At 38.2% G+C, this 144,179-nt stretch overlaps 1 protein-coding gene across 2 annotated transcripts; it reads right to left on the bottom strand.

Annotated features, from left to right (window-relative positions):
* Positions 1-20,938: 20,938 nt before the first annotated feature.
* epha7 (eph receptor A7) lies at positions 20,939-89,677 on the bottom strand. 2 transcript variants are annotated; one of them, XM_084431378.1, is made up of 17 exons: positions 89,475-89,677; positions 88,034-88,098; positions 86,139-86,808; positions 69,053-69,208; positions 60,990-61,325; positions 35,950-36,074; positions 33,731-33,905; positions 32,720-32,828; positions 31,972-32,027; positions 28,368-28,481; positions 27,730-27,915; positions 26,836-26,897; positions 26,422-26,631; positions 26,045-26,194; positions 22,695-22,888; positions 21,471-21,626; positions 20,939-21,195 (listed from the first exon to the last, which is right to left on the bottom strand). In XM_084431378.1, exons 1-17 carry the CDS (start codon positions 89,566-89,568, stop codon positions 21,081-21,083), a joined length of 2,973 nt encoding a protein of 990 aa, XP_084287504.1. In that variant the 5' UTR covers positions 89,569-89,677; the 3' UTR covers positions 20,939-21,080. The 2 variants fall into 2 exon arrangements, with proteins under 2 accessions (XP_084287504.1, XP_084287503.1); XM_084431377.1 differs by having other exon boundaries at positions 28,368-28,493; positions 89,475-89,657.
* Between the last annotated feature and the right edge of the window lie 54,502 nt (positions 89,678-144,179).

Below are 144,179 nucleotides of genomic sequence, written 5' to 3' on the forward strand. Positions count from 1 at the left end.
CTCAGAGATGTATTTTAGGGTTTTTCATTTTGCCTGGGACACATGCCATGAAGCCTGTCAGGACAATGCGACGAGGAAATATCCGACTCTGCGGTATTTGTGTCCATGGAGACTGCAAAAAAATATCAAATTACGCTTCTCTCTTACACGGACGGTAAGCCTAGGCCATATTCTTTATTTATTGAGAATAGGACACTATTCCAACAGCCACTGCACTTCAGCATCATTATATATAGTCTTGTGGAACAAAAAAAGTGCTTGGTTTATTTCAGAGGATAATGAATGTGACAGTAAGCGCGATGTTCGCGACTATTCAATGATCTCACTGGTTTCTTTGATAGATGTGTGAGTTCTTGATAAATCTCTGCTATAAGTGCTGTGGATATGTCAAACTGACATTCCTCCCTTAAGAGCCGTCACTAAACCATTTGCATCATTTTCCAGAACATTCTTCCTTGCCATAACTCCGATGCACTTACCCAGCCTCGACAGATGTACAACACAGCTGACAGCTGCATTACTCACCAGAACAGAATTAACAGTCATAACCCAAATCAGGATTTCTCCTGAACAATTACTTCTGAATAGAGGCCAAGAGGTTAATTTACTAATCATGAAATCTGCATAAATGGGAGCTGTAATGAATTATGTTAACTGTTGCAGTTGCTCGCCACTCTAAGGGGAAAAACCCCTGAATGTGTTTCAAGAGGGAATATTTATAGTTGTTTGCCCATTGGCATGTGAATATGTCACCAAAAAACATTACACAATGTTTTTCGTGTTTTTCGTGTTTTTGATAATTTTCATAATAATGTATTGGCCCCCAGAATATTATCCGAACATGGAATATCTCAAAATAAAGAACAGAGCCTCTGCTTTTAAACAAAACAAACAAAAAACATTTTATTCTAGCACCATGCATTATTTTTTAATCAACACTTGAATGTGGGTGTTTCATGAAAAAAGCAATATTTTGAACAAAAAACTGGAAAAACATGTTTTTTCAAAAACTGCAATGTGCATAAACAATGCTTTTATCACTTGTTTCTGCTCCTTTTTTGTCTTTGCTTTGATCTTGATTCTGTACTCTTTCAGAAGTTGCATAATGGCCCTCTACCATATAACAGCGAAAAAGTGTGGGAAACAGCGGGGAAGTGTTGTCTCATAAATCACAGAGAATTCTGTCAATGGTAGGGAAAGAGTTAAATGCTTGAACTCTTTAAAGTCAAGTGGATTCTGATTAGCTGACAATGTTTGTTTTGTGTGTGTGTCTTCAACAGCTGGATTAAAACATTCTGAAAGTGATTCCAACGACTTTATTGTTATCACTATACTGCAGTTATTGTCCTTGGTGTGAACGGCCTTGCGAGTTTGAGAGTGTGAACTGCATTGCTTGAGAATTTATTATCTCGCATAGGTACGAGTAGTTGGTGTATTCTCTGATCTGTTGTAACTGTGTTGCTTAGGTTTTAATGCCAGACCCAGAACATCACCAGAGCTCTGGTCAAGGGGGACGTGGTTTCCCATGATCCTTATCACGATGCACAATGCTCCACAGGTAAAGGTGGCAGTAAGCTAACCCAGTTTACAATAAACACACTACATGAGGTGAGGAGGAGACATGTACCCCATTTATCATCAAGGCAGTTTTTCAAACGAGGACAATACACCTGAGGTCGACTGAGCACAATAGAGGAATACAAGCTTTTTATGTTGTTTTGGAAGTGTATAAACATTTCAAGGCAGAAGGATGATGTTTTAATTCAATTCACATTTATTTGTATAGTGCTGTTCACAATACATATTGTTTCAAAGCTGCTTTACAGAAAATGCATGTCTACATTACAATTTAGAGTAATCTGTTAGTGATCTGTTTGAGATCTGCTATTTTAGTTTCCTCAGGCTATGACATTTCTTGGGTTTGATTTCAAAAGGATGCTGCAAATTATCAGACTAACTACAATGCTTGCAGTAACAGAAATAATGCACACTCACATTGTCATTAGTTTGGATTTCAATCATTGAGCATAAAAGGATTTATATTGCACCTACTGCTGCTGCTTATCAATTAGCCGAAGCGCTTACATAGTGTATCTATTAATCATGAAAACATTCATCATTGATAACAATGAGAGCTGAATTTGTAGAATGACACGCCAGCAGTGAGAGTCATAATAGTCCTCCTTGATCTTGAAGATAGCTCAATTTAGAAGAATTTTCTGGCAAATTCCCTCGTGCTGTGGTGGGATTACACTGCCTCATACCCCTGGGAGTAATCAATACTGAATGTCTGTTGTTGCCTCTCAGAGCTCCGCTTCCCTTCTTAAAGTTCAGCTGTGTTCCCATTTAAACACATCAGTAACACACTGGGACCCAATCAATGGCGTCAGTATCACCACCCCCTACAGAGGCATCAGGGCATCGACCAACTCCGCTCACCATGGCGCACAGCTCCAGTCGCATGTTCTTTTTTCTTTTCTTTTTACTTTACTTTCCTTTCCTTTTGTTGGATGGATGGATGGATGGATGGATGGATGGATGGATGGATGGATGGATGGATGGATGGAACGCCCCTTACCATAATCATGAGCTTCAGCGTCCAAGGCTTCTAAAGGAATTGTAAACACACAGTTAATAATGTCATCTTTTATTATCACATCAATTCCAGCCAAAGTCAGATTCTGAAAATACAGATGATCAAGCCAATCAATCGGAACCAATTCCGTTAACTCTACAATTCACTGAAGCCTTGTCTTCTTTCTTTGCGTATACCTTTAGGTGGCCATTTTGCTAATGTCACACTGTGACGTACTGTAGGTGTTTGATGAAGTAATATCTGGACTTCGATCAAGGTGTTTTAGGCAGGTCTAGATCAGTGTGTCTGTTAGACAGAATAAATCGCTTTGTGGGAGACCATGAGCTTTGCAACTTTGCAGATATTATACATGTACAAACAGATACATTACACACACAAAAAAAGGAAAACATCAAAAAGCATCATATGACTCCTTTAAATGTGTTTTTGAATAAATGAATAGATTTATTAATCTATTTATTATTACAAACATTAATCTTCCTTTCTTCCTTCCTTTCTGTCTAAGCACTTTCCAATCATACCGTTTTAATGCGTAGCTCTTCTTCATATGAGTGGGTGACTGCAATGTTCAGCTGTGATTATTTGCTGCAGTTGAGTTGTTATCAGCTGGGTTTTATCCGAACCTGCCATCCTTTCAGAGCATCAGCCAAACATCTGTTACCACCTCTGCTATGCTACCGCCGTGCAGATAAATCATTACACATTCACGACTTCCAACTTATGTCTGTCTTATTTCCTCCATGTTACTCACACAGGCTGATTGTGGTGTGGTTTTTCAAGCAATGTGTAATTACTGAGATGAATTAAACAAGGCAAATTGCATAGGGATAGGAATAGCAATATGAAATTGTCAAACAGTTCAGCGGCGGTGTACCAGATGTCTTTCTCATCGCTATTCAGAGAATTGAAGCTCATCAATTTGGGCTTTTGTCCATAGCTGAACTTGGTGAAATTCAAGAAAGTTTGCCAAGCCAACTATTAGATCAAAGAATTTATTCCAAGAAAATGTGCTTTGTGCATAATTGGCATCGTGACTCGTAATTTGGTCAAGTTGTTGGGGTCAAGTACTGAATATGTTAACCATTACAGCCTAAATGCATCAGAATGCAGAATTACTTGACAGTTATTAATTTTTTTATTTGTTTTTATTTATTGTTTGTTTTTCTGTCTTAATTTCTCGGTCTGTCTGTCTACCTTCATCAAGGTATCAACTGCATCCTGCAGTCATTTATTTCAATGGTGTTCTTCTGTGATCAGATTGGCGGATATTCTTTATTCATCTAGTATCCCAGACCATCAAAGCCTCTGGGATTCTCTGTTCTACCCATTATTATGAGTAATATCCCACATCTTTTGCGAGATGAACTGATAATGGTGTCACAATGCTGTCACACATCTCTCCCCGAGCTTCATCCACAATGGGCTATTCTCCCATCTGTTGAGTATTTCGTGCTTTGCATGACTGTCTGGTGTCGTCTACAGCTCTTGTGGCCTCCATCTCTGACCCTAATTATACATTTATTACAGAGTAATAAAAAAAAAATTCACAGTGTAATAATATGTTTGTTACAGTTTAATTCTACATTATTAGTGTAATGTGCATTTGTCACAGAGTAATACAATTTTTTTTGTGATTATAAAATTGTATTGTAATACATTTGTTACAGTGTAATACATTTGTTGCAGTGTAATTATACATTTATGGTGTAATTATACATTTTAATATAATTATACATGTGTTACCGTGTAAAAAAAAAAATCTTACAGTGTAATACAGTTTTTCTCAGTCGCTTTGGTGCATTTCTCACATCACTATTTACATTTACACAACAGTTAATGCAGTTCTCAAAACAATTAGTACAAACTGCAAAACCTAGTTGATAACCTGCAAAAGCGTGTCACTTGCTCAAAATTGATAGTTCATTCCTCAAAAGCAAGTATTCATGTCAATGAAAGTGTCAGTGTCATCAAGATGAAAAGTCCTGACACCATTGTTTATGAACAAGATAGTCAAATGGCTTTGTCACGTTTTCATTATGACAGTTTACTCTGTAAATGTTTTCCAATGCAAAAAAAGTCAGATCTTGGTGACACTGCCTGAACATGCTCAAGACAGCACTATATACTATTTGCACAGCCATTTGAAAAATACAGTAAAGTTACACATTACTGTATTTAGTGAGGTAACTGAGTACAAGACACTGAATATGTATGTTTCACATTTTTACTGCATATGCTCTTTGCAATTCTAATTTGTTCACAGCATTGTGCAAAAAAAAAAATACACCCTTATTTACAACAAACATAAACTCCCTTTGGGTAGAGCTGTGCACAACTGTACACAATATTGCAGTACATATTGGAACTGAACATACAACATGCATAGTACTGTAATCATTCATGCACATCCAGACGTTCCTCATCAGTGAAAGCTGAGATTCACCTGAGAGAAATTGTTCAATTTTGGAGACATTTTCAGGAAAAAAAAAGGTTTAAAAAGATGTGTTAAATTAGCTTGACAACTATTTTGACAACTAGTTCAACATTTTTGTATGTAGTGACTCAAGCAATGAAATGAGGACTATTAGTTTTATATGGAATGACTATTCAGCATTCACAAGTATAGTTAATTTTGACTGACATGACATAAGCAAATGATAATGTTATAAAACAGCAGAGAGTTGTATGAAAGCAATTGTTGCATGTCCAAAAGCATTTGCAATTTGTTGGAAGGAATGAGAAACTGCTACTATGATGTGCACAAATGACTAAATGTTGTGGAGGTTAAACTAACCGTTGTGCAAATGTAAATAGTGATGTGAGAAATGCACCAAAGCGACTGAGAAAAACTGTAATACATTTGTTACATTGTAATATTATGTTTGTTGCAGTGTAATTATACATGTATTACAGTGTAATAATACATTTGTTACAGTGTTATTATATACTTAATTGTAATTATACATTTGTTAGTGTCATGTGTTTATTAAAATATAAAAATACAGTTGTTACAGTGTAATTATATGCTTATTACACTATAATAAAACATTTGTCACAGTGTAATTATACATTTTATTGTCATTTTTATTGTAATACATTTGTTATAGTGTAATAATACATTTATAACAGTGTAATAGTACATTTGTCACAGTGTTTAGTCATACGTTCATTACAGTGTAATAATACATTTGTTACAGTGTAATAATACGTTTGTTTACGTGTAATATTTTATTAAAGTGTATTGTAACATTTATTATAGTGTAATTATACATTTATTACAGTGTAATATACAATTGTCACAATGTAAATATACATTTGTTACAGTGTAATTATACGTTTATTACATATATATATATATATATATATATATATATATATAAAAAAAATATATATATATACGGAGCCCCTAAAGGGACGTGGTGGTGGAAAAAAATTTAGGATGGGATAATTATTATTTTTTTCAAATGTTTTGCAAAACTTGCGTTCCTACGCAAAACTTTTGCGTTCCCTCGCAAAGATATTTCGATATTCCGGCTATTCGAACTTCCCTATTCTTGAGCTAAACGTTGTTAAAACACAAACGACACCTTTACAATCACAGTAACCTAGACAACGAGCTACAACCCAATTCTCCTCTAAACGAGCTTTATAATATAAATAGATCTGTAAGAAATTAGTCCTACATACAAGAGCATTTTAATGACAAAAACATGACAAAGTCTTGAAATACATCATACGAACAATATTTTGAGATGTGGTAACTGTAGTATAAGTGGAATAATTGACTCCGGGCCATTGAATGCATTATTTTTCTAATAATTCAACGGCCTGTCGTCAATTATTCCTTACATATATCTGCGTTCTAAATTATTATGCAAATTGGAATTAAGTGTCATAACCATTAAATATTTAGTTTTTCAATCAAACTCATGGATGGTATTGTGTCTCTGGGCTCTTTGGATCACTGAAATCAATCACAGACACCTGTGATAATTAGTTTAGCAGGTGAGCCCAATTAAAGGAAAACTACTTAAGAAGGATGTTTCATTTTATTAAGCAGGCCACAGGTTTCAAGCAATATGGGAAAGAAAAAAGAGCTCTCTGCTGCGGAAAAGCGTCAAATAGTGCAATGCCTTGGAAAAGGTATGAAAACATTAAATATTTCACGAAAACTTAAGCTTGATCATCGTACTGTGAAGAGATTTGTGGCTGATTCAGAGCACAGACGGGTTCGTGCAGATAAAGGCATAATGAGGAAGGTTACTGTCAGACAAATTCATCGGATTAAGAGAGCCACTGCTAAAATGCCATTGCAAAGCAGCAAACAGGTATTTGAAGTTGCTGGTTCCTCTGGAGTCCCGCAAACCTCAAGGTGTAGGATCCTCCAGAGGCTTGCAGTTGTGCATACTATTCGGCCACCCCTAACCAATGCTCACAAGCAGAAATGGTTGCAGTGGGCCCAGAAATACATGAAGACTAATTTTCAAACAGTCTTGTTTACTGATGAGTGCCGTGCAACCCTGGATGGTCCAGATGGATGGAGTAGTGGATGGTTGGTGGATGGCCACTATGTCCCAATAAAGCTGCGACATCAGCAAGGAGATGGTGGAGTCATGTTTTTGGGCCGGATTCATAGGCAGGGAGCTGGTAGGCCCCTTTAGGGTCCCTGAAGGTGTGAAAATTACCTCGGCAAAGTATATAGAGTTTCTGACTGACCAATATCTTCCATGGTACAGAAAGAAGAACCATGCCTTCCAAAGCAAAATCATCTTCATGCATGACAATGCACCATCTCATGCTGCAAAGAATATCTCTGTGTCATTGGCTGCTATGGGCATAAAAATAGATAAACTCATGGTGTGGCCCCCATCCTCCCCTGACCTAAACCCTATTGAGAACCTTTGGAGCATCCTCAAGCAAAAGATCTATGAGGGTGGGAGGCGGTTCGCATCAAAACAGCAGCTCTGGGAGGCTATTTTGACATCCTGCAAAGAAATTCAAGCAGAAACTCTCCATAAACTCACAAGGATGCAAGAATTTTGAAGGTGATATCAAAGAAGGGGTCCTATGTTAACATGTAACTTGCCCTGTTAAGATGTGTTTGATTGAAATAGCTTTTGATTTCAGTGCGCATGACCTCCTAATTCTGCAAATTCAACAAATGACCCTTTTCAGTTCTTTACAACCTATAAAATGTTTTCAAACTCTGTTGTGCATTATAATTTGGAACAGTGCATTTTGAGGTTTTCATAAAAAAAAAAAAAAAAAAAAAACTGTTTTCGTTGGGTGGTTTGTTCAATGAAATTCGACGTATACCCTAATGGTTGGTGACTTGAAAATGATACTGACTGTCAACTTGTTAGCATCGACTATTTAGGAAAATCACTGTAAAATATTATTTTCATAATAATTTGGAACGCGGTGTGTATATATACAAATATATTACAAAATGTGGATTTCTTACAATCATTTCTTATTCAAACAAAATCTTGTCCTCCAGCAATCTCCTCCCTTCCTCTTTCATCCTCATCCTTTTCACCAAAAATGAGTGTTAGATGGACAGATTAATATACAGTAAAAATAGCATAAAAAAATGAGGATGTTGGAAAACACTGTTTTTTCAGTTAACCAAATACTTTGCTATTGCTTCAATGCAAATCAACAAGCGCGCACCGTTATTTGTTGTGCAGTGACGGGCATGCATGTTAAAGTAAGTCAGAAATGCGCAAATTCTGCGCAATATGCTGTATTTATTATATCATGATGCCCCATGAGTTGATTATTTGCACTAAATCTGCGCAGATTGGGCTTACACGAAAACAAAGTACAACAAAGTAAAACAAAGTAAGTAAACATAATAACACGCCAAATTGGATAGTGATTGACAACGTTACCTGTAACAGTTAATTTTTAGCCACAGTTGGCGGGTGTTAATTTCAAACCCTGAATGTAATTATACATTTTTATTCAAATTATACATTTTTATTGAAATACATTTGTTACAGCGTAATTATGTTTATTACCATGTAATAATACATTTGTCATAGTGTAATAGTGTTTGTTACAGTGTAATTATACATTTATTACAGTGTAATAATATGTTTGTTACAGTGTAATTGTAAGTTTATTACAGTGTAAAAAAATTATATTGCAATTATGTTTATTATAGTGTAATAACATATTTGTTACAGTGTAACTATACATTTGATCGTAATTATACATTTGTTATAGTGCAATAATGCATTTGTTACAGTGTAATTTTACATTTGTTACAGTGTAATTATAAATTTGTATGTAATTACACATTCTTTGTAATAATACATTACAGTGTAATAATACATCTGTTACAGTGTAATTATACATTTGTTACAGTGTGATTATGTTTATTACAGTGTAATAATACGGTTATAATAGTGTAATTATATGTTTATTACAGTGCAATTTAACATTTATGGCAGTGTTATTATACATTAATTACTGTGTTATTATACATTTTATCGTAATTTTTATTTGTTACAGTGTAAATACATTGTGTACAGTGTGAAATGACATTTGAATTGTATTTAATCGTTTTTTTGTAGTAATATGCTTGTTACAATGTATTTATACATTTTATCAATACATTTGTTGCAGTGTAATCATGTTTATTACTGTGTAATTATAAACTGTAATTTTTAATCTACATTTGTTAGTGTAATAATTTCATTATAATTATTTTTTATTTTAATACATACATACAGTGTAATAATACATTTGTTACAGTGTAATATAACATTTATTACAGTGTAATATAACATTTGTTTGTGTAATTATGTTTATTACAGTGTAGTAATACGTTTGTTATAGTGTAATATTATGTTTTTTTATGGTGTATTATAACATATTTCAGTGTAATAATATATTTGTTACAGTGTAATAAATCTGTTACAGTGTAATATAACATTTATTACAGTGTAATTATACGTTTATTACAGTGTAGTAATACATTTATTACAGTGTAATTATACGTTTGTCAGTGTAATAATACATATTTTACAGTATAATAATACCTTTGGAACAGTTTAATAATACATTTGTTACATTTGTTTTTCACTGCGTCCAGAAAAGCCCACGCAGATCCAGCCACTTGACCTGTGTCATATTGTCGAGGTCAGATCCACTAGATTCCTTTTTCTCTTGAACCAATGCCATGTTGTTTAAAAATAAATGAATAAAACAAACTAACAAACTTAATTTGTGATATTTAATATATATATTATATATATATATATATATATATATATATATATATATAAAAATTTAGGATTTATCCAAATTTCATTTTTTAAATGTCTTCAAGTGTTGTTATGCTATATGTCTCATAATTGATATAAAATTCACATACACTGTAAAAAATTTGTAACACTCCCAAATCAAAAATTTCACTTGACCGATAACATCTAAATTTTTCAATTGGTCCAAGTGAAAATCTGTACATTTAATTTTAGAATTTACAGAATTTCACTTGGGCCAATTTAAAAATTTAGATGTTATCGGTCAATTGAAATTTTTGATTTGGGAGTGTTACAAATTTTTTACAGTGTATTTAGGGGCCGTTTACACAACACTGTTTTCAACCTAAAACGGTGTGTGGTGCCTACTGTATATGATTTCCACCTCTGCAGCTAGTTTTCAGTTTGCTTAAACTGATGGAGTGACTGCCTCCCTTACTCTAGTTTTCTATCACAATGTGGTACAATTTGAAGGAGAGGGTGAAAATAATGCAATATTTTCAAATTAAAAGCAGTCTAAAATTCATAAGGGTCTGTTTTGTTCCTCGGTTCTGGAAATACAATGCTAATCCATTTATCTTGCTGACCTTTGAAATCTCTTCAGGCCTCAGATGCTGTACGCGCCGTGGCAGCTCCATCCACACCTGCAGTCATTTCACCATCATAAATGAAATCTCTGTCCTTCCAAAAATGAGCTGTCCGTGCCACAGGCCGGCTAATGGCGGCACCCCTATTACTCATCCCAGTCCTGTGTGCCTTTGAGGAAACCATCATATCTGCCAGATCCATCAGAGGAGGCATCAGCCAGCCTGTGAAATTGATCATCTGCTCAGGAGATGGGAGAGGATGGAAGAGAGGGGACACATATTTTACTGGCTCCTTTAAATACTTAATGCCATAAGGTGCCATGAGCCCGGCCGTAAAAAAAAAAAAAAAAGGAAATGTGCAGATCCATGGCTGTGAAAGCGCTCGAACTGAAATTGCCTTTAGGTGTAGCAGTGATATGATAAGAGCATCTAAAAGGCTTTTAATAAACAATACAATATCCCTGAGTCCAGTCACGCTATCGCTCTCCATTCACCACTAAACGTGATATATAAAAGAGCAAAAGCCATAATATTGACTTTGAATCCACAACACATTTGCATCAGAAATGGAGATGCCAGTGATCTTGAGCCATGTGGCAACGGTCAGCAAGTGACCGAGGGGAAAAGATGTATCCTTTTCACCATGTTGATATGAATGGCTGATTATTAATGTTATTATAACAGGCACGCTGGATCCCCTGGCAAAGAAAGCACTCGGCTATCATTATTGCATCACAGTGCATAGGGATCGTAATTACTACCCAGAAACTTTTCTGCACCTCTCCAATTATACGGTACATCACGTTCTCATGGGTATTGTATAACCAGCAAGGAATGAGTATATTAAAAAGGAAAAAAAATAATAAAGGAAGAACAGACAAAACACACACACGTGCACAATACATACACACATATATCAGATCCTATGAGTGTAGCTGGATGTGGTTACACCAGCATTGTTTTAAAATAATATTCTAAGCTCAACTGAAAGCATTATAATATTGATTTTGTGGCTCAAATCAATTCATTTGACATAAAAGTTTGTGTGTGTATATATACAAACTTTCGTAAAATGAATGGATTTGACAGCACTATTTAAAATACTGTCCATGTCAGTGACTGGATCATTGCTGTGATTATTATGTTTCTAGCATGTTACAGTCGAACCACAATTTATTCAAGCGCCGTCAACATTTCTCACATTATCACAGTTTATTCACTATAGTTTAGAAAATGGTAATAAAATATGATAAGAACTCTGAATTAGCAAATCAGTTGATATTTCCCTGGTTTTGGCTATCCTTCTGTTAGACTGTCTCACAAATGAATTAGGTTGAATAGCTGTCAGCTGCCAGTTGTTAAATTTAAGTACACAATTAGATAATACCAATTTAGATCAAGCAATGCTTAATTTTGTTCAGTCTTTGGTGTAAAAAGTTCGCATTAGCAATTAAAGAAAAAACACTTAAGCAAAACATGGTCAAAGTGTCTGAATAATTTTTGGTCCCATATTTTTTTTTATCAATTTTACTGGTAGTCCACTGTATGAAGAATTTGTGGGTATAAAATGTCACAGTTTACTTTATTTTGCTATCCTCGCTTATATAAATGAACTACAGTATTCTGCACCCACTAGCATAAAATCTAAAAAATATATATCTGGTGTCTGAATAATTTTTGGTTTGACTCTATATGTTTAGCAACTGTTCTTCTAACCCTATTTGATGGAGTGTGTAGCTTTTCATTTCTTAAACAACCATGTAGGAAGACGTATCATGGCCATATTCCAGGATGACAATGTCAAGATTCATCCAGCTCAAATTGTGAAAGAATGGTTGGGAGGGAGTCCAGACCTTAAATTCATTGAAAATCTTTGGGATGTGCTGGAGGACACATCTTGACCAAAAAGTTATGCAACTCTTGATTGAAATAACATCACAACATTTCTATCAAGAGGTGCATTACTGTTAATCAGCTGCCTTTAGTACAGTATATTCTAACTTTCAATGTCTTAGTGTTGTGTTGCTGGATTGAATCTCTTGGGAACCTTTGAGCAGGTTTCACGCTGAGGTGTTTTCATTAGTGAAAGCTGACACCTGAATGCGTTCAAGTCATGTTGCGCTTGTACACCTGACAGAATGAACGCTTTACGACAGCTCCTTCGTTCATTAATGTCAAGCACACAAATGTCTGCGCTCCAACACAGTAAGCAGTGTCTAATGTTTCTCCTCTCTTTCTCACCTTTAGATGCCTGGCCACTAAAATACTGCATATAGACAGAAACCCACAGAGCAATCTGTGGAAGACACAGACTGTGGTGTTTGATGTTTGTGAGGGAATATAGCATGGATGAATCTTCAGTCTCTGGTAAATTGCATCTGTTAGGCACCTGGCAAATCCTAATGGGAAAATAATAGTAGGAGCAAAAGAATACAGGAATTAACAGCTTGGTCCTCTTTTGGTGTTAAAAAACTACTGTCAGGGTTTTACTAAAGACGCAGTGAAAAATTTGTGCTGAAAAGGAGTGGACAGGGGTATTTTTGCGGGCTGGCCTTATTGCATATGCATTTGTTGGAGTTTCCCTTTCAGACGCACAATTTATGGGAAGGGAGTATTTAAATGAATCATGCAAGGTGTTTTATAGGGCTTGCACTAGGTAATTTACTAGCACCAGAGCCATTATTTACTGCACCCAAAAAAGCATGTCTTAAACCACTCTAATTTGCACTCCTCTTGGTAGATTGCAAGGTATTTTCAATGCATTTAGAAGTCAAATCTAATTCAACATTTTTATATTTTTATCATTATATATAATTTATTGTATTATTATTATATATCAAAAATAATTGTAAATTGTCCAATTGTGAATACACAATAAAAACTATACTACCGGGTCGAAGTTTTGAGTTGGTAAGATTTTTTTGGAAGAAGTCTATTATGCTCGCCAGAGCTGCATTTATTTGATCACAAAGACAGAAAAAAACTACCCTGGTAATCCAGAGTTCTCGCGAGAGCACAAGTTGAATTTGCTCAGCGAGTTATTCTGGTGTCGAGTAAAGATGCTCATTAAATATGCCCCTCTATCTGAGCTGCACCAATCACATCGGGTTATCTGATATACAGTGTGTACGGAAAGTATTCAGACCCCCTTAAATTTTTCTCTCTTTGTTATATTGCAGCCATTTGCTGAAATCATTTAAGTTCTTCTTTTTTTTTTTTTTTCTTATTGTACACACAGCACCCCATATTGACAGAAAAACACAGAATTGTTGACATTTTTGCACATTTATTAAAAAAGAAAAACTGAAATATCACATGGTCCTAAGTATTCAGACCCTTTGCTCAGTATTTAGTAGAAGCACCCTTTTGATCTAATACAGCCATGAGTCTTTTTGGGAAAGATGCAACAAGTTTTTCACACCTGGATTTGGGTATCCTCTGCCATTTCTCCTTGCAGATCCTCTCCAGTTCTGTCAGGTTGGATGGTAAACGTTGGTGGACAGCCATTTTCAGGTCTCTCCAGAGATGCTCAATTGGGTTTAAGTCAGGGCTCTGGCTGGGCCATTCAAGAACAGTCACAGAGTTGTTGTGAAGCCACTCCTTCGTTATTTTAGCTGTGTGCTTAGGGTCATTGTCTTGTTAGAAGGTGAACCTTCGGCCCAGTCTGAGGTCCAGAGCACTCTGGAGAAGGTTTTCGTCAAGGATATCCCTGTACTTGGCCGCATTCATCTTTCCCTCGATTGCAACCAGTCGTCCTGTCCCTGCAGCTGAAAAACACCCCCACAGCATGATGCTGCCACCACCATGCTTCACTGTTGAGACTGTATTGGACAGGTGATGAGCAGTGCCTGGTTTTCTCCACACATACCGCTTAGAATTAAGGCCAAAAAGTTCTATCTTGGTCTCATCAGACCAGAGAATCTTATTTATCACCATCTTGGAGTCCTTCAGGTGTGCTTTCATGTATCTTGCACTGAGGAGAGGCTTCCGTCGGGCCACTCTGCCATAAAGCCCCGACTGGTGGATGGCTGCAGTGATGGTTGACTTACTACAACTTTCTCCCATCTCCCGACTGCATCTCTGGAGCTCAGCCACAGTGATCTTTGGGTTCTTCTTTACCTCTCTCACCAAGGCTCTTCTCCCCTGATAGCTCAGTTTGGCCGGACGGCCAGCTCTAGGAAGGGTTCTGGTCGTCCCAAACGTCTTCCATTTAAGGATCATGGAGGCCACTGTGCTCTTAGGAACCTTAAGTGCAGCAGAAACTTTTTTGTAACCTTGGCCAGATCTGTGCCTTGCCACAATTCTGTCTCTGAGCTCTTCAGGCAGTTCCTTTGACCTCATGATTCTCATTTGCTCTGACATGCACTGTGAGCTGTAAGGTCTTATATAGACAGGTGTGTGACTTTCCTAATCAAGTCCAATTAGTATAATCAAACACAGCTGGACTCAAATGAAGGTGTAGAACCATCTCAAGGATGATCAGAAGAAATGGACAGCACCTGAGTTAAATATAAGCACCTGAGTTAATAATATAATATATGAGTGTCACAGCAAAGGGTCTGAATACTTATGACCATGTGATATTTCAGTTTTTCTTTTTTAACCCCTTCCCCATCACCCCCAATTTTGGCAAGTGCTGCATACATGAAATGCCCAAAATAAAAAGGTTACTGCTCATAAGTAATTCTGAATAGAAACATAACACACATACATTTAGAAAGCCAACACTTGAGAGTTTATAGTTCAAGACTCAAAATTAACCAGACTGTTATTAATATTGAGATATATAAACTCAAACATATTTTGAACTAAAATAATCTGGGATCACCAGTGATCCCTGACTGGTAAGGGGTAAATGTGCAAAAATGTCAACAATTCTGTGTTTTTCTGTCAATGTGGGGTGCTGTGTGTACAATAATGAGAAAAAAAAAAAAGAACTTAAATGATTTTAGCAAATGGCTGCAATATAACAAAGAGTGAAAAATGTAAGGGGGTCTGAATACTTTCCGTACCCACTGTAGGCGGGCCAGAGGCGAGATGACGACAGAGCTGCAACATCGAAGTCATTAGTAAACATTGAAAGATGGCTATGGATGAACACCATTTGTTTGAAACGGCTTTGGCCGCTACAATGAAAGATTTAGACTTTTTCTCTAAAAGAGGAACAGAAGACGCCGCTCGAATCGTTCCTTTGCAAGAAGGGCGTTTTTGCTGTTTTGCCGACCGGATACGGTAAGAGTCTAATCTACCAGTTAGCTCCGCTGGAAGCTAAGCGATAACTTGTTGTGATTGGTCGTAGTGTTATCCAATTGCGTGCAGTGATATTTTCAAACGCATGCTTGGTGCCGCCCCTCGAGCTGGCCGAATTTCATTAGTCGACGCCAGACCATTAATCTTTTAGATTTAGGTCTGGATTTCCAGGCTAGAAAAAAAACTGTAATATTGTGGATTTTTTTATTACAATTTAAAATAAATGTTTTCTATTTGAATATATTTTAAAATGTAATTTATTTTTGCGCTGGAACAGCTGAATTTTCAGCAGCCATTACATCAGTCTCAAACATATTATCAATATTGAAAACAGTGGTGCTACTTAATGTTTTTTGTTTTGTTTTGTTTTTAAGATTCTGAGATGAATAGAAAGTTGAAATAGAAATATTTTGTAACATAATAAATGTCTTTACGGTCAATTTTCATAAATGTAATGTGTCTTTGCTGAATAAAAGTATTAAATTCTTTCCAAAAAAAAACAACAAAAACTTTTCTTTTCATTGTTATTTAAACCTCTGGCTGACTTTAAAGAGCGTAATTTATTAAAAAAATAAAACCTGTTCAAGCATAGTCTATTAGTGTACAGGACAAAGAAACTTGAGACAAACTAGTGCACTTTGGAGAATGTGAAATTAGACAGAACACACAAACAACATCCGGCTTAAAACAACAGCTGGGCAACATCTTGATTTGGCTCTCACTCAACTTGCTATCAAAAATATTCTATCAAGTCTCTTTCTTGCGCCAAATGTGGTTTTTCATTATGTGCAGATTTAGTTTCGGGAATAACCTAATAAACAGAGTGATGTCTACATTAGTAATCTAAACGAGCCGGTCAGAAAGAGAAAAGAATGGATACATTATTTACCAGGCTATTTTATCTTGTGGAATTATATGATTATCAAGGGTTTTAATGTAAATTGCAGGATAAGGAATTGATTATTGAAGCTTGAGCTTATCGTGCAACTGTTTTCCCAATTTTCCAATGATGTTCTACTGCGTTACTTGCGGAAAAGCTTGTCGTTTGCTGAATCTTGATCCCTTTCATTTTGTTCTTTGCAAGTAGAATCTCGAATGAACTCTAAACTGGAAATGTCATGGAATCAGCTGCACTGTTGTGTTTACATCAAAAGAGCAAAACAGCCTGGTAATTCTTGATGGAAGCAAGATTAGCAGGGATTAGGAATGTGTTGTCATCAGAGAAACAGCTCCGCTCGTCCTCCCTCTGCTGAGAGCCTATGAACTTCTGCCAGAGTCTTTTAGTAACCATATATACAGCTTTGGAGACACGATGAGGTTAAGATCCCCCCTGAGTTTATAAAATAAATATCAGAGTATATGCAGAGATATAATCTTTATAAATCCATTAGGGCCTCTTTGTTTAACTCCCAAAGGGGCTGTGGCTTAATTTTCCCATGTCGGAGGCTTTGGGTAATGTCTTTTTAATGACACTATCCAGGATCCTGTCATGAGCAGGGTCATCAAACAAATCTCCCACCCTCTCTTCCTCTCGCTCTCTGTCTTGTCAATACATAATGTTAATATTCAAGTCAAAGAGCTTTAGCAGGGAAACATATAACTCCCAAGGGTCATATTAGCTCATGCACTTCCAGTCTGTACGCTGAATCACACAAGTAACCGGTTGGAGAACAAAAGTTACAGAATCACCAGGGCTGTGCAAAAATCTCCCTTTCAAGTGTGAATTTGAATTGGCCACGTCCCACAGGAAGCTCAATTGGTATAACAGGAAGATAATTTGATCTTTATCAGAGTTAAAATTTGAGTAAGTCTACAACTTCACATTCAAATTAAAATTGCAATTAGGTATCTGGTTTGCTACCTTAATCAAAGATTGTATGTACAGTATACCAAGATGGTTTAATCATACTATGAATGGGAGAAAGTGCAACGTGCACGAGGAATAAGTCCCGCCTTCCAAATATAAGAGCCAATCGGCAATTGGTAAAGTCTTCACATCATTGCAGCTGCCTGTTAAAAGCTCCGGTTCACATATTCAACATTACGTTTCCTGAGATGCTTGGAACTACACATGTAAGAAATGTATGTGTCATTTCATGCTGATTTGAAATATGTTTATATGTTATTCAAATGTGTTAATAATAATAGTTTGGCATTTCCCCATTCAAGTAGATAGGAGCAGGTCTTGCATGCCTGAAATAGCTGCCAAATATGGTCGCTGAGTGAACGGATTTTCCTCGAAAGGTACTTTGCTTCAATTAAAGTTGAATTCCTGTATCTGAAAGGCAAAGGCATTCTCAATTCAATTCAGAATGGCACATAAACCCATAAACTGTAGAGTCAAGCCTCATAATTGTGAAAAACAGAAAAACGAAGGCACAGACACCACTATAGAGATTGCATTATATTTCCAAAAATATATGTACAGTCTATTACAAAGGTTACAAAGCAAAAACTAAAAAAAAAAAAAGGACAAAAATGGTCTATGTAACAAGAAATTGTCTAGGTAAATGACAATAGTTTTTCAGCTAGGGAAAATACTTCTTTTTTTGACCAATGAATACTCCATACTCTTGTCACAAAAAATAAATAATAAATCAACAATTCGTTTGTACTGTACATTTTTTCCAACCTAGAAGAGAAAAAAAAAAAAAAATCATCTTTTAAAATGGAAACCTATTAGCTCTCTTTGGTCCTAAATGAGAAATTATGTACAACTAAAAGAGTGAGGGTGAAGATAATCAGCTGCATGTGAGATAGAAAAATATAGTGCATTTTCAATGAGCTAACTACAGAGTACTTAAGTGAAAAAAAAAAAAACAGAAAAAACAATCATAAATAAAATATACAAGTTTTACAGCTGGAACATATACAAATTGCCATCTGGCTTGTGATTACTCTGACACAATCAACAGTGCTGAACTCTTTGGAATATTCCACTTCACTTTTGTCTAGGTGGGCTCTTGACCGTCTTTCAAGAAGTCTTTAATACCCTGCGGCACCGTGAACTCAATCAATCCACAGCACAAACTGTCTTGACCGAAAAACTCCGCTACTATCAAACCAGAAAAGTTAGAAATGGCACAAAGCAGAAAAATTGACAGATTTGTCATTGACCCGTACGGTGGCCTCAATGTGGGATTGATTGAATCCAGGCGTTAATCTCAAATTGGCTCAAATTGCTGTCTCTACAGGGGCCCCGGATCCGAACGGAGAGGGTAAGGGACTGCGAGGGGCCCCCGGGAGGCCGGAGTGTGAGATCAGAGTGCTCGGGGAGGCTGATCTGAGTGACTGCAGCTACTGCTGAAGCTCAGGAGGTTTGTGCTGACCGAGAGCCTTTCCGCTTGCATTCAATTCAAAGGCCTGGCGTGGGCTCAATGCTGAGGTTAGCGAGATGGAAGGATAGCGGATTGGAGTTGGGCCTCAAACCAGGGCACAATATGATCCATGAGAGACGCACACACAAACCATCTGGGTTCACAATGGAGACGGCACAGTCGATGGCTTTTTTGAAGCGCCAAACGTTAGGCTAAATCCTCCAGTGATGCTTCGCTCCAACAGCTCCGTCTTCGCTTTCTTTCTAATCAAGAAAAATGCCACATGTTGGCACGGCTTTTGTGGTTAAAATGGCATTGGCTCCTGAAAATGATGAAAAAAATGTTTTGTATGTTTGAAATGTGTTTTCACATTAAGGTTTTACAGTAAAAAAAAAAAAAACATACTTCAGCCCAAAAATGGTAGAATTTTATGGCAGCCCAACAAATCAAGCCTAAAAATGTACACAGTACTCCTTAAAGTATTTAACACTATTACGCATAACATTTAATTGTCAACGAAACATTCAGTTGAGAGTGGAAGGCTGTTATGGCACTAAAACTTTAGCGTAAGCATCAACTTTGAGCTCAGCATAACAAAAGAGCGGAAGAAACAAACCGAAACGTTGCAGTCTAGGTGATGAGATCCTAGTATATAAATTCAACAACTCTCTTTGATCAAATTTTACAGAACTGCTGCTGATTTCCAAGCAGTATGTGAGTAAAAGTCTATACAGCACCTCAAATTATTGCTCATATTTGTCAGTCTCTCCCCAAAACAGCTGCGATCTCACCAATAATCTGAAAACCTAAAATTAAGAGCAATAGTTGACTTTGTTTTAAGGCAGTATTACTCCTTTACACCACAACATTGTATGATTTTAAAGTCAGTCACCTGCTAGGAAACTGATACTAAACACAAATGAAACGGTTGCTGAAACAGAATTTGTTTCTAAATTAAAAAAGCCTAACTTTTTTTTTTTTTTTTTTTTTTTTGTGTTTCTTTATGGAAACATGTATTTATGGTAAATAATATCAATATTAAAAAGGACACATTCAACAACAGCACTGATAAATCCATTCATGTGGTAAATATAAACTTATAAAGAATATTGCCACCGAAGTAGTTGTTCTTACATTAAAAAAACTCCATCACCAATTCTCTTTGTACTAATTCACATCTGAATTGTCACGTAGGATCATAAAATATACCTAACTGTCTGTTCGGGCTGGTATAAAACACAACCAGCCATCCTCAGGAGCTTCATGTATCCAAGCGGTGGGATATTTCTGCTTGATATAAAAGGGCAGGTCGGCCCGACTCTCTGCCAATGCTTCAGTCTGCTGAGAGCTTCATGTAATAGTGCTGGCTGGAGAAGACAAACCTCCTCTTGTCTACTTTCAGCCTCTGAATCTGTCTCTTTCCCTCCAGATGAGACGTTTTACCCTGTTGTCAGTTCCGTAACACAATCCGAGAAAACAAACAAGCTAACACAAATCAATCGAGTAGAAGAGTAACGTACCACATTGTCTTAGTGTGGATATTACAAACCAAAGAAAAAGAAATCTCTCCAAATTCACTCCTTATGAGCTGGATTTGCTTATTTTTATATTCACCCATGATTTAAAAAAAAAAGAAACCAGTGAAATCTATAGCAACTATGAGCAAATCAACCTTTTGTGACGATAAAGTCCGTACAAAGCATAAAAAGCCTCTCAAACGCTCCAACTCAATGACGTGAGGAGTTCTTTAGAGCATCCAGAGGAGCGTCCATGTAGGATTCTCTCTCTCTCTCTCTCTCTCTCTCTCGCATGTTCGCTTTTTCATTGTCTCTCCGTCTCTTGGTTTCCAGCACCTGCACCAAAATCCTTCGCCAATAACAAAGGAATGATTCTGTTCTGCCAGTTCTGGAAGGTTAATCTCACCGGAAGGGTGTGGAACGTTTTTTTTTTTTTCTTTGTTGTTGATTTATTTTTTCATATTTTTTTGCCGTGTCACACACTTTACGGTGTTTCCTGGAGAGTTCTGGTTCATCCGACCGGGAAGGGCTTTGGACCTCCATCACACTTGAATACCCGTCCCGTGAAGATGCAGCATCTGGGCTCTCATAGTCTGTATACTGCTCATGATCTTCTTCTGATGGCCGACCAAGGAGATTCCCAAACTCATTACATCCCTAAAGCAGAAACACAACGTTCATAAATCACAGCAATGGAGCATGAAGTGCCTGAGAGGTATTTCATTACCAAAGCAAAAGGAAACTGAGAAAAGGCCATATTAACTACAACACGATGAGTCAGAGTATGAGTCAAAGAGGTCTGATTAAAATTCAGTGCAATGTCAGGATCGTATTGTGAATGAGAGCTGAGGGCTGAAATTACTCCTAGAAAGATCATGCATTTCTATAGAGCGTGACAGTGTGTAGGAAAGATCACAGCAAAGCGCTCTTACTCGATAGTCATTCTAGCGACAGATTCGAGCGAGCTGTAGCCGGCAGCTGTGAAGTTGTCCACGTATCTCTCCATCTTGATAGCTTCCAACCACTCACTGACCAATCGGAAAGAGGTGAAATCTGGAGTGTTCTGGTCAAGCAGTGGGCTTATGGGTCTGAGGAAAAGGAAGAGATATATATTAGTGTTATAATGGCACAGTAACATTATTTCTTAGTACTGGTATATTCTACTGAAGAGAGATGGGGGGGTAAAATGGATTTGTAAAATGGATAACTATATTGTATGGCGGAATGCCATAGCAAGTGCTTGGAAGCACTTCGACTTCGGCGCAGTAATATCTTCACTCGTGAAAAATCCTCTCACCGGCCCCTGCTCCCTCTAGTGAAGATATTACTGCGCCGAAGTCGAAGTGCTTCCACGCACTTGCTATGGTATTCCACCATACAATATAGTTATCCATTTTACACGCTTAGAAAAGCGCAACGTTTTGTTTTGTGTCACCGTCCTAGGTCGAGTTACACTACGCGAGTAACTGTATTTAAATGGGGAAAACGTGGAGGTGTTTGGTAGCTTCTCTGCTTGGCCCATATTGAATGAACTGGGCTAAGCTAAGTGCTAACAAAGTTTCGCTGCGCGCCAGAGCGATTTAGTGCACGCACTGAGACGAGAGAGGTATGTATCAACTCGTCTTATTTAAGGGAATAACATAGTTTAATATGAAAAAAACGGTGGAGTATCCCTTTAAAGGACGGTTACGTGGGTATCTTCCCAAAGTTTTAAAGGTCATATCTTCAATGTGAGATGCAGATCCTGTTGTGATTGTAAACACACTTCCTCTGACTAATACCACACTGGAGGCTGGAGTTCCCACACGGCTTTAAAGTTTCAAACACTCATTATGACAATTGATTTAAAGTCCTTGTTATCGAACATAAAAGCATGGAGGCTGTTTTGCTTTATTGATTCCCCAGGATTTATCTTTCATCAGTAAGCACTAGCGGATAAATCAAATGCTGGACAGATGGAATTGTTCGCAAATTTACTTGCGAACCTATAAAAGGGCTGAAAGACATTGCAGTGAGGTGCAGGAGTATAAAACATAACAACCAACTTCCACGCATCGTAAAAACAAAGCTGGTCTGTGAATGGCAACACTTTCTTTGAGCAGAAATAGATAAAGCTGGGCAGTAAAAAAAAAAAAAAATTAAATGGGTGTCCTCACCGCGTACACGTTCCCATCGGCGTTTTTAAGGTGTTAGGGTTGCGGATCATTTTGTCCAAGATGCCGACGATCTGGTCAAATTTGGGTCGGTCTGCTCGGTCTTTCTGCCAGCAGTCCAACATGAGCTGATGGAGGCCAGGAGGGCAGTCCATGGGGGCGGGAAGACGATAACCCTCCTCTATAGCCTTTATGACCTGCAAGATCAAAATGAGAGATGGAAAATTAGAAAAGGTGCAAAAGAAAACCAAGTGGTTGAGAGACAGAGGTCAAAACGAGTAGCTTAGCCATTAGCATCCAGAACAGAAAGTACACAAAGCCCTGCCTGCACCTCCAGCTCTCTATTTGTATCCCTCTTTCCACTTGCTCATCCTTTAATCAGGACTCTGTAAACAGCCGCTTTGCTGGATAAATCTGTTGTGGTTTACCTCCAGCATTACAAACTACAACAGAAGAAAAGCAGGCTAACCAGATGTGATTATTCTCTCACTGGTTTTTGGAGGGTGCCTGAGCGCAAGGAAAGAGTACCACATGAACTGGATGTGAATGAAGCAAGCGCACTGAAAGCTGTTTGTTCAACAGCTGCTTGTGACAGTCATACTATCATACTATCACAAGGTTACAGTTTAAACCAAGGATGAACACGCTGTTGCCTGGGTGTCTGTGCACGTCATGGTTTATGAATTGAACGGGTCCATAGAGCAATAAAATCACCTGTTGTCCTACTTACTCGGCATGCTAAGAAATTATAACAATAAGAAATGTTTCTTGAGCACCAAATCAGCATCTTAGAATGATTTCAGACAGATCAAGTGATGCTGAAGACTGGATTAATGGCTGCTGAAAGTTTAACTTTGCCATCACAGGAATAAATGGCATTTTAAAACATATTATTACAATTTAAAATAACTCTTCTTATATTTGAATATATTACAATATTACTGTTTTTACTTTTTGCTGTAAATGAGGCTTCTTTCAAAAACATTTAAATAATTGTGCCAACCCTACACTTTTGAACATTAGTGTGTCTGTGTCTGTATGTATTTGTCAGTAAAAAAAATGTGGAAATACGATTATCGTACAAAACATGGGCTCACAACTAGCACCTAAATTGATAGAATTATTTAAATCTGAGTCGACTAAACTAAACATAGATTTGGCTTGTCCAGAACCATGTTTTCCCCCCTCGTCTACTCCCAAGGAATAGTAAAAGCAGACTGTATATTTTCCCCAAATCCTCATCTGCTATTCTCGTCGTGTCTCTCTAAACCAGGTTTGAGCTACGGAAAGAAAAGTGTCAAAACAGAAAGAGTTGAAGAAATGTAAATATTCCCTTCTTTTTTTAGCAGCCCTCAAGGAGTTGTTCGCCTCCTTCTCAAAAGGGTATAAAAACATCTGACGTTGAGACCTGACAAGTATCAAGACTCCACTGAGGCGAATGTTCGAACGCAAAAAATAATAACATTAAAGACTGATACTAGCTATTCACTTCCATGGAGAGCTAACGTTTGCTAGGGAGCAGAGAATTATAAGTCATCATTAGTTTCACTGATAAGGGTTGTTTACCTTCTCTCAAGCTTGTGTAATTTTGACAAAGAGTCTGCCTAACAGAGCATTGTACACAAGACAAGTGCCTACATACAGTGGCGGATTAACAACACTTTCCCTCATACATATCATTAGCCGTGACCATATCTGAATTTCCATCCGGTTCAACTTGAAAACCCTGCACGCATGTGATCAGAATGATGAACGGCACTTTGCTGTCCCAATTTCTTTGAGACAAAAGCTCAGCGCGCAGATCGTTCCGAAGGTTTTGCATGGCTAAGCAGATATCTTTGAATTGATTGAACTCTGCTAATGATGAATTTGGCACGCATTATCATTTCTCATTATAAAGGTTGAAAGTGTAGCAGAATACAAAAAGGAATTCTACAAGCAAAACACTCCATTCCTTTCCGCAGATCCATTAAACCTTTTTATCCTCAAAATGTATCATTAAAACAAGGTCACTCCTGACACCTGTGTTGATATCCAGCTAGAAAATTCAAAGTGTCAGGTGTGCTTAACTGTCCTGATGCTTGAATACCTACAGATTATGCTCACGTTGTAACTAAGGACTTTTAATGCAAGCCGTGGTTTTACAAGACTATAAAATAAGCTGAACTAACAAGAGACTTCTATTTTCTGCTAAAAGTGCCTTGATAAAGTACAAAGGACATTGAAAAACTTTTAGTTTTCCAACAGCATGAAAGATGCTTGAAGGTTATCAAATATGTATAATGTTGGCATTTATCATCATTTTCTCACCAGTGTGACAACACCTTTAATACCGGTATCAACGGTATCACTGAGGTGTGGGGCAGTTTTCCCTCTTTTCCACCTCACTTTTAAATCGCTTATGAATGCCCGTGCGGCAGTGTGCCATTTTACTTTCGCCTTCGAATTAGCGCCAATTCGGAGGCAGCATTTGCTTGAATGGTGGGTTCATTATTTGTCTTAATGAAAAACACAACAACTACAAAATGACAACTAACCCTATGCAGGGTCCCTATTAGCATTGGGTTTAAATCCAAAATATAGCCAAATAGGACCTTTTACCTTTTGCTTTGAAACCAAATCTTCCACCATCGCCTTGTCAGTCAGCTCGCCTCACTCTCTTCACGTGATAAATTAATTCTGACTCCTGCTGCTGATCTGTGCTGTGACTCTCATTTGGCTCATTTTAACTGTAGTGTCTATTCTCTAACTGAACTAAAAGACTTTTATTAATATAAAAAATCAAAACGACGGTGGGGTACGGTGCCGCGGTGGGCAAGTGAGGTAACCGGAGTGTGGTTGAACACTGTGTAACACTGGTAAAACTGACTCTTGCAGCAAGCCTAGCGGCATTAATGAATACAAATTATTGTAGAAGGAATTTAAATCATGATGATCACAGAACCTACATATGCCTTCAGTGCAGTGGTGACTGGTGAATTGATATTGTGATGATGACTGGCTGATTGACTGATGATATGTTCAACTTGATTTGAATGAATAAAACAAAAAAAGTTTACTGATTGCTAAACTGCATGAATAAGTAAACTTTTGTACACTATATAATACAGTTTATTACTGTAGTATATTGTTATATAAAATATAATACAAGTTGTAAGTAATTGTAGAAATTTCATATAATACTATAATATAATTTGTACTTTTATCATTTTTTTTTTTTAATACTTTTATGTGTAATAATTGTATAAGTATTTTTTATTATATTATATTATAGTATACTGTATTACGTTACATTATATTCCCATTTCCAGAACCATTTGGTTAAATGTGTCTGTACAAAAACAGTAACTTACATCTTGATTGGACATGTCCCAGTAAGGTCGTTCACCGTAGGACATGACCTCCCACATGACAATCCCGTAGCTCCACACATCACTAGCTGATGTGAATTTACGGTACTGGATGGCTTCCATTGCTGTCCACCGAACTGGGATCTTGCCACCCTGTTTAGTAATGTGTAGATTTAAAAACATTGAAAATCACATTCAGTACACTCTGCATCAACCAGAGAAGAGTTAGAAAATATTGTATTGATGTTCTGTAAGATTCTACCATCACAATGCACCACAAACAGTATCTATATTTGTACAGCACGGATTGATTTGTTTATTCTGAGAGCGCCATGGGCTTCCAAGGCAGGTACAATGAGACAGCAGCTTAATTGACTCACCGTTGTTGTGTAGACAGCTTCGGGATCGTCGTCAATCACTCTGGACAGGCCAAAGTCGGACACTTTACATACTAGATTGCTGTTGACAAGAATGTTTCGCGCCGCCAGATCGCGATGGACGTAGCCCATGTCTGAGAGGTATCTCATCCCGGCTGCGATGCCACGCAGCATTCCCACCAACTGAATCACAGTGAACTGCCCATCATGTTTCTGTGCAAACACAAACAGAGAAACGTTGTCTATCCATCACCACCGCACAACAGACACATGCTCCATCCACCACGTGGGGGGGATGCTGACAGTAACACGGCCCAAGAATGAGCAATGGAATGGTAAATCGCAGTGGGTGTAATGAACAGAACAGAAAAGATATTGTATTCACTGACCAGATTGTCTAGGGTGGTTTATACGTACCCTGAGGAATGCATCTAATGAGCCATTTTCCATGTATTCAATTACTATCATGACTGGTTTTCCTGAAAGAGCAAAGAACAGACTCCATTAAAGTGAAGTGCGGCCAACGCACACTGTACGAAAGCAGTAATGAGAAACAATTTGCAGACAATTCTACAACACTGGATTCACTTTAGACTGACGACAGGGCTTTTCATAAACACTTTTGGAATGTACACCCGCCAAAAATAATAATAAACGACCCTGAGCCACAAATAATTTTATCGAAAATTACAAGATCAAATCATAACAATATGACTTCACAACTGAGCTTACGGTAAGTCATAACTCTTCAGAATTTAGAAGATTAATAGTGCACCATTAAAGTTCAATTTCTGCCAGACTAAGCAATACTTTGTCTTGTTTAAATGTCATGTAACTGCTTTAGTCTAACTGATTTTGCAAAGTCAGACTAACAGACCTACATAATAGGATTGTAGCTTTGCTTCATCGGACTACAATTGGCCTTGTCATTTTGTTTGATGTGTATTTAAGATTTAAAAATATATAAAATGTCAAACATATTGAATAACATGCACTACAGATCAAATTATGATCAAATACTTTGCATGCACTTTAGTATGTTAGTCAGCACATCAAAATAAGAGCTTCTTTAAAAAAAACATTTCAAATCATTACGATTTAATAATCCTGTCATGCTTTAAAGTAAAACTTTTAATTTGACATTACTACAAAGTGCACTTTTTAAAAGTGTATTTAAGGATATTTAGAAACAGTCATGAAAGAGTACTCTCTTTAAGTACACTTCTTTTTTACAAGGTAAGGACGTCTTGCTACAGTAGTTAAGAAGCCACATCCAGTATTCAAAGCATATGCACGTGATGAACTTCCCACCTCTTGTGACGACACCCTCCAGATGGACCACATTCGGGTGATCAAACTGGCCCATTATGCTGGCCTCGCACAGGAAGTCCCGCCTTTGTTTTTCAGTGTAGCCTACTTTCAGCGTTTTTATGGCCACCGACACGTCCCTCTTTCCCGGCAGCTTCAGTCGTCCACTGCACACCTCTCCAAACTCTCCTGTGAAACACGCAACCACCCGCAAGCTGAGTTCGAGAGATCCGGGTCAAGTTTAACACCGTTACCTGTTCCGATGGTGCTTAATACATATCAGTCGTGCAGGCAGCAGGATTCAGCATTATATGATGCTATGCATCGGTACACAGGGGAGTGCAACCAAGAGAGCAGATAATTGGATATGCTATATAGAGGACACGCTTACACACTTATTTGGTTTGTAACTAAAAGGGATGTGGCAGCAATTCATCAATGGCGATGCATTTATGTGCATCCTGGCCTTAAGAGAAGACATATTAATTATAAACCAATCCTACAGCAGCGCTATCAATAACAGGAGGCCAGAGAGATGCTCTGGCCGCGATCGAGAGTGTAAATATTTGGTTGTCATTGTGATAAATGAGAGAGGTGTGTGACTAAAGCGAGGCAGCGGAGAAGACAAGAGAAGAGCTCACCTGCGCCGATAACCCTCTCAATCTTAATGCAAGAGGCATCCAGCTCCTTCGCGAACTGATGGACAGCCCTGTTCGGGTCCTCGTAGGTTTCAGGGTCAATGTATGTTTTGGTGCCTGGAAATTTAACTGTAGAAGGGTAAGAGGATTACTGTTACGATTAAATATGCATGCCGCACACACACAGAGCCCTTGATGGACGGATGCGATTACTGTGGGCTAAACAGCACACTGTGATGGAAGATAGCATGTCAAAAGGTCTCTTTCATCAAATAATAAAACCTATGCTTTTATTTTCCCACACATATTTCAGAAAAAACGCTATTACATTTTCTTGTTAACCTTCTCACAATGGAACCGAAAGGGTATTAGCCATACAGCATGGCAGCAGTATACATAGCTGTCACTCATTGGATAATGGGTTTCATAAAACTGAGCTATTGTTTGAATGCCGAGAAAGAATGTTCCACTGCACTGTGAAACAAACATGAGAGATTTATTATTATTATTATTATTATTAATAAATATTTAAATATATAAAAGACAATATCTAAAAAACATGCAGTATATTAATTATTTGTAATAATATTTATAATAAAACAATATTAGTATTAATTATTTTATTAATACCATGGATGGAATTGATTATTCATTGTAACAATTATTAAAACATTATGATGCTCATAATAATTTGCATTAATCATATTAATAAAGCACTAATTATATTAATAAATTAGAATGCCCAATTGGCAATATTTGACTTTATTTGATCTATACGCAACACTTTTTATTTAAAGGCCAATTAATGTGTTCGCCCAGTCTTACTATCTAATCAAATCCTATAATTACATTGCTACCTGTCAACTTCAACATTAAGCTCCACTTAATGAGATGCAAAAAGTAATAGGCTACATCATGCTGAGATGAAAACGACTAAAATGGACTGTTGCTAACGAGTAATTAAATTACTAATTTGCAACAAAAGCAATGCCGAGGAACAGGGAGAGAGCTTTTTCCTGATATCCCCCAGTTCCTTCAAGGCAGTGTCGGCCTACACGATGACATAAGCAAACGGGCATTGTGCTCCAGTCATATGCAACGGCAGCAGATATTTCCCTTCTTCTTGCCTGCTATAATTGCTTCGTCCATCTAAGTTGTCAGTAAATCTGATAGAACGTGTTTATCACTGCTGCCCGCACAACACGAGCAACAAATTGGGCGTACGAGTACGATGCGCGCCTTATCTGCCTTTTGTCAAACCAGCTAGCATCTTGTGGTTTTGCGTAGCTGAGCAGGTTCTCTTTAAAAGCAGATGTTGTCTGTAGTGTCTGCTGCTGGTTTTGGCAGGGTTGCATGACGGCGAGAATATGGCAAGCTGTAAGCCTCAGCGTGTGGGCAAGAACGCTAGTGAGATTGAGCTGCCCCTGAACAAGCAAGCTGTGCCACCTTGAACCTTTGTTTCCAAATCAGCAGTTTGCCTACAGCACTGATCATTAGCAGAGCAAGTCTAGGGAGGCCGTTGCCAGTGCTATCTCCAGGGGCTTCATTAGGGACTGCTGAGAGAAAACATCTTACTGGCCGAGAGGCCTGGGCGCAGGGGTTCAGAATGCAGAAGTCAAACACCTAGAGGAACATCTTAACGCTAAGAGGTCTGTAAGCTCTCTTTAGATGAAGATCTGGTGATGAGGGCATGTTTCTGTAGGGTTATGGCCTAGTTTTGCACCACAGGCAATGCTAGACATGTAATCTGTGATCATAGAGCATTGACAGTAACTCTATACAGTTATTGGCAGAATTTGCACACACTTGAATTCTGTGGAATAGATTTAAATATGGCAATGTGCACAATATATCTGATCATATCTGGATGTTAAACTGTTTAAACATCTCCAAAGCCCATGATATTTTCTCCCCTTCTGATTAATGGAACTTCTGGACTTGACTACTGCAATAGTGTTTTTCGCTGGGCTACCAAAGAGCTCTTTTAAACATTTACAAAGAGTTCAGAATGCAGCTTCAACACTCAGATCCCTTCCTTGCCTGTATCATTCCGAATTGAATTCAAGATCCTCTCATTAGTTTGTTAAATGTCTTCCTGGTACTGCCTCAATATACCTTTCTAATTGGTTGAATAAAAATACTTCTGTAAGATTGCTCCGAACATCCAATGGTAAGTTGCTGGTTGTACTAAAACACAGCTAAACATTGGTGAGTCAGGCTTTAGCCATTTTGGTCCCAAGCTATGAAACTAACTTCCTGACAGCCTACGAGCAATTGACTCACTATGCCCTTTTTAAAAGTATCTCAAAACACATTTGTCCACTAGGGCCTTTCCTTGATTTTTCTGCAATACTTTTTTGTTGCAGTTTTATTATCTTATTTCTATTATGTGAGTACATGTGTTTTTCTCTTCCGTGAATGCACACATGCATTTATCTTCTGTAAAGCACTTTGTAAACACTGTTTTTAAAAAGTGCTATAAATAAAGCTTTACTTACATTTAGTTGTTTAGATCATCATCTAGCATTAATTTAAAGAGATGGCCACAGATTAGTATTACAAAGTAGTACTACAAAGTAGCATAGATCAGGGTTATTATCACTAAAGGAGTAATTCATCACTGGATAATTGGGCTTACAATAAAACCTCTTCAATAAAAAGTCATTAATCAGTAAATGACTAGAGAAAACAGAGAAAAGGGGCTGCGACGCTCCCGATTGCCAAAAACTTAGCACAAAATGCACTTTTGATTTTGGCACTGATCTCGCTGTCCGTGGGGGCAGATACAAAAATGTGAAAGTTTGATCTGTAGTTGAAACGAAAGCCCTAGAGCTGTCAAAATTTAGCCGTATGACACAAAACGTGTTTTTTTTTGCCATCCAGCAAACTTTATGTTTTTTTCTGACTGGGTGCAGGTAACATGGAGAAAGAGAACAGATTGTTCATTTACACATAATCATTGAAAACTGGTGAACTTATCCTTTAACCAAAACTAATAAAAATAAAATATAAATATTAGATTAAAAAACTTGATAAAAAAAATGCTGCCTTGGCAACTAATTGAAATAAGTTGAAGTTGAAGCACTAAAATTACTAACTGGAAATTAAATAAAAAAACGGAAATTACTCTAAAAAAAAACAAAAATTACAAAAGCACATAATAACATTACAAAAAAAAAATAAAAACTAAAATAAAAACTAAATGTATAAAATACATGAAACTACCATGATTTTTATTTCTCTTTTTGCTAGCTAAAACCATTAAACTAAAATGATCTCTGTATTTGAATATTTAAAGGAAAGGTTCTAGATATTTCATAAAAATATGGAAACATATGAGAGGGTACAGCTGTTATGGTTGACCAGAACATGATCAATGATGTAAAGCATGGTTCAGTCTTGCTCCTCTCCTCCTGCAAAGTTTAGTTCCCATCCTGCTTTAACACACCTGCCTGTAATTTTCAAGCATGAGCCCAAAGACCTTGATTAGCTGGTTCAGGTGTTTGATGAGAGTTGGAACGAAACTCGGCAGGATGGTTCTCCAGGAGCGCGGCTGAGCACCACTGATGAGCATGTGTATAATGAGCTGGTGAAAGCTGCCACTCACATTGAAAGTAGAGCTCCTCGTCCCCTTCCTGATCGGCCTTACTGTAGCCACAGTGTCTATACAGGGGAAAAAAGAAACTAATTAATGGCCTGCAGTCACCAGACATATCATTTCAAACATAACAGGGCTATGGAATGTTAATCGAAATGTTTTCCTGGACACGGAATAGAAATGCCATGTATTCCTGTTCCGTGCTATGAGCTTCGACATAAATTAATTGATTTCGATTTTTTTTGTCTTTCAGAATGATTGGAATTTAAAAAATCTATATACAAATAAATTATCTGCAGTTTTTCTGGAAATTAAATTTCCAATTGATGATTGAGAATAACTCCATAAAGAATTGAATACCAAAGCATTCAGAGCATTCAGTGTCGATGGACATGCAGGAGAGCAATACGTGTTTGTGAAGGGTTGGGAGGACATGGGAATCAGTGACAAACATCATGAGTGAAGTTTTCAGATGGAAAAACACTGGCATTCTTGGTTCAACAATGACAAACAGGTACAAGTTGTGAATCCCATCCTGGGTGTATGCTAACAGCAAGAGCTAGTGAAGGGAAAATGCATCAGAGGTCACATTCCCACAGTGTACAACATGATGGTGGGTGGGTGAGTGTGATCACACGCAAGTGGGCGAGGGTGTGAACTCCACAGCTATGGTGGCCTTTGAGGGACAGAAAGGCAAACTGAGAGAGCGTATGAGACTCACAGTAGCGGAGAGTCAATGGGGGCCGCGAGAGCGTACCTTCTCCCTATGATGAAACCAAACACCATGAAGACCAGGATGATGGTACCGGCTACCGCCACCACCGCAATGATGATGACTGGATTCTGCTCACTCGATATGACTGTAGCTGCAATTAAAACAGAAATGAATAATAAAAGTAATGCTATAAGCTTCGTTTATCAAATATAGGGATTAAAAATAAATCTGTACCATATTGGATTAAATTATTTTTATTGAATTAATTGTTTATGCTCATTTCTCCTATTTTTACACTCAGGTTACATTTTCTGTCATCTAACTCTCACTTAACAACACTGTTAAATGTAATCTTTATCAAATCTCAAAATGAGTATCCATTTTCATACTGTACATTATTATGTTATAATGCCTACATTTACTTGCAGCATTTAAAATGACTGGTTTTAGTGTTTTATTTTAAATTTATTTAAAGAATTTTAATATCAGTGATTTACAGCTTATTGGAATTGGCTAGAATTTTACTATTGGCGCATCGCTAATAAACTATTTGGCAAAAGGAGAAAGCAGGATAGCTTAAAGCAAAGCTCCATTGAAAAATCATGGGACGGTTGTAACCCCCTTTTCATCCTCTCTCTGCTGCAGGGAGGGGCTGGCTCTATTTTAGGGTCTCGCTGAGTGCACGGTTCTACTGTTTCTGAAAGTGGGCTTAATAGTCCCAGATGGTAATACAGTGGCCTGCATTTGAAACAATGACACATTCAGGTTGGATTGTTCACGTTAGGTTTGTTTCTCCGAATCAAAAACACTGCGCTCATTGACAAACTGCAGAGGGAACCGAAACATCTTATCTAAAATACACAATGTCTTAGGAACAGTCTGGGTCAGAGATTTTATCTGGAAGAAGCTGGACCTTGCCTTCGGGTATAATCGGATAGATCATAATTTGCATAAATCTTTAGCCTTGCTAAACTAGAGCTAAACTAGCAGGCCAATTAGCAAAAGTAGATAACAATAGCTTAAGATAACTGTTTCACATCCTGCTTTTCTCACCAGATCCAGTGGATTCTTCCTTGGTGGTGACCTCTAGTCTTGGTCCGAAGGTGCCGTATCCCGCAGCGGTGAATGCTCGAATCTGAAAGACGTATGCTGTGCTTGGCTTCAGATTATTGACTGTGGCTGAAGTGGACTTTGACTTCACGGTGGAGTAAATGCGATCCTTCTGGTCCTTCAGGTTCAAAAGAAGAAAACAAAATAACAATCTTGTCACAGGGTATCAAAAGCACAAAATTGTACAAATTCTTTATAGAGAGGGGGGTTACACTGAAGTGTTTGGCAGCGAATACTGGAGCATTTGGCCCTTTTCACACGTAAAGAGTTCAAGCAGAGGCAATATCACAGTTTTTCATCCGTAACCTAGGTAACCAGAAGCAAGCTGTTTGCGAGGAGCTGGTGCTTCATTTACAATTGGAATGTCAAAGAGAGATTTAGGAAACACAAACACATGCACACCCACACAGAGTGTACTATATCCCAATTTGCATGCTATCTGTCCTATGTAGTAGGCGAGATTAAGATTAGTGTGTCACAGTGTGTTGACAATGGTATGCAAAAGATGTCTGAAGATGTTCTATTTTTAAGTCAAATAAATTTCCACGTTTTTTATTTTGGGGGTTAATATTGCCCACTTGTACAACAAAAAGGAAGCAGTTTGTACTTGTTCTACTACCATAGTAATATTCAAATGTTTGAAATTAATTTCAGCGATATTCTAACATAATATCCATCTACTATTATATGTCCATTTCAACTTCATAATAAATCAGAAAAGGTAATTGCCAGATAACATTAAAAAATAGTAATAAATTTGGAGGTAAATAAAGTTGCAATTGTGGCAATTATGGAAAAAGTCATTGTAAAATTAATTGTGAGATAAATACACAATTACAAGATAAAGTCACATTAATATAAAGTAGCAATAGTGATATGTACATTATGAGAAGTAATTACAATACAAAAGTTGCAATTTTGAGTCGATATAAAGATTTAAAGATATAAACTCAAAATTACGAGGAAAAAAGTTCCTAGTCTTCAAAAGTTTGAGGTCAGCAAGGTTTTTTTTTTTTTAAGAAAGAAAGAAAGAAACAGGTATTTTAAATTGTAATATAATATTACACAATATTATGTTTTTACTGTATTTTTGATCAAATAAATGTAGAATTTGGTGAGTAATATACATGTAGACATGTATAGAGACATACTGTATGTAGACATATATATGTTTTTATAATATATATATATATAAACTATATTTTTATGTTGGAAATGCTCTTCAATGCATGAAACTAATTCAAACTTGCATCACCTGTGTGAATGCCATAGCTGCAACATATGAAAAGCATACTAGTGCTATACATAGTATTTTTCCGCTGATCTTTAAACTCTCTCCTGGACTTCAGCAGACTTAAATGGAATGCCACAGACTGTTAGGAGTGAAGTCAAGCTTGCTTCTAATTTTCAAACAGGACGGACAACAGCCAGGGAGCGCTGCTCAGGAGGCTAGCTCTGCTTTCACATTGCCTAAGAGACCGGAACCCTACAGGCTGAGCACCGAGCGAACGCGCTGGAACTTTCTGCTCATGCTTGACTAGCTTACATATGAGTTTGATGGTAGACACTATGAAGCTGTGCTTTATAATGGATGGGAGGAGGGATTGAGCAGGAGAGTGAGCTGAGGTGAAAGAAATTAAGTGTGGTATGTGTTTGTGTTCATGTTTTTTGGGACTACAGTACTGATTAATGTTTTAGTGGCAGCGTGAGCAAACCTGCAAGGAGCTGTGGGTTGTTTTTCATCGAACAGATGCTCAGGTACAATTCCAGACATCACGAGGTATGTGTGCTGCTCTTGTGTGTGAATTTCTGAAGTGGTCTTAGACGTGCACAAGTGTGGCTGTGGTAAACTGAGACGGTCTTGTGTATGTTTGTGTGGGATTGGTGAAGGACCTCAGTCTAATTAAAATCTTATGAGTGTCTCATTCATTATAGCAATTAGATGGGAAGGATCCACTCAGACCGGAGCATTTGACTACGAGCTATGTGCACAGAGAATGCAAATCATGAAAAAGATGAAAACGTGCAGGATAGGACAGGTTGCATGGGAATTGGGATGCTGACGGACAGGTAGACACTGTCTCTGTCTGTCTGTTATTTTCTGAAACAAATACATATATTCATTAATAGCTTGTGCTCTGGAGCAGGTGGTGTGGACTCACTTTCTCATAGTACTTGATCTCATATTCGGTGATGACGCCATTGGGCTGCTCTGGTTCCTGCCAGGAGAGCTGAACGCTGTGCTGCTGAACTCGCTCCTTTATCACCTCACTCACCTGAGATGGGGCTGAAAGAAAGAAAAAAAGAAGGAAAGATTTATGTTAAAATGGTACAATAAAAAAAATATACATGCCTTATTACAAAATGAACAAAACACAGTAGTTTAATCGTATCTGTAAAACTGAAAGTTGCTTGATTGCCATATCACACAATTGATGTTTGTGTATCTCTGTAAAGCTTTACAATTAATTGCACAATTTTTTATTTTAATGTAACGTACAGAAACAATTCCAAGATATAAAGTACAGACAGATAGACAGACAAAACAAACACATAACTAATAGGGAAAAATATGACTTATCATTTGAGATCTGTTTGCATGAAAGAACATACTGAGCCAACAGCACCTTAATATATTCACATACGCATGAAAAAACTATTCCCTTGCTTTAATGCAAATTCAGTACTTGGTTGGCACATATACACACAGACAGAATCTTGTGTCACTACTGCTGCTCTGATGAATATTCACTTGGTGGCTGCTAAATGTTTACACCTCATAATGGAAATTTCAATTACTGAGCAAACAGCAGAAGACAGCCTTATCCCTGTCAGAGTAAAACTGCAACGTTTGGCTTATGAATGTCAATTAAGTCAAATTAATTCTGCCGACACATGCGGAAGTGCTTTTAAGAGAAATGCACCCAACCCCGTTGGCCGTCTCATTTATTCCCTCCCTTTAGCGCCACTTCCAGATCCGTGTGTGCCTCCAATACTCTTTCTTCGCCAGTGTGCTATAATTGTCTTTAAATTACAAAGTTATTGCACGCTTTGTACGTTGACTTGGTATACTATTTCCAAATGCTGTGTGAATTTAAAACGAGAAGCTTGTGGGTAACCCAGATGAAATTCCTTGTTTTTAATAACCTCAGAAATAAGATCCGTTCGAATCTCAAAAGGTAACCTTCGGATGAGGACATTCTGGAAGAAGTGCATGGAAAAGTAGCGCTCATGCACACAGCATTAATGAGTGTCCACTCTCAACGGACGTCTGTTAAAGTAAGAAAAGACAGAATTACCTCAAGTAGAGGGGAAGGAAAAAGAGAATTAGGCTTCGAGAGGAATTTAACTGATCTGTGTGTGCAGTGAGACAGAGTGAGAGAAGTAGTGACATCTCCGTATCGGTGCTCGGTGATCCGTTGAGGGCAAGAATCCAGGGTCACGACCTCATTTGACCCGGGATTTTTTTTCTTCTCGCTGATCTCGTGGTAATGAGCGATTCAGGATTAAAACCTCATTACGGGCTATCTGGTACCACGGATGGGAGGGCAGATCTAAAACCGCAGCAGTCAGATTGTGTTTTGACATATGTAGTATAATCCAACTAAAACAATCTAATTTCCCATCCAGATCTGAAGGTTGGCCAGACCAACTCACACAGACAGACACTCACACTACACTGTGCCAGCCTGCATGGTAGTTCGTAAACCAGCCAAATTCCTTGTTCTCCTTAAGAGGCTATTTCGTCTAAACCACACTAGCTTTAATTTAACACCACAACAATCGTACTGATGCATTTAGGGATGTTGTTACATACTCAAGGTGTTTTTAACTCCCTCAGCTGGAAACTGTGCTGATGAAGAGGACTTAAACAAGAATGATTTCCTACTTTTTTTTGGCTTAGTCAAAGCAGTCCGAGCGTCTCAGAATCTGTGTTTGTTTTTCGCCTATGTCCACATTCATTGTATGCAGAGAGTGTCAATTACCCATGAGGAGTGGGGCGATGGCAGGCAGGACACGCCAATTTAAAGAGCACACTTGTACAGCACAGAACCAGTTGTACTGGAGTAATTGGATCTTTTGACTGCTCCTTCTGTAGTGTTTCGTATGAGGTGCTCGACTGTCTTTCGGAGTAATAGCCTCGGTCCTTTTAACCTGATCTGGGAAATAAAAGTTGTTAGCCTACTGTTTCTCTGGAGCTACTTCTCCCACATTAAGTGTTTTCTTTTTATTCTTGTATATGAATTTCCATATCCAGCACACCCTTTGACTTCTGAATCTAGTTACACTATACAAACATGTGTACGCTGCTCTTGGGATTTCTGAGGACAATTTTCCATTGACAGATCAATCTGTTAGAGACTTGTATTTACTTGTAAAAGCACTAAACTTTGGCCCTAAGGCAACAGATGTTTGCTAGTTTTGACAAGCCACTTATCAAGATAGTAATAAAACCAAATAATATGAAGTAAATGTAACCTAAAATGTGTTAAAGTATAAACAGATGTCTTTAGAGAGAGACTTGAACAGAAAAAAGGGGTGAATAAAATTGAAAAAGAGTTTTGAGGCTTTTAGATCAAGTCTGTTAGATTTGAGACCATATACTGTATGTGCTGTATAGAGATGCACTGTGACTGATATAAAAATTCTGGCCAATAATGATAATTATCTGATAATCGCCCTCGTCAAGCCATTTCACTGGGTCTGAGACATCTAGCACTTCCATAAGAACAACCTTACCACTACCTTGACTTAAATGTGGAAAAACCTATTTGATATACCCACAGATATATTTATTTGCTCCACAACTTTCACTACATCATGAAAGCTAAAACACAACTATCTAACTCCTGTTCAAACTTTTAGATATATATATATATTTGACATAATTTAAGGCAGGGCCCAAACTTTCATCATAAACAGCAGCCTTCTGTTCCAGCAATGCAGGACAGGCCGCCATCCCCTCTCCGCTGAGAACCAGCCGAGTAATTGAGAATCGAGCGTGATGACAGCCCTCATATCGACTCGAATCTGCGAGCTGGAAGAGAGACCCTGAGTTCAGTGTTAATATGGAGGAAATGTGTCCCTCACTCCCTCTCCATGGCACTTTCCCCATGGTATGTTTAACCACTGCCCTATAACAACCATTAATGACATGCTTACCTCAGAGCGAGTCAACCCACTCCCACTTTTATCGCACGTAAGGGGCCTAGCGCAGCAGAAAATCGGATAATTGTTCCGTCTGTCCTAAAGAGGCAGTGCGAGGGGGGGACGTTTTGTGTGCAGTGGCTGGGTGACATAAAAGCAGATATTAGTGACCTTCTCAAGCCTCCTAATGCATAAGTTAATTCAAGCAGAAGCAAGCGTCTATCATGCTCTGCATTAGAATACATTAGGGATACATTATGCATGGATGTTTTTATATACTCTCAGATTCTTTCTCTCTCTCCCTCTGTTGGCTGGCTGTGGCGTTCAGTATCTGAAAGTGCAGAAGCACTAGAATGCCATTATTTTACAGAAATCATTTTCTCTTTCTGCTTTGCTTGTGCAGTATTAACTTTGAAGTATTTTAATTATCCAGCCACTTAAGTCAAGACTGACACTCTCACGTCCATGAATTCTTTTCATCCACCTAAAAACTATTGAATAACTCTGAGCGCTTACCAAGAGATGCCAAATGAAATGGCTCCACGAACACATTCTTAAGTGCTGCATTGCAGCTCCTATTTTTTGACAAAGGCCAGGAGACGGAAGAATAGAGGTTTTGCTTTAACCAAGGGCGTAGGAATGATCTGAGAAGCATGTTAAAAAACCTTATCAGCCTGGCTCATGAATATTAATGAGGCGATGTTAATGTCCGCCCAGTAGTTCTAACTGGTTTGCTGAAAAGCAGGTGGGTTTGTTTGATTGACCGCTGATACTATCATCCGGCAGAGGCTTCTTCTTGGTTGTAAGCTGTCGTTTTATGTGGCCAATTAAATGTTTTTCTGTAAAAACACTAAATAAAATTAGGGTTGCAATAGTCAATACAGCTTTAAGTGTGGGGCAGTTTGACACATCACTAAAGAAATCCTGCATACACGGCAGGTGGGGGGTTAGGCGGGTATGTGGGACGTCCTCTCTACAGATTTCTGTCATTTGCTGGATATTTTTTATATTTATGGTCGTCCCTCGGCTGGAGCACAGGACTTTAATAGAGCTGGGCCTCCCACAGACTGCTTTTCCAGAGCCCTATGAAAACATCGAGATCGGCGACAGAGCTCTCGTCGGACAGACACTAACGAGGGCTGGCGCAATCAACATTACTTAGCTTGACATTTTGACTCTAAGCAGGAAAAGAAAAAAGGCCTGCGAAAGAGACGGAGCAGCATAAAAAAAAACCTCAAGGAGAGGCTGCACCGGTGTGTGAGAGTGTGTAAATGAATATGAGAACGGAGAAAGCGTGGGTGTTAGATCTGCCTCATTATTGCCCCTGGCTACCGCAAAATGTGTGTGAGTGTGTGAAGGAGCATGTCCTCTTGTTTCTCCAGTCTGCCACTGTTTCACAAGCCCAGGGAGATGGCGTGTGAGTGTGTGAATACTTATTTAGATTAACCTGCATAATGAGTTGAGACATGAGATTTTGTATGTGTGAATAATGGTGCTTCATGACCCAAAAATGATGGACCGCAAAGGAAAAAAAACTATGCTCAATGTAAATAATAAAATGCTACAAATAAATGTATAAATTAAATAGGATCAACAACTTTTTAAAATGTTTCCCATTCAGAATATTGTTGGGCCTATGCATTTTATAGTCATAATCAAATCAAGTTTATTTATTTAGCACATTTTAAAGTCACAGAAGTTGACCCAAAGTGCAGCACAATTTAAAATAAATAAATGGAGCAAAAATATTACATGTTTACTCATGTCATAAAAATATGAAATTATATTATATTATAATAAATCATAACAAATAATTAATTATAATACTTATTTGATTTTTGTTTACTTTTGTAAAGTCCAATGTAAATGTACATCATCATTCGCTCGTGGCTGTGTATGCTTGGACCGGCCTCACGCCGAAGGTTATTCACTCAGGCAGTGGATAGTGCACATAGTTGAGTGCAAACATTAGAAAGACTGAGTGGGAAAAAAGAAAGAGAGGACAAAACCCAGAGAAATAAAGAGACAGAAGCCAGAAAGGGAGAGAAAGCAAGGAGAGGAGAATTCACTCCGTCAGTAGAGGCTCAGTGATTCAGAAAATAAAGTAGGTAGAAGATGATGGCCCCCCGTTTTGATGAATGTTGAGGGAACCGGCAGAATTGCAGTGACAAGGTTTTCTCTTTTGCTGTCTTGTGCTGTCTCTCCCTTTCTCGCTTGCTGTCTGTCCCTTGACCCCCAGCCCCGGCGTCCTCCCGCTGCACACTACCAAACAGAAATGTGCTTTCCCAACCACCGTTACCAAGAGCTTTGTCACTTTCAGTTAGAGCGGGGCCAGGGGGACGCTCCGATTTGGTGCTGCACACAGGAACCGCTCAAGCTGCTAAGTAACGCTTTCATTTCTCTCAGGGATCAAAGCCCGAGCTTTTCGGCAAACCGTGAGATGCTTTAGAAGTGAAAAGGCCATTGAAACTCACACTTGCAGCTGAATCTGAAAGTAAAACGTACAGTTCTGGGTCTTGTCACGTCTAGTTTGCTTGGTTTCTTTAAATGATGTAAATGTAAGTAAGCGAAACGAAACATATCACAACCTGTAATATTTTGCCTTAATATTTGAGAAGCTAAAAGCTTTTTTCCACGTCTCCATCCTCACTATCAGTCTTTCTTGAATAGTAATGGTAAGAATTCCATATGAGAGTTCTTGATGACACACCCTGTGCTTTAGAGGGGTGCTATTACGATAGCTGTCTCTCACAATTCGGAACCATCCTATTAGGCTGTAGAGAGAAGTGGAATCCAATTCAAAAGCAGATCCAGGCAGCAAAGGCTGTTCATTCCGGAGTCTGTCATTGGCAGAGCTGATTGATAAAGATTACTATTTGAAAACACAGATTTGGAAAAGCTCTAAAACATACAAATCACAGCTTCACACTGTGAAAAATAATGTTTATCCAGAACAAAAAAACTAAATTATTGGAAGTTGTTTCTGCCTCAGAGCAGGCAGGAAGGCAGGAAGGAAGGCAGGAAGGAAGGAAGGCAGTAAGGAAGGCAGTAAGGAAGGCAGGAAGGAAGGCAGGAAGGCAGGAAGGAAGGAAGGAAGGAAGGAAGGAAGGAAGGAAGGAAGGAAGGAAGGAAGGAAGGAAGGAAGGAAGGAAGGAAGGAAGGACGGAATATGAAAGTCAAAACAAAACAGCAACAAAACAAAACGGCAACAAATCAGAACCACTAATATCTCTGAAGGATGTTTGATCTGAAAATCTAGCTTCTTTCAATACTGTGAGCCCCTTGATCACACGTCACCAGTCATGGATTCTTACTCTAACAGCCCAGCTGTCCTATGCGATGAGCATGCCATGAGTTTGGAATGGCATTTAATCGTGTAGCAGACGCCGGAATGCCTGATACCTAAAGCGGAGCTGGTGAAGTTCGTCCCCACACTTCCTCTCACAAATTAGAGTCCAGCGGTGGCAGCCTATTATCAGCCATCACTGTTCCCACTGCACCATCTGACCCCCAGACACCCGACCTGCATTAGAAACATTCATTTACAGACGTATAATCATAAAGTAATCATGTAGTCTCACTGACCCAAGGTTGCCACTGTCCACATACTGTGAGGTTCAAATGTCAAAGGACACTAATGAAAATGCTTCTATCATGCATTATATTATGAGCATAGCAATTTGACTGAAGAGTTTAATTGAAAAATTAAAATACATTTCATTAAGTTAGTCCTTCTTTTGTTTTAATTACACCAGCACACAATTTGTGTCGAATCTGATCACCATATTCTCCAGCATGATTTGAGATGATCCAAAGAGCATCTTGTGCCTCAGTGGAAACAAGAACATCTGACAGTCCTTAAAAATTGTCACATGATAAATGTCCCAAATTATTTATTTGATTAGGCTAGTCACCTAGAAATAGAGCAGAATCTGAAATATTTCTAATTCATTTTAGTGTCATTCAGACATTTCAGTGTCATTTCATTCAGAGTATTCTAAGATGTTTGGGCCTAAATGTATCATTCAATTGGATTCGTACAGCACAGCAAAAAAAATAAAAAAATTCTCATCTAGATTAACATTTTTGGTCTTTGTGATGCATTGCTGTTATTTCTTATTTCCATAACATCCAAATATCGGGCCATAAGACATAATAAGAAAGCAAAAAAGATTTGAAAGGTAACATACATAAACACAGTGAGAAATCTTTATCAACACAGCACAGAGACGTTACAAAACAAGCAATAGCGGAATTATGTTGTCATTTCCAAAGATGAGTAATAGTTAAGGGAGAGAGAATGAGAGACATCCGCGTATATCTCTGAGTCTCTGCTGTGGGTGAAGAGAGAAGAAATAGAAATCATGTGATTATGACTTTACTCCCATGTGCTAGAAAAGACAGCACTCTGGATTTTATCAGGCTACCCAGCATCCCCTCCACTCAAGCGTGATGGCCTCAGCCATAAGCACCTCATCATCTCCACAATACACACATCAGCGCTCCACGTTCAATTCCCAACTCCACCACAGCTTCCGTAGGAGAAACCCTCAGACCGCTCCTGACATTACACACCCCATCTGCTGCCATGAGCCGCCCATGTGAATTAGCACCAAATCAAAATCAAACGGCTGAGACTGCATAAATTGCTCTAGATCTGATCTTGAATTCTCTGGAAATGACAACTTTGAAAATATGCAATTGAGTTTGGGAGAATTTTTTTTCTTTTTCATATGTACTTCTTTTTGCCTTGCTGAGACTGGCCTCTGGTTTAAGCACACACACACACACACACACACACACACAACCAAACAAACAAACAATCATGCTTCACTCTAATTACAGACTTTTCAGGAACACAGACTGCAGTGTTGGGGTGAAAGGTTGCTATGTAATCATAAAAATATGCCACAGACCCTTCTCTCACTGGGCGTTTCAAACAGTGATCCTGACCGCACAGACCATCGGAGCAAATACCCGACCCTGAAAGCGACGCAATTCAAATGAGGGATGAACGTCCTGGGACAGAGGCCAATTTTGGCCCACTCTTCCAGTTTATCTGCTGCCAGCCTGACCTTTGGCTATACAAGCAGCTACATGACTACAAGACACGCGTCATGCCTTTTATAGTTTGTCTTAATAAAACAGAGGTTGCATGACGATTCGCATTTGAAGGGCTCACTAAACAGGCAGAAGGACCTCAACCCTCTCATCTCAGCGAAATGTCAAAGTAATGCCTCAGGCTTGCGCAACACATTCACACACGCACACCGCGCTGATTGCATATCTGAGCTCCGGCGGAACCGAAAAGCCAAGATTATTCACCCAAACAAGCTGTGCTTTAAACTGATGGGCTTTTCAGGATCAGAGGCACATAGCAAAAACTATTATTTTAGATTTTACATGCATTCAAGGCCACTTATCTTAGTTTTACCATCAGTTCAGTTCCTCTGACAATCTTTTAAAGGAACAGTTCACCCATAAATGAAAATCCTTTCATTTACTCGCTCTTGTGTAATTTCAAACCTGTATGAATTTCTTTCTTCACATATGGAGGCTTTGGATGAGGATTTTATTGTGGCCAGCCTAAGGCACACCTGTGCAATAATCATGCTGTCTAATCAGCATCTTGATATGCCACGCCTGTGAGGTGGATGGATTATCTGTGTACATAGAAAAAGTCTTAGATCTTTGAGTTCAGCTCATGAAATTTTTTTATAATTTTGTTCAGTGTATTTATTGGTAAACTATTGGTTATTGTTCACTGGTAAATTAATTGGTAAACTCTTCCTTTTTTTCTTTACTGAATAAATCTTTCATTTAGCACCTGATTGATGAATTTTAAAATCTCAAATTAAATTTAAAAATTGCACGAGCGCTTTGAAAAATGATGCCATCATAAATAGCCATTTATTATCCCAAAGCCTCTGTCATCAGCAATATGATTGTATTAATCAGACCTCATATGCTCTTTAATCACAGGTTTGGATGCTGTCCACATGGGTGGAACCAAATCCAGTACCGCTCCGTTTTTTCCTATTTTCACTGGTTAAATGCATGGCTCTGATTAAAGCTTGTGTGAGCGCCAAAAGGGTTAGTCATTCACCAAGAGCTGGCTAAACTGAAAATCAGAGTCATTGATCTTTCTTAAAAAGAACATAAAGAAAGACTTGAGTCAAGCTCAAAATCACACTCACCCATATGATCAGGTTAGACCCACATACAGAGATGCTCAAACCCTATATATATATATATATATATATATATATATATATATATATATGTATATATGTATATATACACACACACACACACATATTCAATGTTGCATTTAAAGGTTTTGCACTTTTTCTGATCTTCCGATTCTGATGGATGCGCATTCTTTTTTGCATGCCTGCTTTCTAAGATGGTGAGTGATGAGGAGAAAGAGAAGAAAGGCAGAGAGAGAGAGAGAGAGAGAGAGAGAGAGAGAGAGAGAGAGAGAGAGAGAGAGAGAGAGAGAGAGAGAGAGAGAGAGGCATGTATGTGATGTTTTATTTGGCCTGAACGCTGCAATCAGAGGCAGGGAGAGGGACACATCTGCAAAAGCCTGGACATGCTCCGCTCCAGCCAAATTGGCATCAAAGCGAGAGAGAGAGGTAGAGAAAATGAGAGAGAGACAGATGAGAGATTGAAGGGTAAGAGAGAACTGCTCTTGTTCAACAAACACTCCAATTCCGCTTGTAGCCAGAGAAAATATGAAATGAAAAACAGAGGAGGCTGCCTGGGCCTAAAAACCAAACAAAGAAAATATTTTTTTCCTTTTACAAAGAAGCCAAATTTATTTTCCAGCCTACAGTGTCGACCCACACTTGCCCCTCTCTCTCTTTTTAATGACCTCTTGTTATCCTGCTAGTGATGGAGAGAACATTTGCTCAGGTTGTTGTCACCGTTACTCCACACAGATATGCGGTGACATATCTGCACACTGACATGTCATTTAGGCACTCGTTCAGCCAAACACACCTGGCAACAAACAGATACATACCATACAATGTGTACGCACATATGCGTGTTTCCGCTTAGTGTGTGTGTGTGTAGGTGTGTGCTCAGCTGGATTCGAACAAATCTGCAATAGCCATAAATAAACCTTGTTAATATTATATCCTTTTAACCCTTTAAAGAGAGGGTTATATCTTCAACAAAGTCCACCTGGTGTTTTTTTTTGTCACAGAAACATATTAACATTCAAATTACAGAAACATATTAAAAGAATCTGATAGTAAAATAGGATCTTTACATACTATTTTAAGCGGATGGCATGAAGAAAGAGACATTAGATAACAAATCCATCAAATTCCACAGGGAAAGCCATAAAAAGCATCCCGTCTGGTGTGTGTTCTTCAGTTGTGTGAGACAGATCAAACAGAGAGAAGAGAACTGTTCTGATCGGCTATGTTTTGTGATTGACGGTGTAGTGGCACGCCCCACTTTCATGTTCGGTGTGAACAGACAAATTGCTTGCGACTGCAATCCTTGTTATTACAGTCGGACAAAACGAATGACTCAACGTTACAATTGGCTTGTTTTGAGATGCGTCTGGTTTTGTTCATCTGCACTGCAGTGAACAGACTTTAATGGAGGTCATCTTAACTAACACTAAACTAATTCCAGACACGCTCGCACACCAGCACCAGCTGTTCGTCTGCCACTGCGGCGAACGTTGCGCAAGACTTCTGAGTCATGCCATTGCGGATCGTGTTTGTTTGCATGTATCTGTCATCGCAGGTGAGCAGCCCTATCATTTGTATGTCTCATCTGGACTTGACGTCTTCTTTACAGACGCACAGAACCCAGCGTGAAGGAATCCCTTCTACGGCAAGCAGCTGCGTATGAATAGCCGCCACATATTTCTTTTTTAGCGTGTTTAGACAAAGTCCTTGTCGGTACTTACAGATGTATTGCCTCACGAAATTTATTCCAAGTGGTCTTGCTTCTGTTGGCCTGCGATATTACTGTGCGGTGACGTCCATCGGATTACAAATAATGAGGCCCAGAAAAAAACACTGCTCTGTTCTGTTAGCGAACAGAAACTTGTGTTGATTGTGATTAATGTCGAGTTGAAATGGAACCAGAAACAAACAGATTTGTTAATGAGAATTTTGTATTCGAAAAAAAAAAAAGACTGAATTTTCAGTGGTTGGGCAGTAGATCTGTTTTGATCACACCTGTAATGATGATTTGTTATCAATTACCAGGATGTTTACATTAGTCTCAATGAGATGATTCATGCCCCAATTAACTCTGGCTCTGGGAAACAGACGTTTGAGGGAACCGGACTATGCAACGGGGGCTGAAAGTTCAAGCTGATTTCAGTGCTTTTATTCTTCTCTTTGGTTTTGTTCTCTCGGGCCTGAGAATAGGGTGATCAGAGTGAGAAAGAGCTGATTATTCTCCCTGTCTGAAGAGAAGAGGATTCTAGTATCCATCTGGCTCGCTTTAGTGTGAGAACCTGAGCGCTGCTGACGGATCCTCTACAAGCTACAACAAAGCTCTCTCTTACTCAGCCGTGGTTTACCAAAGCTCTCCTCTTACACCCTTTCCCACTAAATGAGTCAAATCTAAAACACGAGAGGCAAGCGTTTTTGTTTTTAACTCACAGGCAACCTTGAAAATACAACAGAGTAAAAAAAGTCTAAGATCACTAGTGCAAATCATTTTTTTTAAATAAATAGTTATATGTTTAACATTGTAATAATTTATATTTATATGTTAAATACAATATTATAATAATAGACATTGTTAGTACAGTAAAGCTTAATTATATATAAAAAAAATACAAAAATATATTTATTTTTTTATAAATATATACTATAAATATATTCATTTTGAACAACTATTCATTTAAAAAACAGGCAACCTTGAATGTAAAAAAACAAGATTGATGAATGCAGTCCAAAAGTCTAAGACTATTAGTGAAAATGATTTTACTTTTTTATTTGATTCTACTCTTATTTAATAAAGAGTCTTAAATATTACAAAATATTTTACTTAATCAGTAAAAATTAAGATAAATAAATAGCACACATATATAATTAAAATATATAATTATATAATGAATACTTGATCAATATAATATTCTAATTATAATGTTGATCGAATTTAATGACAAAAAAAATTGCGTACAAAAGCTTATATATTTCTTATTTAATCTCCAAATGTTGTTTTAAAATAGCCTACATTTTGAATGCCATCTTTTCAATGTATTCTCAGACTTTTTTCGACCCCGATATATAAACCTAAGTCTTTTATCCCTCTGTCTTTTTATGTCTCTTTATTCTTGGCTTTCTAGGCCAAAACGTTATGCTAGGAAACTCAAACATGGCTTTTAGATGACAGACGGCAAAGCATATTCCCCTGTCTCTTCCCTGCGTCCCTTCATATCTCCATATCTCGCTCTGTACATTGCAGATTCAGCCGCCTTAATCGCTCCAATTGAAAGTGCCTGTGAGCAGTCCAAGCTCCCAACGCACAGTGCAGAGATAAAAGAGAGGGCCAGTTGACTCTCATCCCCCAGGATAGCTGGCCCCTAATCCTATTTTCTGTACTTTTATGAAATGAGAATAACAATATTCTGATGGAAAAAGCAGTGGCGACATTCATCTTGTTGCTGGAAGGGTTCTCTTTTAAGCCGGGCTCGTCCGGGTGGCTTGAACTCTGACCTGTGTGTGGAAGAAAGCTATTCCTGAGGAAAACATGTCTGCTATCACTGCTATAAATTAGTATACATTGTGTGCATGTTATCGCTATCGTTTCACCCATCTTCAACTCGCAAAACTGTATTTTCCCCATGCTGCTGTTTTTAGCACAGTCGTCGTACCAGTTTTTCGTAAAACAGTGGCGTTTTTAATAGGTCTAGGACGTGAAAGCCTTTAGTGTCAAATTTCACTAGCGTCATTATTCCATAATACCTCAGCGTCATATTAACATAGTAGTCAGTGTCAGTGAAGACAATAAAAGTGAGCTTTTAAAGCCTGTCACCCCTAATGGACTAGATACTGACTCCACGTTTTAAGTACATTAATGTAATTCATTATTTTTAGTAGTAGTATTTTTTTTTAATGAGAAATACAGCAATAAGCTTCTATTAAACAGATTTCACAAGACACATACAATAACGTATGATCAATTGCAATATAAACAACAACAAAAAATGTAGGCCTACATTTTAAGATTTTTGTATTTGAACTACATATACAATTTTCTTCCATTTAGATGACACAGTTTTAACACAAACTAATAAACTTATTGTGATGCATATTTGTTAATCATACATACATGAAATAGTTAAGAAACAGGTTGATATTCTGTAATAGTGCTAATAAACTGAAATCCCATTTCTTTCAGTCTCATACATTTGAACTAACTGAATATTAGCCTACTTGTTCCACAGCTAGCCATATATGTATGGCTTGTAAATGTATCTGTTTTATAAATAAACAGATTTATGCAGATTCTAAGCAATTTAAATACAATCAAATACATGGAAATATTATCATTATTTATAAAAATAAAAAAAAAATTGTGTACTGTGAAACTTTAGAAAACCGTTAAAAAGTTAGCAGTATCACATCAGGAAACGACTGTCGATCTGAAGCACAAAGTGCAGCTCAGGTCGGCTTAGAGCTACTTCACTTGAAGAACTCCACAAATAGTCCTATAAATATGGTGGTCTCTAGATAACATACCTTTTGTCATTGAGTAATTATTGAGGGTATACTTGCTGAAATTGCTCCATTAAACGGATAATGTTTTCTAATTTAGGATCAAAGCCAGACTCTTTTGCCAGCCGACGGAGGACGTTATTGTGGGTTCCTTAAAATGACAAAACCATAGAAGATTCAAATAAAATGCTGCTCTGCGTGCAAGATAAAACATTACCCCTCTCGCTCTCTTTCTCTGTAGATCCATAAGTTGGAAAGAACAAGCAAGTGGAAAGTATTGAGAATGTGAGGGGGGAATAGAGAGGTCTTGCGGATCCTTTGAAGTCTGATTAAAGTTTGGAGAAGAGCCAACTTCAAAAACTCCATCTTAGATTAAAAATTCACCCTTTTCCCCTGGAAAAGATGGACAATACATAAAAACGCAGAAGCGCAGAACAACACACACATAACAAAGATGTCTCCACATTTCCGGTCAACTGAACTTTCCATCCATATGGAACTAATCAGTATCCAATGCAGTGAATCACTCTTAATGGCACTGTCTCTAAAAGTGGTCCGCCTAACACAAGCATCATTAATCAAAGTACACATCTTTAAAAAAAGAAGCTGCTCTTGTCTAGTCTTTGTTTATTGGCTTGAATTACTGTAATCCCTCACTATTAAACTAGACCAATAGCCTTTCAAATCTATAATCCCTCCCCCTGTGTCAGACTGGGCCAATCAGGACACGAAGACCACCATCACTGTAGCTCCTGTGGCTTTTGAACGTACAGGATCCTCGTAACAATGAACAGAGCCTAGATAAAGGACCAAGAGAAAAATAGACCTGACAAGCCATAGATCAGGCCACTCTACTGGGTAACAACTTAACAGGTGCTACTATTTTCTCTGTGACTATGTGGGGGACTGAATAGCTTTACTGTAATTGGTGATTTTGCATGAGCCTGGTTATAAGTGGGAGACCAGGACCAGAGTTTGCTGAATAAATTGTGACCAAGCCTGTCCCCAACTTTTCAGAGCACAATGATGGTTAGAACGAGGCTTTGGCCTTTCTTTGTGCTCTCGACTTGTTTTCTTAAGGGAATTAAATGCACTTTGTCAGCAGTTAATTGGAGGATGCTGCTTTTCTATTATGCAAATGGCAAAGTTTTCACTTCATTTAAACAAGAGCCACCTCTTCTGTTATTTAGGGGTAAAAGAGTAAGAAAAGCCCTTCAATACCCCTTCTCTGTTCCCACACCTGCCCAAAGAGGCAATGTGGTAGACATTACTAACAATGTTATTCAGACTGGGTGGTCATAATGTACTGTCAGGTTCATGAAAACATGGAATCAGAGTAATGAGAGGTTGATAAGAAAACTGCATCTCCCCATACTATTGATTTTCAATGGAACGGAGGATGTTTATGACATTTTGGGAGCCTGAGAGACACTTCCCAGATTGTAGTCCATGCTTTTGGAGTGCCATTTAAATAAATATTTTGAAATAATTATAGTTAAATTATTGTATGCAAAACTTTAATTAAATGTATAATTGATAATATACCATATATTTAAATAAACATTAATGAAAATATTCGTTCATTAACTAGTTAATATATCTTATATTCATGTCTGTCACCGATGATTGGGGTAAGGGGCTTAACCTGTTTACAGAGGAAACACACCTGTCTAGACCACACTGAATCCCCCGTTCTTTCTTTATGGAGAGGAAAGGTCAGCAAAAACAGACAAAGCAACACAAAGGCGGTGGTTTGTGTTTTGTTTTGTTTTAACAGCACGTGAAAGTGGGCACCCATTCTTCTCTAAAGCAGGGAGGGGGGTGCTCTACATTTTCGCAATTTCTGGTTTTTCCTCTGTTCTGTCAGAGAAGAAAAATCACATTCCTCTCCGCAAAGGAAAGTATAAAAGGAAAGAGTTCTATAAATAAATCAGAAGAAAACGTAAGAAAGCAACAAAAGAGCAAACAACTGAGCATTCCCTTGAGTCTGAAATCTGCACAGGTACATTCCACATGGTTGTTAGCACAATATGGTTATGTCAAATGCCCTTGTTTGGTACCATTTACAAATTCAAGTATGAGGCTAAATATTTAACTACATGAAAGTTCAACAATAAGGGAGTTCAACAGTAAGGGATTTTATATCTGTCGTAGTTCAGATTGTACTTGCCCTGGCAATATTTTCACAGGTCTCACTGCATTACTAAATAAATAAATATTTTTTATTTATTTTTTAATTTACATTTTGCTTGTTTTTGGTATTTTTAAAATAAAGGTTTAAATTCTTTCTATATCAAAACGTAATGAATGAATGAATGAATGAATAAATAACAATAACATAAAGAGTTAAAATTCTATATCAAAACATTAAATAAAGAATTAAATTCATATTAATTTGCTTGTTTATGTAGAACATTTTAATATATAAGCAATAAATAAATAAACAAAATGCATACATTTTTGGAGGGGTGCGTGACAATTTCATCAACTGGCCCGAAACACTCTGACACTGGCTCCGGGCTATCAGGCCTTCCTTTCTGCTGACCCATGATAACTAATCCAAAAGGACGCAAATGGACACAAAAAGATAAAGAAAAGCCTTCTGGCCCATATCATATGTGACAGAGATGGTTTTAATTGTGGCAACACAAAGCCCGTCCTAAACAAAAAGCAGCAAGCCGTTCCTGTCCTCTGCAATGACAGTACACCTGCTGTTGGATAAGACAGAAATACATTTTTTCAAAGCTGATGGTCACTATCTACCATCCCAGCATCCTCTCTGCCTCCTGTTACCCTTTTTTATGGTGTCCAGTCCAGCTGTGTTCCCCATCTGTCTGCTGAATAGATTCCTCTCACTCAGTCTGTGGATGCTGTAATCTTTTTATTGTTGTTTTATACTATAAACATTAAATGCCCGGAGAGCAGATGGCCCTCATATCGTCCTGCAGCTTTGATGAAAAGGCACCAGAGCAATATGACCGAGAAGCAGAGTGTGTGTGTCTGTGTGTGTTAGCGTCACATACTGTATAGCTTACAGAAACCAGCAGGTGTGAGAGATGAATAAAATCAAGTTACACTTAGGAAACAGCTAAAAGTTGTCAAAGAGTTGACAATTCTGTGCAGGTGCCATTGTGGAACAAATGTTTTTTTTTCGTTCTATTGAACGTTAACTCTCACGCACTTATTCCGATGCCAAAAGTAGCAAGACTAAAACTCATTAGAATTTCTTTGGCTAATGGAGAGAATAGGAGGAGGTGTGAACAGGAAGGGATGAAGACATAATTAGTTTCCTTCTCCACAGGAGACGGTGCGTTGATGAGACAATGAACAACAGAATAATGAGGAAAAGGAGAACTTTTCCATCATCTTCTGGCCTTTAATCATGTAAAAAAAGACCAGTCCCTAAAAAGAGAGATGTTACGATGTTTCATAACATTATGATGAGTCTGCTTTAAATCAATTTGCAAAAAACAACTCAACTACATAGAAATGGAACATTTTCATAATGTATCATCAAAAAGATTATTGACTTTTCATTTATTTAGACAGAATTGTACCAAATCGCCGTAACATGAAAATAATTATCAGCTTTTCGGTACAAGACAGATTTTTAATATTGGTGCATCCCTACAATAAGTAAAGAAATTTTTATAAAATAGTGATTTAAGCTGAATTTAATTTGTTTGAACAAAGAAACGCAGTGATTCAAGAGACGTGAAACTAGCACACTCAATGTTGCCAGTGGTCAAAAATGGTAAAAAAAAAAACACTTTCTTCCGAATGCTGTAGAATCACGACTTACAGACAACATAATATTCTAAGGATCTTTTTCTTACTTTACCACCAATATGTGTGTATATGTCTGATTCCTTTACTTTGAGTGTTTGACAAGCTTGACAAGGCTGCTATGAAGAAGTAAAATCAGATGTGCCAGATCCCTATTCATTTTGGCACATAGATTTGTTCTTGTCACACAGGTAACAGACAGGGTAAAAGGATTTGGCGCTTACAGCTGTATTTCACATCCAAACACACACACACAAACTTTAACTGCACATGCACGCGATTTCTCTCTCACACATTTTAAGTGTGAGTTGTTAAGGCGATGAGTTCGCTCTGGAGTGTGGTAGGTTGTGGCAGCTGGTCTTGGGCACTGCTGACACGCATCTCAATTCAGTCGCACACTACCACAGTACCTCCCCTCTGTTTCAGCCCTTCTGCAGCAGGAAATGAAACACTCTAACCCCAGAACAGCATGTAGGAACACATGTTGCATGTAAACAGTAGGACAGAGGGCCACAGGTGCATTTGTTTGTATGCATGACTGTGTGTGTGTGTGTGTGTGTGTGAACATTTTAAGAAATGTTTGGCTAGATAATGTCTCAGGTTGAAGCTGTGTCTGCATTTAAAAAAAAAAAAAAAAAAAGAATAAATAATATATATATACACATGCTCTGAAATGTTGGTTTGTGTCCAAAATCATAATAAATAACTAAATGAAAAAAAGTAGAAATGGAGTCACAAGTAAGAAAAAGCATATGTGCTGCTGTGGACCCTATACAAGTGCCTGGTGCAATTAACTGGGTTTAAAATATCCTCATAACCTCTATTTCAGACTCATTGTGAGCTGAAACAGTTTCCTCAAAGCCTCTATGAATTACCCAGTCAGAGTGTTCAATTAACGCCTGTCAGTTAGAACTGCCAGTTAAGAAGCGCCCGCAGTGATGGCCAACAGCATTATGTGACGCTTCCATTTTTGTTCCAATTTATATTTCTCTGCTGACTGCACATCTGAGGACATTCAGGTGAAAAGCCTCAGAGAGTTCAGAAGGTGGTGACAATTACAAGGAGACTAAAGCATCCGACTTTAATGCATGGTGGGCACCTGGAGCTCGAAAAAGATTGATGGTAATTTGGAAAGCATCTAATACTCGTTTGCTAAGAGAGAGACGATGCATTTGATGGCAAAAGCAGGGGAGAGAAGAGGTGAAGGGGGGGAGAACTTTGTCTGAAAACTTTGTTGCTGCCTCACAGGAATCTAAATAATTGAGCGAGTTGGTATCCGCTTTTCTGACAGAGAGAAGGTTGAATAAGAGACAGAATGGAATAAACCACATACAAGTGAGACTTTTCATATCTGTTGAGTTTGACATCATTATTGCAACAGTTACTCCTTTCTGCAATAGATCTGACAGCAATATACCATATTACAGTATTTTCCTAATGTACTTTACAGTCTAAAAATGGCTGGGAAAAACTAATCCTTAAATATGTACATTTTCTGTGTAATTATTTAATACTTAACTATAAAAGTGGTACAGCAAAAATATATTTACCTCATTTTTAAAATATCGAATTATTTCTTCTGACCCCAGAATGTAATTTGAGTCAATAATAATAAAATACGTGATTAAAAAACAATATAATTGATCAAATTCATCAAAATAATGAATTTAATTAAAAAAAGAAATTTAACTGAAATGGATTTAAAGCCCTAACTAAAGATGATGCTATAGTAGAAGTACTTCAGAAGGTTCATCTGGCAAATCTCTGAACAGCCAACTGTGCTCGATTCCACTTGCTGGACACTGAAAGTCCGGCTCACTCTCAATCCAACAGGTCCCTTTAAGGTGGTTGGCAAACGTCCTCTCCATCCCCTCGCTCATGCTGAGAGACGAGTGTAGATCTCTCTTTCTTTTTCTCTGTGTCTGTCTCTCTCGCTTCCGTGACACAGCGGCCAGTTCAGAAGGACACACTGGAGCGGTGGCTGCTGGGAGTCTGCAGTCAGTCAAGCAGAGAAGATTCTGGGGGATTTGGGGGGCTTCGTTTGCCAGCAATAAAAGGCTTGCAACAGGATCCTCACTAAGATTAATGACCTAGATAGGCCACCGCAATGCCATTTAAATGGGAAAGTAATTAAAGTGCACCTTCCATGAAAATTATGCATTGCTGACGGATTGGGTGACGGACGAATCGCGAGGCATTCCGCACAATGCCACAGGTTAAGTGCCCAGAGTAAGGCCGTCGAGGCCAGTGTGAGCCAGACCACCAGCGATTTAACCACAGCTGTTGAATTGTAGCGACTGGTCCAGCTCTTATCAAATTACCACAGATGGAATTACCAAAAGAGGGAAGACAGAAAGAGAGAGAGTGGCAAGGGAGAGCGAGAGAGAGAGAGACATAGAAAGGCCTCTCAGGTAACATAAAACGGCATACAAATGCTACAAAAGAGGCTTGAGGGATCCGCTTAACTAGAAAATTACACCACCTAGCACTGGCCGACTGGGAATCCCGGGAATCAATCAATCCATTCTGTTTAACGTCCCTGCCACAGATTAGGATTTTGCAGAGATCAATCAATGGCCTTATTGTTCCCCAAAGTGTGATTCTTCTCAGGGGTATTGAACGGGATCCATTTTGAGGTGATAACATGTCGAAAAAGTGGCCGTATTAATTACAGGAGAAATGCCGCGAGGATTGTCTTTCGGTCTGGGGCATGAGAATGCTTTCTCGCACTTTATAATGCTTGGTGCAACACATTTAGACATTGCTTGAAACATTTTGCAGAACAAAAGAGGAGCATTAGGATCCTCTGAGCTCAGCTTCATTTGAAGTCACCATGAAATTTGATGGAATATTGCAGTGTTATTATTTATCTGTGCGCATCGTTATTTGCAATTTCCATTTCATGCCACCTTAAAAAAACACAAAGGATGACAAAACAGCTCCAGCTAATGCGACCAGACTGCCCTGAACATGAGAGCACATTTCTTGTCTCGCAGCTCAAAACAAAGCCTCTTTAGATCAAAGTACGCCGTTCATTCTACTCGAGAGATGAGAAGAAATAGCACAAGTAGAATCTCGTTGCATTGGAAAAACTATACAAATTCTATGTATGGAATCCATGCGCCTCAAAGAAAACAATTTCTTATTTAAGCCATTTCCTCTCGAAAGCAGAAGATAAGAGCAGTGTGGCGGAGTACAGGGTTAATGTGCTTCCCTATCAAACACTTAAACAACTTTGCAACATCCTAGACAGAGTGGGCCGCAGTCAGAGGCAGCTATCAGCGGGCAACATGCACATCATGCTCCTCTGACATGTAACCTAAGCATTAAAAATCCATTTCCACAGCTTCTCGCCCTCCCTCGCTTTGATTCTGTTTACCGCACATGCTGTTTGCATCTAAAATGTGCGTCTCACATCTGGTTGCTGAATTCTACGGCGTGGAAAGGGCTGTTTGGTGCCTGATTCCACACTGTTCTCCTCAGAAGGACTCTCCTGAATAAATATTAATGGTTATTCTTTGAGCTATTAACGCTCAAGAGCATTGGGAAGAACAATGGGTGTTGTTTAGACAGACACAGAGAGAGATGGAGCGAGAGAGGGAAAGAGCGAGAGAGAGAGTAAGACGCATCCGAGGGCATCTCTACTGAGATGTTAAGTGACAATAGAATGCTGATTGAAATGCTCTTCACCAAATTTCCCATGCAGTCCTCTAGGAAGATGGAAAAAAAGAATTGCCATTAAAGAGAGAGAGAATTCACAATTGTCTGCAGGGGGGATGGCAAGAGGCATCAATGGAGGAAAAAAGAAAGAAAAAAGGAGAAATGATGATGATGATGAACCTGCCGATACAGAAGCGATCGCTATTTAAACCCATTTCATGGAGAGCAGGGAAGTAATTAGGCTTTGGAGGAACAATGAGTACTTTGAGTAGCCCCTCTCTCATCCGGACACATCCCTTCTTTTGCTCTCTTTTTGTCGCTTATTGTGTCACTCAGTAGTGGAAAGATAATTAAAGAGAGGATTCCTGAATTCCTCATCAGATGTTTAGCCATCTGGATTTGGGCTCTGCACCTTTGCTTTCTGCTCTCCTTACAGTTTCTACTCCTACGCTTGGTGCCTGAAGCGCCAACTTATTCTCGTGCAGATGGAGACCAGCAGTGAGAGTGTCTAATTCCCCCCTCACCCAAAAATGAAAGTGCTGTCATCATTTACTCACCCTGATGTTGTTACAAACTCGTATGACTTTCTTGAAAACAGTTAGATGGTGACTAGGGTCTGTAAAGCTAAAACATTAGTTGACATTAATGTAAATATGACTGATATATATGACATGACATGACATGACATCATATGATATGATATGATATATGTACTATTAAAAAGTTCAGGGTCTGTAACATTTTTATTATTATTTTGAAAGATGTCCAAGGCTGCATTTATTTGATAAAAAAAAAAAAAAAAAAGATTCGTTGATGAATAGAAAGTTAAAAAAGAAAAGCATTTATAAGAAATAGAAATATTTAGTAAAATTACAAATGCTACAAATACTGTAACTTTAGATCAATTGAATGTGTCCTTGCTGAATAGAAAAGTATTCATTTCTTTAGAAAAAATGTACAGACCCCAAACTTTTGACCAGAGTGTAATATATTTTTATGTATTTTTATTATATTCATCAAAAATTTCAGAGGTGGGGAGGCTGATTATATTTTGACGGTTTTGATATGCACTGATGAATCTTGAACAAAGACATTTATTTAAATTTAGGTTACATTAGATCAATTTGAATTCTTGCTCTCTTCTTATAATCTTGCAGGTATCCCCAGCAGGTTAACAAGTCTTGAACAGAGCTTTAAAAAAATGCAATTTTTTCTACTCTAAAGGCCTAGATAAAGTCATCAGTGTTAATGGGTGTACTGCTCTGTCTGACTGGCCGGCAGCTTATTGTTTCAGGAAGCTCCATTCTCGCCCATTATGAGGTAGTCATCCATTGCCGTGGTAACCCAGGGGTAAAATTGCGCCAGTAAGGCTCTGGCGAGCAGAGAATTGAGCATGCTCAGATAGGGTTAAATTTTTCCGATCTTGGCTCTAAACAAGAGGCTGATTGTCCGGGGGTCCTATCAGTTTGCCATCACAGAGAGCCTGTTGTATTCAAATTGAGCTTGAGCTTAATTATCAAAGGTGAATCATTAAATCTAGTAATTGAGTGGGCAACCATTTCATTTGAATTCAAATGTAGATATCTCCAAAGTTATAATCAAGGATGTGCAGTCCTGTATAATTACGCAGGTTTAAGATCCACCTGACAACAAGATGCATTTCTTAGAGATAATTTATAGAAGATGGGCACTTGTGTTCAAAAACAGCTGGACAGAGCACAACAAAATATTTAAAAAATGCTGATTTAAATTTGGTTGCTAAAAAAATATCAAAACTAAAAACTAGTCAACCGCACTAAATGACTAACTTTTCATTGAAAGACAAGTAGAATTGACGACAGAGACCCCATTCCTAGCTAGAATCTATTCATACTCAGATTTATTCTGTTCTCCTTTTTTTTCAGTCTCCATGGCCTACTCTGTAGTTTGAAAGACATGAAAAATGAAACCGGTAATACTGGCACTACAGAAAACAGGGCTTTACTAATATATTTTCTCAATCTGACAATAACTAATGACTAAATATTGCCCAGGGTGGCTGGTGTAATTGTCTGTTGTCAGTATGCCAGACATAATTACGCACGGCTCTCACTTTGAGACAAGGGTCTTTTCCCTCTCTCTCTCTGTCCCTTATCTCTCGTTCTCTCTCTCTCTCGCTCCTAACCTACCAAGGTGTCCGTGTGTCCTTGTGGCTCCTAACTCCAGCGAGTGTCTCTGTCACGATCCCTGTCATGAAACATACATCATCCCCTCTCCCCTTCCTCCTCGCCTCTGTTCCCCCCTCATTTTACTGCCTGCCGGTCATTATCGCCTCTCCCTCTGTGTCGCTTTCCTCATCTCTCTGTGAACACGTGCATGCGTGAGCTGCTCGTATTATCCTGTCACTGACCTTGTTTTGTTTGCAAACCATAAAAACAACACAAATGCAAATGAGAACTTGAGTTTTGAATGCAGGTGAGGAAACACTAGGGATGTACAAAACTGCACACTGTCTGAATCAACGAGTCTGTGAGTTGCCTGAATGACTACTTGACTAATTGGTCTAGATTAAAAGGAACTTTTTTGCATTTCTTAGACAGTGTTTACATAAAACACATTCTTGCATTCGAAAACAGCTAAACTAAGTGAAACAGAATGGAAGAAGAAGCAGGAGTCTTGACATGCAATGCAACAGCCAAACATGTCTGTTAGCTGTGGTGCTTTACTAAGTAATGTGTCTAGATAAAGAAAAGAAAATTAAGAGAAAAATAGACAACATGTTTAGATAAAAATATTAGATAACAAAGTGATAAACCAGTCAACATATTTGTCTAGATAAAATGATTATACATTTTCTAGATAAAACATCTAGATAAACTAGTCAACATGTCTAGATCGACTATAAATAATATTTAAAAAAATATATAAATCTAAATATAGATAAAAATATAAATTATTAATGATAATGATAAATTATTTTACAATGTCAGCTTCAATAACAGACTAGTCAGTTACTGGATTACTAGTCGATTAGTCAACCATTGTGACCATCCCTAGGTGACACATCCGATATAGAGGAATCTCTTTTCCAAACAACAAACACTCAAATACTGAATGTGTGTTTTTGTGTGCGCGCACGTACAACAACCCTGCAGTATATGTGCTAGTTGCTGAAGCATGGTGCTAAGCTATCACTGTCTACTAACCTCTTATTAATGACCAGAACCACTATGCATTTGAAGGCAAATTGTTTTTCATGGATGCTTGGGCATGAAAGAGAAATCTTGTTTTGCAGACCCATAAAAAATAGTTCATTAAAACATGCATTTCTCTAGCATGTGTAGTCTCAGAAACAGCTCTTAAATTATGGCCAACTCCCGAGAGAGAGAGCGTGAGAGAGAGACAGAGGGAGAGCCAAAGACAGGCAACCACTCGTCGAGCTAATAATGTTTGCGGCCATGACTTCAGCACCAATGCAAGCATTTGCCACCCATTTAATTTCAGGGGATAAAGTGAAAGCTCATATCATTTATCAGGAATTCAACAAAGACTCTTGTGGAAATGTCAACCATGGCGACTGTAAGTGATATTTAAAGGTGGCGGTTCTCTTGGCAGACAATAAAAAGCAAAGGGGAAATGAGAGAGGTATTCTTGTGCGTGACTTCTATTATTTATCATCTGTTGCTGTTCACCGCTATTTCGCCACCACAAAACCACAAAATGGTTGGCAGATAATTTGTTCAATTATCCCAACGGCGGTAAGTACAATAACGTGTATGCACGCATTAGAAACTATACAGGCTTGAGAAGAGAGTCCACCCAAGCAACACAAAAAAAACACCGGAACTCCCTTGTATCTTAAAATACACATTAGAACGGTGCCAAAAATACATATTTAAAATGCCATTGAAGTCCAAACCTCTTACCTGCTTGGCTGGTTGCGATGCTGACGGCAGCAAACAGTCGCTGGGTACGACTGAGGTCGGAAACGCCATTCACGGCCTCAACCTCAAAGGTGTAGTTCGCGTGAGCCAACAGGTCGGTGATGGTGACATAGGTGTCAGTTAATCCACTCTGCTGTGGCGAGAAGCCAACGTTGCTCCCGCAAGGAAAGCACTCTTCTGGCTCCCAGGTGCAGCGGCGGCATATAATCCGGTACGTCACGTCGTTGCGCCCACCCGTGTCGGCCGGCGGGGTCCACTCCAGGCTGACGGTGGTGTGGTTGATGTTGTAAAGCAGGTTCTGAGGAGCTGATGGTGGCCCTGTAGTAAGAGAAGATTCTTAGATAAACATAAGACTCCATCTTTTAATTTACTCAAGAAAAATAAAAAAACACCATGGAAAAACGAGGAATCCGTGCCCTTGGCAAATCCTGGGATGCAATTATACTGTAACCTAGATACATAGAGTTGTTGGGGAATTGAACTTGAGCGCTGCCAAGGTCGATGGTACCAGGGATGTGACGGAAAAACAATAAAATGGAGAACAACGGGATACCGTTTTGAGGTAAAAAAAAAACTTAAAAGATAAGACCGTCTTCCTCCTACTTGGTATCTTTGCAGTAGAATGTCATTACCGAGCCAGGGAGTTATGAGATTCCTGTGAAAAGAAAAAAGGTGATACAATTGGCAAAACCCTTTGTTTCTTGACTTCCAGGGGGACAAGGAGTCTAAGCCATGGAAGACAGGAAGTCTGAGTCACTTCCAGAATTTAAGAGTCAGATCATGAGCGAGTTATCGCCCCGACAATAGCAGCAGTGCAGGATTCCACTCAGCCTACAATAACCAGCTCACAGACGGATGACCACAGTGGAAAACAACCCATCATCCCCTAATCCCCGCCAGTGCCAAGGAATCTGGCGTGTCTCATAAAGCAATGATTTATACTTTGCTACTTTTATCCAACCACCAAGCCCTTGCTTTTATCACCCTAATGTTTTCATAACAGCACCACTGTCTGTTCAATATCTCTTTTATTAGAACTTGTCTTGCATCATGGGTTTGTCGTTTTGGAGAGGTTCGATTTTTGTACCTCAAAATGAAACAGTGACCCGTATGTGTCCACTGGTGTGGAGCTAAATGGGCGTTTTCAATCCGTTCTCTAGGGGAGCTGTGCGATAGGCTTATAAAAGGGATTGTGGGATTGACAGCGGAGAAGGTTGGTAAACGTAATGGAATGTAAAAAAATGTGGAAATGAGCATAAACAATTAAATAACAGGATTTTTTTTAATTTATCGGTATTGGACAATATTGTATATGTATTATTATGCAACCCTTGTCTACTTTAGGCATACTAAAATAAAGTTTGCATTTTTACATGAGTAATATTCTGGTCGCTTTGTAGCTACAAAACACTGTCAGTGTGAAAGCCCCCTTGGGTCGTGTGTCACCAGTGCCGTACGTCTGCAAAACTGGGGACATTTAATAACAAAACACTTGTTTCATATGCATGAGGGGAAAGAGCAGGCATTAGAATTGTGCGAATGGTTAATATGACACTTAAATTTTGCTCCTCATTAAAGCTAATGGCACACACATCCATCCATATTCATCAAAGTAGGAGGGGAACGAGTGAACGGAGGAGATGAAAGGGCCACCTGTGGCAGGTGAAGAGATGTGGTCTGTCTCTCCATCTCTATCTTCTCTGTATCTCTCTCTCAAGTTCGATGCACAACTTCACCTACAGATGCTAATGATGTCCCTCCTACTCTATTCCCCTTGGGGAGAGACGCTCACACACTCACTCACTCTCATCCTCCTGGGGCTTTAGCATTTTATTTCTATGGTTACCTGTAAGAATAATAATAATACCACTAATGGCTCCATTCGGCAGGGCCTTCTCATTCTGCTCTTGAGTGGCAGAGATCAAGGGATTGTTTATCTTTAAATGGCCAGCTGAGACAGGAAGGGACTCAAGTCAAGCTGTCATTGAGCATATCTATTCGAACGAAAAGGTAGCAATGAATCACCTACTGATTTAATCATTTAAAACATCAAATAAAAGCATGTATATAATAGCAATCCATGATTTTGTTCTAATTTCATAATTTGAGGCTTTGTACAAAACCGTGAATCACTTAACGGACAGCATTTTTGTATGAAGGTATGGCACAAAGTGAGTTTTCGACATATCCAAGAAAATATTTAAAGAATGCAATAGACACTTCTATATTGCAAATGAAAATGATCATCCATAAATGTAAATGTCATAAAAAAGTTTTTTGTTTTTTTTATAACATTGAAATTGGCTTAAACAAGACTTTCCTGTCAAGTGTGCATCTGGCGTCTGGAGAGTCCCGCAGTCGTCTTTCATTTTAATGCATTGTTGTGAGCGTCATAGTCTGCTGGTTAACAACAAAATGCCCTCTGAGTTTACCGTACTCATTTGCTCTTTCACACACGAGTGCATATGTGTTTCTATATATGTAATCTGTCACCTCCTCTGCAGTCTGCTTTGAGACGGATTCTGCAGGGACGCTGAGAGAAGTCTGGGGGAAACTGGGACAAATATCTGCCACAGACAGCTTCATTCTCTACACCACAAACCAAACTATTCTTTTAATGGATATGGAGTTTGCTTAAAGCCCGGGCACACTCTTTCACACTCGACCTTTTTTGCTTTCCTTTTCAACCTTCTTATAAACAGTTTTCTTTTCTTTTTTTACCCACACTTTATAGATTGTATAGCCTCAATCCGCCCACAGTCTGTTCAAAGTCTCTGATGAAGATTGCACTCAAAACGGCAAACATTCCTGCTATTTTTCTATGTTTTCCGTACAGACGTTCACAGCAAGGGCTGAGTGATTGTGAATCTGAGTGATTTTTCCCACAACGGTCTATTGTGGTATAATCTATTTCAGATAACCCTACCCTTAAATATAAAAGCAAAAACTGTGATTGATTGTTTTATATGCCAGCATTTCCTTGTCTAAGTGGGCAGTTCTTGACCAGAATGACCTGTATTGTGGACCAAATTTAAGCCTTAAGTCAAAAGTCTGGCTACGTGAGCTACGCATGATATGTTTTCTAACAGTGATTTTCAAGTGACTGAGCTGAATATCCTTCCAAACCAAAGAGTGAGTTAATGCATGTGAAAAAAAAGATATTAAAATCATCTTTGAAATCAGTAAAGATGTGGTCACGATTCTTACCATTGCAGTTTTCCTGTGAGAAAACATTAATTAGGTCAACCTGCTGATCGTGTGTGTGTGTGCGTGCAAGCGCGCGTGTGAGTGTGAGAGAGAAGCCTGAAGTCTCGGGCCAAGCAGTACAGGAGCTTAACTCAGGAATCCAGTTGTTATCTGCACTTTGAGCAGCTCTTGACTGTCTTAGTGCTACTCCTCCTAGTAAAGGATAATTCACGCTAAAAATCCTGCCATTTACTCACCCTCAAGTCATTCCAATCCTGTATAATTGTTTACATTTTTTTTATATGAAATTAAAGTTAATGGGACTTTGTAGTTAATTTCGTAGTGAATAATGACTTTAATTTTGGCACGCTTGTCACACAATAGCTAAAAAAAAAGCTAACATCACAATATATGTAATGCTTTGAAAGACATCTATTATGCTCACCAAGGCTGCATTTATTTGATCAAAAATACAGAAAACTGTAATATTGTAAAATATGATTTCAATTTAAAATATCTGTTTTCTATTTGAATATATTATAAAATGTAATTTAGTGATGTAAAGCTGAATTTTCAGCATCATTACTCCAGTCTTCAGTGTCACACGATCCTTCAGAAATCATTATTAAATGCTGATTTGATGCTCAAGAAACATTTCTTATTATTATCACCAATGCTGAAAATAGTTGTGCTGCTTAATTTTTTAGTGGATTCTATGATGAATATAAAGGTCAAAAGAACAGCATTTATTAGATTGTTTTTTTTTTGTTTTTTTTTGTAACAATGTAAAACTTTGCACTGTCACTTTTGATCAATTTAATTCATCCTTACAGAATAAAAGTATTAATTTATTTGCCACAGAAGAAAGAAAGTCATAGAGTTTTGGCTTGGCATGAGGGTGAGTAAAGGAGAATTTTCATTTTTGGGTGATTATCCCTTTAAGACTCACCCCAATAATGAGGCCGCTACTTGTGAACCGTGTTTAAACAGTCCATCCACTAATCCTTAATCTACAAACATGGTACCTGAACTTTGACCTCACTTGTACCATGCGCCAATTATAGATAGAGGGCCGGAGCCAGAGAGGTGCGCAAGAGAGGCTGGTTTACTACTGTACATCTGTGCCTTGGCAACTGTGGGAAAAAAGTTAAGTCTCACCCTCAGGGACACGTCAATGAACAGAGGTGATGATTCCAGGGGGTTGAAGGGAGCTGAAAAGATACTATGTAGGTTATGCGCTCTCACTTTCTCTCTTTCTATTTCTCTTACTTTCTTTCTCGCTTTTTCAATGTCTCCCGCTTTCCCTTTTCCTCTTTTTCTCTCTGTCACAAAGTCCCATCCTCCTCCCGCCCCTTCCAGACCTTCGCTAGTGCTGACACCATGCGCAGCTGTCGAATGATCGATGTCATCTCTGAAAGCTGTCAAGAACTCCCTACTTTCATTCTATCTAAAAAGAAAAAAAAAAATACACAGCAGGCTTTTGCCTAAGTATTGCCTATTTATCTTTACAGGTAAACTGGGAGAATTTATGCCACGCAATTGGGATTAATAAATAAGTTAATATTTATGTACAACTTTGTGCTACATTTCTTTTTTCTCTCTGAAAGTGAATATTAATTCCTTTCACTCAGGAAATCTGAATTTCATTAAGGCCGCTCTTAATCCGTGTTCTGAAGAGCTGAGAGCGTATTGACAGAGCTTAAGATTCGGTAGGTTTACACCTTGCTCATTTAAAAAGCTGTCCATCAGGGTGTTTATTCAGCGAATGTAAATTCACCCCCAATTACCATTCAGTTCCACGCTGCTTTAAATCCCCCCCCATAAAAAGAAATCTTCATCCCAGACAATTCAGATGGTCACAATAACTTAATCCCGAGATAATTAAGACAAGTCTGGCGAGAAGAGTATTTTGAATGCACAGCACTTCAAAAGAGGCGCGATTTATGTTTGTTAAAAGTTTTTTGTTTCACCCCTTGATTTGCATTTTTTTCCCCTCTTGTCACATCCTTATTATCCCAAACTCTTGCCACATCCTCTGTGACTCACAGTGATTTAGAACAACTCCCCTCCCCCCGCCAATTATTTGTGTCTCTGAGTTGTATAACTTATTTAGCGATGCATGGTGTCGGTACTGTTGTTCAACACTAACGTAGTTACTGCTTTACATTCAACTTTATGTTTTTTATATGTATTAAAAGAAGTCTCTTATGCTCAACAATGCTGCATTTGATTTGAAAAAAATAAAATACAGTAAACACCCTGATTTTGAGAAATAATATTATAAAAATGTAAAATGTTTAAAGTGTAATTTACTCCTGTGATGGTAAAGCTGAATATTCAGCAGTCATTACTTCAGTCTTCAGTGTCACATGATCCTTCAGAAATCATATTTATGAATTACCTTTGTTTCCACATTTTCCAACTCGCATGCTTCACCATTTATTTGCACTCTGGATGCCATAGATAACTCTTAATTCCTATATTCTGTGTGAAAATTTTGCTGAAAAGTAAACGTTTTTATGCCCAGACAGAGTAACAACAGCCAAACTGTGGTCAGGGTAGAAAAAGATCTGATGTGTACTTGGAGGGAAAGAGAAAGAAGGAAGAGGAGACGTGAGTAATTGTGTGGTGAATTTCAGGCCTGTTTCTCCTTTGTTCTCTTTTTAGGGGGCAATGGGCAACAATTAGACTAAATCGCTTCTTGTGTGATCATCTCTTTTGTAAGGCAGTGGTGAGACAAATTTGGGGGAGTTACTGTAATGGAATAAAGAAGAAAGCTGGAATGAGGGTGGGAGAGGTAAATCGTAGTGAATGATTAATGCATGACATGTGTCATCATTGGATAGGCTGCACATTTGGCCTGTTCCACAACAGCACAGCTAGGGTCTAATATGTTTCTCTTATCTACTCAAATTCATTTGTCATTCTCTGTTGTCTATTGCAGCATCATAGCTGCACAAATAACCAAATTAAAATCATCGCCATATGGCCTTGTGCGCATCTTAAAAACAAAAAAGGCTGTGATTTAATTCAGCACTCTGTTTTGTCATCTACTATACTGAGCATGCATGTGACTCAGGATCAGGGCCGGCGAGGGGGCAAAAGGGGGCATTGCCCCTTCAGATCTGATTTGTTCCCCCTCCGTTTTAATTTGTTTAAGTTTTAACCCCCAAAACGCGATCAGAATATATCATATAAAAAAAATTGTGTATATATATTATTACAGAATTTAATTGTAACATAGTTACTATTACTACTACAACTAATAATAATTACAACATTCAATTAAAACGTTTATTCAATTTAGTAGTAGTAATAATAATAATAATAACAATAATTAGACAATATTAAAATACAAAAATATAAAATGCAAATACATTGGAAAAAAATACATTCTTAGCCTGGATGCCAGCCGAACTTAGCCCCGCCCACAACATTTGAGGTCGGGAAGTTTGGTCTGGACTTGATCCGTTGTGGAGCAACTATGCTCGAACCAGAGCTGTTCGGACCAATCAAATTGTCAGGACGGGCTTTATACGATGATGGACAGATGATCAACAGTAACGTAATCATTCACGTCACTAAAGAGCGCTTGGGTTGAATTAGTTTACGACAAAGATGGCTGCCGCTGGAGAATTGCGATGTGTAAAATCCGCCATCGTGTCTGTTATAGAAGATATCGACAGCACATTCATTTTAAAAGAGGAACAGAGAACCGCGATCAAGGCGTTTGTCGATCGGAAAGATGAATGAAGAACATACGTCACTTACTCCGTTGCTCTGATTGGTTGTAGGTCTATCCAATTGAGTGTAGAGGCATTTTCTTTCCTGGTTCGTTTGAAACACGCCCCATAATCACAGCCCAATGGAGCAGTATCAGACTCATATTCTAACTAGAATCTGAGTATAACGACGTCAGGCTAATACATTATTGTAAAAAAGTAACTCTATTGGCAAGATTAATTTCTATGGACAGCAGAGCATGGGCAACACATAACTTAACTCTGCGTCAAAGGCTCTTGTTAGTTTGTCATTTTTATTTCAATGTGATTGTATATCTCTTTTTGTTCTTTAGCCTTGATATCTAAGCAGCATCATTACTGCAGCTTAAATTACAACATTTGTTAAAATGTTAAACAAATTGTTAAAATTTGTTTTTACCGAACTGTACAGCCTTAATCCTTACTTGAATGCACTTTCTCCATCTCTTTGTCTTCAGGAAGTTAAGCACATCCTGGGATTCTACCTGATTGGACCTGTCCTTGAGCATATTTCCAAGCAGATCGACTCGCCCTGAACTCCCTCCCCGCCTCTTTTCACCCTTGTCTGGCCTCTGTAAATAAGTCATCAATGGCTGAAGAATAGCTGTGCTATTCATAAAGAGAGATGGCCGAGGAGAGGAAAGGAAAGGACAGGTGGTTATTAGAAGGGAGTGGAGGAAAACATAAAAAAGAGACAGAGAGGAAAGAACTGTTGAGACCTGCTTCCATTACTTCTGACTGAAATTACCAGAAATGTTATGCCTATTCAAACCAAACTGAATCCAAACAGATGCACCTATACATATACATATACATATACATATACATATACATATACATATACATATACATATACATATACATATACACACTTGTGCGCCAAATGAGCCAGGACTACCACAGTTCCCCTTCAAAAAACATAGGGGCCTGACGCCCCTGGTAATTATAATCTCACCTGACAGGAAGCAGACAATTGCTTGTCTGATCATGACCTGCTAGTGAGTGGGAATGAGATGTGCCAGTTTGCAGTCATAAAGACATAGAGAAGAGAGAGAACAAAAAGAAAGAAGACCAGAGATTCACAAACAGCTCACTCACTGGTGCAAGCGACAGAAGCGGGGTCGGAGAGGGCTCTGTAGTAGCCGTCCTCGCAGTCACATCTCCACGAGCCCTCTCTGTCGTTATAACTGTGTGCGGGACAACGGGAACACTGAAGATCCTGAGATGAAGACTTGTAGAATCCACGACCGCAGGCTGGATGGTGATGGAGAGAAAAAGAGAAAGAATTAGCATGTGTTCACATTTTGGATCATCAAGTGTTTGGATCATACTGCCCCTTTAGCACCATCATAAGAAGAAGAGAAAAAAAGAAGAAAAAAAAGTTCCTGTTGCTATATGTCAAACAAGCCACGTTGCTCTCACGCCACACCATGTTCTCACGCAGTGAAAAATACATTGCGGAGCAGAGATGACACTGACAGACAGGACAGACCAGGTTACTTTTGATATGAAACAAAATCTCACCTTTCAAATTTGGTCATTTTTTAAAGAAAATTAAACAATAAATACCGTTTTGTGGCTCTTTAATGTGTCTGACAGATCACTGTAGAGCCTCAGTTAAAGCTGCTCGTGAACTGATCATCTCTACCTTCTAGTTAATTTATAGCATCAAATAAACCGCAGAAAGAAGACAGTACACACTGTTTTTCAAGTTCAAATCCTCCAACGTTAATCTACTAACTCTCCTGACTGCTTTGTCGGACAAAAATGGCGGATTCGGCGGATGGCGGATTATGATTGGTCAGATCGCCTGTCAATCAAACTCCCTGCAAAGGGTCACTTGTTTCTTATAGACATAAATCTGATCAAATGGAGTACTAATGAAGATTTTTTAGCTTCTCAGATTTTCAGACCAAATTATATGTTCTCTAGGGTTTCAGAAGACATCTCAAAGTATCAACCTGTGCTTAAACTCGAAAATTTTAATTTGAGATATGCTAACAATATGAATGTCAAAGTATTTATAGCTAGTGTTGTTATATTATCAGTAGTTGAAATAAATCTTAAATAAAATAAACTATAAATATTAGATAAAACGCTTAAACTTAGAAAAATAAGTTGAAGTTAAAGTACTAAAATTAGTAAAACTAAAACTGAAATAAAATTAAAGCTATTGAAATACATATTCTTTTTAAATAATGATAAAACTAAACAAATAATACAAAAACTGACAACAGCACTTTTAAATAAAAATGACAACACTTTTACAACTAAATTAATTACAAAAGATTAAGAAGAAAACTGAAAATATGAAAATAAAAGCTAATTCAAAATACTAATACATACTATATATTAATAATACTATAATAGTATATAAATAATACTAAAATACTAAAATTCAATAATGAATGTTGTCAAAAATTGGCTCAGTAGACATTTTAAGACACAAATCGACACATAAAATAACTGAGAACAATGAAAAGATCAGCCTCTGAGCAATAACGTTTTCTGCTGGGTCATTACAACACACATTTAGTCACTCATATGATGCATCAACCAGAGGCCTTATTCCTGATCACCCCAAAAGCTCTAGCATGCCTGCCTTTGCACCACCTCTAGCAGTCAGAAATGTCCTAGAGGCAAGGTTACTTTGGAAAATAGGAAACTTAAATGGATTATTTCAGTATTTCACCTTTTATGAGGGGAAAAAAGGACATCCCACAGGCAGCCAGGGATCAGAGACAAAGCAGAAATTAGGGCCAGAACGCTTTAGGCTATGCACAAGAATCACCCTAACACGTTCCAATGACAATGAGTCATTTACTCCCATACTTTATTTCATATGCCCATATGGGCTGAATTTCCAATGAAGCACCATCATCATATATTACTATTTGCATTATAATTAGACAACATTAAATACCTAATAAAATGATCCCTCCAACCCCCAAATATATTTTTTAAGAATTTACAAAGTACATTTTGTGTTAATTAACCTTGTGAAAAGAGAAGAAAAAACTGCAAAGAGAACAAATCGGGGGTGTTTCCACAGGCTGGGGTATTTTCCTGGTTCACATAAGTAAGCAAAAAGAAATAAGCTATTTTCGGTTTGGCCTTTTGGTCGGCACTGCTGAGAGACGCTAATCCACACTTAGCAGCTGTTTGCTTAAAACCCCCTTCAGCCTAAAGAGGGAATCGGGCCCACATGATTTTTCTTAAACCCCAACCACGCCCGCATCCACAGGATAAATATTACTTTGTTCACAGCTATGCATTTTAATGATTGTTACCAGGGACACAACACTACTGATTTTCAATTCCAAGTTTTGCATTATTTTAAGTAGTTGCATTATTGTTTCAGTGCCTTCCAAAAGTGGGGAAAATACTGCAGCTTTCCGTGACAAGACTAAAATGGTGATCGCACAGGAGGTCGGCTGATTTCCTCATTTTAAACAACACCTTGTTGAGATGGGGGGTGGCTGAGGGATACGGTATCCCCATTTCAGCTACATGAAAGCCTTGTCACAGTGTATTTTGCTCAGAACCATAGCATGGCGTGGCCGTGCAACATAAAGAACAAGGGCCTTCAGAGGCTGAGAAGAGGAGGAAAAGGATGTGATTTTATCTGTAATCTTTCTCAACTAGTGAGGACTTGTAATTGAAAGCAGCAAAGGAGGTGGTGCTAGCAAAGCGTACCGTGAAATAGTCATGGTTAAAAGAAAAAAAGGTATTCAGGATTGTTGTTGTTTTTAGGAATCCTTAAAAAAAAGACTAATTTTCATTGTGTAAATTAGGTAATTACACCCCCCCCCCCACCAAAAAAAAAAAAAAGGTGCTTTTAAACTATTTAAAATGAGAGGAAAGAAGAAGGAAAAGGAAAAAGAACAGGGGGAAAAGGGAAAGAAAACAAGTAGGGAAAGTTACAAATCCAAAAAGGGAAAGGGAAAAGGAACTGGAAAGGCCGGGAAAAGGAACTGGAAAGGCCAGCAAAAGGAACGAAAAAAGTAACAGAAAAAAGTAACAGGACAGGACAGGACAGGACAGGACAGGACAGGACAGGACAGGACAGGAAAGGAAAGGAAAGGAAAGGAAAGGAAAGGAAAGGAAAGGAAAGGAAAGGAAAGGAAAGGAAAGGAAAGGAAAGGAAAGGAAAGGACAGGAAAGGAAAGGAAAGGAAAGGAAAGGAAAGGAAAGGAAAGGAAAGGAAAGGAAAGGAAAGGAAAGGAAACGGTAAAAGTAAAAGTAAAAGGAAAAGGAAAAGGAAAAGGAAAAGGAAAAGGAAAAGTAACAAGAAAAGGAAACGCAAGCAAAAGGAACAAAAGGAAAAGGTGCAAAATGAAAAGGAAAGGAAAATAAGATAAACAGTAGAAAGGACAGGAAAAGGAAGGAAAAGAAAGGAAAAGGACAGGAAAAGCAAGGTGAGAAAGAGCAACAGGAATTGGAAATAGGAAACACAAGGAAAAGGAACAAGAGAAGTACAAGGAAAAGAAACGATGATAAGGAAAATGACAAAACAGAAAAGAAAAAGCACAGGAAAGATAAGGCAAGGAAAGGGAAAAGGAAAAGAAAAGGGAAATGGAAGGAATGAAAAAAAGAAGAAGAAAGTAACAGGCCAGAAAACAATTTCCCTGGTAAGCTGGTGTCTGTTAGTTTTAGTTTTCAGCTCTGAGCCGCAAAGATTCCGTCTGAGCCCGAGAGCTCAAGACCGGGCCACGGGCACTCAACGGCTCTCTCGTGAACACACTAAGATTAGCACCATCACAAATCACCAAAACAGGAGGACTCTCGACTGCCTTTTTACGTCTCTGAAGCGGGGAGGGTTTATTTTTACATCCGTGCGATCAGGATTTGTTTATCACGCCGTCTGAGATGCCCAAGTATCCCTGAGTTGTTTACACAAGCAACCAACCAGCAAATTAGGCCTCAAATCAAATGTAGCGCTGTCACGGGGGCCCGCCTGAGAACCTGTCTCCACTCCACCTCTCTGGTTTTACTATGAGTGACATGCACAAACACGGCGTTTCTGAGGCCCAAATTCCTGCCCTCCCAACGCTGACATGCAAATAGTGTCACTGAACTAGTTGAAAAACATGCTACCATTGTGCTAACGCAGTAACCCGCCACTGCAGAGATAAATGATAGCTTTGTTTTCCCCTTCCTGACAGCTTTATTTCTGTGGAAGAAAAAGATGAGGCTTGCCCAATTATGCCTCCTTCTGCCATGCTGCATAATGTCTGCTAGCATGTAATCATGACTGAATTAGCGCTACATGACCCCGTGTGCCAGGGACTCTTGAGAGCATGGTAACCAATCTCTGAAACTGACATTGAGACGATATCCTCCACTTAACTGCCCATTTCTGCTCTGAATTGAAAACATGTCCTGCCAACATAACCGCTTGGCTGCTAAATTGCGAAACGGAAAGGAAAAACACTAGCTTAGGCGGGTTTAAAAAGTTAGCAGAAGGACTTGGTGAGCATGAGCTTTATTCGAGCTGCCACGAGCATGAAGGCGAGCTAATGGGATGTGCTTGTTGACATGGGTACGCAGAGCAGGCAACAGCAACCTCATTTACTGCACAAAGAAATTAGTCGGCCCCTTAAAAACACAGGTTGAGGTTAAACAGAACAACAGAGAAAGAGATTAAAACAGCCTGACACTCCTCCCAGAGTCTTTAGCAGGCGGCGGGTGCCAGCGTCAGTAATTTACCTTTCAGTGGTCAAGCTGAAGGGGGAAAAATGGTCTCTCAGCGTTTCTTACACGGTACTGATAATGCAGGAAGCCTTTGCCACTAAAATACCTCAATTTCTAATATGTATTCTGCATAAGCCAATCGCACAAAAAGCATGCATGTATAGATGATCACAACAAGACAGCAGAATCTTTTATAGGGTTTGGATACTGGTTAAGTAATAGCCTATTTCTTCAAAATCAGCTTCAGTGCTGTTTTTGCCTTTGCAACAGTGAATCACTTCTCATTTTTAAAAAGACTTATTAGAGAGATTTAACAACAACCCAGAGGTAAAATTCAAGACAATGTCCAGTTGAACTGCACAAACTGCTGACTTGTCTAAAATTAGCGTACTGACTACAAAATTCTCTAACAGTCCTCCCTCTAGGGAGAGTGAGGAAATGTCCTAATCACAGGCTTTCCTAAAGCAAGTGCTGGTTTTTCTCTTGGTCTTGTGCTGTCAGTTGTTTTCTCTTGTTGGCTTTCTTTCAATGAATTTCCTTTAAACTTCTGGCCTGCCCTTTTTAGAACTTTGTATATTATTTTCTGATCTCGGGCTAAGTTCAGAATGGAATAGTACTTTGCTATAATACTGCACAGTACACACTTGTACTCCCTTGTGAAGTGTGCATAATCGTATTGAATGTGCAGTTGTAGTGTACTTCAAATCTTAATAGTATGTTTAAAAACCTGTACTTGCAGATAATATGGATGAAATAAAAGGCCACTTAAGTGCACTTAAAGAGAGTAGGCTACATTTTTTATGACTAATTCTTAACACACTTTTTTTAAACCAAGTTTTATATTAAATTTATATTATATTAATTGTTTTAATAATATTTTGTCATGATTTAAAGCAATTAGCCTAATATGCAATTTAGTGTACATTCAGTTCACACTTAAGTATAATTAAGTCCTTCAAAAGTAAATTATTTCTGTTACTTTTCTTTTTTCATAAAAGCTGCCAAGGATTATTTTTTTTTATTTTTTTATAGTAAATAAAATAGTACCCATTATTTCACTATAAATGTTTCAAACTGTAGTATGCCACTTTATTTTCACATGACCTCATAGTATTGCATGTGAGTGACATCCTGGAAATGCAAACATTATTAACATAACAAAATAATAAAATTTAATTTTGAGTAAAAAACGAATCTAAACATTTGACATCCAAATCAAATAATGATTTAAATAAATACTAATTATTTAAATCATTGCATTGTGGGATACAGTATCGCATGCAGTGTGCTCTGTTGTATAGGCTACTGCACAATTTTGGCATATGTAGTAGATAATCTGCATATTTCATACATACAGAACATTTTCATACTGTGAATAGAACATATTTATATCAATGATATTTTATAATTTAATTTACTTTTAAATTAAATTGCACTGTGAGGCAAGAGAAAAGTATATAAACAAGATTAGATATTTACTCTTGAATTACATGTAGTACACTTTCTGGCTATGACAATAAGTAGATATCAATAGACACCATTATTTCCAGCCCCGATGAAAGCAGTCTGAGAGAACCTAAAACCTTTCAAACTCACAAAAAGCCTGTTTCCATGCTGTCAGCCCTTGTGTGGCAAGCATTTTAATCTTTCTCCCTAAGAGGGCGAGAAATCTACCCAACTCCAGGAAACAGACCGAGGGTACAAAGGAAAGGGGAAGAATCAAAAGGCATCAAGAAAGCAACACACCAGGATGGGGTCCAATTTTGGCCCTGTACCCTTTGCATTTCTCCTATAACTGCTAGACTGAGACGAAGAGAAAAAAGAAAGAAAGTTGGATTAGAGGGTTGTGAAAATGTCAGATTAAAATGTTAAAAGATGGATCTTATTCCGAGCTATTCGCGCAGTGCCCCACGCATTACTCAGAGCGAACAGGTTGGATTAGGGGTGTGTTCCTGATGCAGACAAGAATCTCATTCATGGCTGCTACCTGTGTGGAGGAGAGATAAGTAGCTTTCCATCAGAAACAAAGAGAAGATTAGCATTCCCTTACACTGTGCTGAAGGACACACCAGGATGCCCTCTGAAGCCCTCAGAGAGGAACAAGAAAGACTTGTGAAGAAAGAACAGATCAAAGCCTATCAGAGCCCTCTCCTAAATATAGTTAAAATGTTAACATCATGAATTGTGCCAAAACACAGCTGTTCATTTGAAATAGTCTCTTACTGTAAGTGCCAGTTATACTCATTTTATAAAAATAGGTTACATGTTTTCTGGAAAATTAGGCCTGTAAATGATAATTGTGAAGGTATATATATATAAAAAAAGATGAATAACAAACACTGAGGAAAAGTAATAGCCTATGTAATGGCCTTTTTTGTGTACATAATGGTACAACAATTCTACTCTTTTACATGTACATTTTAAACAGAAGAGGATAGTAAGGATATATCTCTGCAATTACTGCTGAATGCATTATGCTTTGACAGTCGCATTTGTGTTGGCTGGAAGTGGTCATCGTTGTGCCAAGAACAGATCTTTCAACTCGCTCCTCATTTCTCATGTGAGGCAGACTGCAAATAAATGCGATTACACTCAAAATATTCTCTGGACGGTCGTGAAATTGTGGCAAAATACTGAAAGGATCTGTAAAATGTTATTGCTGTTAAACAGACCAAAAAAGAAAAAGAAAAAAAGATCCATTACAGTTAAATACAACAGCTCAACTCATCCCCATAGCATCTGCCCAAATGGCTTTCCTGGCATATGATATGTTCTGTGATAGCGGAAAAGAAGGAAACATGAAATGTCACTTTTACAGTGAAAAGGAACACTTTTAGAACAAAGCAGCCTTTTAGGAAAAAAGGATTTGGGCTTTCACCAGAATTTAAAATGCCTTTGAAATGCTTCCTTCCAAGTGTAAATGCTGGTCTTGTTTGCAGCTGATTGCAAAACAGAAAATATAAGCATATCCCGAGAGACCTGCACTTCCTCTTCCAAGTCATTCGCGTTATTAGCACATTTACATGCACCCAAATATTCACTTACTAATCAGATTGATGGCTCTCCAGTTCTGAAAATTTGAATTGGATTCCACAGTTTAAGTTTCATTTAAACAGAACTTTCAGAATTTGGATTGGATTCATTCATTGATGTCTAAAATTAATGCATGTAAACATACTTACAGCTATGCTGTAGCGGTGCGTCGAATTACGTCGACGTCATATTTTTTGCGTCGACGCTTCGTTATTTATTTTTTTGCACCATTCCCGGAGGTACAGCTCGCCACACACACACCGCCCTCCGTGTTATTCTGCCATGTTTTCTCACTTTCTTTCCAAACCGTGACAAACGCCAGTCTCCTTTCTCTGCAGAATGCCATAAATTCGCTCAACCAATCACAGCGCACCATTCCACGCATTGTAAACAGTAACGGTGGCGCTCTGACATCCGGCATCCTAGTTTTCCTTATCTACTTTGCACTTTTTGATATAAAATGTATGACAAATAAGGACGTGGTTAACTTTGATTGACAGCTTGATTGACAGCTTAGGCTGCGCCAACTGGAGAATGACAACATAAGAAGCGCCATTTTTTAACACATTTGAAATATAATACTACTGTTTCTGTATCATGAAATGTAGTTTTAAGAGTTTTTCAGGCGAGAATGTAGTTGTTTAAAGCTCAAATCTGTGGTTTATTTAAAGATTTATGAAAATTGTATCCAGTTGTGAGATCCAGCGATGATGACCGGGCGCTCGGCGCATGTACCCCGCCTGCAACAGCTTTTCCTCGGCTAGTCGTTCGCCGCTGACCCTGGCGTCTCTGTAGTGGTTAAACATGAGGTATAATTCGTCTTGTGTATATCTAACGGGCGATTTTTGGTTTTGTGAATCTATAACTTGTTCCCTGGCCAATCGTTCTGGCTGAGGGGAAGTTTCATAACTTTATAAGCTATTTAACTTTACCGTTGTATGGTTAGACTATAGCGCTGACTTTGTATGTTTGACTGAATTGTTTGCTTTATTTGTGTATCTTCTTATACCTTTTACTTATACTTTTATAATGGCTAATATTGATAAAACTGAAATTTAACAAAAAGAGACTGGGTTGAGTTTTGTCATTTTAAATTTTAATACAACGAAGATGATCTGTAATGTTGTTTACTGCAAAATCTGTTGTTTAGTACAAATGCACATATTGCCTGGACCATATTAAAATGTTTAATATTATTATATTATATTTAAAACGAAAAGAGGCAGGTTTGTGTTTTATATTTTGTTTTGTTTTTATAAATAGGCAAACGTTATGTGCAGTGAATATAATCAATACGCGTTGCCTGAACCACATTTGTGTGGCTATAATGTTTAAATTTTTTTAAATGAAAACGAAAAGAGTTAGTATGGTGTTTTATAACATATTTCGTTGCCTAAAATATACACAGAGATAACCGGAGTAGCAGAGCGAGCTGAGTGACGCGCGCTGTGTCAGAAGGTGGGCGGGGTTAGGATTTCCCAAGATTTCCCAAGATGGCGCCGCCCATACCCCCCATAAACGGCTTCAAAACCGTTCTTCAGAAAGTCTATGGGTGACGTCACAGACGCTTTGTCCATATTTTTTACAGTCTATGGTCGAATGCTGACACGTTAACTAGTAGGCTGATTGAATGTAAGTTATCCTATGTTTAGTCCAGATTAGTATTGACCGAGTTCAGAGGCTGTCATATGTGGATCAACTTACTTTGTTGTGTATTTTCAACAGTTTCAATGTGAAAAATAATTAATTGCATAAAAAAAAAAGGATTTATCACATTTATACTATATTATTCTGAAGTAAACATTGTAGCTGACAGTGTGTTTATGTCAGAATGTTTATTTTTAAACCACAACCTTCTAAGTGCTTCTTTTACCGATATATTTAACATATCTTTTGCATTTCTCATCCAAACAACATCAAACTTGGCACTGCACTTACTCGTGCCCAGACAGCTGTCGAGTTTGAAATCCATCGGAGTAACGGTTCGACAGAGATATGCGAATAACAGACAGGATAAATAATTCCAATTAGTCCTTAGATTAGTCGACTAATCGATAAATAATCGCCCGAGTAATCGTTTAATTAATAATCGTTTACCCCAGCCCCACTTACAGCATTACTTTAATTCCAGAAATTAGCCTATACAGACATCTCGAGTTAGCCCCTCCCCCTTAAAACATGTTTTTTACCCATATTTTTTTCCTTTTGTTTGTGTGCATGTGTGTTACGAAGTCCTGAAGTGAAGCACGGCTGTTAGAAAACAAAAGATTTGGTCTTTTCTTGGAAGATAACAAGTGAAAAATCTCCTTAAGAACACTATAACCACAGCTAATCAGATCTAAATCAAACCTCCACCATCAGCAAGTTATACCTCACACACACACTGAGACACACAGTCTGGATGACTTTGCAGCTTTGACAGAGGAGACTGAATGAACGCACAATGGCGAACCGGCAGAGGTCCCTCATTATAAAGCCAAACGCAGTCGTGACCTGTCCAAACGTGCACGGACGCACACCTATTTGGACAAAAGCACAGCCATGCACACCCAAAGCCACACACACACACACACACACACACACTCTAATACCTGTCTCTATCCCTGCCTAGAGACTAAATGATACAGCACTCCATCAAATCCCAGCATCATCGCTGGTGATCCATGAAAAACGAACATGTGGCACACATTTCTATCTTCCAATAATCATCTCCTCAGACAAATGATCATTTCATATAGTCTTGATTACTGTGCCGCTCATAGCTGTCCCCACAAAAGCAGAGAACGGTATTACTTTCTAATTTTATTGATTCTTTTTTGGCACAATGTGTTCACTTCGAGTTACATTCAGTAATAACTTGGCTGAGAGACAGTGCTCTGTGTGTGTGACATTTCTTCTCCTTAATCTCATTTTATGAGCAGAGAGAATTTAGTCTGCTTCTCATTAGCAAACAGCATCTCGGCCCCAGCAGAGCACCGCAAATGTAGAAAGATTTTGAATGTGAATTTGGAAAGCTTCAAAAAGCATTCAATTCGTTTAAACGTGGGATCTCAGAGTGTTCGGTTGTAAAAGTACACTGTGACTTCCGAAAAACATAAAAATTAATAATGCCTTGTACACAAAACTGCCTTTTATTCAAACACAGTTTATGTTCGTTTTCAAATTTCTCATTAATTTGATATTTGGGGAGGGGTTCTGTTGATCACATTGCAATCATGTCCTAAAATAGATAATTATATGACTACAAATAAAAAACTGATTATTTACAACATTGTTTACTGCCATGTATACAAACTTTCCCCTAGGAAATTGGATTCATCCAAAATCTTTAAAATGCAGTAACTTACTCTTATAATCGCAAAACATCTGATAACAAATAACCAGCCACTTTCTGGTTTAAGATACACACAAAAAAAATTTCAAAAGCTTTTGAATGGAAAAGTGCAATGGAAACATTTTGAATGTAAACATGAGCTTCCTCAATCCAACAGCATTCGAAGCATGTTATTTCTGTCATGTGTAACGCAAAACTAAAGTTCAGCAATCTACTAAAACTCAATGAAGCTGAACATGACTCAGCAGAAAAATGTGCCGTTCCATCAAACGCACATATTTTGACAGCGCGAACAAAAATAGTGCAGCGATGTGAAATAAATAGTCCATGTGAATAGCCAGGAATCTTTGTCGTTTCGCTAGCAACGTTGTGATTTCCGTGGTGTCACCAGGGTCGCTCACGGGCTGGGTGCGGGGTCAGTGAATATTAACTTCATTTACACATGGTTGCAAACAGAGCAGCTTGCACAATGCAGGCCTGCCTGCTCTGCTTAGTAACGTGAGCAGCCGAGCTGACAGGTCACTGCCAGGCTGGAAGATGGATGAGCGGAGCAGTTGACCCTTGGCTTGCCTGAGGAGCCAGCTCTATGGCTTCTTTCCCCTCCAAACAAAGACCCCCTACTAGCAACCGCCCTGCTCACAACTCCAGCAGCACTAACAGGTCCCGACATCTCCATCAACCCTTGCATGCACACAAACACACAAGCAGATTTTGATAGGCTTAGTCTTTTTAGCCCGACACACCCGGCGAAACACTCTTTTATGCATGCATTCACACACATGCGGCCCACACTATGGGCAGCTTACCCCCTTTAGCTGCCTAAACGCTGGCACACACACTTCTCTTTTCGAATTGCTCTCTGCTCATCCGTACTAATGGATGCAATTGGACAAGCGGACACTGTGTTAAAAGCAACAAAGCAGCCGTGTGTGTGTGTGTGTGTGTGTGTGTGTGTGTGTGTGTGTGTGTGTGTGTGTGTGTGTGTGTGTGTGTGTGTGTGTGTGTTCGGCGCAGCTCTGGCCCGAGGCGACCGGGTGAAAGTGATATGTGACCAGGTTGAAGGCCTTAACACTCAGTGAGCATCAGGGAGGGTCTGTTGTCAGAGGGACTCTCCTCTGGGAGAGCGGCAGAGCAGGAGACTCAGCAGCTCAATCTCTCCCTAAGAGCAAAATCAATAACTTATTACATAACTGCACACTTTTCTCCTTTACAGAGTGAGAGAGAAGGAAGGAAGAAGTCTTAGGAGGCTTGTTCTAGTATGAAAATGTCTTGCTAATATCACAAATAGGACTTTAGAAAATGACATGGGAGCCATTGGCGCTTTAATGAATCATTTAAGAGCAAAATAACTTTTAGTTGACAAATTACAGAATCACTCGGTTGTTCAGAAGTGCTGATGTTCATGTTTGTCAACTGCTGTGGTGTAGATCCACAGGGATGTGTATTAAACGCTAAGAATTTATTCTCACAACTGTTAGAAGATCAGTTATGGTGCTTTTCCACTGCATGGTACGGTACGGCTCGGTTCGGTACGGCACGGCACGCTTTGGCGCTTTTCCACTGCATGGTACGGTATGGCTCAGTTCGGTACAGCTCACTTATGGCGCATTTCCACAGCATGGTACGGTACGGCTCGCTTCGGCTCGCTTTAAATGGTATCACCTCTGTTGATGTTCCAAGCGTACCGTACCGATACTAAAATGTGACGTGAAAACACTACAGATCACTGATTGGTCAGACAGAATCATCTCTACCAGCGTCATTGTATTTACGACATGAGACACTAAACCCGCTAGATTTAAATAGCCAGTAGACAACAGCCAACGCTATAGCACCTGTTTTAAAAGTATTTGCTTCAAAAAAAGAGTAAACTTCAAAAAAAGAAATGGCTGAATCGTGGTCAGTGGACGAGGTGCAGACGTTCCTCTCGTTGGTTGCCGAGGAGTGGATGGGGAGACACGGAATGAAAAATTCGCATTTAATATGATGATGTCATGGTAGTAGGGACGGCAACTATAACGATCAGTCCCACTCACTTTGAAGCGGTACTAACTGCAGTGGAAAAGCAACCGAGCTAAAGCGAGCCGCGCCGAGTCGAACCGTACCAAGCCAAACCGAGCCGTACCATGCAGTGGAAAAGCGCCTTTAGTGTGTGGAAAAAGGATGTGTAGTAAACATAGGCTAACTGATTCGATTCAACCTTACTTGGATTCAGTACGCTAGACAATAACCAATATTTTGTGTAACATATCTGAATTCTTTAGAATAATATTTTACAACAAAACTCTTTTGTGAAAAAGTATCTTTAAAAACATTCAGTAATTAGACAGAGAATGTATACGATTCTCTGCACATTTTGAATCAGATATATCTGAAGAATGACTTTAGTCAGTGAACCCCCATAGCTGCTCTGAACGATTCACTGTGTGAGTGAGCGATTCTAACTGCTAAGTTGCCTGTGAGCTCAAGACTGATTCATTAAAAATAACCAGGTCAAACGGCACATTTGTACATGAATCAAAAAACACAGCACAGTGATTTTTTCGATTTTGTTTTTCTTTATTTAATTATGAATGACAGTATGTTAACCATTTGTCATTTAACCTAAGAACTTTTCTTTTTTTTTTTGATCCAGTGAAACAACAGGAAATGTGATTGTGAACATGAAGCAACTACAACACATCAATAACTGAACTACAGCCAACTGACAGCCTTGACAACACAGCACAATGACAGCTCCCCTCGTGTTCAAAGCCACTTTCCATCTGACAAAACCGAGGGGGAAAAACAAACAGTGCTCCGAGAGCATGCCGCTGTTCTCCAAGACCCTGACTGGCCGAGAAGGCCATTATCCATCAGCAGATGATTCTAACCCTGACAGCTTCGGACCCAACGGGCTTCCCTGAGGAACTCGCCTCCATTTGAATAATTAAGCCCATTTACAGTTCTCTAACGGATGACCGTTTGTAGCCTTTACTTTCACACCTTATCAATCACTTGCATGTCAAGCCTTTATACAATCCTCCCACCCCCAACTCCTGGTGGCATCATTTGAAATGCAAAGCACGGCCTTCACTGAGCCTGGGTCTTGCTCTTGCGTCCCTCCACCTCGGCTACTTCTGCAGCTTGTCTCCACAGCTATTGCCCTCCTTCTGTGTTCTGGCAATCCATCAGGCTTTGACTAACTTCTGTCCAACTATTTGACATCTGGGAGATGGATGGTGTCAGCGCCTGCCGTTGCCAGTACCTCCTCCTGTTAGCATGTTAGCCAACGCTAGCTTGTTTTTCCCCTTAGAATAATAAACAGAGGCTTGCCTTGTAAATAACGCGAACTGGAAGAGCGGGTCAACTATCGGTTAATATTATGCATTTCGTTAGACAAGATACAGTTATTAATGTGATGTGATTGAGCAACATACATTCCACGGATTGTTCGCAAAAGCTTAACAGAAACAAAGAGATCAATGTTGGTCTACAAGGACTCCTTTTTTTTTTCCTCCAAAGGACTTAGTGTCTCCATTTTCTCTGAGTAGACACTGTTGAACAGAGCTTCGCAAATGAATAGCCGTTATTTTTACATGAGCTCTATGCAAATAAACTCTGGCATGCTGCAGAACACTTCAGATTCCTTTTTTCCCCAACACTCATAACACTGATTCATGTAACTGCAATGAGTAGATCTCTAGAAAAGCATGAAGGAGTGAAGCCTTGCATTGAGACTTGCATGAGTACCATGAAATGATTTGACGAGAGCGAGGGATAGAGCCTCATTTGAAGGTTTTGGCCGTAAAATAGAAGTCAATAAGGTCCAAAACAATATTGGAGAGCCCATTCACTTTCGTTGTATAAAAATGACTTATTTTATGTTCCACAGAAGAAAGAAACAACATAAATTATTTGACATATTTTTATTTTTTTGTGTTAACTATTCCTATCAAAGGACAGTTTTAGAGTTAGACATTTTATAAGTTTGTGGCATCTCAAACACGTCACAACGGCTAAAGCTAAAGCAAGTATAGAAAAGCAATTAAAATACTGTGCGAACGGCTGTTTAGAGGAAGAGGGGGAGAAAGGCTGAAGAAATGAAAGACACACAATCCTCCATCAGGCATCTGATGAATGAGATGGTCAAAACATGCATTTTCATGGCCCTCCTTAGGTTTCCCCACTCAATTTTTAATGCAAGACATTTTAGACTTTGTTCCGTATGCATGAACGTCTGCTTGTGTGCTTGTTCTTATTTAAATAGTGTGGATTTTATAACAGAACACTGTGAGATGGTGTAAAAACAGGAGCTTTCGAAAGCTTCAGGGTCACAGTGCCTTGGCCGAGCCCCTGAGGGGAGGAAGAGAAAGAGAAGATAAAGAAAAAGAAAAAGAGAGAGCTGCAACATGAACTGTATACTCCTGGAAAGATCAGTCCTCCCATATTAAAAAGACCCCTGTCACTCACAGGCCTTCAGCCCCAGATACCGTGCACTGCATTACTGTTTCCCTGAAAGAGGGGGAAAACACACCAGTATTTTTCAGTCTGGATGCTGCTCGGGGGGAACTCTGAACAGGCAATTTAATATCGGGAAGATCGCTAAGAGGAAGTGCTGATGCGGCAGTCTCATGCTCATTTTATTTAGATTAACTACAGTGGTAATATCACAGCCACTCATGCCAGGAGCGACGCACAACTCATAAAGTGACAATGGAAGGGGGCAGGAATCTAAATGGGTGACAGGGTTCGTTTGTCGCCAGCTCTGAGAGAAACACGCGACATTGTTTTTGAGGAATGCAAGATGGCTTCGTGAACAGCGATTCATTCACAGGAAAAGCAATCGAGATTTTCTGAGAGTTTGGCGTTGCTTCACTTTTTAATTTTTTGCTTTGAGTGAGTAAAAATTCCCGAATGTTTAATAGGTTAAAAAGGGTGGAATTGTAAAAAAAGACATAAAAGGCGTCCTTTTATTATGCTTAATGTGTGCCAAATAGCCCATATTACATAGAAGCACCATCAACTTTCTCCTTTGCTCCCTTTCTGGCTTTTGAAATAGCTTTCAGCTTTGCAGCAACCTCTCAGCGTGAAACAGCCTTGCCCATTTTAGCTTTTGATAACATAATAGTGTTCTGAAGCACCCTTTACGTGATAACTTAATGATGTAGACGTGTATGTGCACCGCATAAAAGCTATCCAAGCCTTCCGGAGATATCTGATTAATCATTACTGGTCTGCACACTTGATAATCTATAGGTGGAGGAGGTGACCGATTGGCAGAAAAAAGGCTGGACGGCCACTTAAACCACACAAAACCAAGAGGTCCTCTACCGAAGATCCTAATCATGTGTCATGTGACTGCCAAAAAAAACAACGCTTAGCACCATTAGTGACAGTGATGGCACTGGGAGTGTTTTAGTCTTAATTGCAGAGTATATCAGAGGGAACTGTAATTGTGTTTTTCTGTTCGGACACTTCTTAAATAACCCCGGGTCTCCGCTGTTTATGTTCTCTTTCTGTCAGGGTCATTTCAAAGGTCCGGAGAAGGACCCGGCGTCAGGGCTGAACCTCCTCCGGACGAGGTGTCATTTGCGAGCGATTGGTTTGGCTCGGAGCCAAATGGAAAGAGAAGAAAAGAGACGAAGAAAGAGAGCATGGCTGTTTCTGAGAGCTAAGCTGGAGTGCTAGTTATCATTTAATTCCAGTGTCAATGTGCATTAGGCTATAAATTAAGAGCCCACAAATCAAACTACTAACAGGGATTCCAATTATTGTTCCAAGGATTTTGCACCCACATTTAATCCATCATTATTATCTCTGCCCAATAAGCATGTTCTTTTTTTTCTGTCCTATTTTTTTTTTTATTAATCGTTCTTCTTTTTCATCATGTTTTGTTTTGTTATTGCATTGCTTTGCTGTAAGTCGGAATAATTACCTCACATTGGGATAATTCTATGCTTGGGCGCTCAGTCAACCAATTAGAACAAGGATTGTCTTGGTAAATGGACACATAAGCAAGTCTTGCACATAATAATAACTTATTAATTGCTCCATTGTCCTCTCTACTGTTGCATGCAAGGTTAATCAGTGTCACTCTAAAGCATGCCAACAGATGTGTGCAAATGAAAATAAAGTACTCACGTTCACACGCATCTCCCTTCTGGTGAAATCCAGCTTTGCATATACATTTCCCAATGGGAACCAACCATTCTCCTTCTGCGCTGCAGTGCATTTTGGGAGAGTTGTCGGCCTCCTCCTCTGCGTCGTTGACGCACATACCCTCCACTTCCACCAGCGACGAAAACTCTGACCCCGTCACCGTATCTGGGAACGTGGCCAGGTTCTCAATAATCGACCAACACTTCTTGTAATACACTTTGACGGAGACCAAAGCGATGCAGGCACCTACATCCTGGAAGGCCAGGTAGAAGCCTCGGCGGGAGAGGGGCCCGATTATACGCACCTCCGTGTTGAGCTTCATCTTTCTTTCCCCCAGGTCACCCTGAGTGAAACTCTCGTCCGCAGCTATAGTGTCAATTTTCACATACTGACTCTCCCTTATATTCCTGCCCACCTCCACGTCGGTTTCCTGGTAGTACAAGTTGAACGTCTCCTTGCAAGAGCCAACCACCCCTGGAAGGCTGTTACAATCCCTCAAGGTAAACTTCAGCTCCACAAAAATCCTCTGGGCATCGCCCTTCTCAATCCAGTTAGTCCGTAGCCAATTGTTCTGATTTGGCTCCATGACCTGGCAGACCTGATATGTGCGAATGGGTGTGTAGTTTTCATCCAAGCCGCTGATCTCTTCCCACTGAGAAAAAGGAAAACGCAGTTAATCATCATTATACTGTGCGCTGAACTAAAATGTTCAGGAATAACCTCAAGGGAGAATGTTTCAGCGTGTTAAAACTGGCCTCTGTGTGAACAAATGCACAACTCCTTGATATAAAATGATTTGCATGAATTCATCTGCAGCCAGGTGCTTAGTTTTTTTTTTTTTTTTATTATTATTCTTTGCATACATTGAGAATTTAAAATATCTGTATTGTATTAATCTAAAATATTTATTTTTAGTGTCTGCGATTATATGTGCATTCCTGATCATTGTTGGTATCAGTCAATCAATGCAAACACTAATAAGCACATTAGAATGATTTAAAATATTTGTTTAAATAATATAATAATACGATAGTAATAATGTACAACTACCATTCAAAATTCCACATTTTAGAATAATAGTGAAGTCATAAAATCCCACTACAAAGTTTTGTAAAGTATCAGAACGTTGTGCTTCTTGTGTTAACATCAAAAATAAACTGGTTTTAATTTCTAAAAATGACTAAATATATGACTCAAACCGACTACTTTAATTTTCTGGGTTTCTCCCGAACAACTTCCACCTGGAAGGCTTAAATTCCATGTACGCTGGACACTTGTTGGCTGTGTTTCTTTCACTATTTGGTTGAACTAAAACTAAAAATTACAATGCTGTAATTTTTTAAAACTCTAAATAAGAAATGTAGCAATCAAACCACCTGATAAACAATCTGATAAAATCTGAATCCTAAACGTTTAAATTGCTGTTACTTTTTTTAGTTGAGTTTTCAGTATGTTGTGCTCAAATCAATTGTTTAAAAACCTACAATACTTTTAAAAACACCAACAGCAGCATAATAAAGAATATAACACATTCATTTACAAAGTTCAGCAAAAGATCACTTGGTCGTTAGTTGCACTACTCTAAAACAAATGCGTTTGGTATTTTACACATTTTAACGCTATAGTTGAGGATTAACAACGACAAACAACTTTTAAAAAGTAACAATATCACCTTCATATAAAGTCAAACCAAATTACCATTGTTTAGCGTTTTAGAAACATTGTGATGTGCACCACGCAAAGACTCACAACAGAAGACAAAAAACACCACATAATTCTAGGTTGCACTTAAAATACTGCAAGCAGTAAGCGCATTACAGAGGTGAAAATCATAAATGTTTGTGTGTAAAGACAAAGTTGTAAAGTTTCCAGCTTACCCCGCTTGGAGGAGACGATATCCATTCCAGCTCTGTCTGCTGCGCCTTTGAATCCAGCAGGATCACTGCCGACGACACAGAAAGCGCACACTTAGGCTACAATAATGCATCTTTAATTGTGATAAATGTTTGGCACACATCTCGCGCATATTCCAGAAGCATTTAACATCGCGATCGAGCGGAGAGACTGACTAAAAGTGAGAGAGTGCGCGAGTTTGACCCATTTTCAGCAAACAGCGGTGGAGATTTATGACAATAAGCACCTTACACCTCTGAAACCTGTGCGACACCTGTTCGTGTGTCAATATAACCGACTTTCTCTCTAGGTGTGCGATACAGAAATCGTTAAAGTTCCTTCGTTCGGACCGTTGAGGAGATTACACGGATCCGCGCGCGCAGGGTTAAGAACGCGTCGAAATTAGCCGCTATTTTGTGATTTAAATAAATTTCATTGAGGCGCTATCTGTTTTTTGTGTGATCATATGATTAAATAAATCTGATTAAATAATTAATCCAATGAAATATTGTCATTAAAAACTCTCGAAAAGGCATTAGCTGAGATCAGAACCTTAATTAAAAAATAAATAGAAATAATTTAATAAATAAATTATTCATTGAGTAGCCTATGTGGAGTAATCAATACACATCTAATTGAACAACAGCAAACAGCCATAAGCTCAACTGGACGTATTTATAGCCTACCATAGCTATTGAATGATCCTTTAATTTCATATTTCGGTAAAGGAGCCACGATACCTTCGGCTTAGGCTATGCTATGTAATATTGTCGATGTAGATGTGTGATATAGCCTACTTATTTGCAGTACAGACATGTATGCTAGAAACCTGCTAAATCTGTCTACTCGATAACTTGGTAATACAGAAGCAGATCGATTATTGCTTGATGATTGCAGGAGGTTTTCATCTCAGACAATTCCTTTACTCTAACTGAAGATGATCCCATGAGTGTTTTAAAATAATAACGTGGTATGTTGCAGTCCAGTTGCAGAATGAACTGTATACTGCCTGGTTGGTTAACATTAAGGCACATCAAGCAGATCTTTTCAAGTTTGTTATCGCTTTTGTTTGCAGTAAATGGAAAGCACGTAGTGTTTCCTGATAAAATGAGACCGTGATAACGAGGCGATACAGAGCTGTGAGGTTTCATCTTAACCAGTTAAGTATAATTTGTCTATCACGTTTTTATGTCAAGTTGCGGTTGTAAATTACACGTCTTCGTGTCTGATTAGCGAAAGTCTGTGCGTCAAGGAAATAAATGCTCAAGATATCAGACATAGTCAAGCGTATATCGTTGTCTAATGTGTGATAAAATAAAACTATTGTCTGACAGACTGTCGATTCTGTATATGTTGTAACTGCTGGTTTGCTCGGTGCTTGCGCTCGCGCTGTCAGGATGCAATAAAGGAAACTTTAGCACTCACCCTCTCTCGTGTTCTGTGCTATTCCAGTGTTCACATAAAAACATAAATGAAGGCAAAATATAGTCCACAAACACGAAACTGAGGTGCAAACCATGGTGCAATTGAAAGTTGGCTAAACAGTGTGCGCTTTTTCCAACGCGGCGTTCCCTTCCCATTGACGACGCTCCAGCACCAGCTCTGGGTGAATAAACCAGCCGTCTCTCACTCAAATAGCATCGGCAGCTGAGGGGCGGGGCTTAGAACATTCAGCGTGTCACTCACTTTGACTGACAGAGAGCACACCCACATTAGGCGCGCGAAAGGCGTTCGGTGTAAAAACGCGGACGAATCACTTTAAAGCGAAGGCGGATCCTCAATTTTAGTCTAAAACAGACTAGTGTGGATTCACAAACTTTAATAAGATTAGTCGGGCAATGTAAGTCGTTTTTACTAAAAGAAGAACATTTTAATATTCTAATGTTCGATTTGAAATGCTGTAGGCTACTTGAAGCTAATACTTTAAACGCTGTTTTTTAAAGGAAAAGTAAATACATTAGATATAGGCCTATATCAAAACAAAGTTTGAGAGAGAGAGAGAGTGAGAGAACTTTCGCTGCTCAGAATCCTACTCTATCAAGATAAGACTTGAACCTTGGGTAGGGCACTCAAGCATGTCACGACATCAGAGGAAACGTTTATATTTTTCCCAAGTCATTGAAGAGCATTACATCATAAGCAGGTAATCCCTTAGCAAATCTCATCATGGTGGCTGTCTTGTCTGAGAGCTGTTTTTGAAAGGCATAGCTTACTCATAGTTTGCAATGTCAAAACATTATTGTTGTCAATAATCTGCCATCATAATGTTTGAGTTATAATATCTATCTATCTATCTATCTATCTATCTATCTATCTATCTATCTATCTATCTGTTAAATTTTCCAGTGAATAGTGACATTTTTCCAGATTTTTAGAATAGTCTATTTGTGCACCTGAAAATAGATTATATTTGCTTTTATGTTTGCTTGTATATCTAGACACTAGAGAGATACTAAGAGACTATTCTAGGACACTCTAGATAGAACTATTAAGGATTTCTCTTTAGTTGGCATATCACAACAACCAGGTGTACACATGTACTCCAAAGGGACAAATATTAAGTTAAACATAATGAACATTTATACAAATTTAGCACAATTTAAAACCTGTTTTACATATATCTGTTATGATATTATGGAGTCCCATGCCTGGAGAAATTAAAAGCAAATAATGTAACAATAACAATAAAATTAAAAATAAATACAGGCAATGATAAATAAAAGAAAAAAGTAACATATACAATCAATTATATTTGTTTTATGGAGTAGCCTAATTGATTCCTTCATTTATGTATTTTTCTATTGTGTACACATTCATCTATTTATTTGGTCCTCCATATCTCATGACACTTGGGATTGATAGACAACGAGGATTTTTCACATGTTATTTCGTTAAAAAAAAATATATAAAGCAGAAGCCCTTGTTGACTGACTGGTGAAGGGCAGAAGGTCTGTTGTGTAGGTATAAAGACACAGAGACAGACAAACACAGATAAACATTGACTGCTGTGTTTTTTAGAAGGTCACCTAATGAGGAAAGTGCCCTGCTGATTCTGGGCAATGGGTGTGGATGCATTGATTCATTATATGCGTTACTGCTCCAGAAACGTTAGAAGATTGAGCTGCTGGGGTTTTAAGCGGCGCCAATGAATTGAGATAAACACAAAACACAATTAAAAAGTATAAAGTTAATTTCCTGCTGCTCAGATGACTTGCCAAATCACTGATAAATGAAAGCATGAAAGGGACCTCATTACCCCACAAACGTATAATGCATTTGTTACAGGTCACTTATGAATCTCCATTTCCTAGAATGAGTAAAACAACTCTAATTATGCAACATAAATATTGATTAATAAACTCTGTGCATCACAAATGGATGGAGGTTGACAAGGACTCATTTCAAGGTTTATTTACCTCTTTTCTTATTTGTTTTTTGTTGTTTGGCCTGTTTATTATGCAAATGATTTCTAATCCTCTTTACCCTTGATGCACGCACCTGTGTTGCATATTTCCATTTTTGCGTATTAAACTAGCTTCAATGTAAAAGTAATGTTTTCGGATGGACATATTTTAGCAGTCAATATCTTAAACTAGTTTCTGATCAACTGGCATAGGTGTGAAAATGACAAGATATTCAGTATTTGTTTTGCACATATGAATAGCATTGTCTGAGCTGGATTAAACACAGCCATGTAAGCATGTATGAATTCATGTTTGAATATTTATAATCAACAAAATGTTCATTAACATTCTCATTCAGCTGAGTCTCATGTGATAGTGCCAGGCTTTCCAGGTTTCCTCTTGAGGTTGTTAACATACTAATTGCAGATTTCTTCTTGGTAATTCAAGAAAAAAAGGGAAAAAAATCCCCAAATCTTCATATTGAAACTCAGAATACACATTTAGCAGCCACATTAGTGAGTCCTCATCAGCTTAATGTTGCCATGGCATCAGTTAATTGAATTCCTTTGTTTGAATTGGGATTATACCATAGTAGTCATGTGGAGATGACAGTTTGTGTAACGACGTTATACCTGACTCCACATAGAGCTCTAAGCTGAGCCCCCACAAAAAAGCTAATCATTTTAGAGGATACTTCATTCTGAGTAGGTCTTTAGTGTGTCTTCCCTGAGTAGAATTACCATCCTTCAGTAAAAACACTAACCGTTATTGTCATTTGACCAAAATTCATATTAAATGAAATGGAAGAAGTTGAGTGAAGTGTACTAGACTACTAAAGCAATATTTTAGAAATTAGCTAGTTTGTTGAAGTGGTGATCCTGCAGTAGAGGTCATACAAATGTTTATTTTGGACTAAAAAACAATAGTTTTTTTTTTTTTTTTTTTTTTTTAATGTGGCAAACACTGCAGCCCTCAAGGGAAACCACTTCAAGTGAGCGAAATGACCACATTTATAAATGTCTGTCTGCCTACACTCAAGTGCTAGTAACCAAGGCATGAAAAAAACTAGGACATGACTTGTTCAAGGTGTTCTTATTATGTCTGATCTTTTTGGCGGTTATTTGCGGCATGCTTCACAGCACAAAGTGACTAGATCTCTTCATCAGCAGGCAATAACATGCTGTTCTATTCTGATGTTATTTTCCTTCAGGACTGCTTGTTTTTTTTTTCATACTTTCTCAAGTCTATCCAAAAAAAAAAAAAAAAGAGCTGAAATGAATAGAGGGCAAGGCCAAAATTACTATTAAATACTTCAATATATATTTTCCACTTTCACCCGAGCTTGTTGGAGTGGAACACCATCAGAGCAGCAGGCTGTCGGCCTGATCCCTTCGCTGAGGCTGGGTGGAGCACAGCCGGGCTGTCTGGATTCTTTGAGGGCTTGAAGGAAAAACCACCCAGAGATTTAATATCCAGAGGGACTGAAAGCCCGGTGGACGGCTGGGCTTGAGCACCCGTGGGCAAGTTTTACTACTTTTTATAGGTTAGTAATATAATGTCCCATTAGACCCAGACAGAATCGGGAGTGTTTAATATTACTCAGGAATTGTTGCGGGCTGACTAACATTTACCTAACACTGTGTGTTGGTGTAATAACAGATCTAGACCTGTACTGGTTATGTGTTGTAAGACATGTTCTAAATTGTAAAATGATAAGGAAATTAATATTTTTTTTGCTTCTAAAAGCTGCAGTCCTTAACTTTTTGGGGTTAAAAATTATCCAAAATAAATTTGTAAAAAGTACATAACCAGCCAGTGTTCAAAACTATCTGCTTGCCTTAGCTCGATTCAAAACGGTAAGCTTATAACAATGTTTTTAATTCCAGTGGTACTGGTGGATTTCCGCGAGAAATTCAAGAATGTCTTTGCGTCATTACATCACATCTGTACACATAAGGAAGGTGTCTCGACTAGTAGGCTATATTGCGTGTGAGGATGTTGGAGGAGGAAATTTATAGCCTTTTCTCACAGCACTTGATATAATTATATAATGATATAATTAAGTTCAAACGAAAATCACCAGTGACAACTGGAGATTCACCCGTTGTAAAATGCAAAAGACTTCGGACTTCGGATCGGCTACAGAAAAAAGACTGCAACCGGGCCCATGCGAAAACAAGCATAAATACCGGAAGGGCTTTTGAAAGGTAAAAATTGTATTATATTCCAGTTTTAAATATGCATCGTGTGTTTGTATTTCAAAGAGAACCAGTTCTACACTCTCAGAAAAAAAGGTACAAAAGCTGTCACTGTGGCGGTACCTTTTCAAAAGGTACACCTTTGTACCTAAAGAGTGCATATTAGTCCCTCAAAGGTACATATTGGTACCAAAAGTGTCCATATTAGTTCCGAAAGTGTACATATTAGTACCTAAATGGTACATATTAGAACCCTTTTGAAGGGTACTGTCCCAGTGACAGCTTTTGTACCTTTTTTTCTGAGAGTGTAAGGAACATTAATTTGTTGGTATGACAATTAGAAATTAGACTGCACAGAAATGGAAACTGAACTACAGGTAGCCCTAATAAACATTAAATGTAGTCACACAATGCTGATGTTGTTAACACTGTGCAAATTATACTTTGTTCTCAAATTGTTAGTTTGACGTGATATGATAAATCGATCGTTAGATTTAATCAGCGCAATTTACTGTAATGCTTTTTTTCCCTTAGTTGGTCAGAACAAAAGTGGATGTTACTTACTTGTTCAGATGACATTTTCCGGTGAAAATTCTCATGTTGGTCATACTTCCAAAAAGTAGAATCTGTGATTCCGAATGACAGCATCCACACCGGCGCGGTGACTGACAGCCGCACATTCTCCTCAAAACATTGGATTAATCCGCGCTGTGCCGTACAACCCACGTGAAGTTGATAATTCCGCGAATAACTGCAATTGCAGATTTCGAACAGAGATGGCGACAAAGAGGAAAAACTATGGACTGCAGCTTTAACAAGTCTGACAGTGTAAATTGATGTAAAGTCTTGATAGTTATGCCTTACATCAGTTTTTCACTGATTTTTTTTATTAAATAAATGCAGCCTTGTTGAGCATAAGAGACTTCTTCCAAAAACATTTTACAATCTTGCTTACTCCAAAGTTGAACAGTATATATTTCTAAATATTTTTTATGAAAAAAGATATACTTATAAATTGTATATAAGTTTAATACTCATTCATACATAAATAAAATAGAAAAAAAAATAGTGTAAATAAATAAATTATAATTTGTGAACTTTTTTGAGCTTACAACCACAAATGGCCTACCAACTTTTGCAATTATGGTTTGCCCTTTAGACTGAACACACTTTCAAAAAGCAGCCATTACTTCTCATGCAGAAGCGAACTGGAGGGATTTATTCATATCTCCTTTTACCCTTTTCAAAAACAACAATTAATGAAACTTAACATGTGCATCAATTTCAAACGTCTATTGTGGCAGGTCACTCCCACTCGTGTTTGTCTAGAGGAAAGACAAAGACACCTCATTTGTGTCGGTGAAAGCATGTTGCAGTGATCTGTCAGTTTAGACAGCAAGGCTGTTTAACTCCACTAATTGTCAGAGTAACATGAAAAACAAAGCTCTTTTTATCTATAATTGAATTATGTACAGAGCAACAGTCGCCATGCAGTACAAATCAGAGACAGAAGAGGGACTGCCTGAACCTTGAGCTATGTGAGTCTGTCACCAGAGGCGGCAATAAACTCCATGCATTGATTGATCTGCGCTCATTAAAGTGAAGAACCAAAGCCTACTTGTGTCTCTTATGTGAGCATTATTATTAGTCAAACAAAACCGATTTAAGCTTTTAACCACAGCTTGCATTCTACTCAAAATGTGTGTGAACGAGTGAAATCTACATTTTTTATAAAACATGGGGAGGATATCTGTCATTTAGAAAGTAAAACATACTCTATTTGACTTTAAATACTTATATTTGTCAGACGAAGCTTCCCTGGCTGACTCTAAGACTCATGTCCTGCCTCAGCTTTACTGTGGATTCACGTCACAGGCATGTATAAGTGCTGTGTATAACTGTGTCTTTAAATAAGCTCTTTATGGGGAGCTGTTCAGTTTACCCTGAAATGAAATACGTGTTTATGAAAAGATTAAAAATGAAGAGAAAAAAAAAAATCAGTCTGAGTTATATAATTCCACAGGCACCGCTCTCATGATTATCATGTCAACAACATGACTATCTCTATTTCCCTATGTGTCAGTTTCCTGGTCTGTACGGACTACAGGGACACTTGTGTAGTTGTACACCGATTTTGTAGTTGACAGATGAAGACATCCAGATGGCCGCGTGGAGTTAGTCACACTAGCTTGCTACGCTAGCCCAGCATGTAGACCTAAGCAGGGTTATGACCATTTGATGATGTCTGTTTTGGCCTTTCATGTCATTCTACAAGCTTAGCGAGCAACGTTACCACTTAGTCCCAGGATAAACAGACAAATCACATCTTGAAACGCAAGTGTGGAGGCGCCTGACACGCACATCTGGAGATGAATAGTGCTCCGGCTTTCAAAATCACTAACAGAAATCTGGACTTTCATCAAGGTGACTGCACAAAAAGACTTTACTCCCACCCATGTGTCTTGTCTTGCTCCCTTCACGATCGATGGAGATGAAAGCGAGGAATGAAAAGTAAAATTGCCTGAGTGATTTACAGATGATCAGATATGAGACCTCTTTCTTATATATCACTCCATGTAGATCTACACAAATTCCTTTTAGGTTAAAGGTAACACCTAGAGCTGATGCTAAAGGAAGAATGTAGCCAAAGACTGTATATATATATACTGTACCAAGACGGTCCATTCATATTACTCTGAATGGGAGAAAGTGCAACGCACAATATGGCGGAATAAATCCTGCCTTATAAGTAAAAGACCCAATTAGTAAAGTCATCACATCACTGCAAAAACAATCGGTGTCCTGAGACGCGTTTGGGACTGTACATCCGTATTGGCTGGACCAACCTAAAAAAAAATACTAATTGAGAGTAAGAAATGTCATTTATGGGACAGTTCATGTCAGATTATATTGATGGTTTGAAATTTTATTTAAATGTGAGTTTGGCAAGCAGTTTTAGAGATTTCGGCATTCAAGTAGGAGTTGGTCTTATGCCAAAAATAGCTGCCCAGATGCGTTGCAAATATGGCTGCCGTGTGAACTGACTTTTCTTGAAAGGGACTTTTATGTAGCTGCATGTTTACATGCACCCTGAAAGTTTTTGTTTTCTTTAAAATGTCCCATAGTCCAAAAGAAATGATAACAGTCTGTTTTTTGCAAAGTCGAACTATCCAGCCTGGTCTTGTAGTTTATACGTGGCTATTAACATTTACTGGTACAAAAACATACTTCTTTGTATATTTGGATTGATATGCAAAAGCAAAATATGGATATATAGATAACATCTAAAATGTAAATATTATTACATATTTATAGCTATAGAAACGCATAAAATAATGCGCCCCTCCCCAACTAAACATAACCTATTTAATTGATAATTGAATTTAATGTTATTAATGCAAACATAAGCAAATTTACAGTGGTATACACTTAATAAAAATACTTTTGAGATCACTTTGAACTATCAGACCTAGATAATGTGATTGCATCTTGACATCGCCCAGCATGTACGCATGTTAATTGGACTATAGTTGGCCTCTGCATTGTGCGCGTGAATTTATTTAATCCTACGCATTTTGTTATGTATACTCAGACAGACCAATGAAGACTAGTTTAACGCTTATGTTTTATTCCCTTAGAATGGTAAACCACTCCATGACAACACGTTTCAAAAAGGTGATGTATTATGTTTTTTTAAGCATCAAAATACCTCATCACAACTGTTGAAGTTACATTGGCATGAATTGCACAATTAAATGTTGTCACAAAGGTCGATTTGCATCAATTCAATCTTCAATTGATGTTCTTCAGATCTTTAACATGGTGCAGCTGTTCTGCCAAAAAAATATATGGCTCTTAGCTTACCTTTCAAATAAACCTCCTGCCCAGGTACAGCAGACAGGCATGGACCAAATGTAGCAACGGTCTAACATTACTCAGCCGACTCTTATAAATCAACCAGCCGTGAGAGAAAGAGAGAGAGAAAACAGCCCGTGTGGGTTTTCCATGGTGTGAAATAGTAGACGGTGGCCCCTGTTTGAATGTGAAGGATGGCTAGCAGAAAGGTGTATAATTTCAGTGTTACCCCAGCTGCCTCAGGCAGCCCTTAAATGCTGACGGTACTCAATTTGCTGATCCGTGACCCACCAGCCACGTTGCATCACCTCGCTATGCTGCCATCCGCATGCGTGTGTTATCCAGACATCACTCCCTTGGAATTAATGTTCATTTGTATGTGCAAATATGCTGCATGATAAGACGTTAAAGGCTTTGTATAATCTCCCCCGTGACTTACAAACCAGCACAATATGTTTCACTTTATGACTACAATTATTATCTAAATCTATTATGTATGAACATAATACCTTCAAATCATGCAATAACAACAGCTGTCATTATCAGGCTGAGCGGGAAAACATAGGTGTGAATTTGCTGTCCTTGAGGCGTATAACAAATATGGAGCATATTGATTTTTAATTTCACAAAAGCACAACCAATAGTGATCCAGAAACCTTCAGCAATTATTGTTCAATCAGGAAGCTAATGACATAAAACACAGGCCCAAATGAGCTCACTTTAGGGAAAGTCATTGCACACACACACACACACACACACAAACATAATTTAATGCACTCAAGCATCTGTGGTGATGAAAGCAAACAAAATTGGTTCCCAGCAATCCAGGTTTTCAAGACTGTCGTTATGTTCGCATGAGCCCATCAATGCATTGCTTTGGTCGTTTTTAGAGTAATAGTAGGAGATGTTTCACTCATCTAAAAAAAAAAAAAAAAAAATGAATGGGAGAAGTCGAAACACTCAATATGGAGGATATACAGTGAGGAAAATAAGTATTTGAACACCCTGCTATTTTGCAAGTTCTCCCACTTAGAAATCATGGAGGGGTCTGAAATTGTCATCGTAGGTGCATGTCCACTGTGAGAGACATAATCTAAAAAAAAAAAATCCACAAATCACAATTTATGATTTTTTAACTATTTATTTGTATGATACAGCTGCAAATAAGTATTTGAACACCTGAGAAAATCAACGTTAATATTTGGTACAGTAGCCTTTGTTTGCAATTACAGAGGTCAAACGTTTCCTGTAGTTTTTCACCAGGTTTGCACACACTGCAGGAGGGATTTTGGCCCACTCCTCCACACAGATCTTCTCTAGATCAGTCAGGTTTCTGGGCTGTCGCTGAGAAACACGGAGTTTGAGCTCCCTCCAAAGATTCTCTATTGGGTTTAGGTCTGGAGACTGGCTAGGCCACGCCAGAACCTTGATATGCTTCTTACAGAGCCACTCCTTGGTTATCCTGGCTGTGTGCTTCGGGTCATTGTCATGTTGGAAGACCCAGCCTCGACCCATCTTCAATGCTCTAACTGAGGGAAGGAGGTTGTTCCCCAAAATCTCGCAATACATGGCCCCGGTCATCCTCTCCTTAATACAGTGCAGTCGCCCTGTCCCATGTGCAGAAAAACACCCCCAAAGCATGATGCTACCACCCCCATGCTTCACAGTAGGGATGGTGTTCTTGGGATGGTACTCATCATTCTTCTTCCTCCAAACACGTTTAGTGGAATTATGACCAAAAAGTTCTATTTTGGTCTCATCTGACCACATGACTTTCTCCCATGACTCCTCTGGATCATCCAAATGGTCATTGGCAAACTTAAGACGGGCCTTGACATGTGCTGGTATAAGCAGGGGAACCTTCCGTGCCATGCATGATTTCAAACCATGACGTCTTAGTGTATTACCAACAGTAACCTTGGAAACGGTGGTCCCAGCTCTTTTCAGGTCATTGACCAGCTCCTCCCGTGTAGTTCTGGGCTGATTTCTCACCTTTCTTAGGATCATTGAGACCCCACGAGGTGAGATCTTGCATGGAGCCCCAGTCCGAGGGAGATTGACAGTCATGTTTAGCTTCTTCCATTTTCTAATGATTGCTCCAACGGTGGACCTTTTTTCACCAAGCTGCTTGGCAATTTCCCCGTAGCCCTTTCCAGCATTGTGGAGGTGTACAATTTTGTCTCTAGTGTCTTTGGACAGCTCTTTGGTCTTGGCCATGTTAGTAGTTGGATTCTTACTGATTGTATGGGGTGGACAGGTGTCTTTATGCAGCTAACGACCTCAAACAGGTGCATCTAATTTAGGATAATAAATGGAGTGGAGGTGGACATTTTAAAGGCAGACGAACAGGTCTTTGAGGGTCAGAATTCTAGCTGATAGACAGGTGTTCAAATACTTATTTGCTGTATCATACAAATAAATAGTTAAAAAATCATATATTGTGATTTCTGGATTTTTTTTTTTGATTATGTCTCTCACAGTGGACATGCACCTACGATGACAATTTCAGACCCCTCCATGATTTCCAAGTGGGAGAACTTGCAAAATAGCAGGGTGTTCAAATACTTATTTTCCTCACTGTAGTTCCATAGTTAAGAGCCAATCTATAGTTAGCATTGACAAACAGGTTTGAAGATTTCAGTCTTTCTTCATTCAGATAGGAGACTACATACCTGACTGGAAATGCTGCCCAGGGCTTTCACTAAGATGGCTGCCGAATGAGCTTACTTTGTGTACATTGGAAGACAGGTGATTGAAGCTCATACAGAATTTAACACTAGTGTTGTGGTGATGACAAATCATAAAGACATGAGGATATACAAACCTTGATGTCAGTTCGCCTGAGAAGCACCATCAGTTGAATGTTCAGCTGAAAAAAAAAAAAAAAGACAATTTATATGGATCCCACTGGCAGTTATGGCAATTAAATGAGACATATAATCGTAAAAATGTCGATTTGTGGCGTGTCTTGAGATTTCATGTCATCTTTGCAACAGTAAGGAGGACAGGCACTAATAAACTTGCAATTCCAACTTCCACTCCCTATCTAGATTTAATAATATACTATTTCACAATTCCATTGTATTATAAAAATGTATTATGATTAAGTTTGCCTAATACTAATTTATTAACTTTTCCCCCACATAAACATTGTTGATATCTTCCTTTTTGTTTTGCAGGGCTGAATGTATACGGTAATATATTGTATTTCTGTATTTAAATTGTAATTTCATCAGAATATGAGTGTATGTTAAAAAGAGAAGTAAATTGATATTTGATAAGATCAAGTCATTAACATTTTACGACATTAAGTCATAAACATATGCACCTGAAATGTATTCAATGTGTACTTGTGTAACTATTTGGGCTGTTGCTTATTTGAAATGGAAAATATGCCAAAAAGTAAACAAGCAAAGTTTCAATTTCAGATTTTAGCTGCGTTAAAAGAAAATCCAGGATATGACGGGAACGGATGTTTCTACAGCTTTTGTGGTGCTGAGGTATTGGGGCACCCCTCTTGATGCAAGATGTAATGTCCAAAGAACAAGAAATTATGTATTGCTAGATCTAAATCAGCATTCTGGAAATTCTCAAAACCAAAAAAAGAGGCAATAATGTACTACAACTAGTATATATAGAATAGAACATCAAAGCTGCCATGAGATGTTCAGAAGGCGCTGCAAGGGCTTTGTTTATTTCACACTGTGCCAACTTCATTAACTTCACATTGTGACAATCTAAGCTTGAGGCCCCTAGCAGTCATTTGCCCTGGGGCAATGGCTCTCATTGGCCCGGGTCTGTAATCCGTCTTTGCGTATAGTTTAATCTGCATTGTTTTTGTTTTATAAATTAATTGGTTTTCATAGAAAACATTTGAACAAAACTGTCATAGTTACAACATGACTAAAATTCCATTTGTTGCTTTTCTTCTTACCACTGTAGAAAGGAAGCAGTGACATTTTTTTTTTTTTTTTTATCTTCTTGGTTAAAAAATGAACACTTAAGAAGGCAGGAAGGTGAGGGAAAGGGGAGGAGAACTGCCTTATTGATAGTCTGAGTACCCATAATGAGATGCCAGCAGCTCTCAGCAAAGTTTGGAGTCATCTCCATCATTAAGGCGCCCACATGGACTTTTGACTTTAAGCATAGGTAAAATTTCCTTGAGGGAAAGAAAAGAGGGATTATGTAAGCTTTGAGGGGATTGGAGCACGTACATCCCAGTTCCTCTGCCTTGTTTCATCTTTTGATTCAGTTAATTCTTTGTAGGGTAAAGGAGGAGGTGAAAGCGCTGACTGCCGGCTGAATGTACTCTCTCTCTTTCATGTGTGCTCTTCTGCTGCGTCCTTCTCCTTCACTTTTCTCTCACCCTTTCTTCCTCTCCATCTCACCGCTTTTCATTCGCACTTTCTCTCTCATTTCCAAATGCAGTGCTCTTTTACTCTGTCTCCTGTTTTCGTTGCTCCTGTCACCTCACAAGTTGTTTTCACTGTTTGCTCTTCTCTGCACCCCACTTTCCATCACAGTGGGGCATAACATACTGATGCTGACAGGAAGACTCCAAATTCACATCCGAGTTAGCTGGCAGCTCATTTTCCCAAGCTTATTCCAAACACACTGCTGTGTACAAACAGGCAGGGCTGACCCCACTCTGTGCCACATACAAGTGTCCATGCCTACAAAAATATACTCAGAAATTGTTCAACCAAACGGAAAAGCACAAATAACCACTTGTTTCCATTTCAGAAGCGCTGGTGTTGGGGGTTTAGGGAATGGCAGCTCTAATTCCTGAATTTAATTTGAGGAAGTAAAATGAATATGCATATATATATATATATATATATATAGATTATGATAAAAAAAAAAAAAAAGACTCTTATGCACATTTACTTGTATTTACTTGATCAAAAATACAATAAAAACAGTAATATTGTAAAATATGATTATAACTTAAACTAATTGTTTTCTATTTGAATATATTTTAAATTGTAATTTATTCCTGTGATGGCAAAGCTGACTTTTCATCATCATTATTCCAGTCTTCATGCAGTGTCACATGATCCTTCAGAAATTATTCTAATATGATGATTTGGTAAAAAAAACACAGTTGTTCTACTTAATATTTTTGTGAAAACACAATTCATTGATCAAAATAACAAGATTTAATTGAAATCACTTGATCAATTGAACACATACTTGCTTAAAAAAAATAATTTCTTTCAAAATTATATAGGCTACATTTAAAAAATATTATGAACTTTTTTTGCAAGATTTGTTTAAATTATTTGAATTGTTTTCATCAAATTCTTCTTTAATTGCATTTCAGACTCAGTATCCAGTGGGATGCTGCTATTTCAAATTAGGATTGAACATTTTTGAATGGTGCTGAGTTTCTCTGAACAATGTATTCAGCAGGAGTATGTGTTGATTCAAAATGACAGGTCAGACTTAGTACAGTATGATGTTAAATAAGGAAAGACAGTCTTTTGGTCAATAAAAACATTATTGAAACCTCATGTTAACCCTCACATCATTCAAAATTGTTATAATCTTAAGAGAGTATGTTATGATGAGTCATAAAAGATGTAGCAAGTGCAGTATGCTTAGCAGCTAAATTATTAATAGAGTATATTTGTCCTTGCAGCAATGCAGGCAAACATTGACTATTTACATAGATGAGGGAGCTTCAGGTAATGGACTGGCACACATGGTTATTCATTTTAAGTTCATAAAAGTTATTATTTTAAGAACATGCCAACAATTACATTCAAATTGCACAAATGTACAAAGCTCAGCCTTCGGGTGTGATTCTGATCTAAGCTGAAGAATATTCAAGAAATGTGTCAGTGATGACAGGCACTGCAAAGTAATAATCTGCTGGACCTTGAGGACGGAAGAGATTTATAGGGATGGGGGAAAAAAGATTTCGGTTCAGGCCGCGAGTGGTTGCTTCGAAATTTAATTGAAGAAGCATCGGCCGCACAATGATATCAGATAATTAAATCAAGAAACAATTGTGCTTTATGTCTTCTTAAAATCTCTGACTTAACACCTGAAATCTGAAACCACCACTCGGGAGACACAAAGCTTCCCAAAAAAATCATTTTAATTCCCAGGGATAACTTGGCATCAGAGGAACCGGAGAGCTTGTCGTCATGGAGGGCAAGATTAGCAATTATTCTTCATTCCGAGAGCACTTCACCATCGCCGGTTATGTATAACAAAGGCTCTCAAAGTTTGCACTTTGCCTCTGAATAAGTATAAAATCCCTTTTTTTCTATTACATTGAAATCTTCTCCCCTGACATAACAGATATGGTATCTGAAAACTTAATAAGTCATTTTCACAGCTCATCAGCCATTCCCATTCCAGAAGCTTCGTCCTAGCGCCGTGGACATCACAAGCCTCAGAGGCCAGGAGGATAATGTACTTTCCATCAAATCGTGACACTTGATTGACATGCCGAGACAGGTATTAGGCCTCATTTTCTACCCGTACATCCCTGAGTTAATATCTCTAGATGGCTGTGAGGAAAAAGAGGATGAAAATAGATTTGTTTGGATGAGTGTTTACTCCCCTGGATGCTTTAGAAACAAAGCTCTTAACAACATCCTATCAATGGCGAATCTGTAAGCGCATGATGCATTTGATGGCATGAAGTGGAATATCTGACCTCAATCTCAGCGATAGTCACACTTCTACAGAATGAATAAAGAATTGTATGAATAAAACGCTCCGTAAATAACATTAGATACTCATATGGTCATGATCGTATTTGCTAATGTTAATGTGGATCCTTGGGTTCTTTATTTTTAATATAAAATCAAGCCATTTTAGAACATTCCTAATGTTTTCCGTGTCTGGTTCTATGTGCAGCTATGCAAAAAGAAAACATAAACCAACCTTGTTTCTTTCAGATCCTCAGAAATCTCTTTCAACATTCATTCTTTTCTCTACTCTGCCTGTGCTTTTGGAAAGGCAAAGGCTGTCAAGAGGGCACGTCATTCTTCCCCATGATGCACTGCGGTCACATACTTGCACTAGCAACTGTAAAGCTGTGCGACAGTACGGATCATGTGTTGAGAACAGACATGCTTGATCACTCAAACTAGAGAGCTGATCATCGTTTTCACTTTTGAAAGGTATGTTCAACCAAAAATAAAAATTAGGTCATCATTTACTCACCCTCACATTGTTCCAAAAATGTATGACTTTTTTTTCTGGGTTTATATACTCTTAGAAAAAAAGGAGTAACAGTTTTTGATAGTCCATTTTAGACATTCTACTAAGTATAAGAAAAGCAGTCATTGGACTATTAGTAGGTTGTCTGCTTAATATCTGCTAACACTTTATTTTGATGCTCCCCAACAGACATTCTACTGAATATGAGTAACTTTGGAACTACGTCAACTTATTATACTAACCCTGACCCTAATCCTAACCCCTAACCTAACAGTCTACTAATACTGTAATGAGAGTTAGTTGACATGTAGTTGCAAATGAATGACAGTCAGCCGACATGTAGTTGCAAAGTTACTTATAGTTAGTAGAATGTCTAAAGCCCAATTTATACTTCTGCGTCGAACTCACGCTGTGTGTAGCACGCGTACCCTTCGGCGTACCCTGGCGTGCACCTATTTTCCTCTTCACATTTTTGTCACATTCCCACAAAAACAATAAAAAAACACTGTATTATTCATGCCAGGCCAGTAGTTGGCGATGTCACTTTGTAAAGAAACAAAGTTTGAACTGAACACATAATATGCATGCGCATGTGTCACTGTTTACACAAATTTGTGTTTTTGTAGTTTACAATAGTTTACACGCAGTTGACAAGTAAATGAATGACCAAAAAAAAAAAAAAAAAAAAAAACGTCCCCAAAGGTATAACCAAAGTGTAACCAAAAAAGGTTCAGTGGGGCTCTATATAGATAAAAAAATGAATGTAAACAAAATTAATTAATTAAAAGTATATCCATAAAATGATCCCCTAAAAGGTTATATATAAAGCACCTGACAGAACCATTTAAGGTTCTAAACTCAGCATAAAAATAAACGTTTCTTTTATACCTTATAATAAGATATATTTATATAGATATTTATGTACAATTTTAAACAATGTTTTTCATGCTTGTTCAATGAACCATTATGTAAGACGCCTAAGACAGTACCACAAGGAGACAGGAAGGACAGCTGAGAGAAAACTGCTGAGAGTCACCACATTCTGACTGCTACTTACTGACTACAACTTCTGTTCAAGGACGTTCCATTTCTGTTCATCAAATGTCTGTGGAATTTGTGCAGTTTATGTCTCTGTTGTTAAATCTTTTCATGTTCATACACATATACAAATAATAAGCTGGAGAAAAAAAAGCAGTTGAAAGTGCGAACACATTTCTTTTTTTTTTCTTTTTTTTTTTTCTTTTTTTTTTGCTGAGTGTATATGTTATATATATATATATATATAACTTTTTCTTCTAAGAGTGTACATTGAAAGTCTGTGTGGTCCAGTGTTGTTCGGACTCCAACAACATTTTTCAAAATATCTGCTTTTGAGCTCTGCAGAAAAAAGATAGTCGTACAAGTTAGGATTGACGTGAGGGTGAGTAAATTATGACAGAATTTTCCTTTTTTAGGGAACCATCCCTTTAACATCAAATCATCACCACTGTCTTTGCTGTCATTGCAGGAATCTGGATTTTGATGTTGATACTGGAGACATATGAGCAAGTACAATTGGATATATTGTGAAGAGAGAGGTGAAAGCAGGGAATGTGTGACATCAACATAAACAGTAAAAAGATGCTTTTCAACCAGCATTGATCCACAAAACAGTGAAGTACGTTAGAAATCAGACTGGCGTGGGATTGATATTAAGATTCAAAGGCTATATCACTGCACCTCAAAAATTCACTTTTATCACAATTTGTTCTGACCATCTGAGAAAAAAATCGCTTAGATTTAAAATTGATTTGCTGTCAAGTTTTAAATTATGCCTATTTAAAGGGTTAGTTCACCCAAAGTGACAAATCTTTCATCACTCACCCTCATGTCGTTCCAAACCCGTAAGACTTTTGTTCATCTTCGAAACACAAATGAAGATTTCTGAAGAGACACGATTGCTTTATATGATGAACAGATATAATTTAGGCTTTTGCTCACATATAAACATTCAACTCACACGTCAGTTGTGGTAAACAGTAGCTCAAGTATGTTTGCTTGATGTGCAAGAACCAATGAAGTTTGAGCTTCCACAATCAATTGGTTCTTTAAAATCAGATTTGTTTTATTAGTTCACAAACACATTGGGTTTTTATGTTTTAAAGTGCCCCTTTTTTGGATTTTTGAAAATGACCTTTCATGTAGTGTGTAACATAGCTCTAAGTGAATGAAAACATCCTGCAAAGTTTTAAATCTGAAAGTGCACCGTATATAAAGTAAATTGTCTTTCAAAAGTAAGAGTCGATTCTGAGTCAATGAAATGAATTGTTTTTCAAACGACTCATAAGCCGATTCGTTGTGTCGTCAAGACGAAACAGTAGCATATTGCCCGCCCACTTATTGCACACTCAGACACCAGGGAAAACTTGAACCTCAAACACTGCAGCTGATTCCTGTGGATACTGGTCTGGATAGCATCATGTCGAGAAGTTGCTCAACAATGTGAACGTAAAGCCAGGTTTTTTTTTTTCACTGCCCAAGGACGACCATGTGAAGAATCAGTGGTTAAAATTCAGCAGTATAATCCTAAACTTTTGCTGTGTTCCCTTTATTTTACTGACAACTGCTTGTCAAATCTCGGAGTTCAGTGTAGGATTCGCAAACCACTTGCTCTTGACAGATGGTGTTCAAAATACTTAGTTTTGAGTTTTATATTGTGTAGGTCTCCTGCAAACTGGTTAACTCACATTATTACTGTCTTACTGAAATACTTCTGCTAATCAGTTGTGGGCCACTATTACCTAAAACTGTGTCTACTAACACAGTTTATGTGTTTATGTTTTACCAACGTTTATGTTTCATCAGTCATTCAAGCTAGAGCTTCGCTAATGTAGGCTATGCACTGTTATTGATATACAGTTTCTACATGTTCACGCAATAAATTAGAAAAATACTCTGTAAATAAATAAGTACCAGTAAAATAATCAGATTGTCGATGGACATGCTGATGGTGAGGAATTAGTTGCAACATCTCATAATGTACCTCAAATATTAGTAGCGCATCACTGAGAAACGTCCTAGTTGTCCTTGCAATGGAGGTCCGGGTTGAATGAATAGTTCTTTCAGTGTTTCATCATCAGCCTCGCGCTCGGATTGATATGGTAAAATCAACGTCATTGTTGGTTACTGTGTTTAGTTTATGGTGTAGGAAGCCTCAGGACAGCTGATGTTGTTATGGCAATGGGCGTTTTTGTTTTCGACGCACGCTGTACGCGGTAGACCAATCACAACGGACTGAGCTGTCTGGCCAATCAGAGCAGAGTAGCTCGCGGAAAGGAGGGATTTAGAGAGATTGATTCATCTGACGAGTCGTTTGAGAATAATTGAAAATGTGATGTGCAAATGTATATTATGAGAAAATGAAACAGTTTTATGACCTTTGATGCATGTAAGACTCCAAAACAACATTAGGAAACTTTAAAATGGCACTTTAATAAAAAAAAAATTATTCAATTCATTTCAAAATTAAAACCAATTAAAAAAAACTTTATTATCTATCAACCAGTGATAGAAATTTGTCTTTGGTTAAAAGGCTCACATATACACAATACAATCACACACATCACAAAACACAATTAATACAAAGAAAATACCATACAAATATGAAAATAAATAATGGCTTAAATACAATATACTAATAAAACTTTTTGGTCTTATTTAAAATAGAAATTGCAGTAGGAATAAAGGAGTTCCTGTAAGCTTTCTTTTTGGCCAAAGGAGCTCTAAAGCGGCATCCTGATGGCAGTAACTGAAAAGAGGGGTACAGAGGATGAGAGGGGTCAGTAACGATGGAGACTGCTTTCCTCTTTACTGCACAGTTATAGAGATCTACAAGTTGAATCCGCGGGGCCCCAATAATTTTAGATGCCTGTTTGATTACTCTGGATATTTTTTTCTTGTTTTCAGCAGAAAGAAAATTAAACCAGGATACAATAGGAAAGCTCATAACTGATTCAACTAGAGAATGATACACTGCTGTCAAGATATTCTGTCTTACATTAAAACCCTTCAACCTTCTCAACAGAAATAAGCGCTGTTGAGCCTTCTTATAGACACTATATTCACATGCTGAGTAAAGGATAGATGCCTATCAATCTCAGTGCAGGTCTCAACTTGTTCCACTACCACTACCTTCAGATAGTGAATATAAGGTATTTGATGAACAAAACATCCCACAACACAACTCCTTCGTCTTACTTATATTCAACTCAAGCGAACTTTCTTGAAACCTTTGGACCATAGAATCAACATATTGTCTATATGTGACCAGGGATTGCTCATCTGTTATGCACGCCACCAAAGCCAACAAACTGTTTGTTCTGTCCCCAAACCCTGAACCTACACAGCACAGAAAACTTTCTGCATTTATTCCTTTTTTTTTTTTTTTTGTACTCATTTTCTATGATTTATAAGCTGTTTTCCTCATGGAGACCAAAGAAATGTCCCCACAAGGACAAGAATTTCAGATATTGCCCTCTTTGTAGAGACATTTTGTCTAGGGTTGACCTGAACCACACACAAAGAGACACACCACTAAATTTTCACCAAGTGCATTTCCAGGATCTGTACCATTAGAATTAAATGTTAATTTTTATTATAAACAAACTATTGCCCTTATCTCCAGACCTGTTATTAAGGTGTTCAAAACATTATTATGATTTGCTTGGTTTATCTGCTACCAAAAAAAAAAAAAAAAGCATACTGACTACTAAACAGCCATCTAAAATATAATGCATATAGCAGTCATGAAAAGTCTCATTTATAATCACACTCCCTTGTGTCTTTATTACAGACCACTGGAGGCAAGGTTCGAACAATCCGACGGACATGAGATAATTCACAGATTTATCAATTCATACGGTCTAATCTGCTCATTCCTAGCCCACCTATTAACGCTCCATTAGTTTGTTGCCCTGAAAACTCTGAAGAACATGGCTATAGCATAACAAATGAAAGCAGTAAATAACATGCAGCGCTCTCTTGGCAAATATTATAATTCAGACTTGGCAGAAACATTGTCCTGTTGGAAAGTGGCCACGGTTTTTCAGGTTGTGAATGGTGTAGAAGCTGATAAGGTTTTAAAAAGAAGGAGGGAAGGTATTTAGCTGGTAATTAATCCAGAAAAGCCTGGTAAGTTTCAGCTCAGTTGCAAAAAGTATATGGGATAAATCATTTTTCTTCTATAATTGTTTATTACCAAAAGTATTTAAAAAGCCATTCATATGCACTAACTTCAATATGAACACCTTTTCAATGATAGTCATTTAATTTAATTAAAAAGATGAAAATTGAATATATATATATATATATATATATATATATATATATATATATATATATTTATGAATTAATTATTCAGTGTTAATAAATAATACATATTTCATATTATCACAGTCTTGTTCAGTTTGTTTTAGCATGGACTTTCTGTTTGTTTTCATGAGTCACACGTGCTCATTTGTTCTAGTCAACATGGACACTAACAATATTCATCACAGCTGTTCTCTTTTAGTTAATCATCACTGTGTATTTAAGTTCCTGCCTGTGTTCTGTTCAGTGGCCGGTATTGTTCGTGTTTGTTTATCTTGCATGTTGGCTATCTATTTGCATTATCTATTAAACCTTGTGTTATTTCGTCTTTGTCGTCATTGGATCTAAGCGTTACACACACAGCACACACACACATTGTGTGTGTCTGTCACACAGACAGGAGATTCACAGACAGTGCGCCAGTACAGATGTAACTCTTTTTTGCATCTTTTCGTGCTTGAATGGCTTAATAGCAGTTGAATGAGTGATAGCTTGATAGCCTACTGTAGTGAAGCCAAAGGAATCAGTTAATCAGTATGAATATTTTTAATGTTTTAGAAGGTATTATTTTCTTCAAAATTATAATTTCCTATACGTTTTTTTTGAAGAAGAAGAAGTAGAATTTGGATTTGGGATTTAATTTTCTCTTATCAATGTTGAAAATGGTTGTGCTGTTTAATATTTTTTGTGGAAACCATGATACATTTTGCTTTAGGGATTAGAACAATATATATTGGAAAGAGAATTCACTGTCACTTTTTATCAATTTACTGCATCCTTGCTGACTAAAAGTATTAATTTCTTTTCTTTTTTTTTTTTACTTTTGAATGGCAGTGTGTATTATCTTCTATATGTATTCAGATTGGTACCGTGTTTTTTAATATATATATATATATATATATATATATATATATATATATATATATGTCTGTCATTTACCAATCTTCTAGCTCTCCTGCTACATTAGACCATATAGTAGGCAAGGCCACACAGCACCAAGGCTGTAGGCTACATCTATATGTGCTGTGGTAGTTTAGAGAGTCCTTCTGCTCTAGTCGTGGTGGGGCTGTTGAGGAAACGGACTGGATAAACAGAACTTCTCCTGCCAGCTGACCCAGCAGGTAGAAATCGCTAAGGTGCATTCTCCCATTCAGTGGTCTACATCCATCTCCAAACCCCAGGGTTCCTAGCTTGCGCTCTTACTCCAGCTCAAACCCCGGCTAATGCTCCGAGCTTTGAATTTTCATTCTCATTTTCCAGCTTATTTGTCGTGTCAATTTATGAGGGATGTTGGCGAATGGAGCCTGTCATTTCCTTTGGCTCATACAAGTGCGGTTGTGAAACTGTGCCAGTATTCGAGTTCCGCTCATGGTTGCCCAAATCCGACTGCTCTTTGCTGACATTTCACGAAGGAAAATCAATTTCTGAGCATTACCGAATTCAAAAATTAGCATTCTCTCTACCTTTCCTGCGTTTTCCTCTCCCTCTCTCTCTCCTTCTTTCTGTGCCGCGTTGATTATGTCAAGACACTGAGCCCTACTGTTGCTTGTTCTATCTGGACTCTGATGTGCATGTTTACAGGTAGAAAAGTGGATGGCTGTCAGCAAAGCTTGATTGTTATTTCAGGCACAAGTCCTCTCTCACTCAAATGTATCAATGCACTTTATTTTCCTGTCGACACAACCGAGAAGTTCCTGCTTGGAGGATTTAGAGTTGCAGAATCTTACACGTTCCTCCTTTCTGCTTCCTACTTTCATCATTCCTTTTATCCTGTGACTTTTATCTCATCTCACAAAAAGCATCAGACAGTCATAAACAGGATGTCAGGATGCATTATACCCCTCATGGAGCGAAATCTCTTGTGAACATAAACGTACCTAAATTTAGAGTTGATAATGACATAGAACATGTTTATATCAAGCTAGTTGTGGATAGTTTGTTTGATAAGATATTTGGATTCAGCAAGAGAACTTACATTAGTTGTGAGAGGGTATTGAAGTTCTCCTTGCCTCAGGTGATTAGTGATCTCATTATAGTGTTGGAGAAGATAATCATTAACCTTTGCGTGCTCTGCAACCCTCTCCCAACCTGACTATCCCATTGTAGCAATGCAATAATCACCTCCTTTAATCAGTGGCGCAGATAGGATTTTTTAACTGGGGGGGACCAAGCTGTCAGCAAATTAATTAAACTCAATTCGTTATTTTGCATAATTTGGGCACTTTAACTAGTGCTCAAGTAGTTACTTTGTGTAATTTGAGTTATTGATTTCCACTAAAAAGCAATTGGGGGATTCTTATTTGAAATCATGGATAAACCACAATGAACAAAGTTAAACAAAGGCCTACCTGATCACCCATAGCAATACATGATCAGACTGTTATTTGACTAGTATGCCAGTCACCCACCAAAACTTCACGTCTTCAGCAAAGCATGTTTTATTTAAACATTTGCTTATCTCAGCATACAAAGTCTATCATTATGAGTTCTATACTGTCTCTCCTTCCTCATGCTGTCTTTTTCTACTGTGGCTGCCCTCCTGCAGATCCTCACTTGACTGACTAGGGCCAGCATTACTGTCATCAGAAATTGCCTGCAGGGCAGGAGGACAACATTTTAAATCTTATAATTTCAGTTAATCTCTATACCTCGATAGAATTTCACAACAATGCGAAATACAACATATTCCTGAGTATTAATGGCTAAAACTACTATTTCAAATATCCAAGAATAACTCAATTTCAAATTTAAGTGTTAATTACAAGCTTGTTGCAATTTATAGATTAGAAATATCTTTCAAATGATGTATGACATTTTAAGAAATGTCTTTCATAGCCCATAATTTAAGAATAGATATCCTCTGTTGCTCCATGCAATAAAAAAATAAAAAAACATGATTTCCTGCTATAAGAGGATGTCAAAAGTCTATGTAGGCCTTTATTTGTGGTTTGCATAAACCTTGCACCACACAAATTTACTTATTATAATTATTTTTATAGTGGCTTACATGAAGGTGAACGTACCTGCAGTCAATTTATTCAGTACAATGGGTTAAATGATAATATAAAACATTGTTTCCTGACGACGATAAATTGTTTGATTTAGTTTAGTTTTAGTTTTGCTGTGTTTGCTAAGTGCAGATGCCATCTTGCCATTATTGTCAGACTAGCTATTCCCCTTAACAAATCTAATCTACCACATGGAAAGTCAACTGGCATAGGATACTTACATTGTTTGGTTTTTGAAGTGATTGTTTTTTGTCTCTTCATTGCCCTTATGTGGCATTTATACAGTCGATTTTTTTCAGTTCAGAAAATCACTGTATATGATCACTATGGTTACCGCTCCTACAGGCACGATTGAGGCAGCTACCAGCTCCTCATAGGACCCCGGTGTCAGGAGTCGTAGCACACACACAAAGAGTGAGTGTAAACGTCGGTGGCATCGTGTGTTTATTGACAAAAGAACGGCGTGTAGTGAGAACGTGGGTACAAAGTAATGCTGACCGGTGTAGATTATTATTGTGTGTCAGCCTGCGTCTGCCCCGACCCGATTCTGAAGCAGCGGCGGGCCGGGACACTACTTTGGCTAATGTAACTTAACTTACACAGCGAAAATACTGGTTAATCCTGTGTTTTACCGATTTTTTTCGCCTTTCGTAGTGATAGTGAGGGCGGGGGACGGATCGGGTCACTATAAATCTGGGGGGGTCATGTCCCCCCCGTCCCCAGTGCCATCTGCGCCCCTGCCTTTAATTAGCCCATAGTAGCACCTTTCCCAGAAGAGCAGTGAGTCATTAAGAAAATCACCCACATGAATCAATTATCGGCCACTACAAGCCCGGTGGACAATGAACTGTTTGCACAAATGAAGTATATTGTTTGTGCAATAAAACAGTTACAGGAGCCCAATATTGTGTTTGTGTCTGAGAGGCTTTGTAATTACTGGAAGCTTTTACCCAGGTAGAAAATTATTTTGCAATATTGAGGATCACTGTCCTACTTTCACAAGAATTCTGATGAATTAATATCTCTACTAAATGTACGTCCCAGACACCAACATAGTGTCGGCCCAGATGTGGGCCGACACTATATTGCTGTCTGGGATGATACTAAATATCATATTGCTGTCTGGGATGATACTTGATACTAAAGAAAACAAAAACACCAGGTAGAACTGTCCTCCGATGGAGTTTTGTTTCCATTCAAACTGTTTCATTGTGTAAATATGGCGTATATCCTGCTGAAAAGTCTGTGCTCGGATATCAATGAATTCCCAGATATCGCGCTGTCATTCCGCCAACCTGGAAATTTGCTCCTTGCTAGTGGTAGTCACTCATACAGCCAGGTGGAAAATGGCAGTGATGATAATTATTCTGTAAAATATTGCATACGAATTTGATTTATTTACAGTGCTATGCATAAGTTTAGACACCCATACTAAAGTTGACTAAAAAGAGGAATAAAAAATCATCTTTTGGAAACTGAACTTAATGCCTTAATTTAAAAAATTTGGAAAAATCCAACCTTTAAGGACACCAATTTTCTTTGTGAATGAATAATGTATCGTAAATAAATAAATGTTCTTCCTTAAAATACAGGGTGCATAAGTTTGGACACCCCTATGTTAAATTCCCATAGAGGCAGGCAGATTTTTATTTTTAAAGGCCAGTTACTTCATGGATCCAGGATACTATGCATCCTGATAAAGTTCCCTTGGCCTTTGGAATTAAAATAGCCCCACATCATCACATAGCCTTCACCATACCTAGAGATTGGCATGGTTTTATTTCAGTTAGCCTAATAGCTAGTTTGATTTGCATTGAGAGATGATCTTATGGAAAGTACCCCATGCCAATCTCTAGGTATGGTGAAGGCTGTGTGATGATGTGGGGCTATTTTAATTTCAAAGGCCAAGGGAACTTTATTCAGTTTTGTTCAGTTTCCAAAAGATGATTTTTTATTCCTCTTTTTAGTCAACTTTAGTATGGGTGTCTAAACTTATGCATAGCACTGTATTTACACAAGCATTCAAAAGTTTGGGCTCTGTAAGAGTTTTTAAAATCTCTTATCCTCGCTAAGGCTGCATTTATTTGATCGAAAATTAAAAACACTAATATTGTGAAATAAAACAATTTAAAATAACAGTTTTCTATTTAAATATTTTAAAATGTAATTTATGCCTGTAATGTCAAAGCGGAATTTTCAGCAGTCATCACTCCAGACTTCGATGTCACATGATCCTTCAGAAATCATTCTCATAATTTGGTGCTTATGATCAATGTTCAAAACAGTAGTGCTACTTAATATTTTTGTCGAATCTGTGATACTGTTTTTTTTTAATGGTCTTTACTTTAAATGTAATGCACCAAAGCTGAATAAAAGTCTCAAATAGAAATCTTACTTTTTTTTTAATTCAGGAACAGAGATTTGGCTTCAGTCAGCAATTAAATTACTACATGATCCCGTTGTTTATAAAAAGCAGTAGGTAATTTGGCCGATACATTTTCTCACCGGTGGTTATTAAAACAACGCAGACATTTCCACTGCAATAAAGTCACTGGCTTGTCCCATTACATCTTCATGTAAAACAAATACCCTCCAAGGGCTTAAGCTGGATTTTCAGCATATATAATTAAACTGCTAAAAAAAAAACTCTTAAAGGGATATTTATCTTCTGTGGAACCCAAAAATAAAATGTTCACGCTGCTCTTTTCCATACAATGAATTGAAATAGCTCTAAGTACAGTTGTAGTCGTTATATTAAAAAACAGCAGCTGGGACATTCTGCTTGATATCTTCTTTTTTTATGTTCGAGCGAACTTAAACACCCCAGGTGTTTTTGAGTGTTCCACCAACTGCCTTGATCTTGTTGTGTTCTCCGTTGGTTGCATAAGACAGTATAAGCTGAATGGGAATTCTCTCGGTCTCTCCCTTTAGTTTTCGCTCTGTGTCTCGCTCTGTGCTTGTGTGGAGGGTTTGGTGTTAAAGGGAACAGCATGAGACTGGCATGCGTTGAGTCTCTGTATCTGACCGTAGATTGATTCTGACACATTCTTTACCAACTATCTCCCTGTGATAGAAACCAATGAATAAAAATCAGAAGCTATTTGTTGGCTGGTGAAGAGCCATATGTGAGATGGAGGGTCTCCTTTAATCCATGTAATAGGTTATTGACTTTGACCCTTTGAGAGCTGGGTATGAGCTGTTAGGTCGGATTTAACTTACATTACCGTTTAGCCTGTGGGATTATCAAACTTCTCTTTATTTCTGCTCTCGCTTACTGTGCTTCACCCCCAGAAAGCTCAAAGATGCTGTTTCACACTTGGACTACATTTGTAGCCTGCAGTTGATAAGAGAGCCAAGAAAGTTCATGGGGTTACTTGCTAAAATGCCATTCTTTTGGGTCTCTTTGCATACCACATTAAATGGCATTTTCGAGCAGCGTTTAGCTGTTGCTGTTCATTAAAGGGGCATTTAATCAGGCATTTCCCTAACTGTTTACAAAATCAAGTGATTCATACAGATTAGAATATAATCCCTGATCATATTTCTCACTCTGTTCAAGCTGACAAAAAGATTATTAGAATGCATTGGCATTACAAAGTAAAGAAGACAGATGCCGGATGATAATAAAAGGCATGCGGCATTAGATGATTAACTCATGTTTTGAAAATCTGATTTGAACTTTTTTTTTTTGTTGATGATATTAATACATTTAGTCAATGTTACAGCATGTCATATTCATTAAATCTAGTCAGTTTTGCTCCTCTAAAATTGCATCTCATTTTAGTAGATGAAAATGACTAGTTGTTGAGAAAGTGCATCGTATATTATAAAACATCTCAACATTTAACCTCATTGTGAAAAGCCGATCATCTGAAATAACAATATGATGACTAGTGTAATACTGTACGATATTGTTAATTGTTATTGTTGTTAGAAAGAGTTTATTCCCAACATTCTGTCTAGTTTTTTTTAGCTAGTTTCTGATTTGCTGACTTATTTTGGATTCCTAACATATACCCACTGATTATTCAGAGAATGGCCTGAAAAGGCCAAAAAGATGAATCACAATAGATTAGCTTTAAAAACAACATAATCCAACAATTTCACAATGACTCATTGTCTAAGACTGCTTAGTTTGTGTAGCCTGCTGCCTCATGTAAAAGAAAGACTTAATCATTAAACTAGAGCGAAGCTGTGTGAATTGTTCTACAGCTCATTCTCTCGCTCTGTAAGGCAGGAGCGATAGAAGCTTTGTAGAGGCTTGAAAATGCATGTTTGGAAATTCATCTTTGGGCAGTCATTACACCATCATTATCGAGTTTTGAGAGCGCTTTAAGATTGTGTTGATTGCAACAGTCAAAATCCCATGTCAAAGTTTGTTTTAATTACACTTAAACAGGTGTTGCTAAGCTAGAGACAGATAACGGAATCATCAGCCGCATTTGCAAAACAATGAGCGTGAAGCAACAGACTTGGCTGTCATTTAAAATGACTTTGCATAATTATGCATCTATTGAATAACTTTGCATAATAATTTATGTGTTAATGCTCCCCATGAGAATCTAAAGCATGGATCATAAACCTGAAAAACGTGTGGGTTTGCGTGTAATTGCTGTCTATTCTCTTTAACCTGTTCCAGTGACAGGTCAAATGTATTCCGACTGTAAAAGACACCCATGCACAATATTAGCTCAATACACTCAATTTGACTGGGGAAAATGATAACAAGTAACCATATGATTAAATGAAACATAGTAAAAAAAAAAAAAAAAAAAAGCCTAATGCACACATCTGCTATTTTGACACAAATTTACATTCTGTTTACTTCTTTTTTTTTTGTCAAACGTTTATTTATCCTATTTCCCTATATATTTGCCTTGCAAAAGACAAAATGTATTCTTTTTAAAATGCAGTTTGAATGCAAGTCTGAATCTTCAATGCGCATATTTCTGACAGACCATGTAAAAATGAATATTTCACATAATATTTGCACCTTTTGGCCATTTGCAGCTTTGTTTGGTGCCTTTTCCCTTTCTCTACTCATCTACTGAAACTGAAATCTCATATACTGTCTGATTCTACATTTAATAAAACTTCATGACTGTTACAAAAGTATGCATATGTGTATAGTATGAATATCATCAAGCATGAATGTGTGTGAATGCAGTATGAATGTACATCCGCCATCATTTTGGCATTGCCACGACTCCCCTCCCATGGTCTATGGATAGTAAAGTGTCCATAAAGTTGCCTATACTGTTTTATGAATACTGTGAATTCAGACATACTAATCATTTCACATACTGCTTTCACCTACTATACAGAATGGAGATATGCGTATTCAAATACAGGCTTGGTGTCTGAGACAAATTCTTGTCTCAGAGCAAAAGAAGTAACAACAGAATTTTAAGTAATCCATATAGTTTTTTAGAAAATGAATATTATTATTGACAAAAATTTATGTAAAGTGTAAAATGTTTACATGAATGCAACAAGATCTGATCTGTGGATGCCTGCTTCAACCCAAGACAAAAAACTATTAAAAAGATTATTTTTTTATTTTTTTGTAACACAATATGACTTAATTTTTTTAATTACTTACTTTATCTCACAGTTACCTGCTTTGTTGTTTACTCCGAGGCCTCCGTATAGTGATCTGTGCCAAAAAGATCTGAATCGGTTGACAAAATGCAGCTGGTGAGATGAACTCAGCAGGCTCTGTTCATTCTGAAGGATCTAATTAGTGAAAACGTGCATCAGCTCAAAGTCAAACAAAACATATTTTCTCCTATTCTCAAATGCAGCGCAGCAGTGAGTCTGTGATGACCCTGTGGTCAGTAGGTCTGCACTTCTCTCCTCTAGTTTTTGGCAGACCCAGGGGGACCCGTGGGCTGAAGCGAGGTGTTCCATCCCCCTTCTGCCATGTCAATTCCAGCCTCTAGCCCTGGCCAACCAGTCAGAGACCCGTGTTTGTCCGGGTGCCAACTTCTGAAGGTAAACAACATGCACAAGGGCGCAGAGGTCAGGCTGCCGGACCGTCTGGACAGAGGCGGCTTTTCCCCTAAAGACAGATCCTGTCAGGGGCTGAGGCTGGCCTGTCTGTAGCCCGCTGAGCTTCGAAACCCGCCTGTCACTGTGCCTGACATCACGTCAAGCTCTGGGCCTGCGGTTGTCATGGCGTAGTGCTGCTTCCTGTCTCAGACACGCATCTTAGAATTCAGTAGTCGTATCCTTGTGTGTGTGAGAATGGAGGATCTCGCTACAATTTAAAGGCGTGCTGTCAGTGAACACTGGCGTAAATGCTGAACAGGCCGAGGTTTGAATACAGAGGCTGCCTACATAAGAATATGTGTATAAACAACGACAGGAAGGTGTAAATTAATAATTCACCGAAGGTCAGGCGTTACTGGTGACACCTGACCTTCTGGAAAATGTAGCATTAAGCATGATAGCTGGTTTCTAGCAGGCCTAAACCGGTTATTAGCTGTCAACAAGATGGCTAAGGTAGTCAAGCTAGTTTTTAAAACATAATGGATGATCGACCAGCAAATGCCCTGAAAACCGAAACACGGCTACCTGTTCCAAAGTGAGATCTGATTTGAAGATGTAAATGTTTCAGACTCCAGACTGTAATCTTATCTGCTACACGATAAGTAGCCCCGTGCCCGGATATAACTGATTGTGGGAAGAAAAAGAGGAAATGAGAAAGCTGTGGGTTCCCAGTCAAGGTTGCAAGTGAAGGAGTTTGTATAATGTGAAGCAGGTAGTTATAATTAGAGGAATAAATAGAAAGCGACTGTTTTGTAAAGGCCAGTTTTGCCAGACAACAACAAGGAAGCCTCATGATTTTAATATTTAGTGACCACACTGGTTCAACATTGCAGTTTCCCCTTATCATTTACAGTTATAGTGACAGTTACTTCACAATCACATATTTTGGTTAAAAAAGTTAGGTTATATGAGGTTATATATTGCTTTTAAAAAATGAACGTGTTTTTCAGCCTGTTCAATTTCAATTTCTGATTTTGTGTTTTTGAGAAACATCCAGAATGTATTGTACATTAGCTACAGTAGCCTGTGCACAGATAATACATACCAATTACGTTTGTTATCGGTTTAAATTAGTCATTTTTATTAAAGGAGCTTTTAGAAAGTAACTTCAAAAGAAACCATTGAGTGACATAATCAATGAAATAATCTTGACAACTGTGGAGAATTATTGTCTTGAATTATTTTTGAGTGACTTCCCCAACACTAATCAAGTCTGTATTGTGATAATAACACATTTTATTTTTTGGACTCCAAAGCAGAATGCTTTGATATGGAGGCAAATGCAAATGTCACCAGATGAGATAATACACTCTTGTGACTGAAATGCACTGCTGTGGTAACAGTTCTCCATTCACAGAGTATCAAGAATTGGATTTTTCATGCTCGAGGTCACACTCGAGCACTATTTTACTGTGGGCTCTGTGGAAATATGTCTGCAGTGCAGTGAGTCATAGTATAATTCACCCTCTTTGACTCTCACCCCTTTGTGACTCCTCTTAGCTTATCAATTAAACCGCCACCAACGCACGGCGCTCTTCAAAGTGCTGCAGAGAGACATTTGGACCAGCCGTGTAACTTGACATGACACCTGACGACCTGAGTGCAGACGGCAGATATACTCTCGAGTGCTCGTGCACACACTTTTGCGGGTTACGTCTCAATCAAACCAGGCGGAACTGAGAGCGTTTTCGTCTGAAAGGAGATGCTTGGAATCTAAGGAGCCTGCCAGGTTCTCAAAGGTTCGGGAGAAGTCTGAGGTCTTAAGCTCATTAGAATGCTTGTGAATCAGCTTAAAACAGAAGGAGAACAAGACAAGCACTCAGGCCCGACCTCTGCTGCTCTCTCTAGCTCTGCCTTTGTCCTGAAAACCTCAGACATGGCGAGGCGCATGTTTGTGCAAGAGCTCACGGGCTCAAGCAGGCAGCTGGGTCACAATTGATAACTTATTAAAAAAAGACTCCAAACAAGGTGAAGATATATCAAGATAGAGGGAATTCTCATTTCGTTATTAAAGCAATACAAGGGGGTAGATGTTTCTGCGTAGCCATGGAGGTTATTATGATGGGATTCCAGAGGAAAATATATATTTTTCATCTTTCATTGCTCAGGAAATTTCAGATATGGGTTTTATTTATCAGTATTAACCCCTTAAACCCTGAGGCTATTTTTGGAGTTGTTTTGTCTGAGTGACACACAAAAAAGTAAAGACTCATAACTTCAAAACTATAACAAGGAGAGTCAAAAGGTAGGTATCGTTTGATAGAACTCTTTTCAAATTTTTTGAAAATATAAATTACATTACATTTGGATATTCTCCTGCCGAGAAACTGCTGATAAATACAAAAAAAAAAACATAATTTTTATTATGATTTTGCATATCTCTCTTGTTTGACATGCAATAACTTGGGAAGGAAATATGGTAGCAGATTAATTATTTTTTGGGGAAGTACCCCTAAATGTGAGCTGCATCTGAATCAAATTTTGTGGTGATCGCATAAAGTACTCAAACGTTACAGCATTTGGAACAAAGGTAGCCTTTTTGTTTAGTCCTCGCACATTTGGAAAGCAATAAAAAAAATGAGTTTTCTGAGTGACATACACAAAACTACAGACTCATAACTTCAAAACTATAGCAAGGAGAGTCAAAAGGTAGGTATCGTTTGAAAGAACACTTTTCAAATTTTTTGAAAATATAAATTACATTACATTTGGACATTCTGCTGCCGAGAAACTGCTGATAAAAGACAAAAAATATATATATTTTTTATAATGATAATGCATATCTTTCTTGTTTGGCATGGTATAACTCAGGAAGGAAATAAGGTAGGAGGAAAATTCTTTTTTGGGGAAGTCCCTCTACATATGAGCTGCATCTGGATAAAATTTTGTGGTGATTGGATAAAGTAATCAAAAGTTACAGCAAGAAAAAAAAAATAGCCTTTTTGTTGAGACCTTGACGCCCCCTCATGGGCATTTTTGATAGTGCTTCACCATGAAGAATATCTTATCATAAAAGCAATAGATAAAGTTAATTTTGGGCTCATTTTAATTGTAATAATATGCTGTAAAAAATGAAGTGCCATTTTCAACGATTTTTTTAATGTTTCATGAGATGTATGATGTTTTTGACACATTGCAGTACATAGTACAAAAAAGTATTTTATAGATTATGATTTTTTTTTAATATTTATCAGCAAATAACTCAGCAATACTTAGGAGTTTCTCAAATTGGCTACATTCACTGTAAAGTTCAGACTCTAAGGTTTCAAATGACACCAATTTTGTTTGAATCAAGGCAATATTTTTGAAAAATATGATAATGAATATTTTCGCAGCTAGGTGGCGCCATGGGTGGTGCACGCGGTCGGTACACTCCGGTTTAGAGAGACTAGTCAGCACTTGTTCAGAGTTGATTGAAGTGGTTGGATTCTTTAAAAAGCTGAGATTCTAAGCTTTAAGATGATACATATTTTTTGTTATTCCACATTTGAAAACGAGCGCGGACGGTTCCGGGAAAATTGGAAAACACTTTGCTCCCCAGAAGGATGAGAGACTTGTTTTTTAGCCAAGTATGCATCACTTCGTGAGGAATATCTCGTGATCAAAGCAATGGATTATGTTGTGTTTGGGCTCTTTGTAATCGTGAGAGTCTGCTGTCAATAAAGATGTTGTGATTTTTCACAATCCATGCATGTTTTATTGAGTTATGAGCTGAAACGTCACATCAAAACAACATAGCATCACTGCTATTGCTACTTCATAGGTGCGCCTCTGGTATTTTTTTGTGTCAGAACGCCATAAGGAATATCTTTAGATCTGAGTGATGGATTATGGTGTGGTTGGGCTCTTTTTAATCTTAACAATCTGCTGTAAATAATGATGTGCCATTTTCCACAATTGATGCATGCTTCATTGAGTTATGAGTTAGAACGCGACATAAGTGCTACATCTATAATAAAGATCTATGTGCGCATTTGTGGCTTCGTGTGTTACAACTCCACGAGGAATAACTTTAGATATGAGTGATGGATTATGCTGAGTTTGGGCTCTTTTTAATCGTGAGAGTCTTCTGAAAATAATGATGTGCATTTTTCTACGATATGTGCATGCTTCATGAAGTTATAAGTGAAAACCAAACGCGAGTGCTTCATGAGTATATATTTGGCTAGGTGCGTCTTTGGTATTTTCTGTGTTAGAACGCCATGAAGAATATCTTTAGATATGATTGATGAGTTTGGGCTCTTCTTAATCGTGAGCTCCTGCTGTAAATAACGATGTGTCATTTTTCATGATCGATGTATGTTTCATGAAGATACGAGTAAAAAGGCCAAGTCTAAGCTACCTCGCTTGGCTACGTGCGTTTGTGTATTTTTTGTGTATTAGAACTCCATGAGGAGTATCTTTAGTTCTGAGTGATGGATTACGTTGAGTTTGGACTCATTTTAATTGTAATCATCTGCTGTAAATAATGGTGTGTCATTTTCCACAATCGGAGCATGTTTCATGAAGTTACAAGCGGAAATGTGTCTAAAATTCAGCATCCATATATGGTTTACCCATGGGTCTCTTGAGGGGCTTATTTTACAAAAACCTTGCTCAAGTTTAGTAAAAGCCTGAAACAATTATGCTTGTTGTATTCTACTCATTGAGACCTTTCAAATGACATATGACACATGACTATCTGAGCAGTATGATGTTTTTGACACATATCAGTACAAAATAATTTCCTCTTCCTCATAAATTATGTATAAAAAAAAAATCATTTTATCAGCAAATAACTCAGCACTACTTTGGAGATAATCATAATGGCTACATTCATTGTAAAGTTTAGACTCTAAGCTTTCAAATGATGCCTATTTTGTGTTGATCAATGCAGTAGTTTTGAAAAATATGACAATTAATTTTTTCCATAGCTAGGTGGCGCCCTCCGGCGGTATAATCCGTTCTAAAGGAATAACTCAGCACCTTTTAGGAGTTGAATAAAATGTATAGGTGCATTGAAAAGCTGAGATTCTAAGCTTTAAAATGATACCTATTTTGTATTATATCATTCAGTGGTTGCTTAGTAATTTGATTATGAATTTTTTTCATGGGGTGGCGTCCCGCCGGCGGGACGCTTAGGGTTTAAGGGGTTTGTCTCAGATGTTTCTGATCAAATTCATAGAAAAGTCAAGAAATAAGATCATCTGGAAGAATTTTTTAGTTCATATTGTAGTTCATATAGTTCATGGTAACCCTGATTTTGCCAAGTAAGACGTATTTTGTTGATCCTGGAACAACATTCCTTTACAAAAATTTTGTCTGAACCCCATCCCTACCCCTAAAGCTAACCTTATAACTTATCCCTAAAATCAGAGGGAAATGACCCTGTACCTAACCCTGGTTGTACGCCAAAACTTGACATAAACTGTAAACTTGTCTCTCAAAGCTGATTGGTTGATTGGGAATGTTGTTCCAGGATCAACAAAGATGTTGATCCAGGAATATGCCATGACATTCACCATAGTTCATAATCTTAGAATTTTGATTGCAGCCTTTGGCATCTTGATAAATATGAGCAAGGTTTGTGACCATGTTAGTTTAGGGTCCATTTCTCACTATTAACTAGTTTCTTATTATCATGCATATTACTAGAGTATTGGCTGTTTATTATAAAGCACATATTAATGCCTTATTCTGCATGACCTTTTTCTACATTCCTAATCCTACCCAATACCTAAACTACCTTACTAACTATTAATAAGCAATTAGGAGTTTATAGAGGCAAAAGTCAATAATTAGTTAATAGTAAGAATTGGACCCTAATCTAAAGTGTCACCCTATCAACATACCATTTTTCAGTAGCATGACAGTAGTTCATCTGTTTTCAGAATAGTGTAGTTTCTGGCTTTTCTAGGGTTTACAAAGAATGGTGTGAAAAGGGAAAAACATCCAGTATGCTGTAGTCCTGTGGAGGAAAATGCCTTGTTGATGCTAGAGGTCAGAGGAGAATGGGCCGACTGATTCAAGCTGATAGAAGAGCAACTTTGACTGAAATAACCACTCGTTACAACCGAGGTATGCAGCAAAGCATTTGTGAAGCCACAACACGCGCAACCTTGAGGCGGATGGGCTACAACAGCAGAAGACCCCACCGGGTACCACTCATCTCCACTACAAATAGGAAAAAGAGGCTACAATTTGCATGAGCTCACCAAAATTGGACAGTTGAAGACTGGAAAAATGTTGCCTGGTCTGATGAGTCTCGATTTCTGTTGAGACATTCAGATGGTAGAGTCAGAATTTGGCGTAAACAGAATGAGAACATGGATCCATCATGCCTTGTTACCACTGTGCAGGCTGGTGGTGGTGGTGTAATGGTGTGGGGGATGTTTTCTTGGCACACTTTAGGCCCCTTAGTGCCAATTGGGCATCGTTTAAATGCCACGGCCTACCTGAGCATTGTTTCTGACCATGTCCATCCCTTTATGACCACCATGTACCCATCCTCTGATGGCTACTTCCAACAGGATAATGCACCATGTCACAAAGCTCGAATCATTTCAAATTGGTTTCTTGAACATGACAATGAGTTCACTGTACTAAAATGGCCCCCACAGTCACCAGATCTCAACCCAATAGAGCATCTTTGGGATGTGGTGGAACGGGAGCTTCGTGCCCTGGATGTGCATCCCACAAATCTCCATCAACTGCAAGATGCTATCCTATCAATATGGGCCAACATTTCTAAAGAATGCTTTCAGCACCTTGTTGAATCAATGCCACGTAGAATTAAGGCAGTTCTGAAGGCGAAAGGGGGTCAAACACAGTATTAGTATGGTGTTCCTAATAATCCTTTAGGTGAGTGTATGTAGTGCTGAAAAGTTCACTTTGTTCATTGTAGTGAATTAATTAGCGAACTAAGTGTCCGAATCATTCATTCATACAAAAAAAAAATAATAATAATTGTATCACATCGTGTTGTGTTGCTATGCTAGATTACATTTTATTATTACATGCACAAAAAAGTCTCTGCACACTCATTTAGGTGATTAGATTGAACTATTCCACTGCTTTAATTCATCCTCTGTGTTTTTCATTATGTGTTTTGATAGCCAACAACATCACGACTGTCACCAGAGACCATCGCCCATCTACAGGTGGTCACATTTGCAGTGGCACTCTGGGAGCTGGAGCTGAGCTGAGCATCTCTCTCCAGAACTGAAGCATTGCTGCTTTTCCTGTAGGTGGTGGACCACTTGGCAGAGGATGAGAAGTGGGTTTATTTCGCCTGCAGAGGGGGATAATTAAAATGCAGACAAGCTGCGCCTGTTTCTCTTCTTAAATTAACCATAACGCTAGATACTAAATAATAACCCACCTTTAAAGGAGGATACATGTAACACATTCATGGCAGATTGAATGTGTTTGAAATGTGTTTGTGGGTTGTTTTATGGCCTCAAGGGGTTTCGTGCACTTTGGCCAAACCTGATAAATTCAAAGTTTTGCACTTTGAGTGTAAGTTATCAGGTGAGGAGTATTTGGGCTGTTGACTTTTTTCTGCTGAAGTGTGGCTCATTGAACAAACTAAGAACAGGAGGTGGCAAAAATTGCTAAAAATTGCTTTGATGATTGTTGTACCAAAGGCAAAAGCTGCTATCAGAGGCATTTACACTTGGGTGAGTCACATATTTTACCTGCCTCCAACAGGGATGCAAAAATGTTGAAATTTCATCTGATACAGGTGATACGCTGATAAGCATATTTTTGTTATGGTTATACTTGGCTATGGCTATAATACTATATTATTTTGTCTAAATAACTTAAAAACTAAAATCAGTTATTTTAAATGCTACAAGTGAATGTAGGCATCCCAACATTTTGATTTATAGTATGAAAAATGGATATTCAATGGACATGTTAAGAGTGTTATTAAATGATTAGTGTTTTTATTGATTAACTTGTGAGCGTTATACTGACAGATGGTGGTAGTCTAAATGTGGAAATGAGCATGAACACAATTGCATTTCCAATATCAGCTGATTTCAATGAATGAAAAAATCTCTCTAATATCAGCTGATAACCAATGTGCTACCACTACCTTTCAAAAGTGTGGGGTCTGCTAGATTTTTGCTCTCCAAGGCTGCATTGTTTGATTGAAAATACAATAAACATAGTAAATATGATCACAATTTAAAATAACTGTTTTCCATTTTAATATATTGTAAAATGTAATTTATTCCCGTATGATATAACTCAGCCATTACTTCAGTGTCACATGATCCTTCATAAATCATTCATGCTGATTTGCTGCTCAAGAAACATTTATTATCGATGTTGAAAACAGTTGTGCTGCTTAATATCTTTGTGGAAACCGTGATACATATTTTCAGGGATTCTTTGATGAATAGAAAGTTCACAAGAATTTGAAATGGAATTTTTTTGTGACACGATTAATGTCTTTACTGTCACTTTTGATCAATTTAATTCATCCTTGCTGAATAAAAGTATTTTTGAACAGTATTGTATGTTGTGCGGCTCCTGAGGTCCTATCCATCTCAAATGCGTGGACGGCATTTACACTTGGTCTTTTTATGACCTGATAGCTGTCCCTTCAGTAAAAACGCATGAACTACCCAAGTGTAAACACTCCCATTGATGTTCTGAGACAACATAGGGTCAAACAGTTGTTAACCACAACAAAAGACAAGAAAAACTTAAAAGAAACTGCATGTTGTAAATGAACACATCAAAGTTCTCTGCTGTGTGCGTTGGTCTTTCAGCTAAGTTTAATGATTAGCATATTTGAACATGCTCAAGTAGCCCCTTTGTACTTCCCACGTAAATTCAGATTTGCAGTTGAAAGTTATCTTTGAAAAGAAAGAACGAGGGAAAAAAAAAAAAAGGAGAAAAATAGCCATTACATTTTTGAGTGACATCCATGTGCAGAGAACCTGAATATCTGCCAAGAGACTTAAAGAGGAGCCATTCAGTGTGGGATTTGGAAAAGAGCAACATAAAGTAGAAACATGTCCAGAGGTGCTGTGCTGTTTTGCACGTCACCTGTCCAGATTAGCTTTGGGATGAGGCCTTCCCGCTGTGCCAGCTGCACATTCAGAGGCTTTAGGGGACTTCAGTGTCAGTATCGCTGGTGAGAGAGAGTGTGAGGGTGTTTTTCGGAGGACGTCGAGGCTGGCGCTTGAGTTTGTTAGTATAAGGCATCTGTTCTGGATGTTAGGAAGAGACAAGCCTCTGGCACCTCATCCAATCCCCAAGGCCACTATACTGCAGCAGGTCTCCACAGAAAGAAAGACAAGAAAGAAAACATATGAAGGGGGTTAGAGAGAGAATGTGAAAGAAGTGTACACTCAGAGTAAGAGACACTGGAATGCTGTATTGATCGTTGAAAGATTAGTATGTTTACTTACCTGCCCTGTCAATATTACACTTCCCCTGAGCCACTGTGGAATCAAATAAGGTGTTAGGAATGTTTGCACAAAAATAGGAACCAGATCACTAAAGGAGTTATGCTAATCAGTAGGGATGCACAATATACTGGTACATCAGTCTGCCTTAGAAAGGAGTCTAGGCGGAGGGATCGTTCAAGGTACTGCAGGTGAAGTGGTTTGGCCAACTTTGAGCAAGCGGTGTCTCCCACACCATCCTGCTTTGAGGCCATAGGCAGAGGTTAACAAAGGTTTGTTGGTTAACTCTGAATGAGATTATGAAGATCACCTGAATGCCTTTGAGAGAAAACATTACTGTGACCAAACAGCACCTTTGGAGAGTGAGACTTTGGTTATCAGATGATATTAGAGATTTTGTTTTCTTTGTTGGTATCAAACAATATTGGATATTTAATTGCACATGCATGTTTACCTCAGTTTTTACATTTAGATTACCTTTGCTATCATCTAATGCTCACTTAAAGGGATAGAACAGTTTCTGTGACCACTGACTTCAAATGAATAGACAAAAAAGAAAAAACAGTGACACTTGTCTGAATATCTTCATTTGTGTTCCACAAGTTTTGGAACAACATGAGGGTAAATAATGAAAATAATGACAAATTATGAATTTCAAAAAAAAAAAAAAAAAAATCTTTATAATTTATAAATAATTTAATTGCTCTGTAAAATGTTTTGATTATTGATTGTAGTTGTCAATGTTTTTATTATTATTATTCGACTTTTAATAGCTTTTATCAGTTATCAGCCATAACATTACATTTTTTATCAGCTAATTGGTATCAGCTAGAATTGTAATAATTTGATGAATATTTTCCTAATCAATAGAAAATGCACACAAACAATTTTTTTAAGGAAATTTTGCAGTGCTGACCTCAAATAAGCGTAATCTGCATAGATTGCATGTTTGTGCTGAGAAGAATGATAATGACTTAAAGGGATACTCCACTTTTTATGGAAATAGGCTCATTTACAACTCCCCCAGAGTTAAACAGTTGAGTTTTACCGTTTTCGAATCCATTCAGCCGATCTCCAGGTCTGGCAGTACCACTTTTAGCATAGCTTAGCATAAATCATTGAATCGGACAGGACCATTAGCATCTCTCTCAACAAAAAGACCAAAGAGTTTCGATATTTTTCCTATTTAAAACTTGACTCTTCTGTAGTTACATCGTGTACTAAGACCGACAGAAAATGTAAAGTTGCAATTTTCTAGGCTGATATGGCTAGGAACTATACTCTCATTCCTGCGTAATAATCAAGAAACTTTGCTGCCGTACAATGAGTCCAGCAGGCGTAATGATATGACGCAGCGCCTGAAAATAGGTCTAATAGGTTAGACAAACTTAGTCCCGGTCACATTGGAAGTTAATGAGCTGGGGACTATTTGCAGGCGCTGCGTCATATCATTACGCCTGCTGCGCTCATGGTACGGCAGCAAAGTTTATTGATTATTCTGTCGGTCTTAGTACACGATGTAACTACAGAAGAGTCAAGTTTTAAATAGGAAAAATATCAAAACTCTTTGGTCATTTTTTTGAGAGAGATGCTAATGGTCCTGTCCGATTCAATGATCTATGCTAAGCTATGCTAAAAGTGGTACTGCCAGACCTGGAGAATGGATTCGAAAACGGTAAAACTCAACTCTTTAACTCTGGGGGAGTTGTAAAATGAGCCTATTTCCAAAAAAAGTGGAGTATCCCTTTAAGTCATTATCATTCTTCTCAGCACAAACATGCGATCTATGCAGATTACGCTTATTTGAGGTCGGTACTGCAAAATTTCCTTTAAAAATTTGTTTGTGTGCATTTTCTATTGATTAGGAAAATATTCACCAAAAAAAGTGGAGTACCCCTTTAAATACTCAAGTGTACCACTATTATATTTAGCATCTGGTTAAACTGGATTTTGGGTGTTTAGTGAATAAGACATTTCTTTTGTGCCAAACTATCGTACACAAAAGTGATGCAAGAGTTTAGTGAATTTGCCCTGTAGTCGCCAGATCCCCAATAAATTATGTTTAAAGTCTTTCCCATTTTTTGTCATTCTGCTGAATGTTGGCCAACTGTGTAACATTCTCCCCAGAGCAGAAACCATTTCCTCTGGTTTTTTTTTTTTACGATTACCTTTACTCTTGATTGAGAATAGCTGAAGGGAGAAGAGCGTATGTGACGTGTGTCTGTTACTCAGGCCACAGGAAACATGAAAATCTCAGTTTAGCCTGGAAGACACGTTCGTGTTTCACACCAGATACTGTTGATCTCCCGTGCAACAATTTTACTGCTTCCCCTCTCGCAGTTAGCCAGGCCCTGGGGCGCACCACACACCACACACACACACACACAAAACTATTCAACAATTGTTCTCACTGCACACTGTCAGCTCAACAAACTAAAGACGAGCTGGAATCTCATTTTTAGCTTTTGTTGTCCACACAGAATAACTGTCAAAACTGTCAATCTCAGTGTTCCCATAAAAATGGTTTAGTTTCAAAAATGGCCGGCGGTTTTTGGAATTAATCGGTGACTGTATGAAGGAGAAGAAGAAGCCTTTGAATTATTATGTGTATATATATATATATATATATATCTTGATGGAAAGAAGAAAAAGGGCAAATATAATTTTGTTTGCAATTTACACTAGTTCCTCAATTACCAGCATAGGGAACAAAGCGCTGGGTTGGCGGGTAAGCATTGTGAATGAAATTGAAGCTGACTGCTCCAGGTTGGCTCACGGTGTGAGAGAGATTGATTCGCTCACGAGGACGCCTTCCTGGAAATGTTCTCCAAGTCATTTCTATAAGGCACAACGTTTTAGCGATCAATGGCAATCCACAAAACTTTCCGTACGCTACAGTAAGTTTGAGGGAGCCCCGTCGAGTTCTTTCCTGTCATTCCTGCTGTTTCTTCGGTCTGCAACAATGGATGTTACAGACACGTTGTGACCGAGAAAAACACAAACCGTTTCTCTGGCATGAGAGTGGCATCTCCAGTCGTTTCGTGTTCTCGGGCTCGTCTGCAGGGTAGGTGGATGACCTGCTAAGAAAAAAGATGTGCATGGTATTTTCTGTCAGGTAGTGGTGCCTGTGGTCACCAGAGACCAATCTCGGGTGTCCTTTACCTTGTCAAATGTCAGAGATAAAATCTGCCGTGGCATAGAGTTCAAATCTGCTGGGAAACACATGCACACAACATGCATAATCACACACCGTATCTTTGCCTGTCTTGTTAGTTTGTTGTGATTTATGTGTTGTGTAGAGTATTTTATGTTTGGAGAGTTACAACGGCCCATTTACTTGGTTTTAAGTTTGATCAACCTCAGTAGCTTTGGAAATATTAACAGAATATAAATATATGAATATTATTATTTTTTAAGTTTAATAAATAGTTGATGCATTGAAACAATTATGCCAAAAATATCTTTTAATGTCATAAAATTATGTTTTGTGTACATTTCTTCATTATGTTTTTTTAAGCCACCCTCATTGCTTAAATTGTGTAGTGGCCTGTTCTGGTGCTTGAATACTAATTATATTATAATATACAAATTATTGCCATAATAACCAGTTTTAAGTAATACTAGATGGGATGTTTGTTGACTTAAAGTGTATTCTCAGGTGGATAAATCTCCACTGAGTATTCTAGCTTGACGACTTGCTCTAATGAAGTGTTTATTATTGGTCAGATATTTATGGTTGAATGTTTACAGCTCAGCGGCCCGTACCTTTTAAATCAACGGCGTGCGCGATATCAAATTTCTGACCCCCGCAAATGACATCAAATTAACGGCCTCCATACGATCTTCGAGGAAATGATGCGTTATTATGATGCGTCGGTGACAGCTTGCCTATAAACACATAAATCTCTCCCCTCTCACTTCCTCTGTCGTCCTACAGTCGCGCTGCCCTAACAATCGCATGTGCAAAAAAAAAAAGCCGTGCCCTTTGTTGTTTCAGAAGGGAGTAACTACAGGCTCTGATTTCAGCCTGATAGGCACACACTCCCCCTCAGACAATTAATATTTCACCTGATAGGCTAAAGGGACAGGCTTTGAAAACAGATTAGAATGGAGGCAATTTAAAAATGCAAAATGAAACCATTTTACTTCAGCGCAAGTGTAAGTCATCTCGGGCCAGCTGTAAAGGCCAGACGGCGAGGCTCATTTCTCAATTATAATAAAAGCGCCTCTTTTTGCAGCCTACCGTTTGTTCTCTTCCAGCCTCAGCCCTTTGTGAACTTGGCCTGATCGTATTCATCCCCCAAAAGAATAGCGCTCGTGGTGTGCTATTTCATATCAGCGCTCAGGTTTACCCAGAGTTGCCACCTTCACTTTAGACACCCTTGTTGTTTGTAAATATGTGAGATATGAGTGATGTGGGCACTAATGGATTATTACCCTTCAAACAGCCCTTTGACCTGAACCTCCCATGATTCCACCGCAGTGAAACTCAACCGCAAGGCCAAATTATTCTTGGAAGGACCCCTGGAGAGTGTGACTTTCTGCCCTCATCGTATACAGACAGAACTGGCCTCCGAGATTCCTGAGTGTGACAGTGCAGCGTTCCAAAACAGGCTTCGGAAGGACACCGTTTTTGGCAAGTCAAGGTATATGACACTAATGACAGTTCATCTTGTCAATGAAATTACTGAAAAAAAGTCAACGATAACAAAGATGACACGAAAAAGACGCATCATGCGATTTTCACGTTGTTGTTTTTTTATGTTGATATTCGTACATATCCAATACCGTTAAAAAATTTGGGGTCAGTAACAATGTTTTGAAAATAAAATAAATTGCTACTTTAAGTCAATAAGGATACACTGTATAAAATATCAAATTTTTTGCTTGAATATAACTCATTTGGTATACGCGGTTCTATGAATATGCAAATTAGCCCCGCCTCCACTCACTCACACCAGCTCAGAGATCCACTCGTCGACGATCACACATTGTCGCGATTGGTTACAAGGTAGTTTTTGACGTCAGAAACACCAGCGATTTCAAACCGTGATTTTGGTTCACTGCAGTTTTAAGGAGAAAATACTCAGCAATGAATTTGTACATGGTTTGTCTTAAAGCATATTAAAAACACGACATTAAAAACTTGATTTTCAACACAGGGGGACTTTAAGTGAAATAGTGTATATACCTACTTTAACTACCAAAATCTGCCTTTTTACCTTAAAATGTACCAATAACCACCACAATAATATACAGTAGGTGGCACAACAGAAAGCCACATAATGAATCAGAGCTCATCGTAAGCGGACAGTTCATAAAACACGGTCAATACTTGTATATAGACGGTGCACATGGTCAAACACAAAGACAAAACACCATCAGGGAAACACATGACACTAAAACAATGCAATTAGCATTAACTAAACATAAAATGTAACACACTAATGAAAACACACTAATGCATATTACTGATAACAAAAATAACAAAATTATTTATAAAAATGTAATGACCAAAATTATTTAAAATGACAATTAAATATTTACAAAATTTATATTAAAGGATATTTTCATCAAAAGACAAAAAATAGGAGAAAACAAACACTGGTTGGGGAAAATTCGTTCAAATTTAGATGGATCAAGCTGGCTTATTTTATTCAATTTTACATTACATTTCACTTATGAGCCAATTTTTGATAAATAATATCCAATTAGTGACCTGTTGTGTGACACCCAGATCTACTTTTGAATCAGAACGTTCCCATGCTAAGTCTTAATCTGTCGTGGTGTGTGGCAGAGGGTTAAATGCTTTGGATATTGTAATCAGGGGATTTACATACAAATGAGGAAAAGGTCATCCGATTGACAGACCCTAAATGAGCGTTTTTTTAGACTGAGGGTGAATGGTTTTGCTAATGTGTCTCAAAGTCAATATTTGAGTCTGCTGATATAGTCCTTCTCCTCTCTGCTTCCATTGTGGTCCTGTCAGACAACGTCGCTTTGTTTATGATGTCTCAATTGAACATCATTTGAAAAGCAATGGCGCTATAGCAGCCGTTTACCCCTGAAAGGAGACGATTAAACATATGGGGTCTTCGGTTTCACCATTGATGGAAAATGAATCACCTTCTGCTGTTTTTATTTATTTATTTCGGGGGTTGGGGGTTAAAGGGGGCGGGGGGGGTTGTATGGATAAGCAATGTCCGGACATTTTTTGCTTACAAATGCAATTTTGAAAGAAGTGTTCCCGGGTTAAGGATACCATATAGATCTACACAGAAAATCCATTTCTCCCCAATGAAATCTGAAATATTAATGCCATCTGTCCCCAGAGTGCGCTTTATACGCTCAAAGTGTGAAAATCTTCTGAAACAGTCTGGGGTTTCTGGCTTTGTGAGGGATTATTTCTTTATTTATTCTGACTCGCTACATGGCCACGTCCTGTCGTTCTTGCCAAATTGCTCGAGAAATTTATAAACATTTTCTGAAAGCCTGTGCACACATTCAAACTGTCAAGTCTCTGGTGCTGAGGAGTATTTCTGGTGCTGAGGCTCTAAAAATACACCCAGGCAGACTGGAGAGACCTCAGCCCCTCGCAGAGCCGTCTGCCTCGACTAGAAGCTCCGGAAACCGAAAGAAAGATGTGAAAGAGACAGATGAATACTACAGTCCGACTGTGAGTGAGACGCCCTTCTGTTTGTGTGCGTGTGTGACGTAACAGTGTAGAGATATCCAAATATCAAGGAGGTGTTTGGAAGGGGCTGTCAGCACTTGAGGATGCAGACTGAGCCGAGGGGTGAAACATTTCAGAGATGGTGAGATTTGTGTGTGTGCCATGTAGTATGTGGGTGGTTATTTGTTCCGAGCAATGCAATGCATATGCAATCGAAAATAAAACCTTGGAGCTGTGGCCTAGTGGCTTTCTTAAGTTTTGTGGAAAATGTGAGATTTAAATCGGATTTTTTCCCCCTCCTCATTGTTTCCTGTCTTCTCTCTAAAAGTCACACAATGGGAAGATGAATGCAATGCATATGTAATCAAAAAACAAAACCTTAGAGCTGCGGCTTAGTGGCTTGAGCTGTTATAATATATTTTATAGTATATTGAGCTCATGAGGGAAATGTGAGTTTGAATGTGACTTTTCTTCCTCTCGTCTCTTTTAAAAGGGACAATGGCCCAAAAAACAAAACAAAAAAAGGAGGGTGGCAAGATGAATACAATGGCTGCGTCCAAAATCACATATTCTCTTGAGTAGGTACTTATTTTGAATAAGTAATTACTTCAGGACCACTAAAAAAGCATGTTCTATATAGTATGAATGTGTGTAGGATGAATGCAATCTGGATGTAAAACATTCGCCATGTTGACCTTATCACGTGACCTACCAGCGTCAGTTGCGTCGCTTCACCGCCATTCACAAATCATCTCCCGTGGCCTCATGGGATAGTAAAGTGTCCATCGTATGTACACTTCAGAATCTCGATGGAAGAAGTGTAGGTCATCCGGGTACTTTTTGCCTACTCTTTGAGTACTGTGAAATCGGACATACTTGTTCTGTGACATACTGTTTTTCGCCTACTATATAGTAGGGAAGAATGCCATTTTGGACGCAGCCAATGTATATACAATCGAAAAACAATAAACAATACGTAACCTAGTGGCTTGCACCCTTATCGTGCACATGTGGGAAACGTTCAAATCTTACTTTTCTTCTCATCATTTCCTTTCTTCCCTCTAAAATTGACACAATGGCCAAAAAAAGGTTATTAATATAGGGGAAAAAGAAAAAGAAAAAAAGGCTTAGTGGTTTGTGCACATATTGATTTGTGGTGCTGATTTAATGTTCAAATCTGACTGGTTTACCTTATCTTTTCCTGTCTTTTCTCTGCTATTATTGAGCGTGCATGGGCACAGGCTGGAGTAGATGTGTGTATTATGTTTATCTATAGGGCCACTTGTTTGGCGTATGACATATGTATATGACATCAGATTCACACGTGTATTCTGAGTGTGTATATGTGGATAAAACAGTGTGTTTGCTCCTGTATGTGAGTTAATACTCCTAATCAGGATCACTGGGAGGAAAGGGAGGATAACGTACGGCCAATTTAACACATGAAGACACACACTCACGACTCACCGCTGGAATGGGCTTCAGATAGAAGAGATGAGAGATCAGTCTGTTTGTTAGCCCCTTTCATTCCACCTGCATGGTATGTGTGTGTGTGTGTGTGTGTGTGTGGTCGGGGGTTACTGTGGCCTCAGCAATACAATAGACAGCGGGGCATGGTCAAGCCGTTTAGTTCAGCAGTGCAAACACAGCAAGACATAATGATAGATAATAAACACACGGCTACAGAACATAAGCGTCAGCGTACACAATAACACAGCTATTATTTTAATCCTTTCTCACTCTCTCTCTGTGTTTCTCTTTATTACAACATTCCTTCACGTCCTGTAACCCATTTGAGTAGCCATGTTACACAGGTTGTCCTCCCTATACTCCCTAGGTTCATCGTCTCTTTTTTTTTTTTTATTGATTCCGACCCGCCTGCATTCTAGTCTCCCTATTTGTTCAGATTTATGCTCCCTCTTTCTATCTGTCCCCGTCTGTTTTTTCCTCACTCGCTCTCTCTCTGTTCTCCAAGAAGAAGAATCCTTCCTCAGTAAAATCTTTAAAAGCCCTCGCTGTCTCTTGTTGAGTTACTGTCATCTGTCTGTCTATGAGGATGTTTATGTGCAGATGGTTTTTATGTCTACTAAAGATTTTATAACTAACCATAAGGCCTACTGTGAGTTATAAACAGACTAAATCATTTTGGAAAATAATTTTCCTCAAATGGATGAAAAATGTCAATGTATTTGAGGTAAAATTCCATAAAGGGGTGATGAACTGAGAAATCAAATTTTCCTTGAGCTTTTGACATATAAGAGGTCATCATAAGAATATCCTGTAAGTTTCAGAACTGAAAACTTCCTTGTTAGTCCAATAAAAGCTTTTATTGACACCAGGCACAGCGAACGACGGGTTTTTCAAAGTGGGGATCTATGACGTCAAAGGGTATAAAACACCGCCTCCGCAGAAGAAGATCAACGGGACAGTGGCTTCAAACACTGGCTGTTTAGCCCCGCCCACCGATTCGCGCATTAAATAAAACTCATTATAAAATGCAAAACTGTTATCCAATCATAGCAGTGGGCGTTTACTTCCAAGTCTTCAATGTGGCACGCCCATAAAAACCAAGCGTTTCAGGAGCTTGGCTCAAAACCAGGGTATAAAATAGCCTATTACTTATTCATTTTGATGTTTTTGAATGTAAAAACCAAGTGAAACGTCATAAGTTGACCTTTAATTTAAAAAGCCAGTTCATGTCCCCTTTAAAATTATTTTCATATCATCAGTTTCCTTTTTTTTCTCTTGTGTTTTTTACTCCTTGCCTTCTGTTTTTTTATTTTATGTAAAATTCATCATTAACATTTTTTTTGTACTGCTTAGTTAATTTCAGGTGGGATTTGTTGTTTGTTTAATAATTTTATTTAATAAGTCATTCATTTAGAAGATATACATAAACATTCATTTGAAGATAAACAAACATGAATAGTCAATGACTACAATTTTTTATTTTAATTTACTTTCAAAGTAATTGTCATGGTGATTGATACATTTGCATAAAAATTATTTATTAAATTTACATTTAACAGATGCAAATATACAAAATATACATATGCAAAAACACATATGCAAATACTTTATCTAAAATGATATGTTTTTAATAATGTCTAAGTTAACAGTTCAAATTCTTAATACTTATTCAAAACAATCACTTGAGCTAAGTTTGTACTATTTTCTGTTTATTTTGATAAATAAAAAAAATTCTTGAAAGCATTGAAGGAGACCCCATAATGTATTATAGATGTACAGTACAGTAGTAACATTAAATCATATTTTATTATATGATATGATTAATATTGTATTTTTAAACATGATGGTTTCTTTATAAATATGTTTTTTATCTCTAAGGTGGACACCCAACTTAATATATGAAATTTGCCATGTCATGTCAACAAGTGGAAAATTATCATGTTATGTTTATTATCATATTAATAATTGTGCCATTTGCCCCGACAACAGTAGTGCCTTTTACCCCAAATACATGCCATCATGCTGCAAGTATTTAAAAAAAATCATAGCTATTTTTTCAGAGCTATTTTTTATGTAAATTAGGCGAATTATAGTAATGTTTAATTTAACGTTTCACTATTAAGAGAGGTTTGTGTTAATTTTCTATTGATCATGGCAGCAAAAACCCTACAATTGTTTTTAGTACCTATAGATAACATGCCAGAGGAAATATTTCCTTTTCTCCATTTGGACACAATAACAAAAAACATCACTTCCACAGTAGACAAGCGAGTGCCTGACCTCCACATTACCTCATTCACCTGCTCAGGTGTGCCGAGTTACAAGGCACACTGCACTGCTATCTAGACAGCTCTAACAAGAAAAGGAAAAAGAGCCATCACTCCTTCCCGAACAGGGTTGAGATGTCAAAGGTCACCCTGCACTCCTTCCCCAGGCTCATTACGTCATCTCATCCACGTCTTTTTTTTTCTGTCTTTCTCTAACCCCTCTCCCTTTTTCTCCAATGGCATTTATGTAAACACAGCTGTGTTGTTGACATTAAAGGGCCTTGTTCTTTTGATCCCCTCTGAAAAATCTGTGGCCCTCTTTCCTCTCACTACATCAGAGAACACATGCGTCCACTACAACAACCACAAGTGCAACTGTATCTGCTTGAACTGCAGGTGCTGTTCTTCATGTTCTGCACGGCATCAAATAAACACATATTGCACCACCACGAGTGGATTGAGAGGGCCGTTAGCACTCGCTGCACACAATCGTCATGTGGTCGCCGGTAAACAGCCATCAGGGAAGCAAGGATGCCAGTGAGCGGATCGTGCGGTGAGACGTACATGTAAATTGAGAGTCAACGTAATCAGGAGCTTCTCAGCGAAGCATAGAGGCTCAAATTTTACCAATGAGAGAAAAAAACAAGATTTGTGGATTAGACCGCGTCAAAAAGAAAAAGTGCTTACGAGAGAAGTTGAAACACAATAGATGGGCCGCAGTGGGGGCCCCTGGTGTAGACTTTCCCCAGGCTGTTTGTCTCATTAGGGACTCTATTGATTAATAACATCCCTGGAAACCAGCCGTATTAGCCGAATTAGGAGACCGGGGGGAATTCAGAGGGAAGAGAGGAGGGGATAACCTTGCACTAGTCCAGGGCTCTGTCTCGCGGTATTTCCCCTCTCGCACGATGAATGAAATCAAGCCTGCTAGGCACCCGGCCTCTGAACCCTAATCCAATATCATTAGTATTCTCATGTTTGGCTTGGCAATGCCTGACGTGATTAATGTGGCCGTGGATTTGACAGAGAGAGATCATGAGTTGTGTTGATGGTCCGCTTCACATAATCAGATGTGGGTTTGTGATTGATTCTTTCGTTAATTCGCACAGCCTCTCTCTACCGTTCACTTTTCTTCCTGTGATTTTGTCTTTTTCTTTACTTTTCTTTTTTTTTATCGGGCTAATGTGTCATATAATCTGGCTCATTCGCAGTGAAATGCACTCCAATTTGCTTGTGTACTGAGAGGGTTTTTAATAACGTTGAAGCATACAGTGTGTATAATGCTCACTGTGAGCGGAAGAGACTGTTTACAGGCAGTCTTGAACCTTTAAATCTCAAGCCTGACCTTTATTGAGAATCCATAAACCATTTTGCAAAATTATTAGAGGTTGATCCTTGCCCACTTCAAGAAATCTGTCTGGAATGTGATTCTCACCATTCCTTTTCTGTCTGTCTGTCTGTCTGTCGTTTAAGCTAACAAAATAGTTTGGAACCACTGCCCAAGATTGATTGAATTAAGACCTAAGAACCAGTATTGTATTATTTATATATATATATACTCACCTAAAGGATTATTAGGAACACCTGTTCAATTTCTCATTAATGCAATTATCTAATCAACCAATCACATGGCAGTTGCTTCAATGCATTTAGGGGTGTGGTCCTGGTCAAGACAATCTCCTGAACTCCAAACTGAATGTCAGAATGGGAAAGAAAGGTGATTTAAGCAATTTTGAGCGTGGCATGGTTGTTGGTGCCAGACGGGCCGGTCTGAGTATTTCACAATCTGCTCAGTTACTGGGATTTTCACGCACAACCATTTCTAGGGTTTACAAAGAATGGTGTGAAAAGGGAAAAACATCCAGTATGCGGCAGTCCTGTGGGCGAAAATGCCTTGTTGATGCTAGAGGTCAGAGGAGAATGGGCCGACTGATTCAAGCTGATAGAAGAGCAACTTTGACTGAAATAACCACTCGATACAACCGAGGTATGCAGCAAAGCATTTGTGAAGCCACAACATGCACAACCTTGAGGCGGATGGGCTACAACAGCAGAAGACCCCACCGGGTACCACTCATCTCCACTACAAATAGGAAAAAGAGGCTACAATTTGCACGAGCTCACCAAAATTGGACAGTTGAAGACTGGAAAAATGTTGCCTGGTCTGATGAGTCTCGATTTCTGTTGAGACATTCAGATGGTAGAGTCAGAATTTGGCGTAAACAGAATGAGAACATGGATCCATCATGCCTTGTTACCACTGTGCAGGCTGGTGGTGGTGGTGTAATGGTGTGGAGGATGTTTTCTTGGCACACTTTAGGCCCCTTAGTGCCAATTGGGCATCGTTTAAATGCCACGGCCTACCTGAGCATTGTTTCTGACCATGTCCATCCCTTTATGACCACCATATACCCATCCTCTGATGGCTACTTCCAGCAGGATAATGCACCATGTCACAAAGCTCGAATCATTTCAAATTGGTTTCTTGAACATGACAATGAGTTCACTGTACTAAAATGGCCCCCACAGTCACCAGATCTCAACCCAATAGAGCATCTTTGGGATGTGGTGGAACGGGAGCTTCGTGCCCTGGATGTGTATCCCACAAATTTCCATCAACTGCAAGATGCTATCCTATCAATATGGGCCAACATTTCTAAAGAATGCTTTCAGCACCTTGTTGAATCAATGCCACGTAGAATTAAGGCAGTTCTGAAGGCGAAAGGGGGTCAAACACAGTATTAGTATGGTGTTCCTAATAATCCTTTAGGTGAGTATATATATATATATATATATATATATTTTTTTTTTTTTAATGCAGTTGTCACTTATTTAGTCAACTGTGAATGTAACCATATTTAACAAGACTGAAAAAAAAACATCCTTGAAACCACAAACCTAGAAAGCACAAAGCAACCATCTTAGCATTGATTGAGAACAGACAAACACCACACACATCTCATTTAGAAAATGTATAAATCTTGTTTTTTTGTGTATTATGAGGTTCTTTCTTGGACTTGATGAGATATTTAAGACTATTAAATTTAACCATTGAATGAATATTCATTAACCATGTTTTTAAATTCATCTCCCTGTATGCATCTCTCAGCGGTATAGCAGAACTTCAAAATTTTGGACTGAGCTGAATATCTGTGGACTTATTAGGTTAGGTATGAGGGCCAGCTGTTTTGGTGGAGTGGGTCTGCTGAGTGGACGCTGATGAATCCAGTCTGATAATGAGCGTTAAGCATGCTGAGAATCCACACACATTTCAATCATTACAACTCAACCGCCAGGGAGAGAGGAATGCAGAAAGAGAGAGAATGAAGGGGGACGTAGAGGCAAGAAAAGACACAAAGGGCCTCCACGGTAGAGTGAAAATCTTCATTTTTCTCTACAGCCTCAGCACTGCGAGTCTTGGCATAGACAAACAGCAGGTATCACCTTCCTCCAAGCCTGGGCCCAAAGCAGTCGCAGCTCTTTACGCTCGAAGGAAACACTTAACGAAGCTGATGTGTTCAAGAAATATGTGTGTGTGTGTGTTTGCTTGTAGAAATAAAGCCAGGACCGGAAGTTCCTCTGAGGAGAACCGGATCCCGGCTCATCGAGGGCTATTGAGGGACCAGGACAGGGGGACGCAGGAACAAAATAATGACGGATGGTACTGATTGGACATCTTGTGTGAATTAAAGTGGGTTTGACTCTGCTCCTTGTCCCTGTGTGCTGCAGATCGGATAACAAAGCCAGGCTTGTGAAGGTAAACCGATCCTATCACCAGACTCCACTCGGCAGCTCCACAGGTCTGTCCACAGAAACGTTTTTCTGTTTCTCTGCGCTGAAAGAGGAGAGCAGTGGATACACACGCACACACACGCACACGCACGCACACAAATAAGCACCTACATACTTTGGACACACATAGCTATATACTTACTGCTTCACACACACATTCAACAGTCCGTGAAATGGGGCCTTATCAGGCTGAAGGGCAAATGAGATGTAAAAGGTATTTTCAGGTATGCACATTCCTTCCTGTCGTCCTCAAGAGCATCATTTGTTTTAGTTTCCAGTAAAGAAAGCTCCACAGGATTTCTCTCATCATCTTGTCCTTGAGGTGCAGTAAAAAAAAAAAAAAAAATGCATTTAACTCTCTATAGATCCACACAAGTTATAACTCAAATTTTACAGTAAATAACTAGTAAGTAAGTAATAATACGTATAATAATACTCAGGTAAAGGTGGAGTGGATTATGAAATTATTATTAAATTAAAGACAATCCTTTTTTTGTCTATCCTGCTATATTGTACTGCACTGTGCTGCTATGTTGTGCTATGCCAATACCATAGGGCTACGTTCACACTGCAGGCTGAAACGACCCAATTCCGACCTGTATCTGATCTTTTCATGACAGTCTGAACGACACAGATCCGATCTTTTCAAATGCGACCCAGGCCACTTGGGTATGTGGTCCAAATCCGATACGTATCCGATCTTTTGAAATGCGACTTCAGTCTGAACGGCCAGGTCGCATGTATCCGACCCGCACGTCATTGATACGCAACAAACGTCATAATTCTGCGTTGAAGTGGGCGGGAATGAGAAGATAAACAACAACTATGGCGAAAATAACTTTAATATCTTGCAAAAAAATCGGAATTGAGCATTAAGCCCTGCAGTGTGAACGCAGCCTACTGTTCTGTTCTGTATTCTACTGCGCTATGCTATACTATATCCCATAACAAAATACTTTATTATACCAGTCTACATTACTGTTTTTCCTTCACAAAGAATTCACCAAGGTTGCATTTATTTATAATTACTGTACAACTTACATAACTGTTTTCTATTTTAATACATTTTAAAATGTAATTTATTCCTGTGATGGCAAAGCTGAATTTTGGTATAGTATGGTACAGTGTATAATACCATACTATACCGTACCATACCATATACATACTATTCACTTTACTGTTACAGCCAGTGATTTAGCAAGTTGTTGCAAAAATATATATATATATATATATTTGTCTTGGTTTCCATTAAAAATATCTTTATAGTGTTTTATATCCCTTAACACAAGGATACATTTACTTGTGAAGCATAAGATAAGACTTGTTTTCAGAAAATATACTGTATCTTGAATTTAGTTTTTCTTTTTCTTGTTGTAAACATAAAACTTTCCAAATTTGCTAGATCTACAGTATGCTTTAAAAAGGCTTTTTGCCAGTGCAAACAAACAACCCTCATCTTTATGAATTTTATAAAGAGTAAGAT

The sequence above is a fragment of the Rutilus rutilus genome, assembly GCF_951802725.1.
Source record: "Rutilus rutilus genome assembly, chromosome: 15".
Lineage (NCBI taxonomy): Eukaryota > Metazoa > Chordata > Actinopteri > Cypriniformes > Leuciscidae > Rutilus > Rutilus rutilus.

Excerpts from the sequence above, each read along its gene's own strand:
- epha7 (XM_084431377.1), bottom strand. The coding sequence starts at position 89,568 with ATGGTTTGCACCTCAGTTTCGTGTTTGTGGACTATATTTTGCCTTCAT. Across the intron at positions 36,075-60,989 it reads CATCGCAACCAGCCAAGCAG|CCCCATCTCAGGTGAGTGAG; the intron begins GTAAGAGGTTTG and ends TCTTTCTTTCAG. Across the intron at positions 27,916-28,367 it reads TGAGAGGGTTATCGGCGCAG|GAGAGTTTGGAGAGGTGTGC; the intron begins GTGAGCTCTTCT and ends CGTGTTTCACAG.